The following is a 107,694-nucleotide window of genomic DNA, read 5'->3' as shown; positions in this document are numbered from 1 at the left end:
AATGACTATGCTGATTTAAAAAAATTTATTCACAAAGTCTTGTAATCGAACATTCAAATATCATCATGTTTGCATATTAAAGTAAATGTTGATAACACTCATAAGAATGAATAAGTTATTTTCCTCCCTCCATGCATATGCATATTTGACATTAACTTTTTTTTTACAGCATAGAAAAATATATTTAATAACTCTTACATATACACATATGTTAAAGGTATTATATATATGATGCATTTTGATCAATGATAAAGTTTTCTATGAAACTATCTATACATGTGTTAATACTTACGACTGAAATATATAATATTTAGGATTAAAAGTTGAGTCATTTTAAAAGTTTTTAGATATCAATGCTAGAGGAAATTTTGATGAAAATAATCTTTTTTTCAAAATGACTTTCTAGATATAGGTACATATATTTTTTAAAATCTTTAGCTTGCTGACTCCTAATTATAATGGTAATATATTATAATTTTTGTATTTAAGGATGGTAAAATTTAGATTTGACTAAATAAATTATGATCAATATATAAGAAATAAAATATTTGAGGTCGTTTTAATTATTGAAAATATCAATGATATAATGTTATAAAATTGTCTTAATTATTGAAAATATTAACGCTATAATGTTATAAGATTGTCTTAATCATTGAAAATATCAATGCTATAATGTTGATTGTAAAAGCCAAAAAAAAAAAAATAACAAGAGTTTTAGGGTGTTTAGAGGTAATTATGAAGTGGACAAGAACTTCCCTTACAAGTGAAAAGAGGTCCCTCAACCTTTACCTTTAAATGATGTCTATTGTTCAGCCCCTTATGGATTGGACTGAGGGGTTTCGTAACACAACACAACCACCCTCTTAGACTCCACAACCACGAGATTTATTTAGATAGTCATGGTTTTCGTGGACACCGCTTGGCTTTTGCCGGAGTAGTATGATTTGATTTTGGACTTTTCATCGGAGTTGATATGGTTTAATTTGTCATTGCCCGTTAGGACCTGGCTTTTAAGATAATGGGCCATTGACCGAAAGAAGAGGCGACGAATTGCACAGCAGACCTTTCACTTCTGGGCAAACATGCACCTGCCACCAATTTTTGCTTTTTTCTTTTTTTTTGCTCTTTCTTTAGTGTTTGCTAATTTGCCAGACGGTGTTAAAAGAACAAGTGAGATGGAAGGAGGGCTGTAAAAGTGTCCACGTGTCACGTGTAGATTGGAAAACAGGATGAAAAGATACAAGGGACTGGATGTAAGTTTTGTCCTTAAAACAATTACTCCCTCTGCATAAAAAAGCATCGTTTAATTTAATATGACACGGTAAGTCCGGCAATGCAATCCTACATGCTCAGAAAACTGTAAAATGAATTTGATAGTTGGAAAAAATCCGATTGATTATAAACTGGATACAATAATAAATAACAGAAAAGTATTAGCATAACAACCTAGAGGAAAGCAAAGCACTGTTATATGAAACAAAGGCTGCAATATCATGATTTTTTTCTTCTTAACCAAGTAAGAAGGCTGTAATTTGCTGTGAATACGGAACCCTCCCAAGAGCCAAGACCGTGGATCAAGTCCAACTATTTGTATGTACTATGTACAAGGTCTAGAGAGTTCCTACAACTGGCGGTATTTTGCCCCACCCTCTATCAACCTATTATTTCGTATTAACGAAGGCATTTAACTGAGCCGCAAAGGGAAAGCCCTCAAGGGGGGGAAAAAAAACCGTGACAAGCAGTGTAACTTGAAATACCGAACTTTAGTTCTCAAGTAGTCCATTCTGGGACGATCGTATGTAAGATACGGACATCATCATTATTCAATGCTGCGTGGAACCAAGAACTGTTGCTTCGGGGTGAATAAAGGAGGAAGAGAATCGGGATTTAGGAGCAGCGTCGTGATGAGGATAGAAGGCCTGGCAGAGCTCATAGTATCTGCGGGCGTCGAATTGGTACGTCTTCATCAAGCGTCGCTGCTTGACAGTGAATCGGCGGAAGAAGTAGCCCTGGAAGGAGGGCTCGGTGGAGGTCCTTAGGAAGAAGAGGTAGGCGAGAGCGAAGTGGAAGGAGGTGACGAAGAAGCATATGGGCTCCATCACGTCCCAGCTAAGCTCCCAGAACGTGAGCCTCATGAATGCCAGGGTTTGCACCACCAGGAATCCTAATCCGCAGTAAAGCTCACCCCGCACCGAGGCCTTTGCCTTCTCATCTATCATTGCCTTCTGCCTCTCCATTTCCTCCAGTTCCATCCTCCTCGGGTCCTCTGGATGCCCTATTGTTTTCCAGATTAAGTTCTCCATCGTCTTCGCCACCTGTCACCCTCAAACCATGAATTCAATATAAATATCTTTATCAATGTCAAGTCCAGACATGTTTTAAAACTGAAAAGGAAACAAATATATAAACTCCCCCGCGCAATGAATCTTACATGTTCAAACAAAACTTAGGTTACCAATCCTTCGACGACAGGGGAACCAGGGTCCCCGAATCCAGGGCGTATCAAACGCACGCATCCCTCACAAGATGCCCTATTTTACGGCCCATTTGTTTATTTCATTCATTCATTCATTCATTCATTATTATTATTATTATTATTATTCATAAACGTCGTTACTTACTTTTAACAGGCATCTTACGGCAATTACTCAAATATTAATCCGAAACAAAGCACGTATAGGGAGCGTAACTACCTGTTCGGGCCGCAGGAAAACCACGTTTCCCAAAACGATGACGTTCCCGGACTCGTCCAGCATCTTGGCCAACTCGGCGCCCTCATCAACATCCTCGCAAGCATCAACACAGATCCCTATATACTCGGAATGAAAAATCGAGGTCCTTGGGATCTCCCTCAGCCTCGCTTTCAGCTTCTCCACCCGCGATAGCCTCAGGATCTTCCTAGCGTCATTGATGGTAAATCCGAACATTGAATCGACGCTGGTCTGATCCCTCGCCGGGGGACCTGGACCATCGAGGCGGAGACGATCTCCCCTGATGCCGATGGCCTTGAGCCTCTCCCTGAGTTCCTCTCCGACGGGAAACGATAAAAGCTCCGGCAGTTTGGCAGGGCCGGAGTCATATACGGCTCTGCGTTGGTGAAATCGGCCGTAAAAAGCTCCGCTTGAGGAATCAGGCGAGGCGAAGTACTGCGGAAGGAGCGTCGTTTTGAATGCATTGGGAGGGAGGGTGGCATGGATCGAAGAGGAGGGGATGGCAGTGAGTTCTGAAGTTGCGGACTGTGTGATAGTTTTACAACAATGAGAGAGGCGGTTGGCAAAGGATCTGCGAAACGCCATTGATAAGGGAGGGAGAGATGAGGTCCGATTGTTACTGAGGAATGGCCCTGAAGTATGGGGGAAAAGGATGGTGGAATATATAGGTCCTGAGTAAAGGGATGAGAGAGAAGAAAGAGCATTGCCCATAGGCCTTGGTTTTCCTTTTCCTTTTCCTCTTCATAAAGTCGAGGGTGCTCAAATCTACAGTACAGTTCATAATTTGAGAATGAATCTTGGGAGAATGACACAAAAATACCTTTTGAACAGGTAAATAATAGCAAAGTACTATGGCATAGAATAATTCTTGTGGAGTCCCAGCCTTCTTGTCTGATATTGCAGAATTTTGCCAAATGACTTTTTTAACCTTATGAAAAGAAAGTGACACTTGACACGTGATGACGTGATTGGGAAAAACTGTACTTTTCCCTCCAAAAACATAAATTTTTTTTTTAAGAAGTACTATAGTTTGTTTTTTTGTTAAGAAGTACTCATTCATATCTAAAATATTATAATTTTTTGGAATATAGTTTTTGGTAATTTTAAATTTAAATCTTATACTTATTTTTTAATGTCAAAATCATTATAATTTAAATTTAGATAATTAAAATATTTTAAAAGTAATTGTTTGTACTCAAATTATGAATTTGGAGGTTCGAGCTCAACTCAATTTAATTAGCTTTAAAATAATAAAAAAAATATTTATGAAATCTTAACCATTAAGTCAAAACTATCAATACTCCACTCATGATGAGTAGCCATGATAGAAGAAGTGCTTTCTAAATTCAAGAAAACTGACGATCATGAGACTTGAATATCAAGTCAGAATCATCTATAAATAGAGGAACCCTTTCTCAACAAGAAGGATCAGCATTGACAAACTATTAGTCAAATTCTCAGACTCCACGTTTGTTGCGTTATGTTATTTTTCTTCTTATCATATAGTTTTAGTCTTTTTTATTGTATGACCGGTATAGTCCGCTATGTCTTTCTTTAATTAATGTATCTCTCCTTTCCTACATCTACATTAATTTTCCTTACTTCGCATTCTCACATCCAGGTGAACTGTGGTAAGAGAGCCCAAGATTTTAACATTTAATTAGAAGTTAGGTTCTTCCATCATTTTGAGACCTTGTGTTTCTGGCATGCCTTATAACACCACACCTGATTTTTTTTTTTACGAACAGTAACTATTACCGAAAGTTGGGAACAAGGGTTGAGCCTGGAAGGTTGGGCTTGAGGTCCTATTTAAATAAAAATTTGGGCTTTGAAAATGAATTTTTTTTAAAGTAACCGGGCTTAAGAGCCTAGCTTTGATAAGCCCTGTTAAAAAAGGCTCAGGTTTTGGTAGCCTTTCAAGCCATGTTATATTATTATTATTATTATTATTATTATTATTATTATTTTGTTGAAACACGGGTTTGAAGCTAAGAACCTGCTCATTTAAAACCTTGATTCTATACACATTATATTATTATTAATTTTAATTTATTCCAAATCAAAATTAATTTAATATAATTTAATAAATATCAGTGCACAGTATAATATTTTTGATATATTTTTATTTTTTATAATTATTATATTTTTATATTTATAAAAAATAAAATATTTTTTAATTAAAATTTAAATTTTATTACTAGACTTCTAAATTGTGTTATTTAATTTCTACCAGATTATGAGAATTTTTAAAAAAAATTAAAATATTTTAATTAATTTGTAGTACTTAATTTTGTTTTAATTTTTTTAGAACAGGAGTTATAAGCTTGACCCTGCGCCTTTCAAATAAAGGTCAGACTTCAAAAATGAAATAAAAAAGGAAAACTGAGTTTAAGGGCTAGCCTGTAAAGGCTAAGCCTGCCCATTTTCCAACTCCACTATTACCGATTAATAAAATTTTTTTAAATATGTTATAAAATATTTTTAAAAAATAAACAATCAAAGTAATAAAATGTAATCATTAAAAATAGTTTAAAATTGAAAATTGACATTAGTCTGACTATATATAAATCCATGATAAATTAATGATGACAAAAAATTTGTGAATTTTTGAGTAAAAATTTAGACTAGTTTTAAAAATAAAATGTCCTGATCTTCTCCTTTATTTTACCTTAATTATAGACACCTCTCTTCTATTTTTAAAAACACACATAAACTTGTTCTAAAATGGATAATTATAAAACACGAGAATTTTCTCTGTTTTAGGATTTTTTTTATTAAGCCAGTTGTTAATTGACCATTAGGTCATGTGTGATGGAATATGCTTATAATTTAATTAGTTTATTTTAGATATTTAGTATTATTTTATTAGGATAATTCAAATAAGGATGTTTAGGATATCCATTAGATTGTTTGGGATTTAATTAGATTTTCTTATCAGTATCTTTTTAAATTAAATTTAAATTTATTATTTTATTATTTTAAAATCCTGCAAATAAAGTTAAGATTTTCATTTATATTTAACTGTGAATATTATTTAAAATTTTTTTTGAGAGTTTGGTATTCCTCTTTCTATCCCTCTCTTCCTCCACTTTCTTTGCTCTCTCTTCCCCTCTTCTTTTCCCATTTTGCATCATATGTTAAACTAAAACATCCCTCTTCAAATATGCACATTGTTTAAAAATAATTTAAATTACTCAAAAGAGTTGATGCATATATTTTTTACTTTTTTATTTAATATTTTTTTAAACAAATTAAATACATACATTAGCTGAAACAACATTCTAACACAAATTTAAGAAAATTTATGAAATAAGAACTTAATATAATAAATTACTATGCTTATTTTTTAAAATTTCATTAATTCAACAGAAATTTTTAGCCAATTTATTTAAATATTAACATACTTAATTTTTTACTTTCTTCATTAAAAAATATAAAATATTTGTAATTTAATCTCACATTTTAATGAAGTAGTTGTTTGTTTTCAAACTAATCCTATTTTTTCATCTTTACTTATATTTCACAGGGTGTTTTATTTTAAAATAAATATAAAATAATTTATTTAATAAGAGTATTTTTTTTAAAAAAAGGTAATGATTACACCTTAAAAAGGTTAAAAATACTTTATATTTTTAACATTTAACCCTTCAAAAAATGCCTTATATTTTTAAATGAAAAGAGTAAAGTTTTAAAATTGAGAGAGAGAGAGAGAAAGAGAGAGTAGATAATTAGATCATAAGGGTAAATTAATAATTTTAAAATGTTTTACATAATTTAAACAAAAAAATAAGTATTTTATAATTTTTAATAGAATATTCCTAATAATATTAAAGATTGAATTAAAATGTAATGTTTAGAAACAATCAATGTTTCTGTAATTTTAACAAAATGAAATAGAGATAATTTTATTTTAATTTATTTTTAAAGATTATATTTTATGATTTTGATTGTTTACTTTTTAAATATATTTTATAACTTATTTACAAATATTTTTATTATTTGGTAATAGTGACTTTTAAAATATAATAATTATATAAAATTTTAATGCAAATTGATTTGATGTTAAACATAACTAGCGAAAATTATGTAAAAGTCTCATGGAGAAGACTTATTTATAAATAAACTTTATAAAATTTAAAAATTATAATTAAATCCCTTAAGATCTGAATATAATTTAAAATTAGGATCAAAAAATAATATTTTTTATTAAAATTATATTATATCAATCAAATAATTTACAAATGCTTTATTAGTAAATTACAACTATCACTTTAAATTTTTTAAACAATAACTTCATATTAAAATGATTATGGGTTATTAAAAATTTTAATACCAATTGTTTATGAGTATTTTATTAATAATTCATAACTATCACTTTAACTTGTTATCGTATATTTAAAAGTTAAATTAATTATGCATTACTAATAAAATATAATACTAATTGTTTATAACTATTTTATCTCTAATTTATAATTATTATTTTAATTTTTTACAATTATAACGTTACACATTCAATAGTTAAAATATTTGAATATTTGATAAAAAAAATTAAAATTAAAATTATAAAAAATTTAAAGTGATAATTTTAAATTATTAGATTGATGCAATGTATTTTTAATAGGAGAATTATTATTTCTACACTTTAATTTTAAATTATATTTAAGTTTCAAGGGATTTGGTTATGATTTTTAAATTTTACAAATTTATGAATGAGTAAGTTTATCCTACTGAACTTATACATAATTTTTTTAATTATAATGTTTAAATTAAAAATTATAAAAAATCTGTATTCCCAAAAAGTTGTCAACGTTTGGGTTTAAATGTGTAATTTTTGTCAAAAACATTGTGTTTCTGAGGGGGTCATCAAGAAAGGACATGAACACGTTCACCACAATCAAGTCAACACGCGTCAAGCATCGCGGCCTTTTCACTGTTCAGGGGGTGAAAAAGGTCATTTTGCAAAATGATATAATGTCAAACAAGTCCATTGGCACTTTATAAAAATTACTCTATTTTTTGGTACTCTGTTGTCATTTACCTATTTGGAAGGTATGTTTGTGTCATTTTCCCATGGATCTTTTCCTTTTAATTTTTTCTCTCTCCCTTTCTTTTCTTTTCTTGAGATGTTAGTGGTAAGTTTAGGAGCGCACTCCACTGGGTACTATGCAGGGAAAATGACAAAAAGATAATTTAACTTAAATCTTAAATATTAAATTTTAAAAATTTATAAATTTAACTCTTAATTTTATAATTTTATTATTATAAATTTAGAATTTATTTTTAAAATTTTAACATAATTAAAAAAATAAATAATTTTTATTAAGTTTAATTAACTAGTTATAAATTTACCACAACGAAGTTCTAAAATTAACAATCAAATTTATAAATTTTTAAAATTTAATACTTAAAATTTAAGTTAATTTAATTGGTTTCCTTCAGATCTATCTATCATTCTTCCCACTATATATAATTCAGCTCCCAAAAAAAATTATTTTTTATAATTTTTTATAAAAATGTGAATTATTAATCAATCTCTTTAAATTCCATCTTTCTATAATTTTATTATGAGTAGCGTAAAAAAAATTTGAGAAATTTTTCTCATATTTAAAAATTTTTCTCTTTTAATTTACTGTTTTATATTTAAAAAAGAGGATATTTTGAAAAATTATTAAATATAACAAGTTAAGATTTTCTTCTTCCAGATATAATCAACAATTAATTACATTTTGTTTAAATTTCAATTAAGTAATTAAAAAAAGGAGCGTGCAGTCAGAAAGGGGTAATGAATAAGGAAGGTGCATCTTTAATTGACAAAAGTTTTCAATCCTCTGAAATTAATATCTGTAAATTCATGTAAAATTTTCCTCTTTTAATATTTGTTCTCATTTTATTATTTGTTATAAAATATATAATCTTTTATTTCTCCCTTAAAAAAAAAAAAAAACTCTACGTGAATTGATAGATCTTAGCTTCAGAAATTTAAATTCAATTCACAATTAAGCATTTTAGTCTATACAACCTGAAGGGTCCATGGATCACTGCTAGAGGACATGGCTACACCTAGTTTATTCCGTACAAGGCGAGCACTTTAGTCCAAACGTCTCTCTCTTGTAAGGGACAATTACATATTATATTTGCACGCTCACTCATATTTACACTTCCATGGCACCCATAGGTAGAACATACACCCATTACTTTTTTCTCAACCTAAAGATTGAGCATATAACCTTTTCATTGAAAAAGGGGTATTAATACCACAAGGCCGCAAGGGCCTCGGCCCCCCTCAACGTCTTGTTTGTCAAAGAAAGATTAATGACATCAGGATGCGAACGTGCGTGCATGATAGCTAGATCTAATTAATTGATTGTATAATTTTCTAATACAACTGATTTTATTTTTAAAATAAAAATATTGTTAGAATTCTCTCAAGGGCTGCTCTTTGGGGAGGAAAAAAGCTTGAATACAATATATATATATATATATATATTTTTTTTTTAATTTACAGAAGTTTTCGACTCTTTCAAAGCCAAAGGGACAGAGTGAATCAAATCAAGCGTCGCGGGATATACTGTGCGGACGTGGAGCGCCATATATAACTTGTTACTCTCCCATCATACCCTGTTATCAATTAATTCTTTTAAAGATTTTTAACGTGTTTTAATTTCTTTTCTATATACATACCAAACGATGCGTATAACTCGAATATTCAAGCAGCTACAACAACCCGGTGGCTGCCTTTTATGTCATGAATTGTAACAGCTGCGCCGAAATTCGTTGGAGGATGAAATATTTGCAACAAACCATCTAATTATCTGACCCCTCGGAATATTTGGATGCCAATATAATAGCAACTTGAGAGATTCGTGCATTTGATACTATTCATCGATATGGCCGTTCTATTCCCAAATTTGAACAGCTGACTTGCGAGATATATAGATGACAATCAAAGTACATTTGTGTTTTTATTTCCATGTATCTCCAAATCGGTCGCCATATACCAGATAATTAATATAATTTACAGAACATCAATAGTACATATCACAGTAGAACTGGGCTTGCGGCCATTGCGTGAAGTGAATATCACACACACACACACACACGTGAAAGCTACAGATGGAGGATTACAAGCATGGAAGGTTAATTTACGTATGAAATTAAAGGTTGGCGATGCTACCTAATGTAACTTGTGATTAGGTACACGAGATGATAAGCGGTGCACGGAAGGCAGAACAGTGATGAGTGACATGGCTACGTGTTGTAATGTTCATATATGTGACAGTCCCGGACGCCTTATTATTAATTATCATCATATTACAAACGAAGGCTGTAACCATAACCACCAAATCTCGCATCAGTTGCATGCACGCAATTGGAATTCCTTTGTCAGTATTTAGCCATGCGCGTGAACACACACACACACACAAAACCTTAAATTCTTCCCAGTTCCCTGCCCCATCCACCTAATTGTATTAATTTTCTCATCAGTAAACTATTCAGTTATCGTGTATTATCTCCCACTACCTCTATTACTGTACCAAATCACGTTAAAACGACGTCATTCAAGAAACGGAAATTCAAGCGAGTACTGAATATTCTTTAGTGGGAATGGATTGAGGCCAAACTTGAAGAATCGTGGGTGCCGTGGCTGGCCACGTTAGAAGAATAAGCATCATGAGAACGATGAGTGATGAAACAAGCAGAGCAGAGCAGCAAGTTGGGGGGCGCCAAGGATTCCAACAAACTGGGAGTGGGGATCGTATAGGCTGTTGGATTCCATATCTCTCTCATTGCAAAGCATTGAGCAACTAGTGGAAATCTACTATACCTCCATTCTGGTCACCCCTTCCAAATTGTTTAGTCACTTTCCACACTCTTAATTACTTCATCATCATCATCAAATATCCATCCTAGCTAGTTATCCTTCGTGTTAATTCTCTCTATTTTTTTTTTAACAAAAAATTCGTACGTGAATCGTCATCTTATTATATGCTTCTTTTGAAGTTCAAATAATATATGGATCTTACTAGTAAGGCCACCAAGTCTGAGCAGAGCATGTTAGATGGGATTAGGAGAGACAAGAAGAGGGAGGTCCAGTCGTCACCCCTACAAATATTGTGAGATGTAAAGTCCCTGTGGAACCACCAAATCCTCACTCCTCTAGGTTTTGAATAAAGTTTTTGGTCCCCACAGACACATGTTCCTATATATGTGTGTGCGCGCGCGCGCGCGCGCGGACTGAGGGTTGAGGCCACACATAAATGCTGATTCCAGAGCCCAGAGTCCTTTAATAATAAAGGGGAAAAAAATCCATTCATATATGCTTGTGAATCCGCGAGATCTTATATTTGGATGGAAGTACCTATCGGATATAACTATTTTTTTACTTGAATTTTCCAGGTTGTGGTATATAAAAAGGAACCACAAAAGATGAGAGAAAGGCTGTCATAATATATAAGGGAAAAACTTACATATTTAACTTTATATGCTTAAAGTGCTTGTTTTTAATTATTGTTTATTTTTTATAATAAATTATTATTGTTAATATTATTAATATATTAAAATCTAGTTGTTTTAATTTGATTGAATAAAAGTATATTAAGTTAATGATTAAGGTTGAATACACAATATATATTTGTTTGAAATTGAAAGAAATGGACATGTTTACTTTGAACAAGCTGTGAACTTGAATTAGGTAAAGAGAGAAGAGGAAGTTGACGAGTAGGTAACTAGGAAGGAACATTTTGGGCATAAAAAATGAAGAATGAGCAAATGAGTGTCCACTCGTGAGGTAAGCTAAACTCAGTTGGCGCACTAGCTACTAGCTAGGAAAAAGGATGTCCCCTCGGCTTGGCATGATTAAGCAAAACACTCTATTTGTATTAATTATAAGTGCAACTCAATTTTTCATCCATCCAGCATTCCGGTATATGCTATTCGTTTCAATAGCTTTGCCAACCTCATGTTTCACTTTCACAGGTGCCGATTATTAACACACTCACACAGCTCCCTCTAATTGAGTAGTAATGTACAGAAAGATGAGAATGAATTGGAATGGAAAATGATAGGAATTAGGAATGGGATGCTGTGGTATTGCTGATATTTTTGGGCGCTGACAATGGGATGCCTAGTGTTGAATCTAGTGTTATAGATTCCTACGCTATCCAAACCCGGCCATATGGCAGTCACTTTCTAGCTAGGATGCCATATATATACACACTTACATGATTTGCAATATTTCTCACATTTATTTATTTATTTATTTCCATAGACTAGCTTTTTATTCTATCATCATATATTCCATTCGTATTGATCATATATCTTCAGAACTTGCTGATGTACATGTTGATCTCTTGTCGTAAACAAGAAAATTCACCTCAACCGCTAATATATGCCATTCTAGAGTCCCCGCACCATATATTCATATTTAATTAAGACTTAAAAAAAAATCTACAAACTAAAGTGATGCGATCCTAACTGTATAGCTAGATACAAGTTATATACAATCTTTACAAGAGTAAAAGGTTACGAACATCGACAAGCTCGGGATTTAGCCATTTAGGTTACGTGTGAAGACTCAAAAGATGTGCAAAAACGCAAGCTCCGGGGGGAAAAAAGGAGAACAAATCAAAACGTTAATATAATTGAAAACGATGTGTGAATTGCAGGGCAAACGTGCTCTCTCCAATTCGTGGCCTCTTTCACGATGCTGTCCTGTCTTAGAGTTGCCAATCCAAGTGGGATCAATGCAGCACGTGAATCTCTTCACCAAATCGTTCCGCTTCTTTGTGGAAACCCTGCAACTTTTGGAGATCCTCTCGACATGAAAACATTTTCTTTTTTATGTTTTCTAATTAACAAGATCAATCAATCATGGGAGCTTCGATGGAGTACTGAAAAAACGACAATAATGTTGCTTTTCCAGTGGTATAGCGAGAATAAAAGCAATAAAAGTTGACGAATGCGTGTGAAGCCCTTCAAACTGTTGCAGTGTTCAAAACGAGCACGAAGTTCCTCCCGCTACTTCCCCCAATAATGCTGCTTTCAAACAAAAATCCAAGAAAAAACTTGTATTAATTTCACTTGAAATGGCTTTCGAAGTTGTAATTACCTGAAGAGACAATAGGCCCTCGCACGGTTCCCACGAGCATTGATCTATCATCTTCATCTATACCCACAACAAAACTTTCCAATCGGAACATGTACATCAGTATTTGGTGGAGTCATCACGTCAAGCGAATTCAGCGTTGAAGTGTATATTCAGCCAAGCAAAAAAAAAAAAAAAAAGGTTGACTCGATCGGACAAAATGAATGGGCTTTGAATTAAGGGCTTACTCGTTTTCTACTGCCCTACTCGCCAACCCGATTGTGTTCCTATCAAATGTGCCACCCCACGGGCAGTGTGAATTGGGCTTTCATGCTGACAGCCCAATTTAATGGCTAGAATCTAGAGACATTGCAAAACTCAAACCAAAAGCTTTTGCATTTTTTAAAAAAGGGGGAACTCGCACAAAGGGCTCCCAAAGAAAATAAATTGCACTCAGGATACAATATATTATGAAATTATTCCGTACGCCCAATGACCTTTTTGTAAATATATTTTATAGGGAAAAAACATAATCGGCCTTAGTAAGAAAAGAAAATAAGTAGAAGTTTAATTGTTTATAATAAGATGTTTACATATTCACAACTTTGTAATCATATATATTAATAAGTATTTGTCTATTGACAGTGAAATTCTTATTTAAAGTTAACAAATTCATATTAGCCAAATTTATAAATTTATAACTTAAAATTTAAATATTTACAAATATAGGTTCATCTATTTATAGATTAAAGTTTTATTCATACTTTTATTGTTACATTATTTATATAATTCTTTTTTATGAATAATTACTAATATCTTTCTCTCTTACTTTTTTAAAAAAATTATCACCAAAAACAATAATGAACATATTGTTCAAAACACTATTAATCTTTGTAAAATCATCAAATTAATATTTATTTTACATTTGAATTATATTAATTTTTATTATGTGTTTGGTTCGCGCAAGGATTCTCTTTGTCATTCCCATCATTTTTCTCTCATCTTTTTAATTTCTATTCATTAGATCATAGTTTCGATTTGATTTCCTATATGAAATAAAGTTTTAATTTCTACCCAGGGTAGATGGACGGGGAAATGGAAGATTTTAATTAGTTTGACCAACAAAAAAATGAAGAAGGTTGATAGTTTTTTTATTAATTTTATTTACTCTTTACTTTTATTTCTTCCATCTATTAAAATATTCAGGGGAGAATGACATTAAATGGTTAAAATATTGAATTAAACGTCAACAAAAATCAAAAGATTTGAAAATCTAAAATAAAGACAAAAAAGTTCATTAAATTGGTTTAAAAATTTGCTACTCCCATTCTACAATTTGCAACTATCAAAATACTAATTCGCAAGTCACATTCGTTAATCCGTGAAGGAAAATTACGTTCGAGTAATTTTATGTTTATCACGTTTGTTATAAATTAGCTAATCACACTTGGAAATTATTATTTTGAGGGCTGCAAATCATAGGATAAGAGTGGTAGACTTTTAAACCAATTCATTAAAAAGACGTTTTTATTTTAGATTTTCAAATAGTTTTATCTCTATTTAAATTTAATTTAATGTTTTGACCATTTAATGTCACTTTCCAAATCCTACAATCCCATTTATCCATCAAATGCAGACATTGAAATTTCGTCTCCCGTTTTCCCTATTTCCTTTAGATAAAATATACTGTTAATATACCGATGGATAGCACTAGATCCAATTTCTAGTCCATGCAAAAGCACCGTCTCAAGTCTTTTTCTGACACGTGTAGGGTCGAGTACAAGTTTCCATCTATTCAAAGAACATTGAGGTCGATCTCTCTTTTTTTTTCCCCATTCAAATTCCACTCCAATTTTTTCAGCGACGGTAATATAATAAATATACATATAATTAATTTTATAATTATTAAATTACTTTTAAAATTATTAATTTTTTAAAAAAGAAAATTGCCCTCCAAATGTGTGCTGACTCCGCCGGCCACTAGATAGAAGGATGGGCGGACGAAATAAAAAGCTAGTGAGCAGTAGCCCTAGGAGGAGGACTAGCACTAGGAGAAGGGTGATTTGTGATCGAAGCGACACTGAGGAAACGAGAGTACGTTTTCATTCCCGAAACCATACCATCGTTGACATTCTTACGTAAAGTTTGTTGCCACAAATAGTGTTTACATGAAATGAACACTGTCCTTGAAGTCCTCACTCTTCAATAATAATTAATAGTAATAATAATACTACTATAGATCTTGGAAACAAGGCAAGCAGCAATCAGTACGACATGAAGCAGAGATCAGAGAGGCGAGGGTGTGATCGGTGATTCAGTGGGGCGGAAAAACACAAAAAGCCGGCGGATGACACGAAGCTGCGTAGATAACATTAACGCCGCAAATCAAAGTACCCGATGACGCCTCGGGAGCTCCAGAGAACGGGGATGCATGGGACTAGGAGGTGGCGGTGAGTAGAAGTAGAACCATGCCGGCGGCGGCGGAGGCACCGGTGGCAGTGTCTTGGGTTTGTGGTGACGGTGATGGGCGGGAGAACAGGCGAGAGCGCGTGAGTTCCACCACATCAACAAAACCAACGCCAATCCAACCCACACTCCAAACGTACTCCTCCTCATTTTCTTTTCTTTTGTTTCAACGCAATGTTCGTACAATGCGTTGATTCTTGCGGTTCGAATTAATCAATAGTGAGGCCATATCTATCCTTACTTATAGGGGTAGGGCATGCATGGTTGATGCACAGTTTGATTCAAATCATGGCTTATTCTTTTAACATGTTTTTCTTCATTTAATTTTTAAAGATAAAATCTTTTAATTGAAATATATTGTTTTCTGTCGAATGTTTAATCATTGAAATATTTCCTTCTTAATTAAAAGCCTCCTCTAGAAAGTTACAAATATCTCCTGTTTCATGCATTTCTCGGGCCTTCAGGACATGCAAGTAACGAGATATTTTTTAATTGGAGTGGAATTCGGAGCCAATTAAAGTGATTCATTTTTTGAATGGAGGGAGAATAAAAAAAAATACTTTAAATTGCCCGCGCATCCATTCTAGACTAATCCTGCTTTTTTTGAGGAGATTTTGCAGGTACCACTGCGCGAATCATGCTTTATATGCTCAGTTATGCTGCTACATATTCTGAGATTCAAACATCAGACCTCAGATTAAACTGTCCAAATCCCTAACCATTTAGACAAGTGCCTTCTAGTAAAATAAAAAAAAAACTTTAAATTTGATGAAATAGAACAGGGAAAGAGAAAGTAAAAGAAAGCATACCAAACCCTCGCCCAACTTTTGATTTCCGGATTTGCGGAGGCAGGTTTTGAAATTTTGCAGTCTCGGCCCCTCACCTGCCACATCCTCTCCCTGATGCAACGACCCACTCACATTTTTCCATTCCCATTTCCACCATCAATATTTTCAACCCAACTCGAATGATTAAAAAATTTAATAATTCACTGCAAAATGAGGAAGATTACATATTCAGATTGAACCTCAAGTCTCATGGTTCACGCCGAGGATAAGCTCTTGCATGGATGGAATTACGGAGAAAACAAAACGGTAATTGACATGATTTGAAGTGACTCGGCAACGGAAGACGCTGCATGGGCGCCACTCTGCTTTATTGGGAGTAGGACCATGTGTTATCCACATCACAAGTGCCCCTCGTGATTACGCATGTTAATTGTAACATATTTAGACCAGACGATATATTAAAGGAGAAGGGAATGTGGTAATGCTAATAATGGGCCCCGCTTTGATCCTAAAATCCTTTGATTTGGACTCTCCCAACAATGGCGATGATCATCCCCCGATATTTTCCACGCCAACAGGATGCATTCCCCACCATTCCAAATCTCGTGTTCAAACACAATCATACTAATAATGCCTCTCCAATTTTTTCCAAACAAAAGCTGTCATCGGATCCTTCCTCCGCCAATTGTCCGTCTCTGCTCCCTTCCACTTTCCAGCCCCCCCCTGCTTTCCTTCCGTCCTTTTCTTTCTTGGGGGAGGGTGCCCAGTGCGGTGCGAGGGTCCTTCTGTCCCTACAAACTTGCTTCTCTCCAAATTTTACATTTCACTATTCGGCTCACACCCCTCGTTCACTCTAATGTCTAACCCCAACATTTGTCTTCAAAAATTTCAATTTGTAAAATGTTCAATACGGCCTCCGTTCTCTATCGAAAAAGCATCAAAACTAGAGTTATTCTCCTCGTCCTAAATCCTAACGGGGGTAATTGCATCAGTCGCTGATTAACTGTTCAGTGTTGACAAAAGAACCATTATATTCATTCAACAATTAATGGCCGCATATATGTCCAAAGATCAAACATTTTGGAATTATTGCATGGTCAGGGATCAAGTATCAAACCCCCCCCCCCAACCCGCGGCAACGAAAAAATATTTATAAAAAAAGGAAGAGATCCTCCTTCGCTGCCTTCCACAACAGGTCCATATTTAAAATTCATAGAAGAACAACGGATGAACAAAGACAAATACTGCTTTCTTCAAAATTAAATACCAGAAAATATTTATAAAAAAGAAACTGAATCCAAAATGTCAATCACCATTCCACAGTCCACATGATAAAATGATCGGTGATGAAGGAAGGCACAGCGAGGGCCAAAGGGTCAGCTAGTATAAACAATACACACACACACATACATTCAGGAAACTCGCTTCCCAGGTCAGCAATACTTTTAAAGAAGCTAGAAAATGAAAGCCCTGGAGGCTTCCACAGACAAGTCACAAGGGTCACATATCTACATAATAATTAGCTAGGCTGCCAAAAAAGATAGAGCCTCTATAACTCATAATTAACCTACTACTTTTTGGGATCCATACATACAAACCACCGATAATTATGTTACATCCAACAAGGGCAAGTGGATTTTGAGTAGCGTTTCTTGTTAGCGTAGATGATATAACAATAAAATCCTTTATTTCACTCATCTCCATTTCATTTGCACACAGTTTTCAACCTCTTTGCAGCTTGGACAAATCCCATGATCACCTGCAACTCATCCATTTGCTTCACAAAAACAAAAGTTTGATTTCAGATTACATAATTTCAAGGGATAACTAGAAACGAAGAGATGGAACAGTAACTACCTGAGACATGAAATGCCTTTGAACAACATCTACTAGCTGCTCTTTCGATGGATTTGGGACGGCATCCACCTACAAATACATTTTTAGACCAGCATAACAGGAACACACTGCATAAGAATATCTACACAGACTACTAGAAAAAACGGTCTAGGAGGTAGGAAGAAACCCACAAGATTAAAGTGTCGCCAATATCTCCATAATGCAGCCATCTCCAGTTTGCTCAAGTCAACCTTCTGCATAAAATTATTTTTTAAGAGAAACATGAACAGAGGAAATATCAATAATCTAGTCTCAGGAGATGGCAAAATAAATAGTAAAAGAAAGCAGGAAAAAGTTAATATACCATGGACCCTTGAGGCGTAGAGATGGACCCCTTAGACTGTGAATCGCCAGAGAGGCACCTGCTCGTATGCTTGTGCGATGATCCCAATGATCTCTGCATCCTGTGCCTCGATTTGTGGGACTTTTGAGTGTCGTCCGATGCTATTAAATCAAATAAAGCACATAGAAAATCAAACATGATGGTGGGGCCCCATTAAAACGATAAAGCAGTAAGACTACAGACCTTTTAGAAATAGCAAAAGCAAAAGGTGTAGACACAATGGATCCAATATACCGACTTCAATCACTTTCCCAACCCAGAGACATGAAGCCAAAGAAAAAAAACTACTTAAAAAACGATAGAATTATTGATCAACCGCACTACCTTCAGATTAAAGTGCGCAATTAGAACTAGAAGGAGGAAACAAATTAACAAGTCTGTCAGCGCAGAGTGAGACAGCCTTCAAATGGATCAAGCCTCTAGTATCATTTAACATACAAAAAATTACTAGGAGCTTTAATGCCCACAAATTTGTGAAAAAACTATATAAAAAACATGGAGTGAAAACAGAACACATCTCAATAAAACTCACCCATATCAGATCCATTCCACCGCATATTTTCAAATTCAAGCTCGTCATCTTCCTCATCACCTGTAGGTGCTTCTATCACACTAAGAGCATTCCTCTGTAGCTTAACTTCAATACCGTTTGTCAGAACCTATAGCATTGACAGAACGCACAATACGAGAAAATCATCAGAACTAAATCTAGCAAAGCCAATACAAAATTTAAAAATAAATAAAATCCCTTCTGTTACCAGAAACAATTTTCCCTCTGTTTCAAAATATATATCTTTTAAGTTTTTTGCACACAGATTAAAAAAATGCAAATAATACATAGAAATATTGATTATATTGCCAAACCTGTCTTTAAATCTTAATAGATTCTTTTTTAAATTGCTATGAAAAAATGTTAATAAATACTGCTTTGAACTTCCAAAACAAAACAAAATATTTCCCCTGAAAAGACATCAATTTTGAAACTAAGGGAGTATATAGATTCTGTTTCAGGAATCAGGCAACAGCAACATAATTTCAGAAAAACATGAGTGTATAACTGTCCAGAAAGCAAATCCTAAGGGGGTGAAAACACAGAAGATGAAGAATCAATGAGCTTGTTCATGTCCTGAGTGAGAAAATTGGAAAAGAGCTTGGAAACCAGGATAACGTGTTGCAAACTTGCAATATAAAGGGCCAATACAAGCTTCCCACCCAATCATCCTCCTCAACGAAAAATAACATTTCAGCCTTCGCCATAAATTTTGCAATTCATTCAACATGCATACAGGTAATAAAGCTTATAACTAGACGAGTTAAAGTTGAAAGGGAGCAAACAGAAAACAATTAACTTGTATATGCAGAACTTCAGCATTCGGGGACATCTGAATCAATTCTAGAAAATAAAATATAATAAATACAATAAGCACGAGCATGAACAGGCAAAAACTTCATCTGAGAAAAAATCCCTAGCAAAGATCATCGAAGAAGAATTTCAATGTCATATTTTACCTGCATTAGATCGAACACCTCATTCGATAAACGAAACTAAGACCTACTTAAAAATTACAAATCTCAACGTTCGTCAAAATAACTAAGTTCCCAATAGATCAATTAACCACATTCGATGCTAAAGTCTAGACCATGCACAAGTCCCGTGGAAGCAACTGATCCTTGAAAAGAAGCAGCTAAAACGCCAGATCCAGGGATCAACTCAGATATGCAATGGATATCCTCCAGTGGTGATTTAGGATTGTAACTTAAAATCTATGTGAATGAATAAAGTTATTCAATCACAACACAAAATACCCAATACTGGGAAAAAATATGTGAAAATCAATCATGAACTGTTTTAATCAAGACTTCATCCGGTAGGGAATGAAAGAGATTAAAACATTTGGCATTAGGTTAAGCAGCAAATTGCAGGGAAAAAGGGGGGGGGGAGTTTCACGGTAATAAATTTGATCGAGCAAATGAAGAGATTGGAATGAAAGTAAAGAAAAATTGAATAGAAACGAGTAAAGAACCAAATAGACCGACATTGCTTAGAAGTGTTTCCATTGAACTCCCCAAACATAAATTTCAGAAGAATATAATGAAGGGCAACCACATTGTAACCTAAATTCAAAAATAGGCAATCCAAAATACTGAAGCCGATTTTCGATGCAATCCAGATTGGCGCAGAAAGTTACCAGCCAATGCCAACCGCCTAGCCCTACGGCCTTCTTAACCACTCCTTGGAGACCAACAAGAACTGATTTAGTACGGTTATTTCCGGTAACCACCACCTTGGTATGGCGAGGAAGCACCGAGAGCTCCTCTTCGCTGCTATCTCCACAGCTCTGCAAGTGGGAGAAGCCACCATTGACGGAACTTTCCATGGCTTCAAGCATTTCCAGAATCAAAACAACGAATTCCGCCAATGAAAAACCAGTAAAAGACTAAAATTAAAAGTCAAATTGGCATTTGGCCGGAAGATCATGCATTGCAGATAAAAGTAAAAAGGGAATTGAGGAGCGGAAGAAAAAGGATAGAGGAGAAATTTGGGAAATCCTGCAGAGAGGGGAGAGAGGGGGGGGGATGAGGGTGAGTGGGAATGTTAATTGGTGAGTTTAGTATGAATCCCGACGAGAGGAGACGACCGAATGAGTGATAGCCACGTCAAAGATAAGAGGTCCACCTCCTGAATCATGCGCTTCCGAAGAGGTTAGGATCGCATATGATGCAAAGCATAGGGTACTGTTTCTCGCTGCTCACTCACTCCTCTCGCTCCCCCCTTTGTACCACTCTGTAGTCTCTGCTTTGACCTCTTGACTATGCGGTAAGGTTCCCCCCAACCTAACTTCCCTCTCTCTCCCCTCGCCAAGTACTTATATTTCTCCTTGCCCTTTTTGCCCTTCACGCAAGTTCGCCCATCCATGGAATGCAAACGTTGAGCTCATATTCATTCAAAATATTAATTGCATTTCAATCTTCTGGGAAATAATTTAGGCTATATTTACTTACTAGAATAAATTAAATTAAAAAAATAAAAATAAAAATAAGATAATCAAAGAAGATAGGTGAGCTGTGAGCGCATTTATAAATAGGAGAGGTAATTTTGTTTATATAATTAAAAATCATGATTCATAATATTTTTTAAGATTGTGATAATTCTTACATTTTTAAAATATATTAATGAATTTTAGTATATTTAATATAAAAAAATGATGAATTAGTTTATTTTTATTTTAATTTTTTAATTTATTTTATTCTAACAAGTAAACGTGACCTTAATTATTGAAGCATTCTTTGTGTCCCTGTTGCATGTATGGATAGTGGCCACGGATTGAATAATTGAGTAACTACATGCGATTGTGATATTATACATGGATAAACCACTTTACCTAATGTTTTAGGCAGAAGCAACAAATTATGTTTGTATCCGGTCCTCCCTGCCCTTGGAACAAATCATTCATGCTGTCTTTTTTTAAAGACTATTTTTATCAATTTCATATCTGTACAGTAGATGTTGAAACTCCTTTTTAATAATTTAAGTTGAGAAATTTAATTGTTAAATAGAAATCCCTTTAATTCTCAAAAATCAGGGTTTTCTTAAATGTCAAATCTCAATAGATTATATTTGGATGTGTCAATTAGGATCGGCCCTCAAAAAGTCAAGGCCTAAATGTGTTGCTCTTATAAAACACAATTATATCTTAGGGTTTCATTTTGATCAATTCGGCCTTGGCCTTCAAAGTTGAAAGAGTAACCCTCGAGACTTCAGTCTTATAGATATTTTTTATTTTTTAATTTGAAAATCTAAAAGTATATTTAAAATATCAAAAAATTATTATACATCACATTAAATTTATAACAATAAATTTAAATTTAAGTCTAATAAAAAAATTATAAAATTAACATCAATAACAATCAGACTTTGCTATCATCATAAACGAAATCTTGATGATTTTTATCGTCGTCAATATCGATACAATGTCATCATTCTCTTTGTAAAGCCTCAGTAATTATAAAGATATTAAATTTTTTATATATCCTTTTTTTATCTTCGTGTAATGATGTTAGAGTTTTAACATTAATGTTGCATTTAATTTTTTTAATATTATAATTTTTGTAAGAGTCTAAAAGGATTGATCCTTTATTTTAAAAATTATCAATTTAAATTCTAAAGTAACGACCTGATCTTAAATTTTTTTGAATTTTAAAAACTAGAGAATTGACAGCTCTAATTATATTATTCACAAGTCATTAATAAATATATTATATAAAAAATAGGTCAATATGTCATTTTTTATTTTCAAAAATTGGATTATATATTAGTAACTGATTCAGATTATTATAGATTTTATATTTCAAAATTGGTGATGTTTAAGGGATTTTTTTTTTGGGGGTCAAAATATATGTGGCATAAATATTGGTATTTATCGTAAATAAATGGCATTTTCGTAGATTAGGACGAAGTGGCGCCCAAAATCAAGTAACGTAGAATGATGAACGGAGAACGTAACGGACACCCCGTAATTCAACGGAGGGCCCCACATGCACAGAAGGCTGTACCTACTGTCGGCGTTGTCCTTTTCAAAAACATATGGGTGAAAATACTGAAATACCCTCATCATCACCTCTTTTTTAACCTTTGCTCCTGCGTCCCACAAAATTAATAAGGTTCTCCCCCTCAATTTTATTTATAAATTATTTTTACTAATTTCATTAATATTAATATAATAAAAATATAAAAAATAAATTTATAAAATTATAAATATAATTTTTAAAAAATAAATAAATTATATAATACTATTTTTTAGTTTTTCTATCTCTTACTTTTTAAGAATAATTTAAATATTTTATTTAAAATAAAATATTATTATTAATTTAATAATTTATAAAGTAAATTATTTTATTTTTTTAGACGGTGATCAATGAAGTGAATATGATGGAGCATTTATTTTTTTAAAGATTTTTAAGAAAAAACAAAGAAAGGAATTGAAAGTGGGGGAAATCATATATTTTGCTCTCAATTTTCAGATCCCGCCTTCGAGATGCACCTGAATTTCCCGCCAGAGCAAAATAGGATGAGGCTGATTTTCCACCGTTAGATTTTCAGGCGTGAATTTAGGGCTTAGGCATTAATCCTCTTCCGCGACAGAGTCTCGAGAAAAGGAGACCTGTTCGCTTGACATGTGCATTGAGAAGGGTTGAAAAATGGGCTCAGCCCTTGTGAATATGAACTTGACTCTTAAAAACCAAAACCTTTGAGTCCAATTTTTTATTTTTAATTCATTTTTTAATATTCGATCTTCATATAAAAAATAAACTTAGGGTTAGATTAAAAGCTTTGTTTTAAAAAATTTAAAAAATTAAAATAAAATAAAATATTATAAATTAATTAAAATATTTTAAAATTAAAAAAATTAAAATCCTCACAATCTTTTAAAAATTAAACAACATATTTAGAAATTTAAACAACACACATTCATCAATCAAAATTTAATTTTTTCTTATCCTCATTATCTACAAATAAAACATTAGATCCTTTAAATATAAGTGTACTTGTTAAAAATAAAGGTGGAAATTCGATATTAATTACCTTTATAACTTTTTTTTCATCACCTACAATAAATATTAACCAAATTGTCTTATTATCAATTAAATATATGTGTGTATGTGTGTATATATATAAGATAATCAAGTTTTATCAAGATTTGAAAGGCCGTCCGAGTTCGAGCTTTTTTTTTTTATAAAGCTTATAAGGCCATGTCCTCAAACTAAATTTCTTTTAAAAAAATAATTTTTAAAATACAGACTTTTATTTAAATAAAATCTTTAGACAAGACCCTTAAAATTCTACCTTTGTTTCCAACTCTAACTCTTCCGTATATGTTTTTGCGAGTTGGAGATTGGAGAAGAAAAAACTTATGATGGATAGGGTTTATTGAGTATTTAACCTATTCCCACGCTGGGGGCATCAACGTCAGCAAAACTGCGTGAATAATTTAAGCTGAGCGTATGGTGAATTGCTAAGAGCGAACTTCTCGGTTTTTTAACTAGCCGGAGCCAACAAAACAAAGGGCAAATTGCAAGGAAAACATCTTTCTGATGCGGAAAAAAATCAATCAAACTTGTCGATTTTGTTACTTTTGTGCCCTCTTTTTCTTCTCTTCTCTTGGCTGGGCAAGTCGCTCCTTGTTTTCGTTGCATTTTCTCTGCACCTGCTTCGTTTATTTAAATCTCCCGCTACAGTTGCTTGTTCTCCTTGCCTTCTTGACGCTCCTCCTTCGGCTCTAAACTTTATGGTTGCTTTAGATTTCGTATATATCTTGTGAGAGAGAGGGTTGATTCTATATCTTGAATGGGTTTTATATAATATTGTTGCTTGTTCTGCAGTCTGATAAATGGGATTTTTTTTCGCTTGGCTTCTTTTGGTGTGGGTTGCTCTGTTTACATAGGGGTGGCTATTGATTATATTACTAACCACCACCACGAATCTCAATCCGTGAGACAATTACTTCAATCTCTCAGAGCTCAGCGCATTCTGAAATGAGCTTCCTTCTTGTGATATTCACTTTAACCTGGTCGGTAGCTTTTGGATCAGAGCTCAACGCCGCAGCTTATTCCCTCGGAGAGACTGTACACGGTTAATATATTTATTTAATGTCTAAGAACAGTGTTAAACTTAAACACAGGGCAAACAAAAAAAAAATTGTTATATGCTCATCCGTGCCACATTTCATTCTCGGACCGCTCTGCACCTGTGGTTTGTGATATGTGATTTGTGAATGGACATCATATTTGTAATCGCCCGCGTGCTCTGGGCTCAGGTCTCCTCTGCAGTGGAACGTCCGTCTGAAGGAGAGAGGGGAGGGGGAAGTAAAAAGTGAAAACCCTCAAATAGTTTGCCATTTCTATCTGTCCGTCACTTGACCCTCGCTAATTTGACCATTTATATAGAGAACTTGGAGAGCAAGCGAAGGGATCATTTCCGTGAACGTGATTGACACGCAACTTTAGGTGCCGTTTGGTTTAGTATGCTGGAATTTACAGCATGGAATTGAAAATGGATATAAAATTAAAAGAAAAAAATGTTTGTTTAGTGTGGTTGAATGTAGCTTCTATGTGAAGTTGAATTCCACAAAAAATGTTTCAATTGAATTCTATAAAGAGATCCATGAAAATGAGATGCTTCCATGGAATTCCCATTAACGAAATTTTTAAGAAACATTTACCCCTTCCAATTTTGATAACCGTGCTCTTCGACATTCGCACCCACTTCCATTTTCAACTGAACTAGTCTTTGACATTGTCTCCATCATCGATGGATTTATAGCCACAAACCAAAAATTGCAATTAACAAGCCAAGACGGCACTAGAAGTAGAGGTTCAGGGAAGAAGCTCCAATTGAGGGGAGCTCTTGTTCCAATTGAAAGCTTCCAAGGGACTCACCTGCATCCTAGTATTTGGGTTTGATCAAGAATGAAACCTCAATCTCTGCCTCCACGTACTTTGGTTCTGCCTCTAAAGTTCTCAATCATCATTCTCCTACGTTAATTTTCTTTTGGTCGGAGCACCATTCCCCTATTATTGTGCGTAGGTTTTGCGTAAGATGAGAAATTGAAGGGCTTGATTGTTTTTCAATCATCATCATTCCCCTCTGTCATAGTTCTCAATCGATTTTGTTTCAGATTTCTTTTTTCGTTTTCGATTTTGATATCGGTGTCGCTTTTGGCTTGATTGTTTTGATTGCGATTTCATTTTCCACTCTCTTCCTTGTCTTTTGGCTCGCTACTGGGTGTCCATTTCAGTTAGGGATTTCCGGGGGTAGATGGTGGTTCTTCACCAGTGGTTTGAGTGGCAAGACGATGGCAGTGGACGCTAGTTCTGGGTTGAGCAAAATTTGTTGGGGCGAAGGTGTTTTAGTCTTTTTTATATTTTAAATATCAATATTAAATAAAACTAAAATTTCAATTTTATAAATATGACAAACATATTTTTAAATTTTATATTCATTTGCATCTCCACGTCTACATTCATTTTTATTTTCATTACAATCGTTTTCAACATATCAGACGGGTCATTAGATACTAGATATTAGATTTTCATACGCACTGATTAACGTTGTAGACTAGGCTTCATGAAGGAAGACAATTAACACGAGAGGGAAATATTTCTTTCGTCGATTTCTTACTTGACTCAAGTTTAAATTAGCTAATACTGAATCTTGGATAATTTGTCAGGGACAAGACGCTTGTTATCAAGTGTATTCGTTTTATTTCATTAAATATCTTTCTATTTTCTATGCAAGTTTTAGCGTTCATATTGTACAGATTATTCTATTAATTAAATGAATAGTGCACAAGATTTTACGTGTCGGAGGATTGATGAGCATGGCGGTAAAGATAATAACGCCATGTTTAGTTCATGGAAAGTTACTGGAGCGGAAGGGAAGGAGCAAATATAGTAAGCAGTGGAAGAGCAACGTTCAGTACGAATGAATTGTACCCCATTCCTCATTCCATGAGGAAATAACCTTTATCATTGGATTCATGGAATGTTACCGTTTAGCGTGGGAATTAGTGAACAATTTTGAACTCGTCGAAGTCTCTTAATTACTTGAACAATGATATGGACAATACTTATGCACTTGGTCTTATATAATTAATATACTCTTGTCTAATAAAATTGAGACAGGCAGATTTTAATGTGTTAATAATATTGATAATAATAATTTATTATAGGATAAATAATTTATGAAAAACTCACATGTCTTAATTTAATTGAAAAAAGTGCCTTTCTTAATTTATACTCCCTCCGGTCTTATTTATAAGTCATTTCTATCAACCTCATCAATACCAATACAATAAAAGTACGAAGAATAAAAGTAAGTAAAATTTCAAACATGTCTCTATATAACACATCTAAAAAGTAATGTTCTGTTATTTTTTCTCTCTTATAAAGGGTAATTTTAAAAATACCTCTTAAATATTACCTAAAAAGACGCACCATGACTTATAAATGGGACCAAATAGACCTTCTAAAATAACACTTATAAATGATACTAGAGGCAGTATGGTTAAGTATATAATTTTTTTCCAGTAGTATTATTTCAATCAATTAATTATTGTATTCTTTTCATTTCTCTATCAAATTTCTGCTCTCCCAAACGTGATAATGTAAAAATATTCATATTTTATTCTACACTGCGGGGAATTGATTAATAATATATTCCCATTCCCACTTCTTTATAATCTATTCCAATATACCAAAGTACTGTAAAAAGGCGAGAACATGTGCGGTGTGCCACTTAATATAAATATAATAGGGTGTGATTCCGGACGAGTGGGGCCGTCAGGCTGTCACAGAAGCGATCGGTTCCGTCGTGAGTATGGGCTGGAGACCATTTGGTTCGATGGATAAAAAGAAGATTATAATATAATACGTGTAAAATAATTTAGGATTTCGATATATTATACATATAATAGATAACAGAATTAGGAATCTGAATAAAAACGGTAAAATTAAAGAAAAGTACGAAGAATAGGTGCCATCGAACTATGGTCTGCTCGGCCATTCGATAAAGAATAGGGTGCTAACGGGACATGAGGTGCTCCCGCCATTTGTCTAGTGGGCTGACGCTGACTGCTGAATTATTCTTCATTCTCTATAACATGCCCCGTTAATTTGTCTGTTCATTGCTAATTAGAATCTAAAAAGTGCGTGTGTGTGTGTTTTAATTTTTTCATGAAATGAATTTAAAATTTAAAGCAGCAAATTAGTGTGCAAGACACATCTAATTACATGACACATCAAGATGAACACGATGTTGGGGAGATAAAGGCCCTATTTGATACGAGGCATCATGTTTTGAAAGATCGAGAATGAGATTGGGATTGAAATTGAAAGTGAAATCAAGAGTGAGAATAAATTTTAAAATGTTGTTTGGTACATTGAGGGATTAAAAAAAATGACTCTGAGATTAAACCAAAAATATTACAAGAAAGACGCAAATGTCCCCATATTCTTCCTTCCACTCAAATCTTCTAGCCATCCCTAAATCATCATTCCCTCCATAAGCTACAACATGCTTTACTTTGTTGTAGTTTGAAAAAGTTGTAAACAAACAAATAACCACTACTTAAAAATTTATGAAGCACGGATTAAAAATCTAGAAAAATCTGCAAACAATTTCAAGGGGTGAGGAGCATGAACAAAATGAGCCAATGCTCAAACTCCATCTCTATTTTCATTAGAGAGGGTGGCTTTGTTTTCGCCCGCCTTACTTCTGCCACACTGCTTGTGACCCAGAAACAATGAAAACGCGATCTGCATCCAGATCTGAAGAGAAGGGTGAAGGGAGGAAAACAAATGAATGAAACTTGAACTTGAACGGCAAAGATGCAACCTACATCTAAATTCGAAGAGAAGGGAAAGGGAGGAAGACAAATGGATATACTCAAATTCGAGCTCTAACCCATTAGATGCCGCAAACATAAGGGAGGTTATTTGGTAAAGGGAGAGAGACGAGAGGGCACATGAGGGACAAGATGGTGAGAGGATGGGGGAGAGAGATGTGAGGGCAAGGGATGACAAAGGCAAAAAGAGAGAGGAGAGTGAGAGAACGGGATAATTTGGTTAAAAAAAAAAATCAATCTTAGAATTAATTTCTTAATAATAGGAGAAGGTGTTACTAGATATAATTTTACTTAGATGGGATTGAGCTTGATATTAAATTTTTTTAATCCCTCTTACCAAACATAAAAACATAGGACTACTCAATTTCAATCTCAATCTCACTCTTTTAATCCTTGTTACCAAACATGTGCTTGTTTCTTTGGCTAATGGCTAACAAAATACTCGGACTTAAATCACAAGGCATTTTTCTTTTCCTTTAAACTTGGTCCAAAATGTTCTTTTATTTTACCCGCCTCGAAGTAATTGAAGGGGGTGGTACATATTTGTACGGCGGCTGCTTGCATCCGATCAGTTCAATGCCCTGTTGGCCAACTTCCAATTAACAAGAAAGCCACACGATCAACAAATTAGTTGCTAATTTGCTATAGCAAGTTTTGGATTCTAATAATACCTCAAGCACCACAGGGATTATGAGATTATTATTGAAATTAAACCCTTACTGGCCCAACACTGGATAATGTTCTCCGCGATAATCTTGTGAGATGCCAACGAAACTGCTGGCAACACTCTTGCTTTGCGTCAGCGGTTTCCACCCCTTGCCCTTTCCTCGACTGAACTCTTTTAGTTTTTCAGCAGGACTTTAATACTGACGTGTAGTTTTTTCTTTTGATTTCCCTAGTTATAAAAAAAAAAGAAATTATTAGATCAAAACCGACCTTCTAATTCATTAATTTCCACCAATAATTAACGCATTAACCTTCACAATTTTCATTATAACTAAAAACCACAACTAGGCAACATTTCAACCGTGCTTCCGCTCTGGAGCTCTGGTGTCGACAGTGCAGACAGGCGACGGCAGTGTCGCCACTCGCCAGCATCGGTGCTCGACAATGGCGGAGGCAGGTAGTTTTTTTCTTTTGTTTTTTTATTTTTGAAAAAAGGGGGAAAAAAAGGTATCTTGGTAAACGAGGCTCAGACCTATTTCGGCCTTTCATTGGATTTTATTGTTAAAAAAAAAAAATTCTCTTAGAAGGTACTCTACTAGTTTATTGCCTCTCTACTTGCGTAAATCCCTGTGTTATATATATATATATATAGTAGAAGGATATGGAGGCTCGCACCAGCCTCCAAGCAGCTTCACACGCTCGCCCGATCAAGACACCTCTCTCCTTGCAATTCGTCTCTCGTTTTCCAGTGATCTCGAGCTCCCCCGCCACACTATCATGGGAACCAATGCGGTGCCAGCCGACTCCGACGCCATGAAACCACACGTGGTCGTTCTGCCAAGCCCTGGCTTGGGTCACGTGACACCCCTCTTGGAGCTGGCGCTGCGCCTTGTTACCCACCACGGCTTTCGCGTGAGCTTCCTCAACATCACCACCGAAGCTTCCGCCGCTCAAAACCAACTGCTTCGCTCCCCTCGCATTCCGCCCGACCTCCACGTCGTTGATCTCCCTCTTGCTGACGTGTCCACCCTCTTGTCCTCCGAAACCACCGTCGTCGTCCGTCTCTCTCTCATCGTGCAGCAAAGCTTGCTCTGCTTGGACACACTCCTAACAGAATTCACTCCCAAGCCTCGAGCTCTCATCATTGATCTCTTTTGCACCCAAGCTTTTGATGTGTGCGAGCAGCTCTCCATTCCCACCTTCACGTTTTTCACCGCCTCTTCCCACTTGCTCGCTTTCTCTTTGTTTCTTCCCAGGCTTGACAGGGAAGCTGAGGGAGAGTTCGTGGACCTTCCTCGACCCGTCGAGGTTCCGGGTTGTGCACCCATCCGAACCGGAGACTTGTTAGACCAGGTCCGAAATCGCAAGATTGATGAATACAAATGGTACCTCTACCACCTCAGTCGCCTTCCCATGGCCGCCGGCATTTTACTCAACACCTGGGAGGGTCTCGAACCCGTCACGCTCGCTGCTCTTAGAGAGCATCCATTCTACGGGCAGATACCAATCCCACCAGTTTACCCGGTTGGACCGGTCATCAAAGAAGCCGGAGCCCAGTGTGTGGCTTGGCTTGATAGGCAACCTCCCGAATCGGTGCTGTTGGTGGCACTGGGTAGCGGTGGCACTCTGAGCGGGGAACAAGTTACTGAGTTGGCTTGGGGTTTAGAATTGAGTCAGCAACGGTTCATCTGGGTGGTTCGAACGCCGAGCGACGTGAGTGCAAATGCCTCATTCTTCAATGCAGGAAGCGATGCCGACGATCCAAAATCTTACTTGCCGGAGGGATTTGAGGAGAGGACGGGGGAAAGAGGGTTGGTGGTGCCGTCATGGTGTCCGCAGGTGGAGATTTTAGGTCATGCATACACGGGGGGGTTCATGTCTCACTGTGGGTGGAACTCGACGCTGGAGAGTGTGGCGCATGGAGTGCCGATGATCGCTTGGCCGCTTTACGCTGAGCAGAGGATGAACGCGACGATGCTGGTGGAGCAAATTGGCGTAGCGGTTAGAGCAGGCGAGGGTAGTGGAGGCGTCATTGGAAGGAAGGAGATAGAGAAAGCGGCGAGGATGACAATAAAAGGTGAGGAAGGGAAGGCCATGAGACATAAGGCTAAAGAGTTGAAGCAGAGTGCTTCTGAAACGTTACGCAATGGCGGATCGTCGTACGAGTCGCTGGCTTCTCTGTCTGACCAGTGGAGGGCATGACCTCCTTTTCCTTCAACCTTTAGTTTGACTGCTCGAGACTTCCTCTGAGACGGGGAGGGTTCATTTTATTCGTACTTGAATAAACTGAAGACGGGTGAAGATAATTGAAGATAAATAACAGGGACAGAGGGTGGCTTTGGGTTTCATCCTCGAAAATCAATTTAACTCTCTCTTTTAAGTTAAAATCACTTAATTAATTAAAAACAGTTTGTTTTGGATTGAATTTCCATGCTCATCGGTGCTCATCCTTAGCATGAAATCTGGATTATCCAGATAAAACGTTTGAATGCTTCAGATTTAATATATTATTATATTATAATATAATATATTTATTAAAATAAAAATTATAAAATAATTTTAATAAACTTGTATCTTTAATTTGGTCTAAATTTAATTTAATGGATCTAATTTAATATTAAAATTTTTATAATTGATGTATATTGATTATTTAGATGCACTCTATATAATTCTGAATTTTGTAGAATAGATTTGAATAATGAAGATGCATCAATTATAAAAATTTTAAAATTAAATTAAACTCTTTAAATTAAATCTAGATCAGATTAAAAATAAAAAATTTATTAAAATTATTTCATAATTTTTATAAATTTTTATCTTAATAAATATAATATATTATAATACATTAAATCTGAACTATTTAAATTAAATCACGTGTTCATCCTTGAGATGAGCATAAAAACTGGTCCTATTTGTTTTACCTTATTTTATGAAAAAAATACTTATTTTTTAAAAAATTATTTTATGAGTTTTTAATATGTTTGTTTAAACTTTTAAAAATAATCAAAATTTTAAAAAAATTCAATTTTTGATTATTTTAAAAATTTATTTTAAATAGTTTTTAAAAATAATCTAATACAATAGATGAGAGATTATATTTTAAAGAGGTAAAATACATAAATATATCATAAAATTTTTAAATAATATAATAATAAATTATTTTTATAAAACAGAAATAAAAAAAGATATTATAAAATTTAAAAATAATTAATTAATAATTACTCTTTTATTATTATAACCAAACATAAAATAATATTTACTTTCAATAAAATCTATGCAAAATAACTATCTTTTTATAAAATCTCTCAATTATAAAAAGAAAAACTTATTTTTTAAACTTAAATAAATAGCCACTAACTAATTACGCGAAGTTCCCTGTGGGACTCGTAGATGAAGGGATCAGTTATTGCAAACACGTTGCGTTACGTGGGTTGATTTCCGTTCAAATAAAGTCATGTGAAACCCCAGGGACAGCATCGCATTATCCCACGACATTGGTCTCTACCAACTTTATAATCTCAACGGTGATCTCAGAATCAGATCTGTAATTTTTCACTCTGGTCATGGAAAAAAAAAAAAGATCTGTAATTTTTCACACAATACTCACCAGTAGTCCCGCGCTCTTTAGATTACGCTCCAAGAGAGTTTTTCCTTTTTTTAACCCAGCCAATAATTTTACAGGCTGCCTGCGTAAGAAAAAACGGATTAATTAACAGATGTGCTTCGTTTTCTTCCCCCCGGCGAAGATGTGCTTCGTTTTATTGTTTTTACTTTTTTTCAAACGGAACATCCTTGTTCGTTGGAACAGCGCCACAAACAGTTATATCCTCCCTCCCGCCCACGTACTGTATCGAAATTTCAAAATATTGTTTCAACTTGCAATCAAATATTAATATTAATTATTTTTGCACTTTACTATTTTTTATTAATGAAAATAATCATATGGAGCATACTATGTTTTTTTTTCCCTGTAAAAATTTTAACCGGCGTAGAATCTTTCTAATTTTGTCTTGGAAAAGATTGGTGTTACTCGTGAAATAATAATAAAACATAGAGCGAAATGCTTAAGGGTCACGACGAGTGCACGCGCTTTTCTCAGATCTGCTGCATCTGCGTTCGCATTATTCTTCTTCCATTTCTGCATTCACTTGCAGAGCTAATTTCATTTTTTCGCTTAACATCCCAATATGAAGGACCTACTGTTATGATCAAAGGTTCCAGCTATGGAGACTGAGCTCAAAGACCTGAATTCGAATCCGCCTGAACTCGATAGTTCAGCAGATCCCGACCCCGTCCACGATGACGCCTCCACCAAGGACGACCGTCCTCTGCTCAAGTCGGACTCAACTTCCCACTTCTCTTCTGGCCAACTCGAAGACATTGAGAAGAAATTCGCTGCCTTTGTTAGATATGATGTTTACGGAATTATGGGACGCGGAGAGTTGCCGACGAGGGAGAAGGTCTTGCTTGGGTTGGCATTGGTCACGCTGGTTCCAATAAGGGTGGTTCTGTGCTTCACCCTGTTATTCACCTATTACTTGATATGTAGGATTTGTACGCTATTCTACTCCCCAAATCGGGAGGAAGAACAGGAAGATTATGCGCACATGGCTGGGTTGAGGAGGACTCTGATTATTCAGAGTGGGAGAACTATCTCCAGGCTCATCCTTTTTGTTCTTGGGTTTTATTGGATAAGCGAGACCTGCCGGTTTACGAATACTGATGACAAGTCTGCCACTGAGGTACTTCATTTCCATCCCTTTTGCCTTAAGATTAATAATCGTCATGCTTTTCCTACCTAGGTTCAGGAATATAATGGAAACTTCGCTCGTTACTTGCTGTTTCATCATTTTCTGGACGCACGCTTCCCATAGGTTAATAGTTAATATCCTATGTGTAATCAAGGTTGGAATAAATTCGGTTATGCTCTAAACTTAATCCGTTTAGGAGGACCGACGCCATCATGAATGATGATGCGTCGCGGAACTAGCATTCACTCATCCAGACACATTAGCAGAGGTGTTGAGGCCTGTGATCAATGCAGTAACTAAAATATGCCTATATTTTAGTGTTCTTCCATATTTGACGCTTGCAGCGTGACAATAGGATGACAATTTTCGTTCCTCTTCTTATTTTTGAGACTTGCTGGGTTATAGGATGCTCGTTTTGCTGCTAATTTGCTTGCTCAGGAACACGGACTCGGTGTATTTCCTCCCTTCACAGAGGGGCAAATGGAATGCGTTTCAGCACCTATTGCATAATTAGCTTTTGATCGTGTTATTTCTTTACTATTTTCGGAAGATTTTTCTGTTTCAGTATATAAATTTTTGTTTGGCCTGATTCATCCTTTTCTTCCAATGTGAGAAGGAAGGCAAACAGCAGCCTGAAGAGATGGAAGCACCTGGTGTAATAATATCTAACCATGTGTCATACTTGGATATTTTATATCACATGTCTTCTTCCTTCCCAAGTTTTGTTGCTAAGGTTTGTGATGTTCATAACGCTTTTGATTTATCCTTTTCATGCTTTTACTGACATTTTGAATTATTTCTGACGTATTTTAAACTTTTGATTTCAATTGTGGGTTTCATTGCTGAAGAGATCAGTGGCTAAACTTCCTCTAATTGGTCTTATCAGGTCTGTTGGCTTTCTTAATGTGTTCTTGGGTTATTGTACTGGAATATCTATCATTGGGAACTTCCGTCCTTTTCCTTCCTTGTTGCTCTTTAGATGTAGTTGATTAGCTCTTTCAATTTGGGATGAATTTGTAATTTATCAAATGAGAATGCTGCATTCTATCTCTGACATAATGTGCATGCATTTTCCTTTATCAGTGAGATAATTTGATAACCAGGACTTACATATTATGGCATGTTTTATGGCAGCAAGTGCCTTGGTTGTGTTTATGTTCAGCGGGAGTCAAAGTCATCAGACTTCAAGGGTGTTTCAGGTGAGGTGCATGAAGGAAATACCTCACCTTCCTGCTCTCCTGTTGTGCGAATTTCTTACCTTATGTTCAATGGCATTCTAATTGCTTCTGGCCTTTTGCATCTTGAATTGGTAAATAAAAGGCTGAAGTAAGTAAATTTTTACTTAGTTTTCAACAAATACATTGCCATTCATCAAAGAACCTTCTTCATCTTCTGTTGGTTGAATGATAACAGAAACATACACAAGCTATATTCTGGAATTACATTAGAGTTGAAATGAATGGGTAGACCTTGCTTCTTTTAAATGTGAGAATGCTTTCTTGAGAACCTTACTTGCAACCGCTAGTAGGATGAACTCAATAACTGTTGAGTTTAAACATTCATTGAATCTAGAAGCAATTTGGGCTGAATTTCATGGTAAATGGAAAAGAACTTGGAATTGGCTTGAGTATGGATTATGGAAAAGGGAGCTATGCTTGAATTCTTTCCTTTAGCAGTTGGTGTTAAAGATTAAATACAATTCTCAAGTAGAAGAAAATTTTAGTTGTTTCCTGTGTCTTTCTCAAGCCTTAACTTGGACATTTTTCTAAGTAACATAAGGTCAATGAAACTAGACTTTCTCAATCCCTTGTGATTTGTTGTATGTTGACTTTAGAGGTGCCTAAGTTGTCATTTTCATCATGTACATGCACACATATTAGTCCATCAAACTAGGGTCCTAGTATGTTGTTCAATACAATGTGTTATGCTCTGGAGATTGTGTGTTGCACATTGTTGCTGGATTTTATTTTTCTCCAATCGTTATTCTCAGATGAATGGGCCTGCTATTGCTGTCCCCTGCAGGTGTTGTCACTGAAAGAATTCAAGAAGCTCACCGTAACAATTCTGCTCCTATTATGATGCTATTTCCAGGTATTACCCTTAGATTTTATATTGTTATTGGTTATATTTACCTTTTCCTTGAGTATCATCATGATGTTATCTTCCTTGGTAGTTTTGAATATGGGAAGAATGGCATGTTTTTTCATTATCAGTTTTATGATGTCATGAAATGATTCTCTTTGTGATGTCTATTGATCCGCACTTTTCTTCAGTTACATTAATCTTGTTAGTTTGACAAGGTGACTTTATTCTTCGATGGTCTGGGATTCTCTCTGCAATAAGACTTTGGAATTACACATGCTTTTGGATAAAATTGGGGTTGGGCTCTTGATTTTGTTTTGATAAAACTGATGGACCTTTAGGCTAATAAAATTTCTATGGTAAGTTCATATCGATACTAAATGTATGCCTTTAGAAATTTTGGTTTCTTTCCAAAATTTCCTTGTTTCAATGCAACAAGAACAATAACAATCTTTGTTCCAATAGGTGGAGTTGGCTACATAAATTGCATGATACTATTGTGCTCTATCATCCATTGTTTCCATAATATAGAATAAAAATAAAATACGAACCCAAAAGACTTCTTGCGGTGGCATTACATGTGACTCAGTATGATTGCTTTTAAACCTACAAACAGAAATTAAAAGCAAAAAACTTTGATACACTTTCATGCACTTGTGTTTGGAAGTAGTATAATATGATAGATGTTGCTCCTTCTCTTGTAATTGATTTTCTGCTTTTTCTGTAATCTGGATCTGATTATACTGGTTGTTGCATAACTGGCAGTTTATCCTATGACCTATGAATTTATTGAATTAGGATGCAGGTCTCAAAATATAATTATATCACCTAAGTTAAGTTGGACTATTGCAGCTTGAAGACCGAGTAGTCTACCATTTGTGGCTCAAATTCAATAACCAGCTACTGATAAGCATAGTTAAAGTAGAAGTAGCAGGAATCAATCAGAGAAATGTCTGGGAACTGTCTAGAAAATTAAAGCCCATACTTGGACTCAAGGCGACTAATGTTGAACTAGAAGACCCTAGGAGCATGCATCAAAATTGTTTTGAAGACTGAAAGCATATCACTAGTTAAAACAACACTGGTTGATCATATAGTTATAAATTTCTGATCTAATTAAGCTATAAGTTTTAAAATGAGCTCCTGTATGAAATCTAAACCAGATATTTTTTATCTTCAAGCTTAATGCCTTCTTTATTGTTTTTCTGCATCCACTGTCATATTTACTTCTACCGTCAAAGGTGATATCTATTATATATAGTACAGTTCATAGATCTAAACTTGTTGTACATATTGTTGTTCTCACAATTATGTTATTTTACTGATTCTGGGTATTCTGCAGAAGGTACAACCACAAACGGGGACTTTCTCCTTCCATTCAAGACTGGTGGTTTCTTGGCAAGTTTACCTGTGCTACCTGTAATAGTAAGATACCCTTACCAGAGATTCAGTCCCGCCTGGGATTCCATATCTGGGGTAAGTAATTATCAAGTATTCAATGATCAAATTTTCCTGCTTTTTTGTGGTCTCTATAAAGAAGATAATTTAGCATCCAACATCTAGGCTTCTCAGTTTTGCTAAGAATGTCAGGCTTTGACCTTAGAGTTGTGGTTTGAATGTGAGAAGTTATTTAGTACCCTGATCTGAGTTGAAGTTTGATCTTGGGTTTGAAATTTGAGAGGTAGTCAGTGGTTGGCTAGTTGCCTTACACCTAGTTGAAAATGCCAGTCATTGGTGCAGATGAAATGTTAGTGATAGGTACCTAAGTAGGATAGGAAACCTATTCAAAAGCTAGCTGTTAAGGTGAAAGAATTGAATCACTTAAATTTCCCATTGAGCATTCCATACTGCGCAATGTGGGATTTGATATCTCATATTACGAAGTCTTCATTAGTTAGTTTAAAGTCTTTTGGTTTGTACTTGCTTGAAAAGTCATGGGTCATTTAGGCTGTTGGATTGCAGACCAGCTTTTGTGCATCAAACCTAACAACTTTTCTGTACTTTTAGCTTGTTGATAATTAGACTGAGGTTTTTCTTTTTCTACAGCAACTTTAACTTGTATTCTTAGTGCAGGTGCGCCATGTAATTTTACTTCTCTGTCAGTTCGTAAATCATATGGAAGTGACAAGGTTACCTGTATACTACCCCTCAAAGCAAGAGAAGGATGACCCCAGACTATATGCTATTAATGTTAGAAGGTTGATGGCTAGTGAGGTATGCAACTCCAGTTAACTGATATATGGTATTAAAAAAATTTGAAAACTAATCACACTACATCTAATATAAACTCCAGCTTAACATCTATTTCTTTGGGTTGTATCTCACTGGTTACATGATAAGGATTCCTAACCAGTTCAGATACTAGGTTGGTTGGATTTGACTTTTGAATACGGTTTATCTGAAATAGAAGTTTATAAGGAGTGGGACTAGACTGATAGAAGATGAGGAGGGGAAAAGTTAAGGATCTATAGAAATTGAAGCAAGGACTGCTTTTATCCTGCCATTAATATACATTTTGCACGGATGTCTTTTGTTCTAAATTTTTTTTACAGATTATATGGTAATTTGGTTTATCTTGTTTGTCGTTCCCTTTTATTTTCACATGATCTATAGCTAATGCAAAAGGGGTGTGGGGATTCTCTTTTCAATTTTTTCTTCAGTGTCAAGTGCTGGTTTGTGATAGTGAAAATCTTATTCCTCACACTTTGTGATATTTTGTAAAATTTTATTCCTGTTATTTTCTGGGGAGCCAGTTGTTCATTCTAAGGGGACTACTTACGTCTTATTTCTAGTGCTATTGCATAACTAATTGTTGGTGCTTACTGGATCTAGTTTATTAAATTTTCTGCTTGCAGGGTAACTTGATACTTTCGGATATTGGGCTAGCAGAAAAGCGGATATATCATGCTGCTCTGAATGGTAATAATAGCCTGCCTAGTGTTTTGCATCAGAAAGACGATTGATTGTTTCATGGCCCCGGTCTGAAATGATATGTATTTCAAGTTTCTTAGTTTCAAATTTGGTAGTTGCTCATGAATGGACAGCTTTTGCGCGGGGTGTCTATGGCTCTTAAACTTCAGAATGGCAGTCGCGTAATTTTCTTGTAAATAGTGTGAGCACCGAAGTGTCTTAATTGCTTCCCCCCCTTTCTTCCTCGCCTTTTTTAATGACCCTAATCATATGGGTTATGTTTGAAGCACCCAATAGATGAGTTATTGTCAACTTCCATTGTGATAAATGATGGCGTTTGTTTTCTAGAGAGGCCATGAAACATAGATCTGAACCTTATCTTTCGTGTTCCTGCAGGTATGTAATGCAATTGCTAATTCGGATTGGGGGTTTGTATATTCCTTGTATGGTTCTACCTTGTCAGGGAAAAAAAAAAGAGCAGAAATTTAAGAAAATATAGAAAATCATGTGCAACACAAGCATTCATATAATGTTATTTGTCTGATTATAGGTACTGCCTCTGGGTTTTGGTGCGATTTTCAGAGCAGGGGCCTTTTATTTATTTTATTGATTTATATATATATATATATATATATGTGTGTGTGTGTGTGTGTGTGTGTGTGTGTGTGTGTATATATGTATATAATTTTTTTTTTGGGTGGTCAAGAAATCTTCTGCAGTTGTGAGCTGGTTCAGGAATACCGTTGCTGATTCTGTTTATTTGGTGTAATGCTTGCGGATAACAGGTTTAGGTTGTAAGTTATAACGTGCTAAAGAAATTAATCCATGTAGGTGCTGACTAAGCAGTTCCAACATTTTATGGAGGACCTAGATAACCCGACATTTATGTTTATTCACCCAAAGCATTAAAGTTCTGAATTTGGACTAACATCCTTTTATCCATCCCCCTCATTGAATCATTCAATTTTTCGAAGGATCTACTATGCTACTCAATGAGAACTATCTAATATCTTCTATTTAGACTTTATTTTGAAAAATGTCCTATATTATAAATTATATGTAATGCACAGGAAGGAGTATCTAATACCTTGAGTATTCTTTGGACAAACAATGAACATCAGATAAATGGGCACAACAGTGTATGATGAACCAATCAATCCTCTCAGATGAGGAACTACACGTGACTCCAACGGGTTTCAGATTTTAAGGGACACCTGAACGCGTTCAACTTGGGTCCTTATCACCTTGACGAGCACTTATCATGGTGATGAAATTTACAGCATCTAGATTTTTATTTGGAAGGTTTAAATTTAAATTTTTTATTTTTATTTTTATTTTTTAAATAAAAAATTATATAAATACATTCCTCATCAATTTAGGTACATTTGATTTGAATGATTTAATTTAATATTAATTTTTTTAATAATTTTAATAAATTGATTATCCAAATTTTTTTGGATAGTTCAAATTTAAAATTTTTAACTTTTAATCTTTTTAAAAAATGTTTTTAAAAAGTGCTCATTATAAGACTATCTTTATTTTTAATATTTTATTTGTCAAAATAAAAATTATAAAAAAATTAATATTAAATCTAGACTATTTATATTAGATCTAGATTCTAGATAGTTAATTCATAAAAATTGTGAAAAAAATTAATAATAAATTAGACTATTCAAATTAAGTATGTACTTTTCATATTAATGATTAACATATTTATTAAAAAGTTTATAAATTTTTATGGGAAAATTACCACAAAAAACCTCATCACAAATTTATTTGCTAAGGAGTTAGGTTGGATTATGAAATCAGGCCCTTCATTGACATTAATTGTTGAGGGCTAAATGACACATGCTCTTGCTATAACAAAAATGAAGTAAGGTCTTTCACTGCCAATATTTTACACAAAATCCTTTAATATTATTATGTCATAAGGTCTTTCGTTGTCAACAATTTTATGTCAATACTCAATACAAGGTTCTTTAATGTTAATATGCCAAACAAGGTCATTGGGTGGCAATTTATTGAACCTTAAAGCACGTTTGAAGCGTATGCGATGTTTCTTCTATAAATTTGAATATTTTGTAAATTTGAACAAATGGAAGAAAAATTGCATTTCTTTAAAAGGTAGATGCATATCATAAAATAAGAGTCGCATATAATTGAAAATACCTACATATGGTTCTAAAATATGACGTTAAGTTGTATAAAAACATGACATTAAGTCTAAAATTTTCAAAATATCCAAAATATTTATTCAAATGAATGGAAGAAAAATTGCATTTCCTTGAAAGGTGATTGCTTATTGTGAAAGAAGAGTTACACTTACAATGTTTCTTTCATATATTCAAATATTAATTTTGTATATTCGAATAAATGTAAGGAAATTTGCATTTTCTTGAATGTGGTTGCATATCATAAAAGAAGAGTCATATATGGTTGAAAATACTTGCATATGGTCTTAAAACATAAGATTAAATGTAAATTTTTAGGATATCCAAAATGGTTATTCGAATAAATGAAAGAAAAATTACATTTTAAGAACATCCAAAATGTATATTTGAATAGTGTTTAGAAATTAGGGTTTAAATATTGTACCAATGTTGTATTTTAAAAATATCACAAATGCATATTCTAAAAAGTTTCTCTTTTTTCATGAGAAAACTAAAGGATATTCTAAAAATTTAAATACTTATTTTAAAAATTTGCTCATTTTTCGTGAAAATGCATATGGACATTCTAAAAACGAGAATGGATATTTTAAAAATTTGTTCCTCTTTCATGAAAACACTAAAAGATATTTTGAAAACATGAATAAATATTATGAAAATTTGCTTATTTTTTATAAAAACATTAAAGGATATTATGAAAATGCATATAGATATTATGAAAATTTGCTCATTTTTTTATGAAAATATCAAAGGTTATTTTGAAAACACAAATGGATATCTTAAAAATTTACTCATTTTTCATAAAAGCACATAAGATATTTAACTATGCTTTTGCTTATTCTAAAAATTGTATCATTTTTTATAAAAATATCAATAGATATCTTGAAAATGCAAATAAAAATTTTGAACATTTTCAAAGTTTCGAAGAAAATACTAATGATCACTACTGTTATATGTAAAGCTTGATCCCACTAAATACAAATATAAAAAAATAATAATTGAACACCAACAAATTTATTTTTCATTAAACAATAGCGTGTTCTTACATGCATTGACAACATAACTATATCACAAGATAATACATGAAAAATTACATTATAACAAGATATACATAAGTACGCTATTACATCTCATGGATTTTGCAAGTACAACTGTGATAATTCATTTGAACTTTTCATGTACAATTAACCCCTACAAGCTATTGAAATTAATCCCAAAACAAGCATCTTCAGATTTTGCTCCCTGAAATTATCAAAAGTCTTTTGGTCATCCAAAAATTTATTTTCAACATTAGTGTCAAAAGACAGACCTTTTTCTAGATCACTGGTGTTGACAATGTTCTAAGCATCCAATATGCAGCCATAATAGACAAACATACAAGGTAAGTAACTTGAATATAAAATGGTAAAGGTAGTTTGATGGAAAAATTAAACGAAGACCCAAATTTGAAACTTAGGTGCACCAGCCTTTACTTAAATAGATTGAAGGCTCGTTAGTCTCCTTAAATCCATCACATATAGCTTTAAAGACAGCAGTTCTCTCCAATTTTCGTTTACACAAAACAAGCCAAGATCTTTAGAATTCTGGTCTAAAAGCTATAAGGGATCATTTAAATGAGTTAAAAACAATATATTTGTTGCGCTAAACCGGGGAGGGGAGATTCAATTAAATAAATAATATATTTTCCTAAAGCCTTTTGGAAAATAAAGTTCCATGAATATTGTGATCCATGCTCCCTTGGAAAGAACCTTCATGATGAGAAAGGCCCTGTTGCAGAGACTTACCCGCCATATGTTGCTTCCAACATGAGCACGCTCATAATCAGCGAAGTTGATGGTTAACAAAGAACAAAGAAAAAATTAAAGTTAATATATTTAAGGAACTGGATTAAAGGGTTTTGTAGTGGACTTGGCAGCTACCCTGTTGCTATTGCTGAGATTTATGGAATTATCGAAGGACTTGAATTGTGCTGCCACTTGGGATACAAGAACGTGGTTATTTACGCTGATTTTGCAGCAGCATAAATCTCATAACCAGAGATCAGATTGAGGATCTCCCCTACCATAATATTATTCAGAAGAGTCGTGATTTAATCTACTTTACTTGTAATGCTTATCTTAATTTCATTTACCATGAATTTAACTATAATGCTGATAGTTTAGCTAGACATAATTTTAGAACCACTCAGGAGTTTTATATTTTTGATCAACCCCTACCTTGTATAATCATGGGTCAAGTAAGCATTTTATCATTTTCTCCGTTAAATTTTCTACGTCCAGTAGTTTCCTAGCTTCACCAGGAGAAAGTAGTTTCCGTGTGTTCCTCTCTAAGGCACTTGTGTCAGATTGCTTACGGAAATGTCAAATAACTTCAGGAGTGACATCGATACTTCTTTTCATGCAAAGGAACTCTTGAAAATTAAAACAAGACGTAGGGAGATTCCCTTTCTTCCCCTTTCACCTCCTCGCTACCTGGAATCAAATGACGCACCCTGTCAAGAATATGTTGGAGCTTTGCATGAGCTTTTTCATGTGAATGCCCTTTCTTTTAAATATATGACTTTTTTTTAAGTAGAAATGGGAACTAAAATTCAACCAGAACTATAAACAATACGAAGCACAAAGCAAAACAACAAAGAAACAAAGAAAACTTTCATAAAAAATTATTTAAAAACACTTAACATTCGTTGTTTATCAATGGTGTCTACTATTTTTTTAATATTTTTTATTAAATTAAGGGTCATTTTGGCCTATTAACTTCTATTTAAAGAGTCATTTTTGTCCTTCAACTCAAATTTTTTATAATAAAAAATATTATAAAAATATAATATGAGATTCACGAACAGTCAACTAACGGTAAGAAAATGATAGATAATAAGAAATGGAATTTTTTAAGTTAAAAGATAAAATTAATTTACAGTTGAGGTTAGGGTCATTTGTGACATTTCATATACAATTCAAGGACAAAATTAACTCTTAACCCTTTAAGCAATCATAGTTTCACCGCAACATACAAATGAATTTAGAAAAACACTTGACAGGGATTTGTCAAATATACGACTGGGGAGTACACTTAAAAGATTCAATCCTCAGAAAAACTAACTCCGAACTCATTCATCAACACCAAATATATGCATATATCAACAAGAATCCATGCTAGTTACCTGAATTAGATAATTCTTCTTCGAAGAAAAATGACAAAAATGCTAAGGCTAGTCCGATTGCAAATATGATTCAAAATTTAAAATGTTGTGATGCCCATGGCTTTGCTTGAAGACACTGATTAGGCAAAGATATAACGTAATATCAATTAAAAAGAGAAACCCAGATTGAACACAAAATCAAACAAGCACCGACTTGGGAATTGACGCACAAGGTAGTTTAGGCTTGAAGCAACGGACTTCCTTTTCATAGCCATTTTTAACGACATGCAAGAGGCTAGAGGGTTTATCCTAGAATCGGAGCATAGAACTGGGGCGGCACAAATACGAAATCCATTGCCAATCAAAGTGAACCCCTTGATGCCATCGCTCACAAATTCAAAGAGGTGGAGGAGAGGAAGGAGGTGAGGATGGAGAAAAATAACCAGGTAAGAAGGAGTAAGAAGAGGAAGAGAAAGTTGTTGCCGAAATGGCCATGGGTGCAAAGGGGAGAGGATAAGATTTGATTAAGACATTTTAGTCATTTAAAATTCTCAATTAATGTCAGCGAAGGACTTTAATTTGGAATCTCTCTCAACTCCTTCTAAGCAAACTTAAATTTGTTCAAGTCTTTTTTTGATAGTTTTCCCAATTTTTATTTTAATAAATGTTAAATAAAAATGTAAATAAAATTTAAAAATCTAGCCTATTCAAATTAAATCTAAATGATTGAGATTTGTATTTTAATCAAGAAACAGGGAGCACCATCAATTGCCGAGCACTAAAGAGAACCAGAACATGATATCAAAATTTTTACGTCCCTGACAAAAAGTAATCCCCAAGGACCACTGAACTACGATCGCTGGAACGGATGGCAGTTTGGAAATCATTGGTGCGAAGGCCAGATCAACCACATTAGCACTTGTCAAACTAAAAAGGAATCCAAAATTTTTCAAAACTCAACAAAATTTTATGTTTATAGAACCCATTTACCAGTATCACTATAGTCGATAAAATTTATAATAATAAATCACACTGTAATAGCAACTTTTTTGATAAACTATTTTATAATGCAGCTTCGCCAACGGTGATCAAATACACTACAAGAAAGGCATAGATTTAAATTAGACGCGGCATACTACACTATAGGGATACAGCTGGCGGAGGTGACGCTTTAGAAATTTAGTTTCTTCACCTCCGTGACGATCATTCTCAATTGGATTTACAGCAGATGGAGGAGCCATCAAAGTGACTTTACACCACAATCTCTAGAAAATAGAAATTCAATGAAGCCCAAAAAGAAATAAATAGAAATAAAATTCAAGCGAGGTTGTTTTCAAGGGGAAACGCAAAGGCTGCTTATAAAAGATCTCCAACGTTCGAGACTGAGTCAGAAGTAAGGAGACATATCTTCGTCGAACATTTGCATTTCTTGCCTTCTCAAGTATAGCTAGTCACCTTTCTTTAACGGTCTTCCTAAATTCAAATGACGATAAGCAGCCTCTCAAAGGTGACTGTAGAAACAGTGAAGATGTTGATAAGTGCTTTTGCCGCATTGAGATTGAGGACAGGCAATTGACAGCACTTCGCAGCCTTTTTTTTTCACTCTCACGGGTGTGGAAATTAGGATCATGCCTCACAGCAGAAATTCTGAGTGCTTCTGGAAGAATGCAGTTGCAAACTGAACCTGCCACAAGTTCAACGAAGATGATATTTAATTATGTGTCATTTATGGAGAAGCCCATCATTGCCATTAAATCTAATAAGTGATATGACCTTGGAGCTGCACAAATTTGCACGTCCATTTCCATCCCCCACATCGTATTATGTATCATAACAATTTTTCCTCCCATTATGGAATATTACTCAAGTTACATTAGAAGCTATATTAATGATGTAAAATTAATCAAGAAAGTGATTCTATTCTCTTTTAGATCAATAACAATGACTATGCATATGACAACAGGGCTAAAGGGGTAGTAAGGAAAAGAATTACGTAAATCCAGTTCTTGATGATACAGTATCCTTAAAACCAAAATCCCAGAGTACACTAACTCCTTCTTGATGCAGAATGGGGAAGGAGAAAGAGACACGAGAAGAGAAAATAACAGAGAAAGAGATAGAAAGAGAGCAGAAAGAATATCTCGAGTAGAGAAATTCAGAGAAGAGACAATATAATAGCAATTCTTATTCAATCAAAGGCCTGTCGAAATCAAATGTGTTAAGACACTACAAAGGTCTCAATTGTAACCCTAAAAATCAGAGCTTTAAAAGCAGAATATTCTATAATTCCTAATAATTAAATGCAAATATTTTGAGTAGGAGTAAGATAGAATATTTGCTTTGTAATTTTAATAAAATGTGGCTCCATAGTAATTTGGCAGTGAGATGGGAAGATTAGATTATACTTCAACAGAAGAAGTTTAGATATTTAATAGCTATTATTCAATATGATAGAAAAATTGATGAGGTTGTAGCACATAGGATCCAAGTTAGGTGGTTTAATTGGAGAAAGAACAAAAGAAGTTATTTGTAATAAAAAATACTTGAAGTTTTATCAAACTACTATAAAACCAACTATATTATATGGAAGTGAATATTGAACTTTAAAAGGACAATAGAAACATAGAGTTGGACTAGCAGAGATGACAATGTTGATATGAATGTACTAGCATACACGAAAAGATAAAATCTGAAATGAACATATATGAGAAAAAATAAGCATGGCATCTATTGAGGAGAAAATTGTTTAAAATAGTTTGGACATGTATAGAAAATATTGTGGGAGGTATCGGTGAAGAGAGTGCAATGGATAATCTTAAGCCTAGTAAAAAAAGATGGCGAAAATTCATAGAAAACATTTATGAAAATCATTGAATGGGACTTTTTAGTTAATAATATTTCTAAAAACTTGGTTAATAATAGGGCACAATAATATCGTGCAATCCATGTAATCAATCCCACTGAGTGGGATAAGGCTTCTTGTTGTTATTTTAAAATAATTAAAAAGATAACCTAGTAATTTAAGAAATTACATTTATTCAAATCAAATCCCAAAATCATTCTAATGAAATAAAAATCTTAAATTTAATTAATTTTGTATTCCATTACTTCTGTCTTGAAAATAAATCTCCATCTGATTTAGCATGTTATGGGAAGTTAAAGGAAGGAAAGATATACCTAATCTGGCCAGTCGATTTACCCATCTCGGGATTGACTTCCCTGTCAGCTTGTAACAGATGTCCTTGCAGAAATGGTTGCAATTCTTCACAATTAAATGATATGTATCACCATTGTAGTTTGTTGAATGGCGCTCCATGAACTCCCTGACCTGTACAGGATCCAAACAGGTGGTTCCTATGAATATTGACTTCCTGAACTTGAATCCAGGGCATTGCCGAGGTTCCACCTCAAAGACACCGCTAGTTGGATAGTCATGAGCTCCAAATGCATATTCTACACCATATACTGTACAGTGCAGAAGGCATGTAAGGAAAGGCAAGCCTCCATTTAAAATTGAAAATCAATAACTAAACTAAGTTCAATCAGAAGCTAAGAGGGGGCCAAGCGCAATTTTTTTTTTTTTTGCCATGCCAAGCAGCAAGTTTAGGGTATTTATAAACAAGAATGGGAAGAAGTCAGCTAATCATAAAAGAGATGGATATTTCCGTAAGTGCTCAGCTGCATTTCCCAGTTTCCTAACCCAGAGTTGTTACCATTAGTGTCAAATTAAAATTAGAAATGAAACAACATGATGAGACAATCTTAATGTTGAATTGTTGACATCAAGCTAAGAGGAGGGAGGTGATTTCCTGATGAATATAACTATCATAATGCTAAAATAAACCAAAATCTACGCCGATTTCATATTATTCACACTTCAAACAATTACCAAGTTTTTGCCCTTAGACTGTCAAATAATTGTTATACAAACATAATTTAGTGATTTCAGAAATAACTCAGAACATTCTTATATAATTATTTACAAGAATATTATTAGGCAAATTATCACATGCCTGCTAGCATCGTTGCTAACCAAGAGCACCAGGCCAGTTCCACATTCATTCACTTGTCACATGCTTCATAAGAGCACCCTCATCCAGCCATAAGATAATTTTGGTTACTTACAAAAAAGTCACATACAATGATTAAATTTAGTTTTCTCCCCTTCCAATTCTTTCTGTTTATGATGGAAAATGAAATTTCCTTTAATAAGAGCAACATGTTCCTCCACCATAGGTAACCAAGGTCTAGCGTGCGCAAACTAAGTTACTTAGATATTATGCTTGGATTGAGAGACAGATCAAATTCAAGAAAAAGAAGACTATAGTCATACCTTCGACCCCAGAGTGATAGACACCAAGGCCAGTCCAGTACATATAGCCATTCATGGGTGTCAAGTCATATACATTCAGATAAACTGGAGTTTCACCAGGACTGCAGCCATTTGAATTGACTTTGGGGAACAGAGAAAAACGGACTGCTGATTTACCCTTCAAATGAAGAGGTACCAAAGTCATCCATCCTTTCTTAGACCTCAGTTTCATCTTTCTTAAAGGAAAAACCAGCAAAGGACCTGTTTCCAACAATCATTTGAACAAAAGTATCAGCTGCATAAGTTCACACACAAAAAAGAAAAAAGGATATATTTCGCCTCACCCTAAGGAGTGCTGGTGATGGGCTGATGGCAAATGAAAGAGGAACAATTATCTCTTTAGGATCCCAGAACGTGTTATAAGATGTAATCATTCCAAATCTGTTCAGCAATTAAAAGTTCCCTTGTTTTTAATTAACAATAAAAAAGGAAGCAATTTGATACGATGAACTTCTTAGCAGAAAAGCCGTTTTCACATGTTTTAGTGACTGCTGATTTTTGCACCAGTAAAATGTAGACCACAGGGAATTCAACCCGATCACGGCAGCAAAAATAGATTAAAAAAGGGGGGAAAACTACTTAACTTTTTCACTGTGAAGTCAATACTTCCATTGCCTGTCTGACTGATTATAAGAGGGTAGAGTAAGCCTAGTATTTTGACTTCTTAAGGAATTGTCGACAAACCATATATATGTGTGTTTTTTAAAAGCCACCCCCCCGGGGGGGTGTTTTGGGGAGTGGAAGCAGAACATCAAATTCCACTCAACAAATAAAAAAGGAAGGGCTCCTGTTGACGGGAAGAAAGTTGGCCTCACAGATATTCTCTGGTCTATTCAAAATTCAGATCTATCTCTGAAAAGTACAAAAATATATACATAAATGGATCGAACAGAATAGAATAAACGCAGTAATCACAGAACCCCAATCACAGGAGTGTTTTCTTGTTTGGAAGCCGTGAAAAGAAACGAAAAGTCTCAAAAGGTCGTGATGTCTCAAAGCCCCTACTGGATGTTGTATTTTCCTAAATATCTTCTTTTTTCAACCCAAATTAGAGCAAGCAGAAAAATAAATAAAGACACCAAGGAGATATAATATAACCGCTAGGTCTGCGAGAGCGACTAACCAGTCAAAACTAAATTTAGATGAATCAAAGCGCAAAACTGTGAGAACACAGAGAGACAGTGCGTGAGACGAAATGCGGAACTTACAAGTACAGAATGAAAGAGTATGGCCATTGGAGGGTCCAAGAGCAGCAGCACCGCAACAGCAAGACAGAGAGAAGTTGATAGAGTTGCTTGGCGCACAGTAATTCGTGATTGTGAACGATGAGAAACGAATGAACGGCAGGAAAGGACAGAGGAAGCCCAGCAACGGATGTTAGGAGACCAAGAGGAAGAGGATGACGCTCCCTGTGTAAAGCCTGAAACAAGGACGGACGAGACAAGCTAGGGGTCATCAAAGATATGAACACGAGCGACCAGAGCGTGTAGATGTGGACAGCAGTGATGTGCCGTGACACCATCAACGTGCTCTCTTCCTTTCTTCCCATTTCGTCCGAGTTATTAAAATAATTGTTTTCACCAAAACCCAAAAAACTATCTTTTCCGGTGAAGAGATACAAGACAAGTGAATTTGATGGATTACTTCCCAGATCTTATTTATAGATCACCTTGGACAACACCTTCTCATTAGTCTTATTTAAAAATTTAATAAGCCACTAAATTTATTTCTATTAAATACGTATATTTTAAAATCATATTCTGTCTTTCAAATATTCAGTAAAAGATAAAAAAAAATTATAATAAAAATTTAATAATATAATTTATAAGTAAGAATATTTTTTTTATTTTTACCTTATAAATAAAAATAAGTGAAGTATTTTCTACGGAAATACAGCGAAGAATGAAGAATCATGCTTGACCAATGGGTCTCTGATTCCCCAATCTCTCCTCGGGTTCGGTTTTACTGTATCACGATGGAATGCGTGTTTCATGCACTTGTGTTCCAAGCAGATTTCGTCAATTAATTAAAACGCCCGTGATATTTATACTCTATTTACAATGTGTGTTCCAGTCTAAGTGGACTCCTAAATTCTACAAGCTTTCATCATGGAAAAGTAAAATTCTTGCTTCATACTTTAAATTGCAGATGGAATGTATCTTTTTATTTATTTGATCCTCTCTAAAACACATGAGATGTTAGAATTTTTTTTGGATAGGATGAAGATCTTATGCTAAAAGAAACAATAATTATCAATAAAGATTAGTCAAACTGATAAAAATTTAATCTATAACTCACAAAATTATAAGATTAAATATAATTGTTGATGTCAAACTTTTGTTAATGAATAATTTGTAAGCACCTTGATAAATATTTTTTGAACCTGTAAGCACTCACCTACACTTTCTATTAGAAAAAAAAAACCGGAACTTGACAATCTTTAGTCGCCTAAACAATTTTTTAAACTTGAGAAAGCTTTTATGAAAAATCTTAAATAATAATAATTTCTTACTACCGGTATACTTCCCCCGGTCTTATTTATAAGATAGAAAAATAAATTTTTTAATCTTATTTATAAGTCATAATATTAAATTTTTATCATAAATGTTCTTTTTTATCCTCCATTGGATATAAAAAAAAAATTGTATCGCACAATTGAAGAAAATTAATTAACTATAATAATTATATTTAAAAATAAAAAAAGTAGACTAAAATGCTCAGTGTTAATCAACATAAACATACAATAATTGTTTGTTAATGTAAATTATGAGGGATAATTTAAAAAATGCGTAATAAATGTTTGTTAAAATAGGTAATTTTGCTTATAAAAAAATACAAGGTAAAAATGATAATTTTTCTAACAATAAAAAAGGGAGGGATGTATATTTAATGGGAACGAAATTAAAAATTTATTAAATTTTTAGATAAAATTAATAAATTTTAAAATTTTACTTGATTTCAACAAAAATATGTCAAAAATAATATATTGCCCAACTGATTTTGGGTGTATGTCCTTGTACGTATAAATTATAACCTGCATGGACGTGCGTTCACGCAATATCGACAGCTCATTGGTATCATTTGCGTATCCAACAGCTTTAAAGGATTTCATGCGAATCATGGGGTCTTCTCCAATTAAGACTATTTCTTTTGAGTAAAACTATAAAGTGTTGATTGAACTTTTTCGTTCCTTTTTGTTCTTTTTGTTGCAATCTCCAATTTCAGTTGAATTTTCGCGCATAAAGATGTTGGAACACACATGAACACATCCCATCAATGTAAAAGGTGATCGATGGACAAAGTAGAGATTCTAGATCAGGCCTGTTCACAAGAAGTAACGAGGAGTATGCATGCGTCATCTGAACTCTGAGCAGGTCAATATTCAATAATAACAACTAAAATCGATAGCAACCACAAAATTGAACTTTCCTCATGGAGAACAAACGGAGACAAAATTAATGTGAAAGTACCACTCGATTTGTATGCTTTTAGGATAATAGGCCTGAAGGCAGCAGTTGAGACAGCCCACGGGGGAGACCTGAATGCGACTGGGGACGTTACCCTGTCCAAAGCCAAATATAAAAAGACAATTGGGTCCCTTGCTCCAGCAACCAACGAGGCAACGACAACGATCCCCAAACGTGTGAGATAAACGACAAAGCGTTGCGACCTTGTACTGAAGTCTGAAGATCATTCATGCGGAGACCGCGGGCAATGCAATTGGTAACATGTATTATTGCGTCTCAAAATCAAATGGGCCTCTTTTTCTTTCGTCATTTGTTTTTTTGGGCTCAGACATAGAAACTCCTTTGTCGTTTTCACAAATGAGAGGCAAGCCGCCGCCATTTTTCATTCCATTTACAAGGGGAAAATTCGGGAAAAGGGCCTATTTACAAATTTATCTGGGGACAAGGACTTCACAATTTTAAAAGGAGCAGGTCCTCGAGGGAAATATCTTTAACAACGAAATGACTAAAATGACCTTAAAATTGAACACGAAATCAGGAAGATGTAATTTATTTAGATTGAGCTTTAATCAGATCCAAAATTGTAATTGAATATTTTATGGTGGTAACATGAAATTTCCCCCGAGTAATAAACCTTTGCATTCTCGTCCGATGGGAAGGAGCAAGAGAGCTCGCGAGAAAAGAGACCACGCGGTACGGCCGTACGGTATAAGAAAGAACCAAATCAGTGAAAAACATCCGATTCCGTAACTGTAACAAGTTCCAAATTCTACAATAATTTTTAGATCCAAAGTATCGCTTCAATTTTGCACTACTTTTCCCAGACGAATTAATGAGCAACGAGAATTTAAGAACTTCCCCTATCAATCTATGAGTCTAAAGGCAAAAAGTTGAAGACTGAATGCTCACAGGTCATCATTATGTTACGAGTCTCGTATTAAAAAGCCTAACAAGAAAATTGAGTCTTATAAGCTTAAGGATGAGTTTTTGTGAGATGAACTCTCACTTCAAGTTTTTGTGAGATGAACTCTCACTTCAAACTTGCACTCGTAACATTTGTTTTTCCTTATTAAGAAGTTGATATCATGGAAAGGGCTATCAATGGAAGGTTCCAACTAAAAGAAGGTCTAGTGAGTCTCACATCAGGAGGCCTTGCAAGATAAATTGGGTTTATAAGTTTAACGGATTCTCCTACCTAATAAATTAGTCTTTTGAGATAAGCTCTACCTTTAAACTTGTGCTTGCAACATATTACTTCCAAGATATTTGCTAATCTTAAATGCAGTTTTAACAGTCTAGTCTTGTTAAAACAAACACCCAGTTCTATTCTATGGAAACAACCTCAACTTAATGCACAAACCAAAGTTGAATTTTATTTGCCAAAAAAACTTAATGAACAAATCACAAATGGATATGGAGTGAGTATAGCGGACAGGAAAATAGCTCAACCAATAATATATAACCAATTGTGAACATCTCCCCCCCCCCCCAAAAAAAAAAGAAAAAAGAAAAAAACAACAAACTCCAGTTAATGTGACAATATACAAGACACTGCAGCAAGTCCATATGCCAGGAAGGGTGTAGAAAGAAAGCTCATACCAAAGTCCTTCGCACTTGAGATGCAAATTGGAAATGGAAATGGAGTCCTGGGAGGAGAACTATTATGAATGCTGCCCTTGTGTCCAGTAAATCAGAACAAACAAGCCTTCACAGGTCAGAACCACAATTTGGTGAAATCTCCTACTACTCAGAACCATCTGGAAAATGTTCCAATGCATCTTGTTTCCCGTTGAGATAGAAATCCACTACTGCCTTCATTCTAGCGAATTTATCAGGATGATAGTTAACGTGTACAATAACTGGCTTCAGTTTTTTAAGTTTAACATCCTTTCTAACAGTCTTAAAGAGAACCTTACTGTTCATAAAGAGGTACATATCCATAGTTCTTTTGGAAGCATGAAGCCCATCGTAGCCAGGATGCGAAGGGAAGAAGAGCTCTTCATTAAAAACAGCCTGGTCCCATGATTTTGGTCCCCGAGAAAGCCGGTTAGCTACACGATCCAAGAGCTCAATTGAAGGAAGAGTTGGCCTTACGTAAAAGAAACCAGAGTTATAAACCCATATTCTCATTGTGTGAGCATAGCGGGCCCAACCCATCGGAGGTTCGTCAAAGACATCATTGAACCCATATGCTGTCATATTATTGTGACCATCAGACATAGACTCCACATCTGAATCTCGATAAAGATAATCAAAGGGGTTCTGCAAGTATACAATGTCAACATCTGAAAGGAGGACACTGTAACCCAACCGTAGAAATTCTCTTAGAATGCGAAATTTAAGCCCCGAGACAGCATGGTTACCTCCTGTCCTAGCAATTGTATCAATTCCTTCATCAGGGTCTCTTCGATAGACTGGGACATCATTTGATTTGCAGAATTCTTCAATTGTATCATCCAAGGCTACTACTAAATAATTAGGTATGCCAACCTTCTTGATGTTAGTAAACCAGACCTCTAACATCTCTTTAACGTTAGAGTTTGCCAATGCAACTATTAGTTCTTTATAAATAGCAACTTCCTCCAAGATTTTTGCCAACCTAGGATTCACAGATTCATCAGGAATGACAGATGGATTAGTTCTCAGACCCTTGACAGTGCCAAATGGCCCAGCCTTGTGATTCTCCCCCAACATAACAAACTGTTCATGGGCATGATCCTTTCCTTGCTCAGCCAGCCGCAGTTTTTCCATTAGACTTTTGACTTGTTTCTTGAGCTCAGAATTCTTCTCCGTCACTGACAGAATATCTACCTTTAGGGCATTAACGTGCTCCAATGATTCACAAGTAGATGAACCAATCTAACAAATAAAGGAGAAAGTTAAGAGAGGTAGAGAAGGCAAAAGATTGGGCAATATGATGGAATGAAAGCCAAGAGGCTCATGCACAAGGTCTGTCCTATTAATCTTGTCCTTGAAAAAATAAATAAAATGAAATAAAGGTCGTCAATAAGACGAATCCTAGGTCCAAACTAAGCATGACATGAACACGAATCAGATGTCTACTCCTAGTTTCACACTCACCATTTTGCAGTTTATTAACATGGAGATGGACAGACACATGCCTTCTCCTTCAGACTATGCTATTTTGATTTGATTTGATTCTATTGGGAAGCCGACAACCGCCGGGAAGAGGGGGTGGTGGTGGTAGGTGTTGTGTCCAAAAGTATAACAAGCAAGAATAGAACAAAATATTCAATATCAGGTAGTCAATATTAAACCAAGGCATTCGTGCTTGAATGGAGGTTGTGCCATGAGGAGACGCTCTTTAATGAAACTTTTAGCTTTAACTAGTGACGATGATTCAATAGAAAACTATCGAATCCGTGGCAGAAATGAAATTTTTAAATGTTAAATCAGCATGGAGGGAAGGTCGGAAGGACTCTAACAAACCAAGTTTTAACAAACACCAAGATAAAAGTTGAGGCGAGTAAAAAAAAAAAAAAACCTGAAGATCGGGAATTTCGATTCGACGATTATGGAAGAGACGATTGGAGCTGACGAAACCATGAGGTAACAGGAAGGCGAACACGCAACCGAGAATAACACCAATAACTACGGCAACAAAGATACGAGATCCAAGATTAGACTGGCCTTTCTCTCTGGCGAGCAACGCGTCCCTACGACCCGCCATGACAATCTGAATCTCTTCAAGAGGACGTGATGGAAGAATCTAGGCACCACAACTTCCCTTTACGAAATCAAAGGAGGGTTTGACTCAGTCACGGGAACGAGGAATCCTACTCTCTCCTCCTCGGGCCTTGGCAATGTCTTGGTAGGTGCTTGACACCGCTGGCTGCTGCACCTGCACTCTGAACTCTGAAGTCGTCTACAGTGATAGACAAAGCCGTTTGTCTCCAGTTGATTTGTTCGCCCTCGGCAAAAGCAAGAAAAGAATTGGGGCCTAAAGCCCAAACGTCTGCCATTGTCAACGACATGCGAAAGCCCATTTAATTTTTATTACAAACATGGCCCTAGTCTTCGGCAACAGGCCTTATTACCCCTCCCATGAATGATAGTGAGCAACGTCTGTTAGCAGTTTGAGGCCCGAAAAAGCAGGCACTCCATTAAAAACGTGCTGGCCTACATCAATCTCGGGTTAATTTATTTGGCATATACTTATTTTGATATAATATTATCCATGTATTTTTACCACTCAAACTTATTGATTGCCCACATGTATGTATGGAATCATAGTAATAAATTATTTAGAGTATTTCAAATATTGAATTCACAGGAAATTTATATCTTTATTAATTTAAATAATTAATAGTTTAAGAAAAATAGATAAAATGAAATATTTGATGAGAATATAAATAATAAAAAATAAAAAAATGATAAAAAAACATGATCACTTGAAGCGTTGGGATTTATAATTCATCCTATATGTTAGGAGCTCCTACTTGTTAAGTCATTTTTTAATCAATTATAGTGACAATTATTCATAAAATATCATAATATTTTCCTAAATTATTAATCCCTTTTTAATTAGCATTAAATTCATTCTTATGATATCCAAACAACCAATTAAATTATGAAACTATTGTTTAAGTCACTATAAATTTTTAAAACTATTCCTAACCTAATTATTTATATCTATTTCTCTAAATTTAAGTTTTCTTTTCACTTTTCAGTCCATCAAAATTACTTATAAATTTGATTAGATGGTGGTTAGTCATAAAACTAACATAAAGAACAAAAAAATAATTAAAAAATATGTATATAAATGTTGAAGCAAGGAGTTAAAACAAAATAAATAAAAAACTAGCTCTTCAGTTGGACTATATTTCTACCTCAATTAAGTAATTTAAAAATACAAATTAAATAATATTGCTTTAAAATTCTCAATAATGAGATATGATCATAGAGAAAATTAAAGAGTAGAAAAAAATAATTATGGTACTCTTTAACAATCTTGCCCTCAACTTCATAATGCTTCAACGAGTTTCAAATATCTTAAAGAGAAATTTGTAAATAAGTAATTGAATATCTTCTCTCTTGATAAAGGGAGCTTTTATAATTAAAGTGAAGGTTTTTTTTTATTTTTAATCAATGTAAAACTTTAATATATATCTGTTTGAATGTCACAGCCCCCTCTCCCCCATGATTCTGCATTCTTCGTTAATGTGTGTGTGTATGCATGAGGTTCGAATCACTTCATATATATGTTCTCTTTTCCTTCTTTTCTTTTATTTGGTTTGTTCTTTATGTTTTTCCTGAAAAATATAAAAATAAAAAGATCAGAATAAATTTTGTAGCACAAATTCTTCTTTATCATATAATTAAGTGATGAGAAAAAAATATAAATCAAAATGTAAACTTATTTAACTATCAAATATGCACTTATCACTTATATGAATTTATAATAGGAAAAATGGCAGATAAATATCTTTAAAATAGAAAAATAATAATTTACTCCACACAAAACATGATAATGATTGAGATCCTAAAAGATTTCTTTAAAATTAAATTTTTATGTGAAACCTTTCTACAACTAATTTTATATGATTCACAAGTTTAATATAAGTATTTACAAGTTTAATCTCACCAATGACTAAAATAATTTAGGAAATTATAACTTTTCTATCAACAATGTCCTTTAATCAACAAAGTCTGACTAATTATTCATCGTTTATAAATTTGGTATAACTATTCATAAGTTTCATTTCACTAATGACTAAATGAAAATTACAAAAATGTACTAAAATAATCTTACACATAAATTTAATTTAAAAAAAAATCTCTCAAAACCTCATTATCATTATCACATTTTGTAAAATCAAATTTGTTTATCATTATTCCTTTATAATACTTATTAACATTTATCTATGTATTTTGATTTATACTTTAAATAATAATTTCTTAAATGTATTAATGTTTTTAAATTATATAACTTGGTAGTAATTTTATGATTTGAAATATATACTTTTAATTTAAATGTTCTTTTATTTGACGAAGACAAATATATGCATGCACGCATGTATGCATCAGAAGGATCTAGACCTGCAGGGTAAAATAAGGGCAGGGCTTTATCAACTGAAGCTTTATGGCAAAGGCCTTTTTTAAGCTTAAACCCATCAAACACCGTCGTCGTTCTGACATTTTGGGGGCGCATATTGACATCATAAAACAAAGGGCGTGATCCAGTTAATTCCCAACTATAAAGAAGGGAAAAAAATAAATAAATAAAATGAAACAAGGGAAGACAGCAAAGAGGTAGATAATACCCTGCATCCTGCAATGCAGCATTGGTCCTATTCGTGCAAAATCTCTACAAGTACAATTAATACTTGATTGGCTGTGTTTCTCTCAACAAGCGTCCCACCATTGACTTGTATCATACACAAGATACAGAGAGGAAGAGTTAAGGATCTTGAGATTGAGAGGAGGCAATGTAGGAAACAACTACAGTAGTATCATCAAGTTTCCCCCCATAATAACGAACACCGGCATCTTGAGCAGCAGTTGAGAAGGGGGTCTGGCGGTCTCTATCCTGAGCCCGTTGGCGTGCCAATGCAGCAATCTTCTGAGCCGTCACTTGAGGACTTAAGCAGGCTCTTATGGCATGCACCACCACTGCTGTTATCTCATTGTTATACAAGTTGTCAAACAGCCCATCTGTCCCAGCAATTATCACATCCCCAGGAGCCACAGGTATTGAAAACACCTGATATCAACTCAAACAGAACCAACTATACACGTTAAACCATATCATCCAGATACGATAGGAGAAACTAACAGACTATATCATTTCTCTACACTACCAAAACAAACACCTCATTTCATACTTGGTCCTGACAACTAAAGGCTATGAATGCAGCTCGTTGAGCTGCAAACAGCTTTTTTCTCAAATTTCATAAGAATAACCATGAAAAGAAGCAATTTTTAGTTTGGCAGAATCATTTGATATACATTTTTTTTTTTTTGGGTTGACGCCGTTGCGCTTCACTGTCAAATTAATTAAAACAGTGCGTGTATAAGACAAGTAAAAAGAGGAAGACAGCTAAGGATTGTCCAATGGCCGCACACCTCTGGAGGAGGGTTCTAACTTCTTATATGCTCACTGATTTCTACAACAAAGGATTTGTTTCTTGGCTGGTTGACATTCTTAAGTCGTCACACTTAGATACTTCTTGGAAAGTCGGCATCAGCATTCCAGCTTGGAAATTATGTGAAGCATGTAACCGTAGGATTTTTGCTACCGAAAACATTGATGAGAACCAACTTTTAGTGCATACTATGTCTATATTTAACCACACTCTACGCAACTTTCACACCTTTAATTCCTTGATGTAATTTCCCCGTCTCCTTTTGTTCTTCTGTACAGTTTTTGATCAATAGAATTTCCTCTCACTAAAAAAAAAGAGTATGATAGCTAATGATTGTAGAGGTATAATTATCTTTAAAAAAATCACAACGAATTGCTTTCACTACTACTCAGAAGCGGCTTTTTTCCCCTTTATATACGCGTATAAAATCAAGGTAACATTCTAATTAAACCAAAACCTTGGCTAAACGGGCTAAAACAATCTTGAGAGGACCAACCAAAAAATAAAAAATTATAAGTCCAAAAAAGACCAAAGCGACACAACAAATAATTTGAGAAGGTCACCTCTATGTAGAAAGTAATTTTGAATATATGTTACAACACACAAGAACATAAGATGCCTAAAATATGAACTAAGGTTAGTCACCAAGACAATATCTTGTTACAAATAATTCGTTTAATTACAAATCATTGAAATCACCGAGGCTCAATTAAACTTGTCACAAACTCCTAGTAAGGTCTAGGTTTGGCTAAGTAGAGAAGCACAAGAATAGCCTGTTTATTGGTGGGGAGAGTGAACTAACAAGGAAAACTGTCAGCCTTTCCCCCCTGCCCCCACTCGTTTCCCTCTTCAATCCAAAACACAATACTCAAGGAAAATTTCAACCATTTCCATTAAATATCAATAGCAAGGAGATATACAAGAACAATAAAATGAATCATGAAGTCATAATACCACTTGCTAACATTTGCTGAAGCCACAATGTAAAAAATTAACCGCTTAGAGCAAAGCATAGAAAACCATACCTGACCAGAACTAGGCAGGTCACCATTAGTTCCACTTTCCAGTTGGTAAGTGAAATTGAAACCATGTTGCTGAATTGGGGATCGGAAGATGGTGCAACCATCACGGACCACCATAAAACCACTGTCCCCCAAATTAATAGCATGAAGTCCCTACGAAATGGAACACAACAACCAAATGATGTACATTGAAATCAACAAATTAAAAATCTCTTTCAGGATTATCAAATGGCAAAACCAAAGACTAAGCATTAAATAACGAAGCACATAACCAAGTCAAATCACTCTTCATCCTGAAGCAACAAGGCATACATATTATGTAAAGCCAAAAATAAAATGCTCAATTTTAGAAGAGACAAGCTAATCTTGCACCTCACGACAGAACAAAATGTATTTCTCATAGAGAAGGGCCTCAATTCCAAGCTTGATAAATCATTGCTGAAACTTTAATTGATATTTAACCAATTGAAGTCTCACACATAGCATTGGCCACTTTAAGCTCCACAGAACATGATTGCACGATGTGCAGAGGATTATTCATGCAACATGGCCCGAAAGTTACTGAACATATACATAAATATTGCATAACCCTTGCTTTTCTATGCAATTATTTTACTAGTAACCCCAACCCAGTGGAATAAGACTTGCTGCTGTTGTTGTATTTTACTAGTAATAAATTATTTTTTTAACCTGTTAAATTTTTCTCCATGTTCTTTCTCATTAATACATTAACCAAAGTCAAATATTAAAAATCAGGGTAATATACTGCCCAGGCTAAAAGTATTTCCATAACAATAAACAAATGGTACCAAGAATACTTGGATAACAAGAACAGCAAGATTATAAAACGAAAAACCAGTCCTTCCTTTCTGACACGTAATAAGGAAGCACAGAGCACTAGAGTTAGCATGACGGTGGCAAGATAGAAACTATCAATACATCTAAAGAAGACAGCATAAAGGTAAAGGTAGCATACCTGTTCAGTGAGTGCAATGATGCATGCAGTTGAAGAACCCTTAGCTTTAGTACTCAAATGTGCTTTTTCCAGAACCCTAGCTGGGTCAATAGAACCCTCAGGCTCTTCTTTAATAGCATTCACTGCATTGGACATGAGTTCACGGGAGTACTCTCCAGCATCAATTCCAAGGTCTGCCCAGCCACCAACTCCATCTGCCACCCCTACTGCTTGTTCCTCACTACATATAAAATGTGCATCTTCTCCACCAGTTTCTTCTTTATCAGGATGAGGCAAGTAGCATGATCCAGAAATTAACTTAAGCGTTTTGCCTGAAAGGCTTTTCCTGTGGTCATCATCCAACCATCTCATTTTAGCATTAAGATTGCAATCATATGGGAAATTCTGCAACAGCAGGTAGCCAGGTAATTAACCAACCAACCATGACCAACACTTAAGGACTGAGTGAGTATGCATTTGTAAGATTCTTTTATAGGGAAAACTAGGAAGAGAGAAAGGGGGGGTGGTAAATGTGCTAGAATCATCCTGTCCCAAACAAATGAATGATTTAATGTTCCAAGTTCTAGATTTAATAAATGAACTATGAAAATTATTTGCATCACAGTTTCAAATAATCCTTATGGAAATCATTATACTACTAGTGCCATTCAACAACAACAATAACCCTCACTCCACTAGGTGGGTTCGGCTAAACATTTAATTAGTTTAAATATTTTGATGCTAATAAAGACATTTAAACTAATTATTAGACCACTGGTGCCATTCAACAACAACAAGCTTTATTCCATTAGGTAGGGTCAACTAAACATTTAATTAGTTTAAATGTTTTGATGCTAATAAAAACATGTAAACTAATTATTAGACTACTGGTGCCATTCAACAACAACAATCATTAGACTACTGGTGCCATTGCTACAGTATAAAATTTTGATGCTAATAAATTTGAAAATTGATTAATCCTATTAATTTAAATATAAGAAACCTCTTCACCATCCATTTTCAACACTTTAAAGTTTAACCATACTAATGATAACAAAGTCCAGGGGGACATTCATTAAATATGGGAATTCTACCATAAACATTTAATTAGTTAAAACAGCACTAGTCAAATACCCACATTCCACATATCTACACTCTTAAATACCTTCGTTATACCTTCAGATCACAAATTGATGTCTATTACCACTGTAAGGGTAAACATGTAGCGGCAATGGAAATATTTATGATTGTGTTTTCACTTTTGGATAAAAGTTATCATTGTAACTAGTAGGATGCATGTTAAGCTTCAAGAAGCACCACAGGAAATAGGTCATTAGGCCACTAATTTAATCGCAGAGAAGACTTTGAGATGGTGAACTTAAAAAGGTGAAAACATACTGATCAGATGAATCCACAGAATTTGTTAGCTGCTCTTCTCGGACAGAAGAATCAAAAGGCACATCGGGAGCAGGGCCAGCAGAGAAACATGTTGATGATGCGCTATGGAATTCTCTTGACCCTGAATCTGCACAGGGGTTATAACTCTGCCAAGTTTTTGTCACATTATATATGAAATAACCATAAATGCCACGACTGTCTGGTTGCTTATGGTTTTTCAATCTCATGCTGACTTTTCTGCCATCCTCCAAACCTGTGCCTAGCCACAGATTACTGTCATTCCTTGATGACAGTGACTGGTGGCTGCTCTTTGACTTCAGGTTATCAAAATAGCATTCACCAACTACTGCTCTAGCTAAGGGAATAGCCATTAATTCCAGCTTACAATTCCTGCTGTCTGAAAATTGAGCAGACTCACGAAATGCACAATCACTGTGGTACCCACACGCCTGAAATGAAGGCCCCAATAATGATGGGATGGAAAACGTGCGAGATAGAGTGCCAACTAAAGACAAGGTTCTTCTTTTGTCAGCTATTTCTGAGCTCGTAGCTAAAGCAACACCAGGACGGAGAATTGCACCGAAATCAGCAAGAGAGCTGCTTACAAAATGAAATGACCTTGAACTGCCGCCAAGCCACAACTTCCCTTGTCCAATCAAAACTCCGAAAGAATCTTGATTTCCACTCTCTCTCCCCACAATCGATCTTTGGATTGCATTTCTGAGTCTTGAAAATTTAGCAGAGAGCATTTTACTACGAGAAATACTTTTCTTCAACTTTATAATGTATCGCAACACGATGGTCACGAGTATATGCTAAAGACAATCTCATAACTCCCAACACATCACTTCTGCATTCAGATATAATGCAATCCCTGATCCGCTCGATATTTTCCCTTATTCAGAGACCTGGCATGCGTTAAGAAGTTTGTCAGTCAACATATTATAAATAGTGGGGACTTTTGTCAGCAAATAAGAAAAATAATCACCAATTTTGTTCAGAAGCGCCAAAAAAAGAAGGGGGGTGGGGAGTGCAGACAGAGTAATTAAGATCAAGGTCAACTAATTGGAAGACATTAAAAAAAAAACATTGATAGAAATTAACAAGAAACAGAAGAATTGTAACGTTCCGCAACAATTGGAGCAATAATTAAGGAAAAAAACCCTAATCGTTAAGCGAAATCAGAGGGAAGCTGTGAGTGGTTAAACATTGGGGACGTAACGAAAACAGACCGCAAACGAATCTTGAAGGAGGTAGGTAGGAGACACGAGCTTCCCCGCTCCCCCTAACTCTCCGTCGAGACAGCCAGATAATGGGGACCAGTAGGAAACAGGGGGGAATTGTATGTGATGCGAGCAGATGAGAATAGTAATTTGTAAACTCAGTAGAATCTAGAAATTTCAATTCAGCTCTCTAGTCCAAGAACACAGGTGAAACCCTCCCGTCAGACTCGGGCCTCGGCTGATTTCATTGACGAACCGTGAGCGAATAAATGGATCCTTCCCCGGGACACTCGCAACCCGCAACTTCTGACGATTGCGAGCGGTGCAGTACGGCTATTCCCCATGAGGTATCGTCAAATATTACTGAAAACAAAATAGAACCCTCGGCCAACTGTGCGATTTGTTTGGATATTTAAAAACAAAACAAAACAAAAGAAAAAGAAAAGAGGAAAATTACCATCAAAGACTTGACCAGCTCATTTTGCTATAAAGGGCTAGGGATATTAGGTCCTTTGTTGGCATTAAATTGGAGGAATAAATGACTAAATTACCCTCATCACATTTTCTCCATCCCCTTCCTCTATTGCTCTCGTTCGTGCAATTTCTGGTACATCATCCTAGTAAGCCCTAATTTCAACGGCAATGACAATGACGTCAAGTAAGGTGAGATCAGCGGTGATCGGTAACTCTCACCCTTCCCCCATGCCATTTCTCATTCCCCGTTCCTCAATGTCAAGAATCCGATTGAGACCTGAGGATTCCGATGTCCTACAACAAGTTCGAAGGCCCACCACAAATCTTCTCTCCTCAACATGTGTGCTCTTCCAACCCATGTTTTGAGTGCCATCTATATAAGTTCATTCCAGATCTAAACAGATAAGTCATGCATTAAGAAATATACAAATGACAAGATTTGGTTTGTTATTCCATTCTGCTTGATGCTAGGCTTGGCACATGTTATAGTTTAATTTCCCAAGTTCAAGTTTCGTATTATTGTTCGCCTTGCGCAACCTATGAGGGAGAGCCTTTGACTAGTAATTTCATAATATAAAACTTGCTTTCGGATCTCAAATGTATTTAACAATTTAACTCCTATGAGAGACAATCTGAAAGAAATATTACCTATAAAACATTTTGCAAATAAAGGCGTCACCACCACCACCACATTGTCCCAAATAAAATCTAGTCTCTATTCCTGGTAATCTTGCATCCCACCATATTGATGGGGTGCTGCCAGATTAAGTTTACATTCCTTGTGTCACTTTTTTCAATATCCTAACTAAACTTCATAATGTAAATGTTTCTTGTTCCATTTTGTTTGATTGATGCGCAGTTAACAACTTAACTTTTATGCCCCTGGAGAATGCTTTTTGAGTGATCATTTTGCAACTTTCATGTTGCGTTTTTTATTGATTGGGATTTCTCAACAGGTACTTGAATTTCCTTTCAAGTTGTTTTTCATTTGTGAAGTAAAACCTGTGAGTGGAGGTAACACTCTAATTGTTCTTAGCCATATTGCGTAAGAGAAAATGAGAGGTACTCGGATTTTGTTGAACATTTAGAAAAGTATGGTTTGATGTATATAAGGGTTTAGAGGAAGATCACTTGGAGTGATCTCTGCATTTTTCGCATTGAAGGCTTGCATATGAGTTTCGGCTTTGGTGGAAAAGAGAGGAAGAAGACATTTTGAAAAAGTATAAGAAGACTATAAAGAGGATTCCATTGAATTAAGGTATAGGATACTTTTCTTCAAGGCGTAAGGAAAAAATATCAATAATGGTCAGTCTACAAGCTTTTGGTGGGATAGATGGGCTCCGACTCAGCAACCCCTCATCAATTATATATCTAGATCAGATTAGCCTATTGATATCCAAACCAAAGTGAGTGATTTTCTAAACCCGTAGGGAGCATGAGATAGATAAAAGCTGCAAAACCTTTTTGCTAGCGATGTCATCAATAAAATCATGACTATTAGGCCTCATATCAACCAACATAATGATATATTATGGTGGCAACCTGCAAGTGATGGGCTATTCTCGATTAAGTCGACTTATCATTTTCTTGGAGGTAATATTTCTGCTAATGGGAATCAGATCTGGAGGTATCTGTGGAAGTGGCCTTTTCTAGAGAAATTGAAATTCTTCTTTTGGCAAATTATTCACAAGAAGATTCCTAGTAATCTGTTAAGAGCAAAGAGAGGAATTACAAATGACGCGAGCTGCCTTCTTGAGTGTGATGTGATGAAAGTATCAGTCATATTTTGAGTGTGTGAGGGCAAAACACATATGGACGGATATTATAAGTCCTGTTTATTATGACTATTTCTTTTCTTGTAGCTTGTAGGATTGGATCCAATGGAATACATCTCACCAAATTGGAGGTAGCTTTTTTTGAAACTGGCCCTGGATTAAAGTCTTTGGAAATGTTTGCTGGCTGTTATGGACATATAGGTGCAAATTCATCTTTGAAGGCACCAATCACACCTCTGATGAGATCATCCAGACGTGCAGAAGAAGGCTAATGGAAGAAAGAGATCTTTAGCACCTACAAATTTATAGTCCTATGATGGATGTTGCTCAACCTTCCATTTAGTTAGCCCCAACACTGGATACTATATGAATAGATGTAAATGCTTCATTGTATCAATAGAGTAGTGCAAAATGTGGAGGACTGGCCTAGAATTCTACAGGAGATTAGTTGAAAGGTTTTATTAGTAATTTAGGAAATTTACCACTCGCTATAGCTAAAGTCCATGCTATTAAATATTGGCTGAGGCTTTGTTTCAATCTTGATATTGAGAAAGCTGTGATATATTCTGATTCCTTGGAGGCAATTAATTTGATTTGTAGGGGTGTTAACACTAACCATCTCTTTGCTGAAGCTATTTATGAAGTACAAGAGGCCATATGCTCTCATGATAATTGTAGAATCTTATATACTCCTAAGGATGCCAACACGTGTGTAGATTTCTTAGCCAAAATGGCCCATGATTGTCTAAACAACTTTTCATTGCTTGATGTGGCTTCTTCTGGATGTGAATGCTTACTCTTGGCTGATAAGAATGGAATAAGACCCATCTAATTATCAGGTTTTTGTGTAATTGAACACTTCTAGCTTTATGCTAGCCTTATCTGTAAGGAAATAAAATATGACATTTTTTTAGTACAAGGCCACGGTGAAAACCATGCAAAAAGACTAAAATCTAGTCATATCAGAAGCCATAAGGCTTATACAATCGGTAGGCAGGTTGATAAAGATAAAGGTATCAAAATCTTCATAAGGAGTCTTGTGAGCCAGGAGGTCAGCGCAATTATTTGCTTCCCTGTAGACGTGATCAAATGTAACAATCCAATCTCTTATAGAGAGATCTATAATATTTTTGACAATTCCAGAGAGGGGGTGGGAATCATAGCATCCGTTGTTAATAAGTGATAGAGCTTCTAGAGAGTCAGAGTGGACATTAATTTTAGTGAGTTTCTCGTTCCAGCAGAGTTTGAGGCCTTTTAAAATTGCATATAGCTCGGCTGTAGTAGTGGGATAATAACCAAGGTTCTAAGTATTAACAGAGCCTTGTCATCTCTAATAATGCTTCCACATGAAGCAGCATCATAAGTATTAACAGAGCCATTCACATCGAGTCTAACCCAACTAAGTTCAGGAGGGCTCCATTTAGCTTCATATCTGGTGCTATTGTTGTTTGTTGATCTTGGATTGAAGCTTTAGGTCATTTATAATCTGTTGCGTGCTGGAGAAGGCAATATCATTAGTCAAAAAGTCATCTTCAGAATAGATTTTTTTGCATCTGGTTTTCCATATATTCCAACAAGCTTGGGCAAATAGTCTCTGCCAGGTGATTCTTCTAGTTATTTGACTGCCAGCTTCATTCTTTGAGTTCCAAGTTATCCAATCCTGCACATTATGAGAAAAGAAGGTGTTAAAATATAAAGAATTAACTAATCTTTTCCAAACCTCTTGGGCTTCTTTGCAATCTCGCAGAGTGTAGATAAAGGAATCAGAAGCTATATATCCCAGGGGACATGACCGTTGTTGAGTGTAATTGGATTGAAGACGATCCCAAGCAGCCTTCCAAAGAAAATATTTAATTTTCTCGTAGGTGGGCAACTTCTAAATCTTGGACCAGATGTCGGATTTGTTATCATTATTTTGGATCTCCAGAGCTTTATAGGCGGATTTAATGGAGAAATTTCCATCAGAAGATGCCCTCCAAATTAGAGTGTCTTTTTCACCTTGTTGTGTAGGAGGTTGGACAAGAGCAACCTGTCTCAACACGTCTGGATGAAGATAGTGCTTTAGGAGATCAAAATGCCATCCGCCTACATTATTGCAAAAGTTTAAGACACGAGCATAGAGAACATGGTCGGCATTGTGGAAAGCATATTTGACAAGAGGGTCAGGTAGGTGGGACCATTTATCATACCAAAAGGATATTTGATCTCCCTTACCCACTTTCCAACTAACCTGAGACATAAACTTATCCTAAACTTTGCATATGCTACTCCAAGTAAAAGAACAAGAGCTGGGTTTAATTACCATAGGGATAACGGGTTTATTACATTTATACTTATCACGCGATACCCATACCCAGAGGCAATTGGGTTTTGAGATGAGACCCCAGCAAAATTTCAAGATATAAGCTATATTTTAACTCTTAAGCTTCTTGATGCCAAGTCCACCTTCCTTTTTATCAGAAGTAATGTGGTCTCAAGAGAGAAGGTGGGGCTTAATATTTCCGTCTGAAGAGTCCCAAAGAAAGTTTTTGGATATTTTTTCCAATTCAGTCAAGATGTTATCAGGAAGAAGCATAGTTTGTATGGCATAGCTAGGCAAAGCGAATAAGACGGACTTGATTAGCACAGATTTTCCGACAATATTAAGATGGCGACTTCTCCAGCTAGCTAGACAGGAATGTGTTTTATCAAGAAGAGGAGCAAAGGCAAGCTTGGAAGCTTTTTCATGTATAAGAGGAATTTCAAGATATTTTCTAAGATTTCCAGTGATAGGAATTCCTAACTCCTCGCTAATCTGAGTAGCTCTATTGATGTTAACATTCTTGGAGCAGAATAATCTAGATTTATCTGTATTAATTTTTTGACCCGAGGCACTACAGAAGTCAATAAGACATTGTTGTATGGTCATTGCTTGAGATAGAGAGGCTTCTGCAAAGAGTAACAGATCGTCAGCAAAAAATAAGTGGGATATAGGAGGCCCATTAGGGGTCAATCTAATTGGTTTCCAATCATTTTTATCAATACTAATAAGAATACAATGACTTAAACGTTCAATACAAAGAGCAAATAGGTAGGGAGAGAGAGGATCCCCCTGACGGATGCCTCTTGAAGGTTTGAATTCTTCAGAAGGTTCTCCATTCCAAAGAACTCTCATCTTAGTAGAGGAGATGGCAGCATGGATTAATTTTCTAAGATGGATATTAATTTCAACTGAGATAAGAGTATCATCAATGAAGTTCCATGATAGCCTATCAAAAGCCTTCTCAAGATCAACCTTCAAAGCCATAAAACACTTTTTTTCCTGTTTTGTTTCTCATAGAATGAATGACTTCTTGGGCAATAATAATATTGTCACTACTTTATCTACCCTGAATGAAGCTGCATTGATTATCACTGATAAGATGATTCATACAAGCACGTAATCGATTAGAGATAATCTTGGTGATTATTTTATAGCTCACATTACAAAGAGAAATGGGACGAAAATCTTTCATGCAAGTAGGATGATCGATCATAGGAATCAAGGTGATGAAAGTGTCATTTATCTCTCTAATAGAATCGAGATCTCTGAAAACTTTTTTGATAAGATTAATAATGCTAAGTTTGAGGTCTTCCCAATAAGAGTGGATGAACCCCGCATTAATGCCGTCAGGGCCTGGAGCTTTAAAGGCCCCTATGTCAAAAGCGACATTCTTAATTTCTTCTTTAGTGACGTCTCTATGTAAGGATTGCAACTGACTATAGGAGAGAGTAAGGAAGCTTCTTTCAGTGGAAAGTATAGGCTTGGCATTATCTTCTTCCTTGAAGAGCTTTTCAAAATAGGAAACAACCATCTTTTTAAGGATAGTTTGGTCTTGGATCCAAGTATCCTCATCAGCTTTAAGGGATAAAATCTAATTCCTTTTTTTTCTTATGATAGATGTAGCATGGAAAAACTTTATATTCTGATCTCCCCATTTGAGCCATTTACATCTCGATTTTTAAAACCAAATCAATTCTTCTTGCATGAGGATTTTGTTGTAATCATCCCATAGAGTCTTTTCCAACTTCTTTAGAAAATGATTATCTCTAAGATTCCTGTTTTTGTCAATTCCTTCCAGCCTTCACATAATTCTTTTCTTTTTGGAAGAGATGCTACCGATGTGTTCATTATTCCAAAGGGTGACAGAGGTAGCAAATTTGAAAGCTCCTTCAATCCAACTATCAGTAATCCAAGAGTCTTTAACAATAGTATGGAAGGATTCTTCAAGCATCCAAGCAGCATGACAACGAAAAGGTTTATTTTGGTGCTTTTGTTGTTCTTCCTTATGTAGTTGAATTCTGATTGGACGATGGTCAGAGCCATATTTAAGAAGGTGGAAGGAGTTAGCCTGATGAAAATGGAGTTGCCATTCCATGTTACAGAAAGTCCAATCAAGACGTTCTTTAATATTGCTTTTTTCCCAAGTATATCTGTCACCATGGAAGTTTAATTCAATAAGATTAGAAGAATTTATGCAATGTCGAAAAAGTTTCATAAACCTCCAATTAAAACTATCGCCCCCAGATTTATCTTGACATGAAAGATACGAGTTGAAATTGCCAACAATGAGCCAAGGTTCGTCAGTATTATGAGCAATAGAAGTAATAGAATTCCAGAGGAGATCACGGTTATAAGGGTTAGGATCACCATAAACACAAAAGAGCAAGTAGACATTGTTCGAAGCTAAATGGTTGACCCTACAGTGTAATAATTGGACATTAAAATGTATATATTCAATATTGATAATATCATTATTCCATAATAACCAAATACCGCCAGCATAACTAGTAGCCTCGACACGAATCCAGTCAGAAAAACTAAGTTTTCTCACAATTTTATCAGCCTTAACACCACTGGCTCTGGTTTCCAATAAAATAAAAATTTGACTATTATACATTTTGATGATTTCTTTGATACGATTAGGAAAGGTTTTTGCATAAGAGCCTCTACAGTTCCAACAAATTATATCCATAAAAAAAGAAATGGAGAAGATAAACCTGGATTGAAGATTATGCTTTTAAGATTTATGTAGCATCTTCAAGTTGATCATCACTGAATTCATCGTCTTCTAGATCATCATTTTGGGCTTGAATATCATAATCTTCATCAAGCAGGTCATCGTTGAGAATATCCTCTTCAATATCTTTTTGGATGAAATTTTTTTAGATAACATCAGAATTCGAACAATTGTCATGAATTTCCATAATGGGGAATTCATTGAATTGAGTTTCAGGGACAATGCTATGGTTAAACTCCATGTCAGGTGGTTCCTTTTGATTGGGGAGAGGACTAGAAATGACTAGTGGATTAATTTGAGAATTTCCAGTGACATTATTTTTTGCTGTCCAGACGTTTAGATCAGGGGAGAAGCGAACTCCAGCTTTGTTATTTCCAGTTGCGTTGTCTCCAGATTCAGTTTGTATGGTTATCATGTTTTTGGGCTTAGCTGAAGAGCCCAAAGTTCCCTTGCTCCCCTTGATAACATTGTGAATTCTCTTGGTGGGCTTATGAATTGCGTTATTGGGCTAAGGTATATTTGGACCATTGTTTGTCAAGCTGATTGTTTTTAGGCCCTCCTAATTGAAGCTTGGCCCAGCTCTTGTAACCCTTTTTCCCTTGTCCTGCGTGCTCTGCTCTAATATCCGAGGTGGTTCGGTTGCTGCATCTTGCTCGCTAAGTCTGCTCCTTTTAATTCCTGTCACTTCTTTCTTCTTCCAAACTTGTCTGACCGATTTCGTAGGCGTGTTCTTAGTCGTACCATTCACATTGGCTAATTCAACTCCTCTCTGGTCTTCAGTATGGCGTTCTAGGGTGGTTAAGATGTCAAATCTCGTCCTAGATGAGAGATTTGGTACATGATTATGACGTGGTGGCTTGCTATTCGTTGGGTATCTCGAACTTTGAGCTTTCCTTGAGTGTTGGACTTTCATGAAATCGCCGAACTCTTCTTTCGATATGTTCTGGCTTTTTTCTGGTGAACTCATGTTCTGTTTGCTTTTCTCTGCTGTTCTTATCTGAACGTCAGTAGATTTTTGATTGGCTGACTGTTTCTCTAAGTCGGTATCTGCATGTTTATTTTTGGGGTTGTGAGGATAGTTAGTCTTATTATGGTCGTAGCATCCATAACCGAAGCAAATGAGGTTTAAGCTCTCGTATTCTACGTTATATAACTCATCTTTGATAAGAATTCTGGGGATAAGCTTTTTTTGGAGATCAACTTCCACACTGTTTCTCACGAATTTGCCCCTTTCAGTCTTACCCTGCTCATCCTTAGATATAGATTTTGCTAGAGAGTTGGAGTCTACTTTAAGTGTTTTTCCTATGCAGTTACCTAGCTGCCAAAGCACCTCTTTATCATAGCATTGTATTGGGATATTGGTCAGCCTAACCCAAAGAGCTATTTTACCAAGTGAGTTGGTATTAGGATTGAAACTAGGAGACCAACGTTGAACAAGGATGCAATGGTCAAAAATAGTCCAAGGACCACCATTCAGAATATTGTCATACGCAAAACGGTCCTTGGTTCTAACAATGTGATAGTTGTTAACAAGATCTATCAATTCAAAGTCTTTGAGCTTCCATAATTTTGCTAACCTTGGTTTAAGAGATTTGGGGTTTAGATGTAACCCTAGTATGTTGATGACAATTGCATCCATCCAAGGCAAGGAAATTTTTTTCCATTCTTCATCAGAGATCTGTAGTGATGGATATTGAGCCATCAACTTTTTAGTTCTTTCAGAAGGTGCCCACTCTTGATCTAATTCTTTTGCAAGTGATTCATTTTTGCTATTAGGATTTCTGTCTAAATTAATACCATAGCAGCCATTGTATCCAATCAAAGAATCTTTGTAGGAGACATTTTGTAATGCTTGTATAGATGATATCCCCCCCAAGTTTTACCTCTTATAGGTGAATCATTTTTCCTATGAGTATGTGTATTATGTATTGTTATGTTGTCAAGGAATGTAAGAATATATTATTACTTAATGATAAATGGATTTGTCGGTGTTCAATTATTATTTTTTTTTATGCTTTAAGTTGGAGTTGGAAGCTTTGGTACTAAAAACACAAACGCATATAGTAGAAGTTGGTAATAGATGGAAGTTTTCTTGCATATGATTAAAGTTCAAATGCATATAGTGAAAGATTCGTTGCATATGATTGAAGACCCATGCTTCTAGTATTCCAAAATATCTATATGTGTTTTCAAAATATTTATTTGTGTTTTTAGAATATTCATATGTGCTTTCAAAATATGCACAATCATATTCGAATATTGAATCTATATATCTTGAAATTTTCAATCCATAAGGGAAATTTGAATATTCCTTTTGGATGTTTGAATATAAAGTGCATTATATGTTAAATTTCGACACCAAAATTATTCTTTTTAGAATATGAAAAAGCCATATTTAAATATAAGATAAATTTTATGTAAAATTTTGACATTAAGATTTTTTTCATAATATGCATAAATAATGTTTGAATATATATAAGAAAATTGTATTTCATTGAAAATCAACTATATATTGTGAAAGAAAAATTGTATATACTTCCAGAGATATATTTATAAGGGAAATGAATAAGTAATATTTGAATATATGAAAGAAAATAACATTTTGTTAAAGATCAGCAGCAAATTAGTAGCATATCATGGAAAAAAAGGTTGCTTGTACTTTCAAAAGTATCCATAGGAAAAATTAATGATGGATATTCAAATATATGAAAGAAATTTACATTTTATTAAAGATCAGTCGCATATTGAGAAAAAAATTGCATATGTATCCATAAGTGAAATTAATGAGCGATAGTCAGATATGAAAGTGTTCTTCGACTATGTGGGTGTTCTCTTGTATAAAATGGAATGCATATAATTGATGACCCATGCTTCTAGTATTCCAAAATGTTTCTAAGTCATAAATTTTTAGAATATCAAAAAATGTTATTTGAATAAATGGAAGTCTTCTTACATATAATTAAAATTTAAATATTTACAGTGAAAGAATCGTTGTATATGACTAAAGACCCTTACTTTTAGTATTTCAAATTAACATATTGATACTAAAGAACTTTGTATTAAGTGCTGACATGAAATTATTAACAACGAAAGACTTTGTGACATATTAACAAAGAAAGACCTTATGTGAAATATTAACAGTAAATAACCTTACTCAATTTTTGCTTTCTTTTTTAATCAACAAGCCATTTTTGTCATTTAGCCCTTGGCGATTATTGGCAGTGAAAGATCTCATCTTCCAAAAGTTTCCAACTCCTTTTCAACAATTTATTTGATAGTGAAGTTTTTTATGGCATTTTTGAATAATTGATTTTAATATTTATAATTGGGCATTTGAATTTTTTTAAAAGAAATCATAATTTTATTCTCTAAAATCGATTATGAACTATTTTATTCTTACATAAATTGTTTTGAATTTTTTTATTCCTTGTATACTAAAAATGTAAAAAGTAATTTATTATTTCAAGATGTAGTATTCTCTCACAAATAAAAGTAAAAATATGCAAATTAAAAGATAAATACAACTTATTTTATTTTATAACTTGTTACTTCCATATATAAAAAAAGAGTTAAAGCTTATTAAATAATGCGCTTCATATTTTAGAAGTTATTTTTTATCTATTATTTCTTGATAAAAAAATTACAATTATGAATTTAAAGATATTTTTAAATATCAATCGCGGTCGTGCCTAATTGTGACTGACACGTTTGGTGCAAATAACATTGAATTATTTAATTTTTTTAAATAAACTTCATTTGGCAAATAGGTAAAAATAAAAATATTATTGTCGAAAGAATTATTCATCCACATTAACAATTCGTTATACTTTACCCCACACACACATGTACAATGATATTAATGATGGACTGACGATGCTACTCATATTGCGGCACTAAATACAATCGCCATAGCGATGGTTCACGATGGCACACATCGAAGACTCCGGTGCATAACGCGAATCCCTCTTTGCAGTTTTTATTCAGGGGCCAAATAAGAAAAAACAAGTTTACAAGAGTGAGCAGGCATTCTGACTTCATGAGCTAACAACGTCAACTTGGTCAATTGATTGGATAAACACGACATCATCATCAATAATATGACATAAAATACAGTATTGAACCAAAAAGGGACAATCTCTCATCCAGTAGCCAAACCTGTTTAGAGCATTAGCCCCACAATATACATCTTCTAACTTCTAATTATCCTTGCAACATCGGATAAATATTTACATGAGACTAAGTGATATTTTTTCTTTCTTTCTTTCTTTCTTTTTTTTTTGGGGGTGGGGGGGGGGGGGGCGGGGGGAACTCCAGTTGCTCACCGACATTGTGGTCCATTTCACTATTCCAAAAAAGAAGAAGAGAGCTCCCCTATTTTCTAACTATGTTCCAAATGGATATTATAGCCACAGTTCAAATTATGCACTGCATCAATTGACATTTGAATGCTAAACACTGAAGCCTGGATTTGACAGCTGCCGCCAAATAGACCACTTTTTTTTTTTTTTTCCAAAGCCAAATAGACCACTTGAAACGGATGGTATCGTCTATACAAAAAGTTAGGAGCGGCAGGCATTAAATATTTCTCCTCTCATTGCATCGATTGGCATATGCTCAAATGTGTAACGCTCAGGACCAAAATACAAGCCAGTCCTCTCCAAAAGAGCAACCCCTTCATCCCTACCATATCGAGAAGCGTATAGTTTCAGGTACTCGTAGTCCTAGGCACAACAGTGACAAAAAAGATCAGAATATGAAACAACTATGCACAACTAACTCTAGCAAAACATGAAAATAAATAGTCATCCATAAGACTGATAGAACGTGCGCACAAGAATATCTTCACAAACACAATTTTGCATTTATATAACAGAGAAGCAAGTCGGCAAAAGTTCAAGTAGATTCAGTACAATTAGATAAGTACTTTTGAAATTCCATCGCTCTTACCTGCAAGCCACTAAGTATGCGCTCTAGTCTTAAAGAAGCAACCGGTTCATCACAAGATGAGAACACCTGACCAGGGTAGTATAGAACTCCATCTCCAGGTGGAAGGCCATGTCTGAACTTTATCTGTGCTCAAGAAAATATATCGGCTATCAGTCAAAAGAATTCTTTTATAGATGAACCTCTTACAGCCCTGTTCCAATCCAATAGTATACAGTATAGTCAGGGCAGATAAACACCTCTGCACTGGCTGCAGTAGCCTTCTCATAGCAGTTGGCACCCCAGTACAAAAATCCTGTGCCACCCTCTTTCCACACTCGCCACATGACAGCACGATGTTGAGTGCCTCGCATTCCAAGGTGCCAGTTAGGATGAGGATCTGATGGTCCCATGCATACATATGTCCACCATTCCTGAAAAAAATTCTGATCTATTAAGCAAACAGACACAGCAACATATGTGCGCATTCTGCTATGCATATTCTCTTGTTAAACCTTAATTAGTACTCAAGTCTGAGAATTCCACATAACGCACCAACGAGAGAGAGAGAGAGAGAAAAAATTCGCAGCATCTTTACATAGTAGCGCTACTGCATTAGCAATGCAATCAATTACCCTGGCATTAAGTAAACTATGCCCTCCCTCAGCCACATACATTGGTTTGTAGTTACAAATAATTTGTCAGAGAAATCAAGAGAGGTCAAAATAAGACATACTATAACTCCATCAATGTAATACTATTGACTGTTAATTAAAGATAGAACCGACCTAAAACTCAATAAACGCTCACAAACCTTGCCAAGTATCTATAATTTTCATAAATCAACTTGTTTAGATACACCGACATTTAGCACGCGACTATGAATGCATGATACAGTGCAGTGCATAAGGATGTTATGAGTAAGAGGGAGAGACTTTGACATCCAAAAAATAATTCAGCTGCACAAGCAACCACAATTATTTGCTTTGACGAAATCAGACAACACCTGGATTCAATGATGATTAAACTTCAATATTGAAGAAAAAAAGTTCTGGGCACACAACTCCAAAGCCCTCTAAAAAATAAAGCTGTTCTGATGTGACTGATTTAACTCACTGCCTTTCAAATTTATTGAACAGAACAGAATTGTCATTGTTTGTTTCATAAAACTGTGACATTAGCACCATTCTTAGTACAGTAACGATTATATCAATGTGTACCTAGGCATGGCAGAGAAGAAAAGGAAAAAGAAAAGAACAGAGTCCCACAGAAATTAAGCACCAAAAAAACAGAGTCTCAGCCTTGAAAACAGGCATCTAGACAATGGTAACTACAACAACAACAAGCCTTTATCCCACTAGGTGGGGTCGGCTACATGGATTGCAAGACGCCATCTAGACAATGGTAACTATTATGAGAAATATGAAAGCTGCTAAGAATACATCACAGAACAGCATTTACTATATATATTGGAGATTTTTCTCAGATATTGCTGACTAGACACAATAAAAACCAACCTGCCTTTTCAGATATCAAGTACACCAAAAATATATTACAGAGCTCAGAGTTGAAAGAAATCAAAATATGATATTACCTCACCATTCTCTGGTTGTAATTCAGAAACAATATCCTTGACCAGATCCTCTCGATTTCCCAGAACCCATTCACTGCAAAGAAACGAATTTCAATTCCTAGAAAACTTAATGAAAGTAAGGAATATTCCCGTGAAGGAAAAGTATAATCATTCAGAAATTAAATCAAGTTCAAGTAGATGCTTCCTAAAAGGGTATTGATCAGAAAAAGAACTTGGCCAGGAGCAATTAAAAAAATGGATAAGGTATAAAGAAGCTGAAGAGGGAATTGATTTTCATCACATAGTCATTCAGCCATAACGAAGTTCAAAATATTGTAAATGTTTATCAGGTAAGAAAAAACAAAGAGCCACTGGATTAACTAGATTAGAAAGCTTTGAAACTCTACTTACACAAGTTCAATGTGATTAAATAACAATAACCATTTCCATTCTCTACATGAATAAGCTAACATTGATCTTATGCAGACAACATAAACCATTCAAATACAAACTTATAAGTAAAAACTCCATCCTAATTTACTTGTATGTATTTTCATTCAAAGGCTCTCCTCATCAATAAGCACCAAGGGGAAAAAAATCCAGAGCAGTGATCACATAATTACCTAAAGAACTTGAAATGTCATTGTGTCAGTAACTGGTAAAACATCCTGCATTTCAAATGTTTCTTTCACAGGGTTTGGAGTGAGATATTGTGAATGCAATAATATATTGTCAGGTCTCTAATTACCAACTTTCTTTCATGCAAAGAATCATAGGCCTAGAGCTATCCAACAAATTCAAATCATGCTTGAAGTAGCTTCACTGCATAGTCTAGAGATAGAAAGAGGATTATTAATGATAATGTAATAGAAATTTGTTGCACAGTGATAAATCATAATTTTATATATCTTATCCTTTCTTTTTCATATATTTTAATGATAATTTTGGGCTAATTTGGGTTTATTAAATATTATTTGGATTATTAGCCAATTTTGAGGAATAATTTATTTTTGGATTAATATTGGGAATTTTGGGCTTAAATTGTTAATATTTTATTTTCCTATTTTCAACATGCTTTCATTTTGACACTATTTAATTGAGCTTAATTTGAATTATTAGACATTATTTTCCTATATAATTGTTTGAAAATTATAATTTGAAATATTTCATGAGTCATGAAATTTATTTTAGACCAAAACCTACACTAATAAGTTCATTTTGACTGTTCAGGCTATGAAAGCACAATTAATAAAATTTTATGGTGGAGATTAATTCTTAGGCTCCAAAAGACATCCAATGGTCAAGGTTTTGGAAGACAGTTTTGAGATTCATTAAGGGTACTATAGGTAAATCATGGCAAGGAAAAATCAAGGGAATTTGTCTTTTCTTTTTCATTTTTTCTCTCATTGGTTCTTTTAGATTCAATGGTTGGGATTTTTCCCAAGTTCCTCTACCTGTTATCTCTACCATTGGATCATTTTTCCCCCAACTCTTCCTCTCACCTACACAGCTGCTGCCACCTCAAGCTCTCGCTGGGTTCTATTGTTTCTTCAGCTTCTTCTTCCAGGTAGAGTTTTTCGCATCATCTTCATCTTCTCTCCACCGACCCATATATTCCTCCACACACACAATCATCATTTTCCCATTTAATTCTTATCTCCATTTGAACAAATTTTCTCCTCCAATCTCCATTGAAACCACATTATCACCACTCCATTCTCCATTTCATTAATGTGTCCCCTTTTCTCCACATACCCACACACGACAACACAATAATAATTTCAATCTGGTCTCTTTTCTCATTTCCATCTATGGCTGCCACGTGTAAGGAGTTTGGAGGAGGAAGAAAGTTCATGGGAGCTTGAGCTAGCTTGGGAGACAACTTGAGATGAGCATGGAGAAAGCTAGAGCCTAAGATTTGCACTTGAAGACCATAAGGGAGTGATTTTACATTTATCTTTTTTATTCAAAAGTTTAGGATTATTTAGTTTTAAGTGATTCTAAATTGTAATGCTTGAGGAAATCTAATTATAGGTTATAAATATTTTTAATCTTGGATTGGATTGATATTTGAAATAAATTTGTGTTGAATGAATTTCTGAAATTTATGTTTATATACCATTGCTATGTTAATTAGATTAATGATTGAGTTCTTATTACTAATTTAACTGTCATTATGGTGTTTATTGCAAATTTAAGTTGTTCCTTTTACCTCTTGATTGTTTAATTGAGTTGGTAATTTATCTAATTGTTCAATTAGATATTTAAGCACATTTTCCAGATTTATTTTGATTTAATCATCATTGGTTTTAATGATTTTAATTGGCTTAATTCATAGTTGTAACATTTGAATCACTATGAGTTCCCTAGTGGTTTAAGTGTTAGGCTTTCAAACTTGAGGGTTCCTTTTGCTTTAATTAAATAGTTGAATTTATTAATTTCACTCTCCTATAATTTTCCTTTGGTCCAATTAATTGAATAGGGCTAGGAAAGTTAACACCATTTGAAGTCCTAAGTTGCTTCCTTTACCATAATTGTCCATGAACATGGACAATAGACATTATAATGATAATGCTAGGTCGTTGCCCGTAAGTAACGCGCTGCATGGCTCGAGTGCAGTGATAAGTGAGTTAGAGCCGTTGCATCGGCGCCCGGATGTAGTGTTAAATGAGCAAGGGCTACCGCGTCATTCTGGACGTGCGGGGCTAAAGAGGTTAGTCCATGAGAGCAAAATTAGATTTGATACTTGGAATGTTGGGACATTGAATTATAAATCTGTAGAGGTTGTAGGGGTTATGATTCAAAGGAAAATCAATATCCTTTGCCTGCAAGAAATAAAATGGCGTGGAGAAGAAGCTAAAGATATTCAAGGTTTCAAACTTTGGTATACAGGAAAAGTAAGCGCACGCAATGGAGTAGGCATTATTATGGATAAGGAGTGGAAGAAGAATGTTGTAAAAGTTAGCAGAATTGGAGATAGAATTATTTCCTTAAATGATAATTGGACATGAGACTGTTAATATTGTTAGTGCTTATGCGCCACAAGTCGGGACAGAAGCCAGTCTTAAGGAATTATTTTAAGAGGATCTGGAGGGGTTGATTCGACACATACCACAGAGTGAAAAGATTTTTATCGGAGGAGACTTTAATGGGCATGTTGGGAGGGAGGCTGGTCAGTATACGAGGGTGCATGGTGGTCTTGGTTTTGGAGAGCTAAACAATGAAGGACAAACTCTTCTTGATTTCTCATCGGCGTATGATTTTAAGATTGCCAACACTTGTTTCAAGAAGAGAGATGAGCATCTCATCACTTACAAAAGTAGAACCTCAAGGTCACAAATTGATTTTCTTTTGGTTAGGAACACAGATAGAAGACTTTGTAAAAATTGCAAGGTGATCCCCGAAGATGCTATAACAACACAACATAGGGTCCTAGTCCTTGATGTGTGTATTATGAGTAAAATCCAAAAGCGTCGACAAGTAGTAGCACCAAGGATTAGATGGTGGCAATTAAAAGGTGAGAAGCAAGATATTTTCAAGCGAAATCTTTTGGACAAAGGAATTTGGGAATCTCAGAGAAGTGCTAACATCATGTAGGAGGATATGGCTAAAAAGATACGGGAGGTTGCAAAAATAGTTTTGAGAGAATCAAAAGGTTCTGGTCCGAGAGATAAGGAGTCTTGGTGGTGTAATAATAGTGTACAGGACAAAATCAAGTATAAAAAGAACTGTTTTAAAGCCATACATTTGTATAATAATGAGGAAAATTGGGAGAAGTACCATATGGCTAAGAAGGAAACTAAGAGAGCTGTGGGTAAAGCTCATTCTAAAGCTTTTGAAGAATTTTATAAGAGCCTTGAGACGAAGGAAAGAGAACGAAACATTTATAAGATTGCCAAGAGTAGGGAAAGAAAATCAAGGGATCTAGAACAGGTAAAGTGTATTAAGGATGAAGAGGGAAGAATTTTAGTTACAGATGATGAAATTAAAAATAGATGGGAGACTTACTTTTCCAAACTTTTCAATGATGGAGAGGATTCATCTAGTAACTTGAAGGATTTAATAACTGGTGAAGGAGAACAAAATTTGTCATTCTATTGAATAATACGTGATAAGGAGGTAAAGGAAGCTCTTAAGAAAATGGCAAATGGTAGAGCCAACGGACCTGATTGTATATCTATCGAAGCGTGGAAATGTTTAGGTGAAGAAAGGGTGAGATGGTTAAATAAGTTATTTAATGTGATCTTACGGTCCAAGAAAATGCCTGATGAGTGGAGAAGAAGTACATTAATTCCTATTTATAAAAATAAAGGAGATATTCAGAATTGTACTAACTGTAGAGGGATTAAACTCACGAGCCACACAATGAAATTGTGGGAGAAAGTAATTGAGCACAGGTTGAGATTCGAGACAAGTATTTCTGAGAATCAATTTGATTTTATGCCAGGTAGATCAACTACAGAGGCGATTTATCTACTAAGGGGATTAATGGAAAAGTATCGTTGTAAAAATAAAGATTTACACATGATTTTTATTGATTTGGAAAAAGCTTATGACCGTATACCAAAAGAAGTGCTTTGGAAAGTATTGGAAAAAAAAGGAGGACGGATTGCTTATATTAAAGCCATACAAGATATGTATAAGGGGGTAAAAACTAATATAAAAACGCCTAGTGGTCAAACAAAGAATTTTCCTATAAAGATTGAACTACATCAGGGATCATCTCTGAGTCCTTATCTGTTCAACTTGATCTTAAATGTTTTGACGGAACATATTCAAGGGGAAATTCCCAAATGTATGCTCTTCGCCGATAATATAGTTCTTATAGCAAAGATAAGAGAAGAAGTTAATTGCAAACTTGAGTTATGGAGGACGACATTGGAGTCGAAAGGTTTCCGTCTGAGTAGGAGTAAGACGGAATATTTATATTGTAAATTTGGTAAGAGACTATTCGACAATAATTTGGAAGTGAAATTGAAAGATTAAATTATACCTCAAGTAGAAAAGTTTAGATATTTGGGAGCCATTATTCAAAATGATGGCGAAATCAGTGGAGATATTTCACATAGGATTCAAGTTGGGTGGTTTAATTGGAGAAAAGCTAAAGGAGTTATTTGCGACCGTAAGGTGCCTAACAAACTTAAAGGAAAGTTTTATCGCACTGCTATCAGACCGGCAATGTTATATAGTAATGAATGCTGGGCTCTAACAGGACATAAGAGCATAAAGTTGGAGTAGCAGAGATGAAAATGTTACGATAGATGTGCGGACATACACGTAAAGATAAAATTCGAAATGAGCACGTGCGCGAAAAAGTAAGGGTAGCACCTATTGAGGAAAAAATGGTAGAAAACCGGTTGAGATGGTTTGAGCATGTACAAAGAAGACCAAGGGAGGCACCAGTGAGAAGAGTGGAACATATAACTTTGAGTCCGATTAAAAGAGGTAGAGGAAGGCCTAAGAGAACACTCTTGAAAGTTGTTGAATGTGATCTCTTAATTAATAATATTCCTAAAAGCTTGATAAATGATAGAGCACAATGGCGTCTTGCAATTCATGTAGCCGACCCCACCTAGTGGGATAAAGGCTTGTTGTTGTTGTTGTTTAGTAATTCATTTGGTTACTTGATTAATTCCTTTAGTTGGTATTTTAATTCTCTTGAAACAAACCCCCCCAATCATAACTTAGGACTCATAAATTGGATAATAGTATTGAAGTGTTAGACATAAGTATTAGAATCCATCTAAGTAGTTTTAGTTGCATAAATTACATTTTCTTATTTGCATTTTATTGTAAAAATTTAGCACTTACCTTTAGATCTTCCTATTAGAAATTAAATAACAAAAAATCAACTTAAGATAATTCCTAAATTGTTCCTTGAAAAAATTGACCTAAAGTTGGCTTATGATTTATTAAATCAATCTTAGTTTAGTTAAGCGGTGACACAACTAAGGCATCATCACAGAGGTACGGGTACTGAGCTCAGTATGGGTAAGGGATGTGGTAATTTTTTTTTTTTTTCCCTAGTAAGTTATGTGAACATCAATATATACTATATAAAAAAAAAGCATTTTATAAGAGAGAAAAAATAGATAGTAAAGCTTTGATAAATAATCAATCAAATTAGAAAATCAGGCTTTCTAATCAAATATCAAAGTTTATATAACCTTTTTAAAACAATATAGATAGGTAGATAGAACTTCCAGGGTTAAAACTTTAAAGGAACTTTCTAAATTTACCCAATATGTATCCAAATTAAACTTGTTTTAAAGGGAAAAACTACTTGATACATATTTAGGAGTAACCAAAAAAGTACAGGTGCCAAGTATACGCCTGTTATGGGTATGGTTCAAATCCAGAGGTACCCATGTTTCATAAGAAACTGTATTAACCAAACCAAATCTCGATAAGGAATAAACACAATGAAAAGCTTCAATATCATATACCAACAGTATTTCTGCTTTGGGGGGGCGGGGACAAGAAAATGGTGGTTCTCATTCTTTATCTCTTCCAATACCTTTCCCCTAGCTCAAAAACAGCCATAGCAAAGAAAATAGCAGATAGCCCAGATCTTTGGATGTGCTTAATGTAGAGCAGTACCTTGTACAATAAATTTGATTATGAGGACGAAGGAAATTTGGAACTTTTACAAAAGCGTCAAATGGAGTAGATGCAAGAGGTGCATCATTTGGTCCTGCATAAAATAAGAATCACCAATAAAATATATATAATCAGAAACAGGACAATCAATTGCAGAAGTTAAAGTTTAAAAACTCGGTGGAAAAATGACAAAGAAATAAGTTTTCAATTTATGGTGTTTCCAAGGAAGATCACAATTAGCTGCAGAAGCAGGCCCCACAACTATCAAAGACGAAGTGAAAAGAATCACAGATATAGGTGAAGTATTGATCCATCAAGTCTTTTGCATATCCTCTCAATAGTTGTTACTCCCAAGATGGATCCAAGGGCGCATATTTTCATTGACATACAGTCAGGACTTTCAAGCATTTGCTGATAGGATCCAAGATAGGTAGAGAGAAGGGAGCATTTTAAAGACAATTAAAATATGAAATCAGAATCTAACATCATAAGCTAATAAAGAGGAAGGAAAATCTCGAATAGAAGATGAGTAAGAATCTTAAAGTCATACAATTAATAAAGCCATTATCCTATAATAATTGGTACTCTATCATTTGCCATCAGCTCCCAGCACTCGTCTAACCCTTTTTCTCCACATGCCACAATCTCTCTACAATACAAACTCAATTCTCAGGCTGGCAGCCTCATAAAAATGTCTCCAGAAATTTCTCCATCTAATGAACCATTAGAAACTCACCTACAATATCTTAAACTGTAAAAGGTTTACTGATAGTCCCATAGCTCTTGGGCCAAGGGGTGCTAATCAAGGTTTTCTAGAGTTCCATAATAAGAAACAGGAACCTAGAGAACACATTTTACAATTGTTCAAATCAACCTCTCACTAATACCAGATTTCTGATAAAGTCATTTAGAACATACAAAGGATAAACAAATCAGAGTCAGATATGAGAATCATGTTACAATATCTGCAGTCATTCCATGAAAAACAATATACCACATAAGCCAAAGCCATAGCCTAGATAGTAAATAAATTAAACCACACTGAAGGGAAAATATAACACCTATGTTATGCATAAGAATGCAGACTGCGGAGTTTAGAACTATTTTATGTAGAAAGCACTTAGCACATACCACAATAGTAAGTAGTTAAAACACGAGCTTCTGGAGCATAAGAATGAATCTCATTGGCCATATTGCGAACAGTATCATATTGTTCCAAGTTCAGTGGCTGTCAAATATATGCAAGTAAACCAACTTATCAAGATCATCTTAAGATGCATTCAACTAGCAGTCATAACATTAGAAAAGTCAAAAGACAACATAGCTAGATAATAAAATCACTCATTCAGCAGGAAGTAAATTAATTGAGCCAAGACTATGATGGGAAAAAATATATAAATTTTCTTAGCAGCCACTACTGTGTCCAGAGTTAAGACTTGGAATAAAGGTAGATATCAAAAAGAGGTCACCCTACAGTAGAGATAATTATCATGAATAAATGGTGAAGCCCTGTCTATACCTCATCCCACAAGTAAAAGTAAGCTTTTCGCCAGTGACTCTTTGTCCTCAGAATATCAATTTGTTTCTGCAAGTAATCCTTTGCTGCATCATTACTGTGGCACATCAACAGGAGATTGAAACTCATCAGTTTTCATCACAAATATGCCTGACTGAAGCAAACAGGGACAACTGACTGTATACCTGGAGATCACATGGCTATATGGCACAGCATATGCTGCCAACCGTGGATCTGAAAAATACTCATCTGATTTTGGATGGTCCGCTACAGTAGCAGGAAGAGAACAATTTCAGTTAGTGCTATTATGCAGTCATTTAAAATTGATTAGTCATAATTAAGTTATCAAAAAAATACCTGGCCATGGACAAGTGTATGTCAAAACACGCATGCCATTACCCCATCTGCAAAAATAGGGGCTAATTCTGTACTGAAGAAGCCACTTGAAATGCTGGTCCATTGCTTCATACCACTCAGCTGTCCCATGTTGAACACCAAAACGATCCTCAATTACAGTATCAGATATCTAGTGTCTGGTCAATGAAACTATTATGCATGTCAGATAAATGTTTCCTATTTCCTAATTTCACAAACATGTAGGCCATAAGTGTATCAGCTTAAATAATCAGGTATAAGTAGAACATGTAATAGCAGCACTATCCCAACTCTAGCTTTTCCAGATTGTTTGTAATAAAATTACAAGTAAGCAATAAGTATAATAGCCCATTTAGGACAATGTACACACTTAACATTTTCTGAAAGCATTGTAAAAAAATGTGTTTTATTGTCTGACGTTTAATGACTGGAGGATACACCAAATACAGCCGGGAGAGAAGGAGTTGCTGGAAGTATAAAGTCCCAAACTGTCAGATTCAACTTCACCCGTACTGAGAGACTTGAAATGGCATCCTCATCCATCATATCTACTGATCCATTATCTGAAAAAAATTCAGAAAATAGTGGAGACAGAAGAATCCTTCTTAAAGATGCAGTTGCAGATTTCACCCTTTGTACCTAAAACATAGATGCTTGCATGAACAACCAATAATAACACCAAGGTTAAACAAGAGCACCAGAATTACAGACAGTAATTAAAAAAATACACAAAATAACCCACCATTTCATCTAATGGTTTTCCATCAATCGGCTCAATTATGTCAAGGCAGCCCTTGAGCTCCTCAAACAACTGATGTTTCTCAGCCTTGACTAAACTTTGACCTGGAGATCTGCACATAGGTGAAAGTTGATAACAGCCAGCCATAGAAACTTATGAATTGAGATGTGTCATACAGAAACAAGACTAAAGAATCATTAAGAAGGGGGGCAGGACTCACTCGTCTGCCTTCATAGCAGTTATGATAATCTCTCCATTATAATGTCCCGGGGGTTGAGCACTTGGAACATCAATTGATAACCAAAGCACAGAAGTCTCCCTGAAGAAATGAAGACATGCCAAAAGAAAGGTCAAAAGAAATAATTCATCCACCATTTTGTGCACCTAGAACTTTGTAGGGAAAAGAATTCAGAAATACTGATCTGCTAAGTACCCCGGATACAAGCTTATTTGACAGACTGGAAGATCAACTGGCACAAGAGCATCAGGTACACCTAAAATAGGCACCACTTGCCGCAACTTTAAAGACTGGCCAACAACCAACCTGCCCAAAATGATGTCAGCATAAAATCAAAGTAAAACATATATTTGATACAATATTCTGTAAATATACATCAACCTGTCACCAGAGGTGGAGCATAGGTCGCTACATTGAACCTGCACAATTCCCCCAACACCACCAGGACCACCCCAAGAAACCTTTGGTCGCATGGCTATTTGAACACTCTCCCTCTCATTTCTAGCTGCCAGCAGATTTACCTTCAACAAAAGCAAAAATAAGTCAAATGCCAGCCGCAAACTATTTGGAATAACATACTTTATTTGCATCAGCATCATAATGCAATATCCATATCCATAGGATCCATAGAATACAGGCAACAAAGATTCCAAACATCACAGTAATAGTTCGTCCAGGGAGAAATGTTCCATCCAAATCAATAATTTCTTTACACAAAATATTAAAGTGCCCAAACCAGATGCCATTGTACAATAATAACCATATTGACTCAGGTAACATGCTTTAATGGTTAATTTCATGGAATGGAGTAAAGAGAATTCATGAAACAAATACGATTCACCAATTCAAATATGTAGCTATTTCATAGAAACAAGTAATGTTAGAGTCATGCTTACAGACAATGTGGTCATGCGTATTATGTCCATGCATGATATAAACTTTGAGCTGCAAAGCAAAATAAAACTACCACATAAAAATTATAAACATAAACCACTAATAATAAGATCACAGGACTAACAGGCTCCAAATGCCTAGGCATATCTTGTGATCCAACATTTGCTGTGCTTGGCATGCTCCACACATATACCATATCCCTAGTTGGAATCTCTGTAGGGTCAATAGATCCCTTGTGTATACTCAATCCCTGTGTACCACCATCATTCCACCCATAAGCTGTCCCCCCTCCAGCAACACCTTCAACTGGTGGCACAGTCACCTCTTGAGGATTTCCTGCCAAAAGCATCAATATTTGATGGAAAAGGTGTCATGCCAAGACCAATGTAGCAATTACAAATAAAAAAATGGTTTCACATAATATAATCATTAATTCCTCAAAATATCTATCTAAAAAATGTGTTTTCAAATGTAACTATACAGCTTATTCCATCTCGAAAATTGTGCTGAATGAACAAGAATATTATCCATAAGTTGAACTCTGAGTCCAAACTTCCCATCAAATCCATTACAATTACTTCCCAGACTTCGTAGATTACAACCGCCAGAGATCAGTTCAGACCCTCAAGAACAATACAATAAGAAATAAAGAAAAACGGAATGAACAAGCGGAAAACGAAGATGAAACGCCAATGTAAGACTCGAAATAGCAGCAGAAGAAACGGAAATAGGAGTACTGAAAAATTTGACACTAGAAAACATAAGTTGTAACTGGTATTCGATTTGTCTTACTAGCATAAAAAGAATCGGAAAGGAAGAGAAAACATTAAAACAAAGCATGCAGGTGACCATGAGAAGCTGAGATGGAAGAAATGAGAAAGAGCACACAGTATACATAACTGACCAGAATTGTCCATGTCGGTAACTACAGGTACGAAGATTGTGATTTCACTCAACTTGGTAGCAGTGGCCGAAAAGGAATGATCGCTTTGACGGGGCAGAGAAAAGCTATAGGGAGGAGAGGGCGAGGTAACCGCTCCAAAATTTTGCTATACTCACTTTCCTTTCGCACTCTTGTCTGTGAGTGTATGGTATAACTTACGTGTACGGCTGCAGCTATGGAATGAGTTAGGGTCCAGATCCCGATCTGGCCCGAACAAGGGTTTTATTTATTCTTTTTTTTTTTTTCCTACAAGCTTTTTTTTTTTTTTTTGGAATACAAGTAAGGGGAACAAGTGTGCCTCGGTGTTCTTCAGGTGTTAAATAAAAGACCATGTTTCTTTTCGTCAGGTACTAGACAAATAATATTTTTTGTCGGTTAACCCCAGGCTCCGAGTGTTAATTCCAGACTTTGCATGTCATTAATAAGACCATCGACACAAAATATCGGTCCCCAAAATCATTGATCAACCTCCATTTCTTTTTCCTTTTTAGAGTGATCATATTGATCGTCTTCAGTTGTGTGAACATGTGTGCAGTGCGTTTGCACATCTTTTCCCGTTGACGTGGGCGAATCTATATAATCATATTTGGGTTATATTTATAAGATGCATATCATTTTTCAAAAGTCACTTAATCTTTCACCAATATCAACTTCAGTGCGAATATAATTCACAGCTTATACCTATATGCACATCCACGCCCATGGGAAGCATATTCTTGAAGGACTCATTATTTGCTGGATTGAAAAGTTTAATAGAGTCAATGTTTTTTCAAACTTTACTGAAGCAATTATACTCATACACAATGAGTTTTTTAATACTCATTTACTTGCTGCAACTATTAACAAAATTAGAAATCTTTTTATGCACGATTGGACTGTCACTTTTGATCACGTTTTCAGAGAGGCCGACAAATGTGCAGACTGAATAACTCATCAAGTCTCTCCTTACAACTCAATTGTTCAGATTTTTAATAATCCACCCACTGGTTGTAGTCACTTCTTATAAGTTGATATGACTTAATTTATCTATTTGCACAGTTTTTCCGTGACCTTTTATTCAAAAAATAATAATAATAAAACGGTACAAGAAAAAGAGCATTGAGATTCACACACCGTCTGCGAATTAAATTAAACTTTATAAAACGCCTCGTGTTCATGCTTTTGCGCCACTTCTATTACCTTCATATTTATACTCAGGGTTATATCTATTACCTTCATACTTTTGTTGCGTGCAAATGCCATATTCGTGGTTATACTTTATCACTTGTTAATGTCACTACTAATTTTCAGGAGTAATAATGACCTGATAACAAGAGCTTCGACAATGCAAATTTTTTAGGCACATTGTCATGTTTGAATGCGTATAGAGAATTTCAATAGCCACATTTATGTTCACAATAAGTGTTCTAACTTATAAAGCTACTCTCTCAATTATTATCAGAAGTTTGGGCCGATCAAAGAAAGGGGAGAACCTAATTTTTGAAGGCGCAGAAAGCTTAAAGGTAAAATAAGTAAAAGAAGGCGCGGTGGGTATAAGTAGAGATTTAAAGCATGTAATCCGACCAAAAAAGAAAGGAAGGAAGAAAACTTAAAAAAGATTAGAACAGTTTGTCTTCCTCTGATCGTCTGCTCATCATCGCACATCAAGCCATCAACTTATATTTTCCTTGGCAGACGCATCCGGAACTAGTCCATATTGTAGGTTTATGCTTCTTGATTGTGCGCGTGGAAGGCGTGACGAAGTCGTTAGTTGATTCTCCAACAAGTAAGAACGGAAACGCTTCCGACTCACAAGGGAGGGAGGTCAGAGGAAGGCCTCGTTTGGTATGATGGAAGAGTTTTTGATGGAATCGGAATCGGAATTGGAATTGGAATCGGAATTGAAATCAGAATAGAATTGAGTTATAAATGTATGTTTGGTATAAAGATGGAATCTGAATATAATATTAATAAATATATGTATTTAAAATAGATAAAGACCAAAATGCCCTTATAGAAAAAAATAAAAAACTCAACCATCATGATGGAGTGTATATGTGGGACACTTATGACAATTCCATGGAATTGTGACAATTCCATCATGATAAAAATGGAATTGAATTCTAGGTATTTTGGTTGAATTGGAATCCATAAGGAATTGAATTCATGCATACCAAACAAGTGAAAACATGATTCCAATTCCAATTCCATTTCTCTTGGACTCAATTCTAATGTACCAAACATGACCTAAATGCTTGAGGTTCAGCGTAATTCTCCTTTTCACTTTGGGCGCCTCGAAATTACAGAGTTCTTACAAGATCCTCGATGGCGCCCTCGCTTTTATGCGTTAGCCTTTCTCAACAATCTCTTGAGCCGGCAATCCAGACTTCCTTTTCGGCCCTTTCCTTTTCATCCGACCTCCATGGCCACCATCACCCTCTAGTCTCCATCTTCGACGTCTCTTCAGCTCTGATCTCAGCGCCGCCTGAAAACTTACTCAGTCTCAATCCCTACCTCTACATTACATCCAATCTGGAACCAACGCCTCGACTCCTTGTTTATCATTGTGGCAAATTTTGCATTAATCAAACCGTTACGTACGTTAATCTATCACTTAATTTCGCTAATTACTTCAACTGGCATACTCATCGTTGACAAAATTATATTTGAACAGGAAAAAAATCCGTTTATTCATTTTTAATTTTATTTCGGTTCCCCCGCCCGAAGGAATAGCAACTCATAATAACCTGACTCTTGTAAACTTCTAAGTTCAATCTGGGTTTCCAAGGAGGAGGAGAACATCCCCTAGTTAGCCATCACGAAGTGCATTCTTGATATCCGAAACGGAGGAAATTAGGCGTGGGGAAAAAAAGCAAAGCTTTGCTTTTTTTTATTTATGCAACAGGCCGAAAACAGGGAAGATGGCGAGACCAAATGACACGGTGATGATACCAAACGATCGCCTTAGGATTAAAAATGAAGGGAAATCTGAGAGTCATACCAGTTAGAAGCTCATGAAATCAACCCTACGAGTCAACTGCGATCATTTACACCTTGATTGCTTACAAACAGACCCTCTCTCCTTTTTGGGAAACCCGGCGGGGGTTCCATGGTTGAGCCCCTGAATTTGAGCTCCGATGCTGTTCGATAGTCTGGATCAACTGAAGCAGGCCTTGAGTTGTGATCTGCTGCGCCGAGCCTGTATGAACTCTGTGCACCACCAGGATATCTTGTAGGAGACCCGTACCTTCTTGTTGGACCCCTGAGACCACCGCTTCTCAGATCCATCACTTCTGTATTTCTTGAAGAGTCCACAAAGGATCTATCTCCAGTGCCTGATCCTAAGGTTGGAGCACTGGTTGTGGCCGATGTGGAGGTAAATGGGTCATCTGGTCCCCAAGAAGTAAGTGCTTCCTTCTTCTTCGCAAAAAAATGCCACGCCCCAAACAGAAACAGTATGAAGAACAATACTGGGCTAGTCCAGAATATAGTATTGAATTCCCCTTTGTATAGAGGAAGATTAGAATGATACATTCCAACACACCCACCTCCAAGGCCGATAATAACAAGCTTTTCACGGTCACTAGCGATCAAGGGTATTACTCTTCTTTCTGCATCCAAACTCGAGGTTGGATAGTTCAAAAACGATGATCTGATCTCGTCAAGACTTGTCGAGAATAGAAACCGAGGCACACCGACTCTCACGTAATGCTGAGTAGAAACATTATACACAAAAACCTTTTCTGGGCTAACGACCAGCATATACCCCTTAATAGCCTGGAAAGTCAGAGGCTCCTCCATATCAAATTTCCTCTTGTATCTAACCCTGCATTTGAAGTTCATTACATCTCCTAGCAGCAGAACATAAACCAGATCACCCTCTGAGGTAAACCCATATGCTTTAGAACGCTCTGTGGCATCAAAAACATAACTTCGAGCAAGGGAATGGTTTAACCCTTCGCATTCAGTTTCTCTAACTCTCATGCCCTTCAAATCCAATGAGCCCGCGCCAGTTTCTGTCAAAAACAAAAGCCGTTGCTTCAAGAATGCTAGTGGCCTACTTGATGGCATGACCGAACCATGAAATGTACCATTTTCCCTAAAAACTTTAATCTTGCCGCTACTATCAGTTGATAAAATGTATTTCATCCTTCCAACATAATGAACTTCCAAGATGGTTATGGGCAATCCGACCTCCTCACTTTCTGGTGACACCGATTTACCAACATTTTCCATGTAGAGAGAACTCCAATCTTCTCCACTTGATCCCTCCCAAATACGATGAATCAAGATTGCGCCATTTTTATGTCCTGTTACCACGACACTTTCATTTTTGCGAGCAGATGTGTAGGAAACCATTGCCGTAATGGGCGACGCCATTGACGTATAGAACTCCAGCAAAACATCTCCATTTCTCAAGAATACATACACTCTTCCTCTCTCATCCCCAACGGCTACATACTTGCTGAGACCCTCATAGTCACGAAATGGCAAAACGTTTATACAGGTTGCATCTGAATCTAATTTCACAGCCGATACAAAATGAAACCTCTCTGACCAAAACGGAGAGTACTTCGTCACAGAAACCCCCCGAGCTCTCTCTGCATCTCGAATTTTGCCATCATACTCCCCATCTTCAACCTTTTTATTTGATCTTTTATTCTCGTACTTTCTTTCGGTAGACCTACCCTGCTCCTGAAGCGCCGATCTCTCGTCCTCGAGAGCCACCTTTGAGAGATCCGGTAGTTTTGATTCCAATCTGGTCACTATATCACTAAGATTTCTCACTAATTCCTCCAGTTTGTTCAACAAAATTTCTTGATTCGGATTATTTGTGATTTCAGGCTGAGAAATAGCTTCATGGCACGGCCTGTGATCATGCTTGGCTTGTATTGGACAAGATTCAGATTTTACAAGGACAGTAGAAGCATGAGGACAAGATAAAAAGAACAAGAAACAAAGCACCAAGAACTTGCCTTTGGAAGAATACGCCATTGAAGAAGACACTTGGAGGGTTATATGTCAGCGTGCTGCCACGAGCAAGGGGCGCGAGTCGCTGATGTATTTGAGGGCAAGAAGTTGGATCTGGAATAGATAAAGAAGATGAAGTGCGTGTCAGATTTAGAGAATCTCGAGAGTGAGTTTTCCGACCGCCCAGAGAGGTTTCTTCGGTTTGACTTTGGGTCCACGAGGTAAATTAGGGCAAGCAGACGCTCTTTACACCCCGAATCAAAATCAGCCGAGCGATTTCCACCAGTTCACTGTAACAAAGAGCAAATAATGATCTAGTCAGGTCGGTTTGCTAAGTTTTTCCAAACCATCCTCTAGATTCAAGACTCGTGTCGAAGTAAATCTATTATTTAAAATTAGAGTGGATATTTGCATGGTCTTCGAGAGGTCAGTCAATTCTCTATTATTTATAAATCATAGTATTAAATAGTGGCGATAGTTTAAAACTGGCTTTAAAATGTTCTAAGCTTACTAATCTCTTTTAATTTGTTTCAACTTTCACGACATTATTTCTCAGTTGGAATCTCAGATTTTTTTCCCCCACGTTGTCTTGGAGATTAAAAAACTTATAGGCGAAGCATAACTCAATCTATCAAATTGTTTTCTTTGTCCTTAAGATCAACTCTCCAGTGATAAGCCTGCTATTCACAAAAACTTACCTGATCTGATTATTCACTTTTTGTGCCTGACACGATCAAAGAACTCTAAGACAAGGAATCAATAACATCGCAAAGCAGTGACGACAGCTAAAAGAAGCAAGAAACGTGGGTCAACATTAGAAGATTTGAAGGTGGTCAGCAACATCTTTCTTGTTTCACCTTGCGGCTCGCAGCTTATCCTCACGATACATCTGTCATATAAAGAAAATTCTAGGTCTGTTCAGATTAGCTTAATTATCTGGTCATTTTATCTTATATTCTCGTACACATCCACATACATAAAGATTTTGAATTAATATGCAATTTAGCCTGTGAATTATAGGTTTAATAAAACTTTAAATCCTAAATTTATTTTTAATACTCCCTCCGTTATTTTTTAAGAAATTTGATGTTAAAAAATGTAAAATATTTTTAATCTTTTGAGATATAATCATTATTTCTTTTTTTAAAAGTACCCTTATTGATAATGACTTTATATTTATTGTAAGGTATTTAATAGAAGTAAATATAGAAAAATAAAGTCAGTTAAAAAGTAAGCAATTACTTTATTGAAAGTAAGATTCAATTAAAAATGACTTACATTTTTGAACGAAGAGAGTATATTTTAAACCATAAACAATTAAATTTAGAACAATTTAGCCCTTACTACTATTTGAAATACTGGTGGGAACCATATAAAGATGTCAATTAGGGCCAGCCCTTCAAGGGTCAGGGCTTAAACAAGCTGACCCTTTTAAGCTTAATTATCTCTCATGGCTCTATTTTAGCAACTCGACACTAGCCCTCAGGGTTGAAGGGCTGACCTTCAGGGCTTTGGCCCTAATTATTTTTTAATTTTTTAATTTAAAAATTAAAAAAATATATTTAAAATCCTAACAAAGTTATTACACATTATATCAAGTCTAGAAAAATAAAATAAAATCAATTCATACAACAAAAAATTTAAGTCTGATAAAAAATAACATCCCAAAATCAACTCCGACATCAATTACACATTAGTAGCATTATTAACTAAATTTTGATGATTTTCATCATCAGCAACATCAATATAATTTGATCATTCTCTTTGTGAATCCTCATCAATAGAGAATATGTTAAGCTTTTCATATCTTCCTTCTTCATTCTCATTATTTACAATAAATAATAAACCAAAATCATAATTTTAAGGTATTTAAAGAATGCAAAAATATTCAAGGTAAGCAAATAATAACGTACGTGTCTACTGTCTGAATTAGAGAGTAGGTGCTAAGCTTGAATAATGTGGTGTCTACTTTTTGCTTATTTGTTAATGTTATGTTTTTCAAAAAAAATATATTAGGGCTTAAAAGGGCCAGCCCTTTTATTTTTGAGTATAAAAAGGCTGGCCCTTTTAAACCTAATTTACCTTTTTAATGACCAAAGTAGCGGCCCGGCCTTCAATTTTTTCGGGCTTTAAAGAGCAAACCCTAATTGACGGCTCTAGGCCCATAGGTGCATGACTTTTTCTCTCTCTCCTTCTCAAGCAATTTGCATTATGTGACATATTTCCTCCCCTTTTATCTCTCTCCCTCTCTCTCTCTTTCATCCCAATGAAAAGGCTCGTTGGCAATCACTAAAGGTACCACTACTTTAGCTTTATCTAGTCTGATAGCTTCTTCACTACTATCTCTTTCCCATCTTCTAACTTCTTCCACACGTTGTTGCATACATGTGTGTGTGCTCTCCCTCTCTCTCACTTAAAGCAGCCACAAGACATCCTTATGTGATGCATAGGCAAATAAAGATGCTTTCATGTTGAACTAAAACAAGCAAGAAGTTAATGGTAGTGGTGGGGGTTGAAGGATTCAGTAAAGGTGAGGTCTAGGTAGCTGATATGGTCAACGAGAGGATTGGAAGGTGTAAGGGAGAGGATGAAGGAGGGGGTGGAGCTGGGGAAGGGTGATGGGCAGTGGGGTTGAGGTTACAGTCAGCATCTCTCTTACACTTGTGGGGGTTCTTCTAGCCGTCGAGAGCTTAAGAGGTGTAAAACTTGTGGGGGTAGTAACAACACAAAAAAGTGCAAGATGATGAAGGTTATGACAGTTGAGATTTGCAAAGGGTCCTTAGAGAGTAAAGGCATCATTCATGATACTTGTGAAGGAAGCAAAGGCTCCCACTACGTCCTTCACCTTTATTTTGTATACATGGTTCACCCATATAACTAAACTTCACCCTGTGTCTCTTTATCTCTTTCTTTGCCTCCACAATCCTTTGTCTACAAAACCTCCCCCATAAGCAATCACACATCCTCTTCTTGTTTCACAACATTAACTTAGTAAAAGATATGGTTTACCTATGTGTTAATGGTAGTAATAGTGGCCATGTAATGTGTAAGAGATGTTGTGCAAATGTGTCAGTAGGCTTATCGCTATGCCTGAATTACATATAAGGCAACTCCTCTATGCCTTCATTATCGTGCTAGTCTCAGTAGGAAAGAGCAAGAGTAGAGGAGGAAAGGGGGGAGAGAGTAGGGGAGAGAGTGACAAAGTAGAGAAGGAGAAAGGTGATAATGATGGGACCCACTATTTAAAAATTAATGGCATTTATCTCATATAAATGGTAAGGCAAAATTGCTCTAAATTTAATTATTTAGGGTTCAAAATATATCAAAGATGAGTTCAGGGATCAAATAGCCCTTGGAACTAGAGTTCAGGTCCAAATTGTATATTAAACCTAAAGTTTTTTAATAATAATCTGACAAATATATCAAAAGTTTATTCGCCCCAAATAAAAAACTTGAAAAATCCATGATCAAACGAAAAAAGGGAGTCAATGGCCTTGTAACCTAATAGTATATAAACTCTCTTGTAAGTGGGGGGTTGTGAGTTCAAATCTATTAAACATCAAACTTAGTATTTGTCTCTAATTAAAAAAAATGGGGGGAAGTATTAGCTAATGCACATTATAATTTACTATCTAACTAGATTACAAACTTATGCTTTACATAAGACTTGAGATCATTCATATTATTTTTCAATAATACAAATTCATATGAAACATAGATTTTGATATAGAAGGCATGTACAATCTCTTTGAAATGTTTTGGTGGTCATTGCAATAACACGACAAAATTTAAATTATTCACATCTAATTTAAACATTTCAAATTTAAAATTTAAATAACAAAGTTATTCACTGAAAAAGTAAAAGTTAAAAAATCAACTTTCTTTTAAAGTATGCATATATTAACATAACAAGACATTAAACATGTAAAAATAAAATCATATTAAACATCGACCATCCAATATGGACAATCTAAATTCATGATTATCATAGTTTGGGCCTGAAAATGTCTACATTTAAATAAAAGCCCAAAATGGCAGGAAGTGAAGAGTTAAGTCCGATAAGACTATGTCACAAATTGTTCACAAATTTGTTCGTGACAATAAAATTCTAGGCATGACAACGACACAAAATCTCAATATAAACAAGAGTTATTAAGCTTTCTTACCTCAGTTTTGTTTTTCATTGTTCAATTTATTTTTTATATCACTTTGTACTTAGAATTTAGATCTTCTTTTCATTTTTTTTTTGCAATTCTATAACTCCAAGTAGCTTCACTTCTTTAATCAAGCTACTTTCTTTTCATTGTCTGTTACATATTCGCATTCAAGCAAATTGAGGTAAGGGGGTACAAAACCCTTGTTTATGTTAAAACTCTGCGTCTCTAACATGCTTGGAATTTTATTGTCACAAATAAATTTGTGAACAACACATTTTTAAGCTCTTCACCTGCAGTTTGCTTGGAAGTAACCTGTAACATTTTTAGTTTTCTAATCCGTAACCTAATTACTAATTAAGGGTAAAAGTGATAAATTAGTTTATTAATTAAATTAATTATATTTTCATATTATTAATTGATGTTTTGAACCATTGGACAACCTAAGGATAGGCTAGGGTGAAGATTAGATCGGATCGAGATGAAATGGGCAAGTAAAAGTAAGCTTTTACTCACTGTACCATAAGCCATAGCTTGAGCTCCTAGCACCACAGCGCATGTTATTTATTCAAAATTAATAAGTCATGAATCAATTATAAAAACCAAAATGAACTTTGTGGTTTAAAAGGAGATCGAAGGAAAAGAGAGGAGGCTCTACTAAGGCTTTGTATCAGGTAACCTTGTAAGCTGAATTGGACCCTCCAATTTGTAGGTAAGCTTTACACTTACATTTTTTACTTCTTCATCTTATTTTCAAGAGACTAGAGAATGAGAAGAGTTTATATGAGTTAGAGACTTTAGGGATCCATGCTTAAAAGCATGCATCTGATTCTAATAGTTTGATTTAAGTTTCTTGGATTTAAGGCAAGTGATTTTATGAATTGTAGTGGTTAGAGGTTAAAATTCAATTAAACCCTCGCTTAATTTTAAGGTTTTGAAGTGGTGTAAGCTAATTTAAGGCATGGTCTAGTTAAGAGGGAATTAAAGGAGCTAGTGTGAGTTGCTTATAGCTTTGACTAGCTCAACTATAGAAGCTATGAGTTATGAGTGGCTAATTGGGTAAGTTTAGCTAAAAAGTGCTTGTGTTAAGCAGGGGAATTAACATGTAATATTTTGTATTGTAAATTTTAGTAGTTGAAATCTTGTTAAGGTTAAAGACATAGTAGAAACATACGTTGGCCATGAGTAACTCATTTTGTGACAAAAAGGTTGAGATAACTAGATATTTGTAATATTTATTGCCTTGTAAAATTATTTACAAGTGAGTTTGCAAAATCCAATAGTGACGTGTGTATTTGTCATTTTGTGACAAAAAAGTTGAGATAACAAGATATTTGTAATGTTTATTGCCTTGTAAAATTATTTACAAGTAAGTTTATGAAATCTAATAGTAGCGTACATATATGTGCGTGCGCACGTAGTGACGTGTGTGTGTGTGTGTTTTTGCAAAATCTAATAGTGATGTGTGTCACATGTTTGTGTGTGTTTGCTAAATCTAATAGTGACGTGTACGTACGCGTGTGTGAGCGTGTTTTTTTTTTTTACAAAATCTAATAGTAACACATGTGTATGCACGCACGCGTGCGTGTGTAACTGTTAAATTGGGGAAAAAAGTGAACAATAAGAGGATTAGTAAAGGCATGATAAAATTTATGTTTTAACTTTTAGTTAAGAGTAATATGGAATACACACACACACACACCCCATTGCATGTGAACTATGGTATGTTCTACTGAAATATAATGTCCTGTGGTGATTTGCATATGCATGATTATGTAGTGATTAGTACTACATGTTTAGATAGGGTGAGAGTTCATCTAGGTGGAGATAGTGGTGATAAAAACCCATATGGTATTATTGACACCTAAGAATGCCAAGTGCAACTTATATTTTCATTAGTGCCTAAAAGGTGCTATGCTAGAGAACCACACTCCTTAACATTTGGAGAATGCGGTATTTGAATAACAACACTTTAATTACTTGTAATAGAAAAATTTTATAGTTTAGAAGTGAATACCTTTGACCAGGTAATTATATCATGAAAGGTGAACTCAGACTAAACAATGTGGTTTGGATCTAGTAATGTAGCCTATGAGTTTAGTCAAGAGTATTGGAGGTTCAGATTGGTATAATTATGCATGACATTATGGTGATATATAATGATGATTGTATAACATGTTTTAAATACCCATTTCTTTTACTTATTTATAATTTTGCATGATAATCAATAATATAAATCATACTAGTTATTGAGATATTTATCTCACCCCGTGGTTATTATTTTAAAGGTTCTGAGACAAATAAAGGATAGGGCAAAGAGTCGAGCAAAGAATAGCTGCTCAGTTATCTATTGCAATGCCAAATTTGTATTTTGAGTCTATGTACAAATATATATATATATATATATATATAAATATAAAACATTTTGGTTGTCAACTAGAAATGCATCTAATTTTTAAGTTACGCTTATATGATATTGAGTTATGGGATGATGTATGTGGTAATGGGAGAAAATACTGAACACGTGCAGGGACATTATAAATATATTGTGATATGTTAAATTATATTTATATAATGTGAATTTACAATATTTTGGCCAAAGGAAATGTTTTGTAAATCACTGTGTATCTATGCTAAAATAGTATTACAAATGTATGTAGTGATAAATAAATATGACGTGTGGTGATGATTTGGCCAAGTAGCAATTATATGTAAATATGTGGTTATTTTAGTTACATGATATCAGGACTTTAAATGGCCAAATTTTACATTTGATACATTATTGCTTATTTAATTGTTCAACTAGGTGCATAATGGTCAATTGGACTTGGTTTAAATCTCAAATTTGACTAATGGTATAAGACTTGAGATTTGAGCACTTAAATACATTAAATTTGCATTCAAATTTGACTTTTAGCATCTGAATGTAATATCCTCTCTCTCCAGGAGGTCTCTTTAAATTATTTTTGGCCTTAAAGATAAGATTGCATTTAAGATAGTTTAAAATAGTTTGAGTTTGGGAAAAAAAATCATAACCTTTTAAGTTTTAGGACTTAATTTATATTAGAAAAAACTATTCCATAATAATTTGAATTCATCATGACATATTTTTAGGATTTAATTTCATGACATATTTTTTATGAAAGAGAAATTTACAAGATTGAGAGATATTAAACAAATAGGCTCTTAACTTTTGAAGAAATTATCTTTATTTAAATATTGTTTAAATAATATTGAAACCGTTAAGATCTAATTTAAAAAAACAAAAAATTTGATTAATTATAAAAAATTATAATAGAGAACTTAAATACAAGATAAAAAACGGAGGAGATAAGAGGAAAAAAATATATTAAATGACAAGGAAATAAATAGGAAAATGAAATAATAATAGTTTATAAAAAATAATAATTGTATTTAAAATAAAAAAAGGAAACCAAAATTGTATGTATGTATGTATGTATGTAGTATTATAACCATGCCCACCATTGGCTATTTGGTTTGGATAAGGGTAATACAAATACCCAACACCCTCATCCAAATTCAACGAGCGTGGGAAAGCGAGGCGTCCCTGGCAGTAGAGGAAATCGCGAGAGAACAAGAGAGCAGGCAAGGAAAAAAAAATTGAGAAGTCATATTCAGGTCTTTTTAGAATGGATTGAATCTTTTTAAGACTAAGAATTCTAAGATTTTTTCTCTACCTAAAATTATTAGATTTAAATTAATTTAAAATTAGAAAGAGATCGTAGACATTGGATAAAATTGTTGAGTGGTAACTTTAAAACTACTTCAAAATGATAAAAAATAGTTTTAGAGAATTCTGGATAATTTTGAGAAATCATGAGAGATGTTGAAATTATTTTAGAACTGTTTAGAGCCACTAATAGATTAAAATTGGATCTATGAAATAAATTATAACCAATTAAAATTTATTTTAATTATTTAAGGATGAAAATTTTACTTATTAGATGTTTAGGACTTATAAAATTTGATCACGAGCACTTTAAAGTTAATAAGTAATCATTAATATGACTTAGATTTATTTTAGGGAATCTTTAAAAAGCTCTAAGATTAGAAATATATAAAATAAAATGAGAAGAGTTTTGATGAGAATAATTTTAAAATTAAATGTAGTCTCAACGAGTACTTCAGAATAACTTAAAAATAATAAATAATTAAATATAAATTTAGGTGACTCTAATTCTTTAAATTATTGTTTGCAGAGGTGTTAGGGTTTTCCTAAGGGACTCCTTAATTTTTACTTTGACATTTGAGTTAGTCAGAGGATATCTTATAAAGAAACCTTAGAATCTTTGAATGAAGTCAAGCCTAGGTAACTTTTTCTTAGGTTATCTTGTATGCTAGTGTGGGTAAATAACTTAACCTTTTTGTGTACTAATATTGAATTAAACCTAAATAGCATGCCTATAATAATATTCTACGAAAAGTCACCCTAATGGTTAACAAAGTAAATTTTTGAAAATTTTTATGTGAAACTATGGTTGGTGGAAAACCCTTAGAAATTTTATAATTGCTTGTTTGAAATTTTTAGGATTGAATAGATTTATATTAATCATAGTTTGATTGGTTGGAGTTTGGTTGAGTTATTTAAATTGATATAACACATGAAATTTACTAGTGTTTATAGAATGATAAATGTTATAAATTTTGAGACATGCTTGTTGTGAAAATTGTAATTTGATCTTGAATATATTGGGACTCTTATTATGAGGTGGCCACAGGTTATGAGCTTAAATTGAGAAAACAATGATGGACCGTGATCATGCACTTGCCCCCATATATTGCACATTGGGTGGCTTTGATATGTACATGAGCTACTTCAATTCCTTTGACCAAGATCAAGACAAGCTCAATACCATTTGAGCAACCCTTAGGTCAAAAAGGAGATGTCAAGGCTTGATGAGGAGCGATGAGACCTTTAACTAAGCACCATCCCCTATCGCTTAGAATCTCAACCTAAGGAAATAAGGAGGTAAGGTGAAATTAAAAAATGATAAAAATATAAATATTGATGTAAAGAATTTTTTAAATATTATCTAGCTTGCTATATAAAATCAATATAATTGTTATCTAAATATTGAGTGTTATAATATTTTCTAAATTGTATGGTTTAGACTTTTTAACATGCTTGTACCTTTTGAATTTAATAATGAAGAGGTGCTTATTCCTTTTCAAGCATGCTAGCTTTCTTGAATTATAATTTAAACTTTTCTAGCATGCTTATTTGAAATATAATGCTCTCTCTCTCTCTCTCTCTCTCTCTCTCTACACTCACATCTTTAGATGTATGTTTACTCCATCCTCAAGCATGCAATCTTGTAATACTATAGTATCATTCAAAAATGCTTATAAATGGATGGTAATTGCTAATTATGAAAACCCACTAGATTGGGTTATTTATCAAACTACAATATACCATAACCTTTAAGGAGGTTATTAAGATATTATCTTTCTCTTGTTTTTAATGTTGTAAGGATGGCCAGTGGAGTTTCGACAAGGAAATAGGTGCAAGGACCACTAATTCCTTAAGGAGTATGGTTCAAAGAACAACCATGTTGCCATATCATAGGCATAGTTACCTTTACTTCATTACTTGTTTAATACTTTTGCTTTTGTTTTATTTTAGAATGTATATGTTTAGAATAAGGGAATTTTTAACCTTTACTACTATAATAGCATGTAATGCTCCTAGAAACCTTTATTTTCCATATTAAGGGCTCGAGTTAATCAAATTAAGATGAATATTTTTACAACTATGATAGCTCTCTAAAATTTAGATTAATTCTTTTCTACAACGGTTACCTTTTAAAAATATATTTAAAAATTGGCTTTAAATTTTTGTACCATAATAATTACTTTTATTGGTTTAAATATTTTTATTATCATGGTATTTGATTTTTTTTGTTAATAAAATTAAGGTGTTACATCGAGTATCCAAAATTCACATACGATGTTTGTACGTAACAAAACTTATATCATTAGCTAGATTATCAAACAAGCTTCGCATGAGTACTTAAATCATTTCAATCAAATATCAAACAAGAAGATGGCAAACTCTAAAGTTTAGCCTGAAAAGCTATTATAATAGTATTTTACCATCATGACAAAGGCATATGTGCCGCGACATGTTATACACAAGCCATGACACATGGCACAAAGGTTAAATTGTCTCTGTGCCACATGCTGCAATGCATGGACCACATACCACAACATTTGCTCCAAAATGTGCTAAAATGATATTTTTGGCCTTGTTTTCCTGTGTTTTACTTTCTTTTATCTTCCATGCTTCTTATATTTTTAAAAATCAATAAGCCCAAGCTCAAACTACATATCTAAAGGGTTTTTAGGGATTTCAAACATTTTTAATTTTATTTTAAATATTTAAGTGATTTAACCTTTTGTTATGGTACACTTAGGAAGATTTAATGAATTATAATTATCGTTTAATATGGTGATTGATTGCAATAATTTTTGATAATGTCAAAATGAACATTACATAATCTCAATATTCTCTTACTTGACCATAACCTTAGACAAAGAGTTAGCTATAAGAGTTTTTGAAAGGTCTGGCCTATCAAGATTTCTCCTTTAAGAGTCTAGCTCTACTTGGCCCAGCTCTTAATCTCATTCTAGCAAAAACAAGATATACAAATTAAGACAATTATCAAAACTTAAAAAAGAAAAAGGAAAAAGGTGAAATTTACTAATATGAGTCTTTAAGATACAATAGAAACAACGAGGCCACCACTTATTAAAGCAAATACAAGCATCTTTCAACACTATCTCCACTTTGCATTTCAATTTTAAGTCTAAGGCCATGGTTGCTAAAGTGGCCTTATCCACCATTTATAGCCCAAATTGCTAGGATAGGTAGCGAGGGACGCATTGGTTAAGCCTGAACTGACCTGTTACTAATTAAGGATAGTAGTACTCAACAAAAATCTTCTCCAACTTAGTCTCAATAGTCATAAGGAGATATAATCTTCAAGGAATGGTGGCTAAAATAAAGATCCAATTCCTCATTTAGCCCTAAGGGTACTTGGACTAATAAGCCCAAAACTAATAAGGAAAGCAAAACTCCAAGACCAGCATCTTTAAACTTCACTTCAGCAACAACTTTACTTGCAAAAGAACTTAAACTAGTTTACATTCTTCAACTCTTGAGATGCCAAGCAAAGAGAATGGGGGGGACTCGATCTCTAGGAGAGCTTCATTTTAGGGAAGCTTAAGGAAATAAGCCACGACCTAAAGCCTCAAGAACCAAATGGGCCCATAAAAAGTCTAGAAAGGCCTGCTTTGCACGATCTCCTTCATCCCATCATAGAGCTAACATAGAGACATGGTCTCCAAAGCAATATGGCCTTCATGGTGCAAGTGCTTAGCCAAGGCCAAATGATAGACTACTACTTTTCCTTTACATGGGGCAAAGATCCATTGGCTCAAAAGCACTTATAAAAAGATGGCATGCTCTTCATTAAGGACTAGGTCAGCAGCAGGTAAAGCAACATACCACCTAATAATAGTATTATATGAGCCATCTTTGCAAAGGAGATCATAAGAAATAGGAGAGATCAAAGGGGACTCAGGATTCTCAAAGTTGATAGAAAAAAGGTTGGCTTGACTGTTAATGGGGATAAATAAATCTTGGAGCGTGACTATCACAAGGCTAAGCTCAAACAAAAATGCCTTATAGCCTGGAGACTAGAAAAAGAAAAGTGCCTCAAGTAACAGGATAGGGACCTTTAGGGTGAGAAGAGAGCTCAATTAGGTTATAGATACCAATCTCTTTCCAAAACCCTTAGTAAATACCTTACAGATGGTTTACCCATGCCATTTATGGAGGTAGAGACTAAGGCTAGTTTCAAATCTTCTTGCAAGAGATGTCCTTGAAAGAAGTAACCTTTTAGGCTAAGAGTAGGTCTTGTACGAATGTGAGTGATCATGGATTGGGCGAAGATGTTAACCAATGGGCTGTGGTGATTAACAAATACCCAATGTCTGTTATGTTACCCAGACTTAAGCTTATTAGAGAGTTGCTATATTAATAAATAAGGAAAAAGTAGAAGGAGAAAGTCAAATTGAAAAGGGACAAAACAGAGAAAGAAACTCACTAAAAATGAATATGGGCCAAGAATTTCTACTTGTAATACAACTTCTCTGAAAAGAAACAAACCTTCAGAGAAGAATCTCATAAGCAATGTGAGGAACAATAAAGATAAACACTAACAAGAATCACACCAAGAAGGGCAAGCTTGACGGGATTCCAGACTATAACCTAATCATCTATCAAAGCCCTCTCAAAATTGTTAGTAAGGGAGGAGCAATCAACTCTAGATGATGCCATGGTAATCAAAAAAGAAGACAGACTCGAAGAACAAAAGAGTAAGACAAATGGAACCAAACAAACAACACAAGCTTGAAAGGTATGAAAGTAGCAAGGAGTACTAGAGCAAATTGATGATAATGGTAGAAAAAAGGGGTTTATATTTACAAGGAGACAAAGAAACAAAGCACCAAAGTACAAAACTAAACAAACATGCCACGTGGCCTATAAACACTGATCACTCATACGAGAGGGCATTGTTTAGGCCTGAAAATGTCTACATTTAAATAAAAGCCCAAAATGGCAAGAAACAAATTGGGCCCAATAAGACATCCAATAAAGCAGAGATGGATCCATTTAGAATAAAACTTTCAAATTAGCATAGAGTCATGAAAGAAACGAGACCCTTAAGACATGAAGCAACTAAGCCAAGAGAACTGTTATTTGGACATGGGACCATTACTTAAACATGCTCCAAAATTCACGAGACCAGGCCTAGTAGGAACAGATATTTTAACACAACAACCTTGGATGAGCATTATAAATAGAGCTCCAAAGAGAAGAAAAAAACCAACAAACAACACAACAATCCAAACACTTCATTACTTAATTTCTCTTTTATATCATTTTGTACTAGATTTCTCTAATCCATTTTTTTTTACTTTCTTGTTTTTTTTTCATCTTTCATTTCTTTCATTCATTTCCTTTTTTTCTTTCTTTTTCTTTCCCAAATTGAATGGCTCTGATACCATATTAAATTTATTATATTAAGTATATTTAAGGATAGTATACTCTACCAAAATAACTTAAGCCATTTAATTTGATACTTCTTAAACTTTATATATCATGATTTATTTTTTAATCTTTTAAATGTAGGGCTTTTTTTTATACTCTAGTATTTTCTCTATTACTTTTTTTCTCTCTATTTTTTTCATTTTTTCTTCTTACCTGGGCTTGTACTTGTTTAGTCTTAGTTCCTTTCCTTTTTTTTTTCTTTCTTTTTCTTTCCCCAATCGAATGGCTCATGATACCATATTAAATTTATTATATTAAGTATATTTAAGGATAGTATAATCTACCAAAATAGCTTAAGCCATTTGATTAAATACTTCCTAAGCTTTATATATCATAGTACATTTTCTAATCTTTTAAATGTAAGACTTCTTTTTGCACTCTAATATTCTTTCTATTACTTTTTTTTTCTCTC

The 107,694-nt window shown here is 34.7% G+C and overlaps 9 protein-coding genes across 13 annotated transcripts; 2 read left to right on the top strand and 7 right to left on the bottom strand.

Moving 5' to 3' along the window:
* Positions 1 to 1,369: 1,369 nt before the first annotated feature.
* On the bottom strand, positions 1,370 to 3,483 carry LOC129303779 (calcium uniporter protein 4, mitochondrial-like). Its single transcript, XM_054943296.1, has 2 exons — positions 2,694 to 3,483; positions 1,370 to 2,315 (listed from the first exon to the last, which is right to left on the bottom strand). The coding sequence occupies exons 1-2, from the start codon at positions 3,420 to 3,422 to the stop codon at positions 1,824 to 1,826; spliced, it is 1,221 nt and encodes a 406-aa protein (XP_054799271.1). The 5' UTR covers positions 3,423 to 3,483; the 3' UTR covers positions 1,370 to 1,823.
* A 13,903-nt stretch (positions 3,484 to 17,386) lies between these two features.
* LOC129302969 (uncharacterized) lies at positions 17,387 to 21,026 on the bottom strand. The gene is made up of 6 exons (XM_054941920.1): positions 20,478 to 21,026; positions 18,821 to 18,947; positions 18,250 to 18,389; positions 18,077 to 18,139; positions 17,907 to 17,975; positions 17,387 to 17,826 (listed from the first exon to the last, which is right to left on the bottom strand). Exons 1-6 carry the CDS (start codon positions 20,676 to 20,678, stop codon positions 17,755 to 17,757), a joined length of 672 nt encoding a protein of 223 aa, XP_054797895.1. The 5' UTR covers positions 20,679 to 21,026; the 3' UTR covers positions 17,387 to 17,754.
* A 9,009-nt stretch (positions 21,027 to 30,035) lies between these two features.
* Positions 30,036 to 31,782, top strand: LOC129302964 (anthocyanidin 3-O-glucosyltransferase 5-like). The gene has a single exon (XM_054941913.1). The coding sequence runs from the start codon at positions 30,135 to 30,137 to the stop codon at positions 31,557 to 31,559; it is 1,425 nt and encodes a 474-aa protein (XP_054797888.1). The 5' UTR covers positions 30,036 to 30,134; the 3' UTR covers positions 31,560 to 31,782.
* Positions 31,783 to 33,391: 1,609 nt separating this feature from the next.
* Positions 33,392 to 39,982, top strand: LOC129302965 (lysophospholipid acyltransferase LPEAT1-like). Of its 3 annotated transcripts, none has more exons than XM_054941914.1 (9): positions 33,392 to 34,099; positions 34,725 to 34,841; positions 34,957 to 34,994; positions 35,243 to 35,307; positions 36,131 to 36,199; positions 37,533 to 37,666; positions 38,264 to 38,404; positions 39,046 to 39,109; positions 39,651 to 39,982. In XM_054941914.1, the coding sequence occupies exons 1-9, from the start codon at positions 33,581 to 33,583 to the stop codon at positions 39,848 to 39,850; spliced, it is 1,347 nt and encodes a 448-aa protein (XP_054797889.1). In that variant the 5' UTR covers positions 33,392 to 33,580; the 3' UTR covers positions 39,851 to 39,982. The 3 variants fall into 3 exon arrangements, with proteins under 3 accessions (XP_054797889.1, XP_054797891.1, XP_054797890.1); XM_054941916.1 differs by lacking the exon at positions 39,651 to 39,982 and adding an exon at positions 39,497 to 39,630 and having other exon boundaries at positions 33,401 to 34,099; XM_054941915.1 differs by lacking the exon at positions 39,651 to 39,982 and having other exon boundaries at positions 33,401 to 34,099; positions 39,046 to 39,535.
* Positions 39,983 to 45,445: 5,463 nt separating this feature from the next.
* On the bottom strand, positions 45,446 to 50,322 carry LOC129302967 (deSI-like protein At4g17486). Of its 2 annotated transcripts, XM_054941919.1 has the most exons (5): positions 49,991 to 50,322; positions 49,067 to 49,163; positions 48,744 to 48,983; positions 47,588 to 47,875; positions 45,446 to 46,094 (listed from the first exon to the last, which is right to left on the bottom strand). In XM_054941919.1, the coding sequence occupies exons 3-5, from the start codon at positions 48,952 to 48,954 to the stop codon at positions 45,862 to 45,864; spliced, it is 732 nt and encodes a 243-aa protein (XP_054797894.1). In that variant the 5' UTR covers positions 48,955 to 48,983; positions 49,067 to 49,163; positions 49,991 to 50,322; the 3' UTR covers positions 45,446 to 45,861. The 2 variants fall into 2 exon arrangements, with proteins under 2 accessions (XP_054797894.1, XP_054797893.1); XM_054941918.1 differs by lacking the exon at positions 49,067 to 49,163 and having other exon boundaries at positions 49,991 to 50,321.
* Positions 50,323 to 53,596: 3,274 nt separating this feature from the next.
* On the bottom strand, positions 53,597 to 56,158 carry LOC129302966 (arabinosyltransferase RRA3-like). The gene is made up of 2 exons (XM_054941917.1): positions 55,755 to 56,158; positions 53,597 to 55,108 (listed from the first exon to the last, which is right to left on the bottom strand). Exons 1-2 carry the CDS (start codon positions 55,938 to 55,940, stop codon positions 53,993 to 53,995), a joined length of 1,302 nt encoding a protein of 433 aa, XP_054797892.1. The 5' UTR covers positions 55,941 to 56,158; the 3' UTR covers positions 53,597 to 53,992.
* A 2,351-nt stretch (positions 56,159 to 58,509) lies between these two features.
* LOC129302963 (probable protein phosphatase 2C 55) lies at positions 58,510 to 64,333 on the bottom strand. 2 transcript variants are annotated; one of them, XM_054941912.1, is made up of 5 exons: positions 63,953 to 64,333; positions 62,731 to 63,638; positions 61,354 to 61,678; positions 60,381 to 60,530; positions 58,510 to 58,973 (listed from the first exon to the last, which is right to left on the bottom strand). In XM_054941912.1, exons 2-5 carry the CDS (start codon positions 63,477 to 63,479, stop codon positions 58,671 to 58,673), a joined length of 1,527 nt encoding a protein of 508 aa, XP_054797887.1. In that variant the 5' UTR covers positions 63,480 to 63,638; positions 63,953 to 64,333; the 3' UTR covers positions 58,510 to 58,670. The 2 variants fall into 2 exon arrangements, with proteins under 2 accessions (XP_054797887.1, XP_054797886.1); XM_054941911.1 differs by having other exon boundaries at positions 63,963 to 64,333.
* Positions 64,334 to 75,274: 10,941 nt separating this feature from the next.
* On the bottom strand, positions 75,275 to 89,220 carry LOC129302962 (uncharacterized). Its single transcript, XM_054941910.1, has 16 exons — positions 89,004 to 89,220; positions 88,224 to 88,435; positions 87,587 to 87,726; positions 87,401 to 87,511; positions 87,188 to 87,286; positions 86,971 to 87,079; positions 86,667 to 86,867; positions 86,211 to 86,379; positions 86,039 to 86,120; positions 85,857 to 85,950; positions 85,469 to 85,565; positions 84,338 to 84,431; positions 77,759 to 77,831; positions 76,425 to 76,598; positions 76,189 to 76,311; positions 75,275 to 75,962 (listed from the first exon to the last, which is right to left on the bottom strand). Exons 1-16 carry the CDS (start codon positions 89,014 to 89,016, stop codon positions 75,801 to 75,803), a joined length of 1,953 nt encoding a protein of 650 aa, XP_054797885.1. The 5' UTR covers positions 89,017 to 89,220; the 3' UTR covers positions 75,275 to 75,800.
* A 2,661-nt stretch (positions 89,221 to 91,881) lies between these two features.
* LOC129303760 (uncharacterized membrane protein At1g75140) lies at positions 91,882 to 94,343 on the bottom strand. The gene has a single exon (XM_054943274.1). It carries the CDS (start codon positions 94,014 to 94,016, stop codon positions 92,055 to 92,057), a length of 1,962 nt encoding a protein of 653 aa, XP_054799249.1. The 5' UTR covers positions 94,017 to 94,343; the 3' UTR covers positions 91,882 to 92,054.
* Positions 94,344 to 107,694: the final 13,351 nt, after the last annotated feature.

The sequence above is a fragment of the Prosopis cineraria genome, unplaced genomic scaffold (assembly GCF_029017545.1).
Source record: "Prosopis cineraria cultivar Desert tree isolate PC_DT_omini unplaced genomic scaffold, ASM2901754v1 PC2, whole genome shotgun sequence".
Lineage (NCBI taxonomy): Eukaryota > Viridiplantae > Streptophyta > Magnoliopsida > Fabales > Fabaceae > Prosopis > Prosopis cineraria.
This window is presented reverse-complemented; position numbering and strand designations above follow the sequence as displayed.

Bases quoted from the DNA above. Each gene is read 5' to 3' on its own strand.
- LOC129302964 (XM_054941913.1), top strand. From the start codon at position 30,135: ATGGGAACCAATGCGGTGCCAGCCGACTCCGACGCCATGAAACCACAC.
- LOC129302966 (XM_054941917.1), bottom strand. From the start codon at position 55,940: ATGGCGGGTCGTAGGGACGCGTTGCTCGCCAGAGAGAAAGGCCAGTCT. The intron at 55,109-55,754 runs GTTTTTTTTTTT...TTTATTTGTTAG, and splicing joins TCGAAATTCCCGATCTTCAG to ATTGGTTCATCTACTTGTGA.
- LOC129303760 (XM_054943274.1), bottom strand. From the start codon at position 94,016: ATGGCGTATTCTTCCAAAGGCAAGTTCTTGGTGCTTTGTTTCTTGTTC.
- LOC129302969 (XM_054941920.1), bottom strand. From the start codon at position 20,678: ATGCTTGAAGCCATGGAAAGTTCCGTCAATGGTGGCTTCTCCCACTTG. The intron at 18,948-20,477 runs GTAACTTTCTGC...TCAATGCTATAG, and splicing joins TAGGCGGTTGGCATTGGCTG to GTTCTGACAAACGGTATTGA. The intron at 17,827-17,906 runs GTAGTTACTGTT...GTTTTTGTGAAG, and splicing joins AAAGGCATTTCATGTCTCAG to CAAATGGATGAGTTGCAGGT.
- LOC129302967 (XM_054941919.1), bottom strand. From the start codon at position 48,954: ATGAAACTGAGGTCTAAGAAAGGATGGATGACTTTGGTACCTCTTCAT. The intron at 47,876-48,743 runs GTATGACTATAG...TGCACTGTACAG, and splicing joins CTATCACTCTGGGGTCGAAG to TATATGGTGTAGAATATGCA. The intron at 46,095-47,587 runs GTATATCTTTCC...AACTTGTGGCAG, and splicing joins AAATCGACTGGCCAGATTAG to GTTCAGTTTGCAACTGCATT.
- LOC129302962 (XM_054941910.1), bottom strand. The intron at 85,566-85,856 runs GTATAGACAGGG...TATATTTGACAG, and splicing joins ACTTTTACTTGTGGGATGAG to CCACTGAACTTGGAACAATA. The intron at 84,432-85,468 runs GTATGTGCTAAG...TATTTTATGCAG, and splicing joins TTTAACTACTTACTATTGTG to GACCAAATGATGCACCTCTT.
- LOC129303779 (XM_054943296.1), bottom strand. From the start codon at position 3,422: ATGGGCAATGCTCTTTCTTCTCTCTCATCCCTTTACTCAGGACCTATA. The intron at 2,316-2,693 runs GTAGTTACGCTC...TGAGGGTGACAG, and splicing joins TTTTCCTGCGGCCCGAACAG to GTGGCGAAGACGATGGAGAA.
- LOC129302965 (XM_054941914.1), top strand. From the start codon at position 33,581: ATGGAGACTGAGCTCAAAGACCTGAATTCGAATCCGCCTGAACTCGAT. The intron at 36,200-37,532 runs GTATTACCCTTA...GGTATTCTGCAG, and splicing joins TATTATGATGCTATTTCCAG to AAGGTACAACCACAAACGGG. The intron at 37,667-38,263 runs GTAAGTAATTAT...TTCTTAGTGCAG, and splicing joins CCTGGGATTCCATATCTGGG to GTGCGCCATGTAATTTTACT.
- LOC129302963 (XM_054941912.1), bottom strand. From the start codon at position 63,479: ATGCTCTCTGCTAAATTTTCAAGACTCAGAAATGCAATCCAAAGATCG. The intron at 61,679-62,730 runs GTATGTTTTCAC...TGATGACCACAG, and splicing joins TCTGTGGATTCATCTGATCA to GAAAAGCCTTTCAGGCAAAA. The intron at 60,531-61,353 runs GTATGCTACCTT...TCCATTTCGTAG, and splicing joins TCATTGCACTCACTGAACAG to GGACTTCATGCTATTAATTT.